The sequence below is a fragment of the Gigantopelta aegis genome, chromosome 4, assembly GCF_016097555.1.
Source record: "Gigantopelta aegis isolate Gae_Host chromosome 4, Gae_host_genome, whole genome shotgun sequence".
NCBI lineage: Eukaryota > Metazoa > Mollusca > Gastropoda > Neomphalida > Peltospiridae > Gigantopelta > Gigantopelta aegis.
In genome coordinates this window covers 115163488-115291518 of record NC_054702.1, presented here as the reverse complement: position 1 = coordinate 115291518, position 128031 = coordinate 115163488, and the positions used below count along the sequence as shown (strand labels likewise).

At 37.0% G+C, this 128031-nt stretch overlaps 4 protein-coding genes across 4 annotated transcripts; 3 read left to right on the top strand and 1 right to left on the bottom strand.

The window, feature by feature from the left end:
* The first annotated feature begins 8423 nt into the window (after positions 1 to 8423).
* On the top strand, positions 8424 to 17937 carry LOC121371858 (achaete-scute homolog 1b-like). The gene is made up of 2 exons (XM_041498066.1): positions 8424 to 9052; positions 16409 to 17937. Exons 1-2 carry the CDS (start codon positions 8552 to 8554, stop codon positions 16517 to 16519), a joined length of 612 nt encoding a protein of 203 aa, XP_041354000.1. The 5' UTR covers positions 8424 to 8551; the 3' UTR covers positions 16520 to 17937.
* Positions 17938 to 20921: 2984 nt separating this feature from the next.
* On the bottom strand, positions 20922 to 45100 carry LOC121371857 (RWD domain-containing protein 1-like). Its single transcript, XM_041498065.1, has 7 exons — positions 44920 to 45100; positions 34502 to 34585; positions 33773 to 33900; positions 30910 to 31053; positions 23693 to 23822; positions 23144 to 23206; positions 20922 to 21057 (listed from the first exon to the last, which is right to left on the bottom strand). The coding sequence occupies exons 1-7, from the start codon at positions 44990 to 44992 to the stop codon at positions 20975 to 20977; spliced, it is 705 nt and encodes a 234-aa protein (XP_041353999.1). The 5' UTR covers positions 44993 to 45100; the 3' UTR covers positions 20922 to 20974.
* Positions 45101 to 45234: 134 nt separating this feature from the next.
* LOC121371856 (trafficking protein particle complex subunit 3-like) lies at positions 45235 to 59820 on the top strand. Its single transcript, XM_041498063.1, has 5 exons — positions 45235 to 45355; positions 53739 to 53836; positions 54383 to 54482; positions 55930 to 56112; positions 57462 to 59820. The coding sequence occupies exons 1-5, from the start codon at positions 45314 to 45316 to the stop codon at positions 57579 to 57581; spliced, it is 543 nt and encodes a 180-aa protein (XP_041353997.1). The 5' UTR covers positions 45235 to 45313; the 3' UTR covers positions 57582 to 59820.
* Positions 59821 to 61972: 2152 nt separating this feature from the next.
* Positions 61973 to 127735, top strand: LOC121371855 (RNA-binding protein 28-like). Its single transcript, XM_041498062.1, has 21 exons — positions 61973 to 62126; positions 63921 to 63966; positions 66848 to 67017; positions 70757 to 70901; positions 72183 to 72310; positions 73328 to 73428; positions 74046 to 74121; positions 79208 to 79300; positions 81633 to 81707; positions 83380 to 83628; positions 86327 to 86485; positions 86665 to 86728; positions 88265 to 88374; positions 90099 to 90172; positions 91328 to 91469; positions 94384 to 94448; positions 97092 to 97247; positions 97921 to 98070; positions 99822 to 99896; positions 100688 to 100981; positions 125603 to 127735. Exons 1-21 carry the CDS (start codon positions 61994 to 61996, stop codon positions 125726 to 125728), a joined length of 2631 nt encoding a protein of 876 aa, XP_041353996.1. The 5' UTR covers positions 61973 to 61993; the 3' UTR covers positions 125729 to 127735.
* The last annotated feature ends 296 nt before the right edge of the window (positions 127736 to 128031 follow it).

Sequence of the window (128031 nt, the reverse complement as noted above, 5' to 3'; positions counted from 1 at the left end):
ACTACACGGTTAAAGACACACACACACACACACACACACACACGCGCACACGCGCGCACATGTATACACCTTCACACTACACGGTTAAAGACACACACACACACGTATACACCTTCACACTACACGGTTAAAGACACACACACACACGCACGCACATGTATACACCTTCACACTACATGGTTAAAGACACACACACACACACACACACACACACACACACACACAGACACACACACGCTAACGTATACACCTTCACACTACACGATTAAAGACACACACGTATACACCTTCACACTACACGGTTAAAGACACACACACACACACACGCACACACGTGTACACCTTCACACTAAACGGTTAAAGATACACACACACGTATACACCTTCACATTACACGGTTAAAGACACACACATACACACGCACACGCACACATATACACATTCACAGGGTGGGACGTAGTTCAATGGTAAAACGCTCGCGTGATGTGCGGTCGGTCTGGGGATCGATACCCGTCGTTGGGCCCATTAGGCTATTTCTCTTTCCAGCCACGACTGGTATATCAAAGGCCGTGGTATGTGCTATCCTGTCTGTGGGATGGTGCATATAAAATATTTCTTGCTACTAGTGGAAAAATGAATCGGGTTTCCTCTTAGACTATATGTCGAAATTACTAAATGTTTGACATCCAATAGTCAATAATTAATAAATCAATGTGCTCTAGAGGTGTCGTTAAACAAAACAAAATTTTACTTTAACACACGCACACACACACACGCATATACACACACATACACACACAAACACACACACACACACACACTCACACTGGATTGAAAAATTTGTAAATTAGATGTAAATAATTAATTTCTATTAGTAATCACCACTCTTTATGGCGAATAAATTTATTGTGCTTCTGCCTCCCAATTACGCCTAGCCGTTCATTCACTTTGGGGTGGAGATCGGTCCGGGATGCGATCCTGGTATGTACCGCCCTTATTGCCTGATAACACCGCACAGAACAGTACGCTGTCCTAACACGTACAGCAGTAAAACGTGACACTGCAATACGACCTCCAGTTTGAGCCACGTAGGGATTAGTAGCAAGTCGAATTAATCCGCTTTACTCAACTTTACTCCTTCCAATAAAACACTTTGTGCAAATTTCGTCGCCAATTTTTTTTACAAGTTGGAACGTTTCTCTAAGGAGGTCGTTATTTGGATCTTTCTGTGAACAATACAAATACACATGGATCAGGACTATTCTATTTACGTGCCAATGACCGTGACCATGTTCATGAACAGTTTTAAGCAAATTATAAAAACAAACTTTTTAGTTTTTGGACACTAAACTAAACAGTTATTATTTTTTAAACGGATAGTCTGGTAATGTGATAAGTTTGCGCTTAAAATATCAAAATGTAAATTATTTGTTATATTATTGTACTGAATTATTTGTTATATTATTGTATTGAATTATTTGTTATATTATTGTACTGAATTATTTGTTATATTATTGTACTGAATTATTTGTTATATTATTGTATTGAATTATTTGTTTTAATACTGTCTTGATTAAGACATTTGATTGATGAATCTGGTGATAAAAATGGCCAATATTCCGTAAATCGCTCTGCACGTCTGATTGGCCTCAAGCTGCCAGCCATCAACCAATTGAATCGATCTTTCTTAATTACACTGCAGGAGGCGACAAGACAACCGGAAGTACTCGACATTCTACCGGATATGGAAACATCCAATATTTATAAACCAATTGCTTTCCTGTAATAGTTAGGTAGCCATTTGCTTTAATTCAATGCAAGCAATTAAAGTTTCTAGATGGGCAGTATTGTATACATTACTCTCTTTCGGGCATACTCAGTCAAATACTGAATTGATCATTACATATTTAAAGTTATTTTGTATCTTGGTCTTGACTACCCCAAATACGCCGATACAGTACCAACATTTATGTTTTGATTAAAGACTCATTAATATATATGTATGTTCCATATTTCACACACACGTATACACCTTCACACTACACGGTTAAAGATACACACACACACACACACACACACACACACACACACGTATACACCTTCACACTACACGGTTAAAGATACACACACACACACACACACACACACATACATATACACCTCCACACTACAAGGTTAAAGATACACACGTATACACACGCACACGTATACACCTTCACACTACACGGTTAAAGATACACACGTACACACACACACATTGGAAACATCCAATATTTATAAACCAATTGCTTTCCTGTAATAGTTAGGTAGCCATTTGCTTTAATTCAATGCAAGCAATTAAAGTTTCTAGATGGGCAGTGTTGTATACATTACTCTCTTTCGGGCATACTCAGTCAAATACTGAATTGATCATTACATATTTAAAGTTATTTTGTATCTTGGTCTTGACTACCCCAAATACGCCGATACAGTACCAACATTTATGTTTTGATTAAAGACTCATTAATATATATGTATGTTCCATATTTCACTTTTCCTATGATTATTTGTCATATATAACTACAAATTAAGCGATTCCACACATATTCATTGATTAATTAAGTCGCGAATATTAATTAACACGCGAATACATAATGGTTTCAATAATAATCCTTGGCCAAAACAGTACAAAGTAATGTATTTAGTGTATTGTTTTAAAACACAATGTCATGTACGGTAATTATATAACATTACTATCTTAAAGGGGCTGTCCTCAATTTGCTTCCCTTGTACAAGGTTTTTCACTAACAGGGCCTTTGTAAGAAATAACTTACATATTTTTTTGTTTCCAATATCGGTGTCTGTAGGCCTATATACCATGTGTTTTTATTCGTACTGATTTGTGTTGCAGGTAGAACTACTACGTATATAATTATAGGGAGGTTAAACGTAGTCTGAGCTTCAAAAAGCATTCAGGTGATTCGAAAAATAGTGTGTGTGTATATGTATGTTATATATAAACAGTGTATATATATATATATATATATATATATATATATATATATATATATATATATATATATATATATATATATAAACAGTGATGTAAACATTATGGGCATCATGTACCCGTAATACTGTGCCGTCTCAAACTAAAATTAATAAATAGACCTATTTTCTTTTCCCCCCCTATTCGCTATTATGCAACTTTGATAATGTCCCTACAGAATTAAAATCATTTATTGTTCGCTTTATAGCAGATAAGACGGCTGTTTGCTTACTATTTGAACAATTGTTTTGCACGTTTTGATAATGGTGGCAATATTATTGTGGTGGTGGTGGTGGTGGTGGTGGTGGTGGTGGTGATGATGATAATGATGATTGATTGATGACGGTGAAGTGATGACTGATGGTAACGATGATGATTAGTGAGTGGTGATAATCATTATAGATAATTGATGAGTATGATGATGATGATGATGCAACCGGTGCTGCGGATGATGATGACGATGATGATGATGATGGTGGTGGTGATTATTTATTCATGTACCATTTTCAAACAAAAACAATTAATGCACATTCAAAAAAGAACTAGAACCTTATATTCAGATTCAGTGGGGATACAAATGTTTATTCAGTTCTTATACAGGAAACGCACGAGGTGTTGCGATTTTGTATAATAATAATTTTGAGCTTGAGATACATAACAAGATGGACAACTTAGGTAATTTTATTGTTGTAGATATGACTATAGAAGGTGAAAGAATTACCCTTGTGAATATATACGGAACTAATATAGATGATCCTATTTTTTTCTTCAAAATATTCTAGAATATATTGAAGATTTCGAAAACGAAAGTTATATATTATGTGGAGATTTTAATCTAGTATTAAACCAAACATTAGACACGAAGAATTATGTAAACGTCAACCATCCAAAATCACAGAAAAAGCTTTTGGAATATGTAGACACACTTGATCTTGAGGATCCATTTAGAGAATTACATCCTCATTTAAAAAGATATACTTGGAGGAAAAAAAACTCCAGTTAAATGAGCTCGGTTAGACTATTTCTTGTTATCCAATAACCTAATGTCTTTTGTTGAAAATGTTTTAATTGAAAATAGTTATAGATCAGACCATTCAGGAGTAGTTCTATTGTTAACTTTAAATCCAATAAAGAAAGGCAGAGGACTTTGGAAATTTAATAATTCTTTCTTAACGGACAGGGATTATGTAAATGTCGTAAAAGAAATAATTATTAAAGTAAAATGTCAGTATGCTGTACCAGTATATGATTTAAAAAATCTAAATACGGTTCCAAACGATGAAATACAATTTGTAATAAATAGTCAACTTTTTAAAGAAACATTACTTATGGAAATAAGTTGTAAAACAATAGCTTTTTCTGCTTACAAAAAGAAAAAACATAATGAATTAGAACAAAAAATATGTGACGAAATCAAAGCACTACAAGATGAGAATATGTTTGACTTAGATACTATTGAAAGTAAAAAAAGAGAATTATTAGAACTGAGACAAGAAAAACTTATAGGTTATTATATAAGATCAAGATCTCAATGGATCGAAGAAGGTGAAAACCATCAAAATATTTGTGTAATTTAGAATCTAGAAATTATTACAGTAAACTGATATAAAAATTACAGTTAGAAAATGGAACAGAAATTAATGATCAAGATGAGATTCTAAAAGAAACAATTTTTTTTAATCAAAATTTATACTCCGCATCATCTGCAAAAAATAATAAGGACATCATAGAAATAACGTCTCAGTTTAAATTTAATATCTTGACAGACATGGAAGCAGAGGAGCTAGAGGGTGAATAACATATTTAGAAGTATTAACTGTTCTTAAAAATATGAAAAATGACAAGAGTCCCGGTTCGGATGGGTTTACAGATGAATTTTTACAAAATTTCTGGAGTGATATTGGACAGTTTATAGTTCGGTCTATTAATTATAGTTACAGTATTAAAGAAATGTCTAACGTACAAAAGTTAGGTATTATAACATGTATTCCTAAACCAAATAAACCTAAAGAACTCTTCTAAATTGTACTTATAAAATGGCCTCTGGCTGTATTGCAAATAGAATTAAAAGAGTTCTTGGTAAAATAATTAACAAAGATCAAACTGGGTTTATAAAGGGTAGATACATAGGCGAAAATACAAGACTAATATACGATATCATATTTTACACCGAAATGAATGACATTCCGGGACTACTACTATTAATTGATTTTGAAAAAGCTTTTGATTCGATATCCTGGTCTTTTATACATAAAACACTTGATATGTTTAACTTTAAAACGTCAATTAAAAACTGGATTAAAACACTGTATAATAATTCCCGATCAAATATAATACAAAATGAATTTCTCTCTGAATCATTTAAATTAGAAAGAGGCAGTAGGCAAGGCGATCCCTTATCTCCTTATATATTTATTTTATGTGTTGAAATCCTCGGCATCATAGTTAGAAATTCACCTAATATTAAAGGTATCACTATAGATGGAGAGGAATAGTTAATATCATAATATGCAGATGATACTAGTTTTATTCTTGATGGCTCTCCGGAATCTCTACACAATAGACTGTCAATTTTAGACTATTATGCAGAAGTATTTGGCCTCAAAATAAATTATTCTTAATCAAAAGCTATTTGGATAGGAAGTAAGAAATATTCAAAGGAAGTATTTCACCACTAATCAAATATTTAAATACATTATTCTTTAAATTTATTTGGCGCAACGATACTGAAAAGTTATCACGCAGTTTAATAACTCAAAACTATAAAGATGGCGGAATTAAAACTAATTACATTATAGCACTTACAAATGCATGGATTCGATGAATTATTATTAATAACCCAAAGTGGACTAATCTCTTTAAATCTATTACAGGTATATCTATACTCGATTTAATTATACATGGCGACTATTTCATTACTTTTAAACTTGAACGAATACTAAACAAATTTTGGAGAGATACATTACACAGCTGGTTACAGATACAACAAAAACAACAACCACGTAATATAGAAGACATTTTGGGTATTAATATTTGGTACAACAGTAAAATATGTATAGATAAAAAACCATTTTTATATTAAAAAATATCTTATAACTGGTATTATAGTTATAGATGATCTATTGAATGAACAAGGAGACTTCCTAAAATAGGCAGATTTCACAGCAAAATATCACATACCTACGAATTGTTTGCAATATACTTCATTAATAAATGCTACTAAATCCTTTATACATAACTTTAAAAACTTAATGGATGATATTTTTACATCATTAAAAAATACCATTTTCCCATTTAAACTAAGCATGTTGTTAAACGACAAAAGTGTCTGCAAACATATATACGATATACTAAATACTAGAATAATAATACCAAAAGCACAAATAAAATATGCAAATGAGGGGTTTATATATAATATACAGGAATGGGAAACATGTTATACTCTCCCTTTCTATAGCGTGAAAGATACATCCTTAGCATGGTTTCAATATAGAATTCTGCACAGAATCCTGGCGACTAACAAATTCTTACATATGATTCATTATATTGATTCTAATGCGTGTAGCCTTTGTAGCAATTATCCAGAAACACTATTACATTTATTTTTTTAAGTGTGACAAAGTTAATAATTTATGGAAAGAAGAAAAATCATGGATTTTATGTAAAACAGGAAAGGAAATCAATATCAGCAAAGATATCGTCATATTTGGTATAACTAATAACAAAAACAGTACCGTAGCTTCATAAATTGGTTAACTATAAATATAAATTATTATATCTACAGTAAGAAAATACAGAAAAAAAGTTAATTTGATATCGAAAAATATATTCTTTTCAAAAATTGTAGCTATGAAACTTTCCATAAAAAATGGAATCCTTGGCTTGGCCTTTTTATTGAATGAAACTTAACAATACTACTTTTTACCAACAGGAAAAAGAGAAATTTAGCTTATCTGGAAATAGATTTTGTCCAAAGCAAACCTTCTTAATTATTTTTCACAATATCGCCTTCTTTCAATGTTTTTTCTTCTCTTCCATACACAACATATTTCTTACTCTTCCAAGCACTCTTTTCTTTCTTTCTATCTTCTTTTACTATTCTGTTTCGATTTTAATTTAAATTACATCTTATACATTATCCCTATATGTGTGAAATAATAATACAGTAGTGGTAATGACGGTAGAGGTGATGATAATAATAATAATGATACATGTACTATTTTCTATTGCAATTTATCCTTTAAATTAAATTAATTTTCCTTTCCTTCAATCTTTCAATTTTCTTTCTTTCTCCCCTTCCTTCTCTTTATTTCTAGCTTCTCTGTTAACCCCATAAAACTATGAACTGTATCTATGTCCATTATTAGTTTGATTAATGTGATATATATATATATATATATATATATATATATATATATATATATATATATATATATATATATATATATATATATATGTACAATGTTTAACATATTATATGATTGTAAAGTAGCGGTACCAGGGCCCCAACCCTGGCACTACTATATTTGTTTTCTGGGGTCAATAAACTTTATTAAAAAAAAAAAAAAAAAAAAAAAAATTAATGCTGACATTTGCATGCAACTCCATGGCTATTTGATTTAAAATGTAAACAAAAGCGCAGTTTTTTCAGTATGCACTTTTCCAAAGGTAAAAATTGAGGTCGATATATCGACACACACCCTAAATTAGATGATCTATCCCACGTGTGGTCGAGACCGCTGGTTTGAATGGTTGTTTACGTATCCTTCGTTATTCTGTAATTTAATCAAATAGTAGCAGGAATTATCAACTGACTTCGTCAATACATCTATCATGTAAACATATGAACGTGTTTCAATATCGTCATATTTGTTTTGCTTTTGTTTGCTTGTTTTAGTTAAAAGTCCGTTTACCACGTGAGATGATAACACTATGCATGGGAAAGCTGTTGTTTTCGCCGTTTACCCCACATACGTTGTGGTCAGTGAGTCATAAACAGTTTGAGAAATTTAACAGAATCGAATGTAGAAATAAAGTTCGAATTTCATCTGACGCCTCATCGTCGTTGGCTAATCCAGCATTGAGCTATAAAACAATTATGAATGGAAACAGGTCGATCGTACATGTCATTCTGAGCGGGTTTAAACAGTAAGTGTTTAATAACGACCTAAAGATTCCAATGACTCACAATTCGTGAGATATGGTTACAAGTGGATAAATATATAAATTAGCAGACGTGTAAGTGACTTTTCCCGCGCGATTTCAGAGTCGTTTAATAGCAGACGTGTTGACAGTCACTGCCTACTGAACTTTACACACAGACTGAATTTTCAAAGCAGAATTTGATAGTTCATGCAGCATTGGCAAATGCACTGAAACCATTCATCAAGTCGGTTATATTGTGCGCGTGCGCCGATTTACATAAAAGTAAAACAGCCACTGGATTAAAAACATTAATAATAAATGGAATAATTTCCCTAAAAGCTTGTTGGCACGACGCTGCTAAAGATTATTATCTTCCTAATGGATGTGGTAGCACAGCGGAGGATGAATCTGTCGGCGTGGGAGCACGGTTTTGCTTACTCCAATTGCTACATTCACAAACACTCGTGGAACTCGCTCGTCAAGAAAAGAGAACGATTTGGTCTCAAACGCTGTGGGAAAGGTCTGAAGAAACAGAAGAAAGAGAGGAAACCTTCCAGCTACCGACACGTGCCGCACAGTGAGAAACCCCAACATCTCGTGCAGAGACGGAATGCGCGTGAGAGGCGGCGCGTGCAGGCCGTGAACAGCGCGTTTTCTGGACTCCGCAAACACATTCCCTACGAGCCGAAACACAAGAGACTTTCCAAAGTGAAGACGTTGCGGATCGCGATCGACTACATCCGGAACCTCGAGGACATGATAGAGACGCACGACCGCCAAGTGCAGGAGTTCAGACAGACCGTTCTCCTCAACTCCAGCTACAGCAACGGCTACTCCCCCGGACACACGGACGAACAGACGTGGACTAGATCTACAGCAGTGAGTTTATTCGTTTTTTTTTTTTTTGTTATGTTTTTGTTCGCTTATTTGTTTTTGTTTTTTTTAAACTTAACTTCAACTTACTAGATATAAAACTTTAAAATATAATATTTTGCACAATATTGCACATCATTAAAAAATGCCATTAAAAAGCAAATCGTTGCCAGTTGTCACTAACTAGTGATGATAGGTAGTAGGGGAGTGCAGTTTTAATTTTAAAAACAAACTCTATACTGCATCGTCGTACATATTTTAGTGTTATTTCTGTTCAATATTCTAACGCTACTGCCCGAAAGTAGATATTGAAAATGTTTCAAGCGGAGACACCCGTGCAGCAAGAGGGGGACACCCCTATCACGCCCACCCTCTCCGCTGCTCCAATGTGAAATTCCATCTGATGCCCCTGTACTGTCGGGATTCGAACCTACCATAGCGATTGGCATGTTATTTGATTGTCCTTGACGCCACGCACTCAGCCAACCAAGTCATCTCAGAAGGCGTCTGGATACGAATCCTTGAGAAGTCGCCATTAAAACCGTGGCTCCTTTCTACAAATGTAGTTGACACTGGTTAGCATAGCAACTGGCAGTGGTTGTAATAGGTACAAGGAGATTGTTTTTCTTGGTAATGAATTTGTTGACGAACGGACAGAACTATACCTGTGTATTGGCTGTAAAAGTAATTTCAGAACGCAGATCAGTATAGTAGATATTGTAGGTAGGAGATAGAAGAAACAGATTTAGTTTCGGACACCTGTACAACTAAAATTCAAACACAATACCTTGGGTACGCAACTCCGCCGTTTGCCATTGACATAATTATATGTAAATGATTTAATCTGGAAAGAAAACCCATATTGGCGTAACTAGGATTTTTAGTTCTGCAGCGGAGGCCTCCAAAAGTGAAGTGTACCGGGGCGAAAATATAACATTTGTCACCATGGTCGAAATCAATCTTTTGGGTGCAGAGTTTATGAAAATATAAGATGATATTATCTAAAGTTGGTGCCAACAAGATGGCCATCAATACAATTGTATATCTTTAGAACTACAACACTTAGAAAGGTGATCTCGGTATCAAAACTGATGTTTATGGAGTCAATAAGTTCATAAAAAGATTTGTTTTACTGTCAGATAATTGGTTGTTAGTTAAAATAGCTGACAAAAATGGCGGTGTTTTTGGCATGAAATTCCAATAATTTGTGTTGGAAAGATACGTTTTATGTTAAATATTAAATTTTAATGGTTGAGTTGACATGTCTTGAAGAATACTAAAACAAAATTTAGCCTAAAATTGTAACTGTTCGTTTAAAATTATTAACCAAGGTGAGGTATATATGCTATACCATTGATCAATCCATTGCTCACCGAGTAAGCATTGTTAACTTATCATTCTATAGTTATTAGCATTCACAAATTACCACAACTACAATACCAAACCAAGAACGAATTAATAATGTAATTAATAATGAATGAATGAATTGTTAACAAATCCATAACACGAAAACCTCTGAGGGTAATATATAAATTGAGTACACAGTGCTCATATTAGTTATCTGGTACACTGGCGGCTTCATCTCACTATCATCTTCACAGACAACACAATCATCTGGTTCATTTATTGCCTGATGTTCTGCATGGTTATCCATTGTCAAACCGGTATCGGTGGCGTCGTGGTTAGGCCATCGGTTTGCAGGCTGGTAGGTACTGGGTTCGGATCCCAGTCGAGGCATGGGATTTTTAATCTAGATACCGACTCCAAACCCTCAGTGGGTGCTCCGCAAGGCTCAGTGGGTAGGTGTAAACCACTTGCACCGACCAGTGATCCATAACTGGTTCAACAAAGGCCATGGTTTGTGCTATCCTGCCTGTGGGAAGCGCAAATAAAAGATCACTTGCTGCTAATCGGAAAGAGTAGCCCATGTAGTGGCGACAGCGGTTTTCCTCTCGAACTCTGTGTGGTCCGTAACCATATGTCTGACGCCATATAACCGTAAATAAAATGTGTTGAGTGCGTCGTTAAATAAAACATTTCTTTCTTTCTTTCTTACTTTTCCATTGTCAAAGCATGGTCACTTTCAAGCGCAAGAAATAGGCAGTCACTTTCGTATCAGGTTGTTCAGCAGTTCTGGGTAACATCAAACCTGGTTCATTAGCTTGGGTACCACATACCCATAAAACATGTTTTCTTTTCAAAACCACTTTTGGCAGCATTTCCAAACTGACGTTTGCGTTTGGGTGTGGTGGCGTTTCGCGATGTCATCCGCCGGTAGAATCATCACAGCTATGTAGGTTAAAGCTGTCTTCATATTGGGTTGCTTACCTGATCAATTCCATTGTGACTTACGGGACATTTGATCAATAATTCCCAAAGTGTGGAAGAAAATTTTAAAATTTTAAATAAATAATGGTATGATTTATCACATTAAATGGGATGTATTTATCTTTCTGAAAATTATAAAACCTTATGGTAACTTGATTCGTCTTGTCAAGAAGACATGTGAGACGTTTACGGACCACGTCTTTTGACAGTGTGTACTGAAGTTGTAATCACTATCTTATCTTGAAAGACAGATTTTTGTATACAACCCTTTTACTAGCTACATATTGCAATTCTGCATTAAGATCAGTTTTGTGAGAAATATCTTTTTCACTTTTAATACTGCTTAATTTTCTTGAGTAACTGATGGGACAAAAACATGTGACCGACGAGATGCTATCCCTACAAAACCATAAAACGTTTTTGCATATGTATATGCATATATATTTTAGTAAACCATTTTAAAAATTAACTGAACACTACATGTATGTTTGTTTCAGAAAGTGGAATCATTATACATTTCATTTATGTGCACGATTTGTCAATGAACTAAATTTTAAAACTTTGTGAAAATGCAACTTTACTATCAGCACACTTTTCTTACTGGCAATCTAACATTGAAGATTGTTCGGCGAAGTGCAATATGCATTTTCATACAGGGACCCAACATTTAGTGGCCACCAACTTTTCTTCCTAAAACAATACCCCTTGTATTCCCAAATTTGCAAGCAACTGCAACTGGTCAGCTTTCTTCATCATTAAATAGAACATGTTCCGTGTCACAGCCAAATAAGGATACTGCTGTGTTGCTTCTTTAGCTGGTCATATATAGCATGCGTTGATGTAAACCAGTTAAGACTGGCATGTATTGTTTCCATATTTGAGGCGATATAATAATATTTCGTTCACTCCAATTATAATATCAGCCAAAGCCCGCATATGTCTATACAAAGTACGTAGTGAAATGTCTAGGTATCAGTCTGAACGGCACGAATATGCTGTGTTTTAGTGTTGAACAGGACAAGACAAGTAAAATTATATTACAAAATATGGCAGTTGTGAAGTCAATATATTCAAACACGAATTAGACTGACATTAGAATTGTGCTACATGCAAAATGTACTTCAGGAAAGTGAACACAACACATTGTAAACAGCAGTGATGTTCTCGTATTGCTTTTGTATTATCGTAATACGCGTATAGTTAGAGTAAAGAAAATACTTGCATATCTCCTCACATGCAACGAAAGAACATATTCCATTTATACCTTGTATAAACCAGCGATTGCTATGTATGACCAGCTAAAGCGTATGCAGCATTGTAATGTGATTTCTGTATCCTGCCTATAACTGGCTACACCACTGTGAGCTCTTTCTAGTCATAGGAAACATTACATATACTGCATAATAATGACAAAAGTTGAACAGAACAGTTTTAGTCGTTCCCAACCTAGGAACACAGGAAATATTGTTTTAGGAATAAAATGGTAGCTACCAGGTTTCTTGGGCACAGTTCAGAAACGCTGACTGCGCATTGTTAAACGATATTCAGTGAGATACAGGTGCACACACAGACTGCACTGATACTAGTTGACATAGCGATAGATACGATGCCTATGAATGAGGATTCCACCCAAGTTTGATTTCGAGAAAACACTTAATGGGTAGGGTTTACCAAAACTGATGAAACAGACTATATGCATTAACTGATCCAACATTGCTGAACATCCTGGTGTGCATCAGACGACACTTTTTATATACACATGCACTTCAAAGTGCTAACGTCTTGACATTGGACAGCCTTGCACAGCAGCATGCAGATGTATCCAAGCGATGCACCTAATTATTTTGTTGCATGTGATCCACCAACACAGGTTATGTCAGTTGAGTTAAAGTATGTATTGTTCAACAACATCACTGGAGCACATTGATTTAAAATCATTGGCTATTGGATGTCAAACATTTGGTAATTTTAACTTATAGTCTTCGGAGAGGAAACCCGCTGCATTTTTTTATTAGTAGCAAGGGATCTTTTATATATGCACCATCACACAGCCTTTCATATACCAGTCGTGGTGCACTGGCTGGAACGAGAAATAATCCAATGAGCCCACCGACGGGGATTGATACCAAACCGACCGCGCATCAGACGAGCGCTTTACCACTGGGCTACGTCCGACCCCGTCAGTTGAGAAGGAATCTGACAGTAGTATGTACTATGTATTATTACAACACATTGAGGTCAGTTGAGAAGGAATCTTATGACAGTAGTATGTACTGTGTATTATGTACCACACATTGAGGTCAGTTGAGAAGGAATCTGATGACAGTAGTATGTACTGTGTATTATTACAACACACTGAGGTCAGTTGAGAAGGAATCTGATGACAGTAGTATGTACTATGTATTATTACAACACATTGAGGTCAGTTGAGAAGGAATCTGATGACAGTAGTATGTACTATGTATTATGTACAACACATTGAGGTCAGTTGAGAAGGAATCTGATGACAGTAGTATATACTATGTATTATGTACAACACATTGAGGTCAGTTGAGAAGGAATCTGATGACAGTAGTATATACTATATATTATGTACCACACATTGAGGTCAGTTGAGAAGGAATCTGATGACAGTAGTATATACTATGTATTATGTACAACACATTGAAGTCAGTTGAGAAGGAATCTGATGACAGTAGTATATACTATATATTATGTACAACACATTGAGGTCGTTTTGTGAACAACCCTTAAGGTGTTTTGTACTAGAGTTTTACTACACATTCATTCATTCATTCAAACATACACTCACTCACTCATTCATTCACTAATTTATCTATTCGTGTATTTATTCAGGCTATAGTGGTTAGGTGTTTGTGGATGCTAGTAGGTGTATAATTACAACAACGCTTTTTTACTGGGGAACCCTTGATCAATAAATAGTATGAAATATTATGTCGGTATCGGTATACAATTATTTACAATTTGCAGTTATATTTTATTTTAATAAATTTTAAAACATGCTAACTAAATTTAGCAACAATCTAAAACTAACATTTGACAAAAAATTAGGTTTTTCTAAGTAATGTTACAAATATATTTAGATTTTCATACCATAATTACCGTCATTTCAGTCAGCCATTAGTCAACACAATATCCGACTGTATTAGAAATAGTTTTAATGAACTCATTGAACCCATAAACATCTATTCTAACACCAAGATCATATTTCTAAGTGCTGTAGTTCTGAAGATATTCAGTTTTTATGATGACTGGTCGCCATTTTTAAAAACGGCCGTCATCTTGTTCGCACCAACTTTAGAAAATGTCATCTTATATTTTTAGGAACTCCACACCCTAGAAATTAAGTGACAAATGTTATACTTTCGGCCCCGGTTACTCAAAAACTAAAGCTCTTTTCCAGCCTCTGTTGCAGTACTATTTATACCGGGGATCACCCATATTGGCGTAACTAGGATTTTATACTGGGGATCACCCATATTGGCGTAACTAGGATTTTATACTGGGGATCACCCATATTGGAAGAAGGGAAGGGAATGTTTTATTTAACGATGCAATCAACACATTTTATTTACGGTTATATGGCGTCGGACATATTGTCAAGGACCACACAGATATTGAGGGAGGAAACCCGCTGTCGCCACTTCATGGGCTACTCTTTTTGATTAGCAGCAGGGGAACACCCATATTGGCGTAACTAGGATTTTATACTGGGGATCACCCATGTTGGCGTATCTAGGTTTTTATACTGGGGATCACCCATATTGGCGTAACTAGGATTTTATACTGGGGATATTGGCGTATCTAGGATTTTATACTGGGGATCACCCATATTGGCGTAACTAGGATTTTATACTGGGGATATTGGCGTATCTAGGATTTTATACTGGGGATCACCCATATTGGCGTAACTAGGATTTTATACTAGGGATATTGGCGTAACTAGGATTTTATACTGGGGATATTGGCGTATCTAGGATTTTATACTGGGGAACACCCATATTGGCGTAACTAGGATTTTATACTGGGGATCACCCATGTTGGCGTATCTAGGTTTTTATACTGGGGATCACCCATATTGGCGTAACTAGGATTTTATACTGGGGATATTGGCGTATCTAGGATTTTATACTGGGGATCACCCATATTGGCGTATCTAGGATTTTATACTGGGGATCACGTATATTGGCGTATCTAGGATTTTATACTGGGGATCACCCATATTGGCGTATCTAGGATTTTATACTGGGGCTCACCCATATTTCTTTCACACTGTCTGCGAGTCTTGTTATGGTGCGACATGCAGTTGTAGTAGTGTTGATATAAAGTGCTCCTACTGGCAGTAGCTAGTGGGAATTTCCCCCATTAGCTCAGTTGGTAGAGCACTGGACTCTCGTACTGAGAGTCTGTGGTTCGAATCCCTTCAGTGAAGGTTGATATTTTTCTGTTACATTTGGAGCCGACGTAGGGACTGGGTGTATTCTTAACACAAGAATACAATTATAACCCAGTCGGGACCCGTAACAGTTCAACTGCCCGTGGCCCACAGCTCCGGGACGTAGCTTCACTTGAGGGGGGAATATGTAGTAGTGTTGATATAAAGTGCTCCTACTGGCAGTAGCTAGTGGGGATTTCCCTATTAGCTCAGTTGGTAGAGCACTGGACTCTCGTACTGAGAGTCTGTGGTTCGAATCCCTTCAGTGAAAGTTGATATTTTTCTGTTACACAGTCATAAAGGGTGATGGAAAAAAGGGTTATTGAAATAAATACTTTCCAAGTTATTAATTAGTAAAGATGGGTACACTTTTAGGTGAGCCGCCCGATACATACGTATACTAGTATTTAGATGGTGTAAACGTTACGTTTATCAAAAGCTCAAGCACGCTGTCCTAGGAGTGTAGCTCTGCTGTAGGATAAATAATTTCTTTTTGTTACGTAATGTTTATGAATCCTCTGAGTGATAGCACTGGCTGATTTCTTCACAGGTCATCTGATTGTCTTATTTGTTTCCAGGAATCTTTTGGTGACTGTTATCAACGTCCACAACATCAGCATCAGCACACAGCCGAGATCGCGGCATCACGCCACGACTACATGACCACGTACCCAACGTCTATGCCGTGACATAAGACCGCCACTATTCTGAACATTGCTGTAAAACAGAAGTCACTTTGTGGATGTTAAAGGATTGATGGACTACACGCGTATTAGTTTATCATCCAATGTAATAGTTTGATTCTGCACTTCTGTCAAGGAATATCCATTATGTGTGTAAGAAACTCTTCAAACAGGCTACTTTATGTACAAGGACAATACATGTAATACCTTCAAACAGGCTACTTTATGTACAAGGACAATACATGTAATACCTTCAAACAGGCTACTTTATGTACAAGGACAATACATGTAATACCTTCAAACAGGCTACTTTATGTACAAGGACAATACATGTAATACCTTCAAACACAGGCTACTTTATGTACAAGGACAATACATGTAATACCTTCCAACACAGGCTACTTTATGTACAAGGACAATACATGTAATACCTTCAAACAGGCTACTTTATGTACAAGGACAATACATGTAATACCTTCAAACACAGGCTACTTTATGTACAAGGACAATACATGTAATACCTTCAAACAGGCTACTTTATGTACAAGGACAATACATGTAATACCTTCAAACACAGGCTACTTTATGTACAAGGACAATACATGTAATACCTTCAAACAGGCTACTTTATGTACAAGGACAATACATGTAATACCTTCAAACAGGCTACTTTATGTACAAGGACAATACATGTAATACCTTCAAACAGGCTACTTTATGTACAAGGACAATACATGTAATACCTTCAAACACAGGCTACTTTATGTACAAGGACAATACATGTAATACCTTCAAACAGGCTACTTTATGTACAAGGACAATACATGTAATACCTTCAAACACAGGCTACTTTATGTACAAGGACAATACATGTAATACCTTCAAACAGGCTACTTTATGTACAAGGACAATACATGTAATACCTTCCAACACAGGCTACTTTATGTACAAGGACAATACATGTAATACCTTCAAACAAAGGACGCATTTGAAGTACCTGTTAGAAACAGGCGGTTAGTATACACGATTCTTTTAAACTTAGGGTCAGCTGTACCAGGAGGACGTACTTGGATGCCGTGACTACAGATACTTATTTTCATTTTAACAATAGTTAACTTCCAAAAAGTACTTACTTTGCTAATTATATTCAAAGATATCTGAAGTCTGCGCAAGCTATGCCGTTTAGTACAGAAAAACCCTAACATTTGATGGCTTCAGCTACAGATCCACAGACAACCAGTAGATTAATAAACTTTTAATGTTTGTCCAACTTGAAATCAGTATCACTGTGCTAGTGTTATGCTACATGTTTTCTGAAATTGTACTTTCCACAGACATTCAACATTTCTAATTTAGTGGATGTTGAATTATTTATTTCTTGATTACTATAATAAATTGTGACCGCAATAAAACATAAAACCATTTCTTATTGCTGTGTTGTTAAGATGCAGTTTGTTTTGTTCGACACCACTAGTGCATACTGATGAAGTAACACGCGGCACGGGATCTATTCAGATGACCAGAAAGCGTATTGTGTAGTTTCACTGACAATTGCATCCTGTAGGCCTTCAGTTTTGAATCTTGCGTCCCTACATGCAACTTTTGATATACCAATCGCGGGACAACGTATTAAACACGATGGAAGTGATTACTACCAATAATCAGTACCAGAGCCATCAGAGCCGCGGCGGGGAGTGGTTGAGGGGGAGGGAAGAAAGGCGGATTATAGTCCCATCAGTAGCCAATCTTATTATGACAAATACAATCGGAACATTAAAACGTTTTACATCAAAGCAAGTTCATGCCAGTCGTGGTGCAAATGTTGGGAGTGGAAAACAACCCTGTGGATCTACCGGGGTGAGAGGGTGTATATTAAATTCAATATAGGCATGTATGTAAGGGGTGGGTATTGGGGGTTTCAATTACACAGCGAATCCCCCCCCCCCCCATTTTCCACAGGAGCCTTGCTGGACCCCGTATAAACTTGGCTCGCCAGTCTAGACCTCGTTTGCTAAAATCCCTGCACACGCGCCTGTAATACCAGTCCTCCGTAAGTACTCGCTTAAAATACACCGTTTTTATGTATGGGGGTGATTAAATTATGTTTATGATAGAACTACACAACTGACACCCAGTTGTGAATGTATTATGTAGATTCATGCTGGGCTTTATTTAAGGGTGGGGGGGGGGGGGTGTTGTGTGTGCGTGCTTGTGCGTGAAATTTACGACGCAACATGAGTCATTCACAGACACGTTACCTCGACACCTCCTTAGTCTGGTGAGAAGTGCAGAAAGATAAAAGTAACGCAATCTACAAGTGACGGAAACACAATACGGACGAACTGATATCGGCTAACTGCACCAGTGTCTGGGTTCGTCCACCCTGTCGAGCCTCGCTGACGACAAGCTCAAGTGAATACCGAGTACATCTCCACCATCAATCACCAGTTAATCCAGTCACATAAAACATCCGAGCTTTCTGCCACTTTTCCTTCACAGCAAGTAAAATGCAATTGTTGTTGTGTACACTCGAATACACAAAAACAAATATGGGGGGACCACCCAGAGTTTACGAAGAAGAGCGACAGAGAATAATCCTATGATGTACTATTAAAAGTTAAATGGACTCGAAGGTAATCCATCAAACGGTTATCCCAGCGTCATTGTCGCAATCTATACACCAGTTTGTAAACTGAACAGTTTATCCCAGCCTCATCTCTAGTTGCAAATTAAAGATGTCCGCCTACAACCGATGATGGAAATGAATCTTGCTATCCAGTCATGGTTCAACGATTCTGTCCTCGAAACCCTATTAGTCAGGTCTGAAGGAACGATATCTGGGGTGGGGGAGGGAGCAGTCTCTAGTGGGAGGGGCAGCACAAGTCACATGTTAACCTTTATTTATATGGAGCATAAGCGCACACGACGGGGGCAACAACAGAGATATTCGGCTAAAATCAGCTGTCCTGAAACCTTTTCAACATTTTTTTCTCCATCATTCCAACCACAATATTACTTTGTAGTCCAAGTAAAAATGCTTAGTGATTCGTTTACAACTCTATATAGCCGTTTGGCAGTAATGCTAACATGAAGTATGTAAGCCTGACATAGGCATGTTTTTGTCCTCACCTGGAGTGGGGGTTGGGGCATAGACCTTGGAGTATGAGCCACTTATTAGTACTCAATCCGAATCAGTTATAACAACTAATTGAATACTACAGTAATTATAATATTCAATCACCCCCCACCCCACCCCTTTGTGACACTTATTTAACGTTAGCTAAAATTTGTCCTAACACAAACTAATACATTTTGTAAGGAACATGTGTTTACTTATAGCAGCAATTACATGTAAAGACTAAGCCTAACCAGTAGCATACGTTTAAAGGCATTCGGCGTGCAGACATCAGTGGTAATACAGTAGTAACCCTGTAAATATTGTATTTCTTGCAGATGAATGCACGTTTTGACGTGTGAAATAGTATTGTCCATTTCTTTGAAGAACAGACAGGTATCTTGCTACATGAAGTAATCCATTTAAGAGATTCAGGTCCGTACGCATGGGGAGTACGAGGGGTGCGTACCCCCCCCCCCCCCCCATAGTCTGCCGAGGTCCGTCTGTGAATGTGTAAAAAATATTTTGAGGCAAAGAAACATTTCAAATTTACTTCCCAGAATGCAGGAAAATGCATCTCCTGCATTGTAGATTAAAAACAAATTCGGGGGGGGGGGCGGCATGCCCCGGACCCCCCTAACAAGTCCGGCACTTTGGGCCGTCGATTACGAACCCCCCATATAAATATCTGCGTACGGGCCTAAGATCTCTTCTGCAACAAGAATAAATCAGTTGTTCAAATGTTTGAAATTGTTCTATCTGAATTGCTAAAACCAATCAAATATATTTGAATATCGCATGTCTGGGAAACTGTCAGTTATTACTCCCATCTGTTGGTGACTGGGACATCACAAACTGATGTTGAGAAAAGGACTTGTTTCAAACAAACGGTTTGTCTCGGGAGTGTTTGGATTTCAGTCTCCAGCAGCTGTTCATGATAGTCGTTTTATCCTACATACGAGCTCCAACCATGAGCAAACTCTTGAATGTACTTCCAACAATATGACAGTTAAAGACACCTTTTCCTAAACACTTCAAGTACTAAATTTAATAAACAATAATAGTGTTTGCTACTTAAAACTGATGCCTGCTGAAAACTCAGTTTCTCACAAAACACATAGAGATTAGCGTCTTACTGTTACTGGTATTGCCACTATTATCACACAATAAATAAATCACTTTTGATGCATTTGTCAATAAAAAATACTAGGACCGTGTTATTTTAATATGTACTGGTACATATTACAACATTTAGAAATAATTTTCTGATTCAGTTTGTAAAAAAAAAACATCAAGTTTTGTACATTTATTTACATAATTTTATAATACACTATTTAAAATATATATCATCCTGCATTTTCATCATCGTCAAGGTCCAAGTCGTCCATGTCTTGAAAGAGAGACTCGTCAACTTCCACAGAGTCAGTGTCTGGAAAATAAAACAATATCATAAACACATCTACAGTCACTTTCATGTCAGGATATATTACTTAAGAAAATCTGTTCCATTATTTATATTAAACAGACACCAGGATATATCACTTGGGATTCATCTTCATTAACTGGACTGGGTTTATTTTGTATCACACAAAGAATATTGCATACAATTTCTATTCCATTAATTTTAACACATATAAATGATATTATATATAGATGAAATGTCTCGCAGTTCAAGATCATACATTGATAATACTTCATTTCGAAGGAAGGAATGTTTTGTTTAATTACACACTCAAATCATTTTAATTACTGTTATATTGAAAGAAAGAAAGAAATGTTTCATTTAATGATGCACTCAACACATTTTATTTACGGTTATATGGCATCAAACATATGGTTAAGATATTGAGAGAGGAAACCCGCTGTCGCCACTTCATGGGCTACTCTTTTCAATTAGCAGCAAGGAATCTTTTATATGCACAATCCCACAGACAGGATAGTACATACCACAACCTTTAATATACCAGTCATGGTGCACTGGAACGAGAAATAGCCCAATGGGTCCACCAAAGGGGATCGATCCCAGTACTGTTATATTGCATCCGACATATGGTTAAGCACCACACAGAGAGGAAATCCCAGTACTGTTATATTGCATCCGACATATGGTTAAGCACCACACAGAGAGGAAATCCCAGTACTGTTATATTGCATCCGACATATGGTTAAGCACCACACAGAGAGGAAATCCGCTGCCACCAATCAATGGGCTCACCAACAGGGATCAATCCCAGTACTGTTATATTGCATCCGACATATGGTTAAGCACCACACAGAGAGGAAATCCCAGTACTGTTATATTGCATCCGACATATGGTTAAGCATCACACAGAGAGGAAATCCCAGTACTGTTATATTGCATCCGACATATGGTTAAGCACCACACAGAGAGGAAATCCCAGTACTGTTATATTGCATCCGACATATGGTTAAGCACCACACAGAGAGGAAATCCGCTGCCACCAATCAATGGGCTCACCAACGGGGATCAATCCCAGTACTGTTATATTGCATCCGACATATGGTTAAGCACCACACAGAGAGGAAATCCCAGTACTGTTATATTGCATCCGACATATGGTTAAGCATCACACAGAGAGGAAATCCCAGTACTGTTATATTGCATCCGACATATGGTTAAGCACCACACAGAGAGGAAATCCCAGTACTGTTATATTGCATCCGACATATGGTTAAGCACCACACAGAGAGGAAATCCCAGTACTGTTATATTGCATCCGACATATGGTTAAGCACCACACACAGAGGAAATCCCAGTACTGTTATATTGCATCCGACATATGGTTAAGCACCACACAGAGAGGAAATCCGCTGCCACCAATCAATGGGCTCACCAACGGGGATCAATCCCAGTACTGTTATATTGCATCCGACATATGGTTAAGCACCACACAGAGAGGAAATCCGCTGCCACCAATCAATGGGCTCACCAACAGGGATCAATCCCAGTACTGTTATATTGCATCCGACATATGGTTAAGCACCACACAGAGAGGAAATCCGCTGCCACCAATCAATGGGCTCACCAACGGGGATCAATCCCAGTAGTTATATTGCATCCGACATATGGTTAAGCACCACACAGAGAGGAAATCCGCTGCCACCAATCAATGGGCTCCTCTTCCAAATTAGCAGTAAAGGATGTTTTATATGCAGCATCCAACAGATAGTATACCCTCTCCCCCTGGTCGAACCGCTGGACCTACCAGGGAGAAGACCAGGGGGAGACATGCCTGAACCCTAGTGGATATAGGCATTTAAAAACTGGTTTCAAGTTCAAGATAGTATAGTACACACCATGGTCTTTGTTGTGGAGCACTGGCTAGAATGACAAATAGCCCAATGAGCCCACTGATGAGGAACGATCTAAGATGAGGCAAGTATTTTACCACCAGTCTATGTCCCACCCAATACTTCAGTCTTCTATGATATATTTTAGAAACCCATGCTTCAAGTCTACATTTACAAGACAGAACAAAGACCATTACACATACCATCTTTCAAAAACTGAACATCAGATTCATTCATGGTAGCATCTTGTAGGAACATTTCTTTGCCTGGCATCATAAAAATAATTAACGATGAACATGATCTTACAAACAAAATACAATAGAAAATACAATTACAAATGGACTAAGAAGTAAAAGTTAATATTTTAATAATTAAAGCTGCAGCAAGTGATAATAAGAGCTTTAAGGACTAATCTGACATTTTCACAAACTAATGAAAAATAATATAATAAATATAATTACCACAAAGTATATAGCAACAACATTTGATTTACATACCTTGTTATACACAGAAGTTATTAAACACTGTAATAAAACCCATCTTACTAAGTGATTATTTGTTGTTACACATGCTAAACTACAATAAAATCTGTCTTACTACTAGCTTGTTACACACAAAGTCATTAAAACTGTCATGAAACCTATCTTACAACTAGCTCATTGTTGCACATAGCAGCTATTAAAACAATAAAAACTATCTTACTACTAGCTTATTATATAGCAGTTATTAAACCAGTAACAAGAATTCCTTACCACTTAGTTTATTGCTAGCTTGCTGTTCTGTCTGACTCCTGAGTCTCTTCAACTCGGCCATTTCTGCGTCAAACTTGGTCTTCCAAGCAACAAAGTTTTCTATCGTGACCTTTGTGCCCTCAAAACGTTTCTAAGAAAAAGACAAAAATATAATGTTTAAATTTAGAGAAAAAGAAGAAGAAGAAAAAGAAAAAATAATCCAGCTATTAAAAGATTCTCCCTCAAGTGACTAGGACAATGTACTCGTATGTCCAGTCAATTTAAAATTATGATGAAGCCACCACAGACCAACCATCTTGAATTTGAAAATCTAAATATTTTATATCAATTAAAATACAGGACTCACTCCAAAGTTACCCAAACATAGAAGACAAAATTTCAAGTCAGTGTGTGTTTGATTTAAATGCAGAACAGTTTCCCATTCATTTAGGCACTCTACAAAGTTTTCACATTTTTACTGTTAAATCATACACATTTTAAAACCCACACAGAAAGGCAATGACTATTTGTCCAGCTATTTTAAAAACATTTAAGACTGTGTTATTTAATCAGGTTTCCTTGAGTGTAAACTTTAACAGTAAACATGATACAGAACATTTAAGACTGTGTGTTATTTAATCGAGTTTCCCTGCATGTACACTTTAACAGTAAACCTGATACAGCACATTTAAGACTGTTATTTAATCAGATTTCCCTGTGTGTACACTTTAACAGTAAACATGATACAACACATTTAAGACTGTGTTATTTAATCGGGTTTCCCTGAGTGTACACTTTAACAGTAAACCTGATACAGCACATTTAAGACTGTGTTATTTAATCAGGTTTCCCTGCGTGTACACTTTAACAGTAAACCTGATACAGCACATTTAAGACTGTGTTATTTAATCAGGTTTCCCTTGTGTGTACACTTTAACAGTAAACCTGATACAACACATTTAAGACTGTGTTATTTAATCAGATTTCCCTGAGTGTACACTTTAACAGTAAACCTGATACAGCACATTTAAGACTGTGTTATTTAATCAGGTTTCCCTGTGTGTACACTTTAACAGTAAACCTGATACAGCACATTTAAGACTGTGTTATTTAATCAGATTTCCCTGAGTGTACACTTTAACAGTAAACCTGATACAGCACATTTAAGACTGTGTGTTATTTAATCAGGTTTCCCTGAGTGTACACTTTAAAAGTAAACCTAATATAGCACATGTATGACTGTGTTATTTAATCGGGTTTCCCTGTGTGTACACTTAACAGTAAACCTAATATAGCACATGTAAGACTGTGTTATTTAATCGAGTTTCCCTGCATGTACACTTTAACAGTAAACCTGATACAGCACATTTAAGACTGTGTGTTATTTAATCAGGTTTCCCTGTGTGTACACTTTAACAGTAAACATGATACAGCACATTTAAGACTGTGTGTTATTTAATCAGGTTTCCCTGAGTGTACACTTTAACAGTAAACCTGATACAGCACATTTAAGACTGTGTGTTATTTAATCAGGTTTCCCTGAGTGTACACTTTAACAGTAAACCTGATACAGCACATTTAAGACTGTGTGTTATTTAATCAGGTTTCCCTGAGTGTACACTTTAACAGTAAACATGATACAGCACATTTAAGACTGTGTGTTATTTAATCAGGTTTCCCTGAGTGTACACTTTAACAGTAAACCTGATACAGCACATTTAAGACTGTGTGTTATTTAATCAGGTTTCCCTTGTGTGTACACTTTAACAGTAAACCTGATACAGGCCTTTCCCCAGGAATTTTTAAAGGCGCTTACATATATAGCATCATTATAACACAAAAATCAAGCCAAAAGAAGTAGGGTAGTGGGTTGAAAACAGTTAAGTGTTTGCCTTCAATCCATCAAATCATGTTGGGGTTGTTGTGGGGGTTTTTTTTTTGGGGGGGGGGGGAGGGGGGTTAAAACTTAAAAAAAAAAATAACCCATCAATTCCCCACCCCCAACAATTTCATAATTTGCAATATGTTGTTGCTGTTGTTTTCAGCATCGTGTTAAATGCTTGTCACCTCACAGTTTAACAAATACATATCTAGCATTATCTAACAAATATGATTATTGAAAACTAATTCAGTGTACGTTTAACTGCAATTTGCATAAATACTGCATGTTCATTTCCTGCGATCGCGATCTCAGTGCCTGCTCTCGACCATAGGTACAAAATTATCAAAGACAAAGGAAATAATGAAACTGCAGTTAGGTATTCATTGATGCAAACAACTATTGTTTTTCTACACATTTACATCGAGATTTACTTCCGTGTAATCGTATTGTTCATGTCCGCAACGATGTCTCTTGACACGTGGGTGTCAGCTGACTCTGAAGCATGACGTATATTACGCCGAGAGCTTTCCTCAGTTCAGCCAACGAACGTTCTTCCTAACGTTCGCGAACTATTTGATTGGTGTCCGTCGTGTCCATTTGGTTTAACGTGAAGCGCACAAACCAGTGTAGCGAACGTTTTGTTTTCGCTCGGTCTGGCTGAACTCAGCCCTTGGGATAGCCGACATGTCTTTCGGCCCTGAACTGGCATGTGTATTCAAATTGACATGCAGTGTCGGTTTGTTTTTATTACTTTGGTTCAAAGACTTTACAAAATTAAAATAATGGTGACATGTTTTACTCAAGAAGTTCACCTTCAAAGATGTTTATTCAATTAATAGGTATTTTCTTTGATTTGTCTTGATGCGTAATTCCCAAGCATACAGACATTATTACAACAAGCAGTTATCTGGCGGATTAGTAGTAGCCGATCACCTGTACCACGTGACCAACACAAGCCCGCCGACAATTAAAACGGTGCGATCACTGGACCTCAAAGTGAACATTTAAAGAATTGCAGAGATACCAAATGGAAGTGTAATAATGTGTGGTGAATGACGTTACGGATCACAGCTCCATTGTTTTGTATACATGTTACAAGTTAAGCCGACACGGTCCTGCAGTTAAGGCGCTTACCAGACATGAAGGCGCTTACTTGGCTGGCTAAGGGAGCACGGGCCGTGTCGGCTTATCGCTCTAGGGAAACCCCTGTGATACAACACATTTAAGACTGTGTTATTTAATCAGATTTCCCTGTGTGTACACTTTAACAGTAAACATGATACAGCACATTTAAGACTGTGTGTTATTTAATCAGGTTTCCCTGAGTGTACACTTTAACAGTAAACCTGATACAGCACATTTAAGACTGTGTTATTTAATCAGATTTCCCTGTGTGTACACTTTAACAGTAAACCTGATACAACACATTTAAGACTGTGTTATTTAATCAGGTTTCCCTGAGTGTACACTTTAACAGTAAACCTGATACAACACATTTAAGACTATGTTATTTAATCAGATTTCCCTGTGTGTACACTTTAACAGTAAACCTGATACAACACATTTAAGACTGTGTTATTTAATCAGGTGTCCCTGTGTGTACACTTTAACAGTAAACCTGATACAGCACATTTAAGACTGTGTGTTATTTAATCAGGTTTCCCTGAGTGTACACTTTAACAGTAAACCTGATACAGCACATTTAAGACTGTGTGTTATTTAATCAGGTTTCCCTGAGTGTACACTTTAAAAGTAAACCTAATATAGCACATGTATGACTGTGTTATTTAATCGGGTTTCCCTGTGTGTACACTTAACAGTAAACCTAATATAGCACATGTAAGACTGTGTTATTTAATCGAGTTTCCCTGCATGTACACTTTAACAGTAAACCTGATACAGCACATTTAAGACTGTGTGTTATTTAATCAGGTTTCCCTGTGTGTACACTTTAACAGTAAACATGATACAGCACATTTAAGACTGTGTGTTATTTAATCAGGTTTCCCTGAGTGTACACTTTAACAGTAAACCTGATACAGCACATTTAAGACTGTGTGTTATTTAATCAGGTTTCCCTGAGTGTACACTTTAACAGTAAACCTGATACAGCACATTTAAGACTGTGTGTTATTTAATCAGGTTTCCCTGAGTGTACACTTTAACAGTAAACATGATACAGCACATTTAAGACTGTGTGTTATTTAATCAGGTTTCCCTGAGTGTACACTTTAACAGTAAACCTGATACAGCACATTTAAGACTGTGTGTTATTTAATCAGGTTTCCCTTGTGTGTACACTTTAACAGTAAACCTGATACAGGCCTTTCCCCAGGAATTTTTAAAGGCGCTTACATATATAGCATCATTATAACACAAAAATCAAGCCAAAAGAAGTAGGGTAGTGGGTTGAAAACAGTTAAGTGTTTGCCTTCAATCCATCAAATCATGTTGGGGTTGTTGTGGGGGTTTTTTTGGGGGGGGGGGGGGGGGGGGGGGGGGTTAAAACTTAAAAAAAAAAATAACCCATCAATTCCCCACCCCCAACAATTTCATAATTTGCAATATGTTGTTGCTGTTGTTTTCAGCATCGTGTTAAATGCTTGTCACCTCACAGTTTAACAAATACATATCTAGCATTATCTAACAAATATGATTATTGAAAACTAATTCAGTGTACGTTTAACTGCAATTTGCATAAATACTGCATGTTCATTTCCTGCGATCGCGATCTCAGTGCCTGCTCTCGACCATAGGTACAAAATTATCAAAGACAAAGGAAATAATGAAACTGCAGTTAGGTATTCATTGATGCAAACAACTATTGTTTTTCTACACATTTACATCGAGATTTACTTCCGTGTAATCGTATTGTTCATGTCCGCAACGATGTCTCTTGACACGTGGGTGTCAGCTGACTCTGAAGCATGACGTATATTACGCCGAGAGCTTTCCTCAGTTCAGCCAACGAACGTTCTTCCTAACGTTCGCGAACTATTTGATTGGTGTCCGTCGTGTCCATTTGGTTTAACGTGAAGCGCACAAACCAGTGTAGCGAACGTTTTGTTTTCGCTCGGTCTGGCTGAACTCAGCCCTTGGGATAGCCGACATGTCTTTCGGCCCTGAACTGGCATGTGTATTCAAATTGACATGCAGTGTCGGTTTGTTTTTATTACTTTGGTTCAAAGACTTTACAAAATTAAAATAATGGTGACATGTTTTACTCAAGAAGTTCACCTTCAAAGATGTTTATTCAATTAATAGGTATTTTCTTTGATTTGTCTTGATGCGTAATTCCCAAGCATACAGACATTATTACAACAAGCAGTTATCTGGCGGATTAGTAGTAGCCGATCACCTGTACCACGTGACCAACACAAGCCCGCCGACAATTAAAACGGTGCGATCACTGGACCTCAAAGTGAACATTTAAAGAATTGCAGAGATACCAAATGGAAGTGTAATAATGTGTGGTGAATGACGTTACGGATCACAGCTCCATTGTTTTGTATACATGTTACAAGTTAAGCCGACACGGTCCTGCAGTTAAGGCGCTTACCAGACATGAAGGCGCTTACTTGGCTGGCTAAGGGAGCACGGGCCGTGTCGGCTTATCGCTCTAGGGAAACCCCTGTGATACAACACATTTAAGACTGTGTTATTTAATCAGATTTCCCTGTGTGTACACTTTAACAGTAAACATGATACAGCACATTTAAGACTGTGTGTTATTTAATCAGGTTTCCCTGAGTGTACACTTTAACAGTAAACCTGATACAGCACATTTAAGACTGTGTTATTTAATCAGATTTCCCTGTGTGTACACTTTAACAGTAAACCTGATACAACACATTTAAGACTGTGTTATTTAATCAGGTTTCCCTGAGTGTACACTTTAACAGTAAACCTGATACAACACATTTAAGACTATGTTATTTAATCAGATTTCCCTGTGTGTACACTTTAACAGTAAACCTGATACAACACATTTAAGACTGTGTTATTTAATCAGGTGTCCCTGTGTGTACACTTTAACAGTAAACCTGATACAACACATTTAAGACTGTGTTATTTAATCAGGTGTCCCTGTGTGTACACTTTAACAGTAAACCTGATACAGCACATTTAAGACTGTGTTATTTAATCAGGTGTCCCTGTGTGTACACTTTAACAGTAAACCTGATACAGCACATTTAAGACTGTGTGTTATTTAATCAGGTTTCCCTGAGTGTACACTTTAACAGTAAACCTGATACAACACATTTAAGACTGTGTTATTTAATCAGGTTTCCCTGAGTGTACACTTTAACAGTAAACCTGATACAGCACATTTAAGACTGTGTTATTTAATCAGGTTTCCCTGAGTGTACACTTTAACAGTAAACCTGATACAGCACATTTAAGACTGTTATTTAATCAGGTTTCCCTGCATGTACACTTTAACAGTAAACATGATACAACACATTTAAGACTGTGTTATTTAATCGGGTTTCCCTGAGTGTACACTTTAACAGTAAACATGATACAACACATTTAAGACTGTGTGTTATTTAATCAGGTTTCCCTTGTGTGTACACTTTAACAGTAAACCTGATACAGCACATTTAAGACTGTGTTATTTAATCAGGTTTCCCTGAGTGTACACTTTAACAGTAAACATGATACAACACATTTAAGACTGTTATTTAATCAGGTTTCCCTGAGTGTACACTTTAACAGTAAACCTGATACAGGACATTTAAGACGTGTTATTTAATCAGGTTTCCCTGTGTGTACACTTTAACAGTAAACCTGATACAGCACATTTAAGACTGTTATTTAATCAGGTTTCCCTGTGTGTACACTTTAACAGTAAACCTGATACAGCACATTTAAGACTGTGTGTTATTTAATCAGGTTTCCCTGAGTGTACACTTTAACAGTAAACCTGATACAGCACATTTAAGACTGTGTTATTTAATCAGGTTTCCCTGAGTGTACACTTTAACAGTAAACCTGATACAGCACATTTAAGACTGTGTTATTTAATCAGGTTTCCCTGAGTGTACACTTTAACAGTAAACCTGATACAGCACATTTAAGACTGTGTGTTATTTAATCAGGTTTCCCTGAGTGTACACTTTAACAGTAAACCTGATACAGCACATTTAAGACTGTGTGTTATTTAATCAGGTTTCCCTGAGTGTACACTTTAACAGTAAACCTGATACAGCACATTTAAGACTGTGTTATTTAATCGGGTTTCCCTGAGTGTACACTTTAACAGTAAACCTGATACAGCACATTTAAGACTGTGTGTTATTTAATCGGGTTTCCCTGAGTGTTAACTTTAACCAGGGTAGAGCTATAAAAGCACCTGTTCCGCCTCCTCCTCCTCTCTCTCTCTCCGATTCTTCTCATCCTCCACTCGCTTCTTCTGTTCTTCCACCAGCACCGTCATTCTCTCCTGAACGGCAGACACCAGCGTGAAGACCATCACCATCCCCAGGTTCTCTTCCACCTAGCAAAGAGAAAACACCTCTCAGTCAGCTATCACTCTCATGTCAGTGTATCTCGCATATGTCAAATAAATGTGAAATATTATATTTATTACTAACTAGGTTAACACACACAAACCTGTTTGTTTAAATAATTCAGTGTTTAAATTAGTTGAACTGTCTCACTACTGGATTAATGTTTGACAAAATCCATGTTGAGAGGCTACAAGTTTATAACTTTTACTAACGTTTTCACACAAATGTTTTTATAAATACATCAAATAATGTTCATATGTGAAAAGGTAAGTACAATTTTTTGTCGGTTTTTCTAATTTTTATATTATTTTAGATTAGTTAATTTGATTTTGAACAATTGGGATTATAGCTGTCCGGTATTTACAGCCATTATTCCCAATTACTAGGTTTTTCTGACCTCATTTATTTTTGGAAACTATTCATATCCAAACATTTTTTGAATTTTGTTATTGGTAAAACAATCAAATTTATTATCAAATTAGCTATCACAATCAGCTGTTGATTCCTCAAAATGACCGTGATGCTCTACCAATGTTGTCTAGCGAAAATACTTGCCGAAAACCACCTTTTCAACTAAAAATTCCCATGTACATCTCACACAAAAGCAAAAAAACAAAAGTGGACATTATCAAGATTAGTCGTGATCAGTGTTGTTCTGTTACTATTTCGGTCAGTGCCGTGTGCAAAACGGCAGAAGATATGATTGAGTGCATGTACTGCAGGGTTAAAAATTAGCAGTCGCACGGTCACCCGTGGCAACCTTTGGTTAAGGGCGACTACGAATTTTAGAAAGGTGGTCCGTTGGGAGACCACCGATTTTAGTGTCTGGCGAGTATGGTACTAGTTAAAAAAGAAACACATTGATACTGAATTGAATTTGACAAAAGTCTATGTTGGCGAGAACTACAGATCTGGCAGCAGAAGACAAAGAACATATAAAACATATCAATTTATTGTTTTAAACCCATACTGTCTCAAATAACATTTTATTGGGGGTAAAAGTGCAGTGTAAATAAAAACAAAACTTCTTTACAAATTACCATCAAACTGCATAGGTTAACTCTTTTTTTGTGATACAAGTTTAAAGGCAATTGATGGAACATCCAAGGTAATCTGAATGACACAACCATAATACATGACCAGGGCCGTATCTCTGCACAAAGCATAGTCGAATGGGCGTTTTGCAAAATAGGGGATGATTCCATGGATTTCTATCTAGGAGAACAGCCACTCCTGAGGAAATCATTTGCTGGGAATTTCAACCCCCCCCCCCCCCCCCCCCCCCCACCCTGCATCACCACAAAATTTATCCCATCCCTCTTGCATTGCCACAAAGAGGACTGCCACTCCCATACTAGTTTACTAAACCATGCGCAGTTCTACATTTGGTCTGTTTGTACTGCATTACCTTTTACCCTATATTAAAATTAGATTTAATATGTTTAATTTAATGGTACTTTGTAAAGAAACATGTTTGCTTATACTAGTGCTGCAACGATAAACCGGTATACCGGGATCATTGATCAGCTCGATACGAACCGCAGTTTTGCATATCGCGATTTTTATACGCTATTTTTGTTCCTTGTATCTTATTTGACTTGAAATAGGCAAACAAACAAACAAACAAAAACCACATCATTTTATTAATCGGTGATGACAGGAAATGTAACAATCACGTCAAGCGTAGTCGGCTTACTTGTTAGCATACGAAGTGATAGGTCAGTTATACTTGGTTCTAACTGCTTAACAAAACGTGTTAACGATAATTACAAATACATTTTTTGTTACTTACACATTATCATTCATTGTTCATTTACGTTGGAATACAGCTACGGCTATCATTTTCAAAGAAATAAACCAACAAAATAGAATCACACTTCGCTGTTTTTTCACTGAACTCGGAATACTTCGGCCGATCGTTCAAAATACCTCGGCTAATAACCTCGGCTCTGGTTCAGTCGATCTACCGAAACATTGCGACTCAATACGTACATTTCCATGTCAAGCGAGCAGCATCGGAAAAGCCCGATAGTGAGGATTTCCGAATGTGACAATTTATAAATAGTTTGACCCCGTCACACCGGTGTTCTAGTAAACTAGTATTGTGTTAAAAAAAAATATATATGGCCTAAAATATTTAACCTGACAGCTGAAACTAATAAAGATCATTAAAAAGTTATGCCTTCTGTTTTCATTAAAAAAAACAATCCATAAATATTAAATTTAAATAATATCAACTATATTGCAATACAGTTTCTTATATCACAATATATCACAATACGGTTTTCACCGTATCGTTGCAACCCTACACATGTAGCTTATACTGGATTTCTTTTTCAATTTTTTTTTTTTTTTTTTGAGTTAGTATGGGTTTAAAACTTAATGACATGTTTTTATATGAAGTTTTACTTTATTCATGAAGTTAAATGTCAATTCATCGGTTTTTTTTAACGCAAATGGTTATTATTCAACAAAAAACACTATTTTTAATTTTAGCTGTGCAGTTAAATTCCAATGTGATAATTGGAGGGCTAGTTGAATTTGAGAAGGGCCAGTAATATTTTTCTTCAACTGACCCTGCTGGCGACCTTGGTTTTCATGTTAATTTTCAACCCTGGTATTGTATGTAGTATACGGTGTGTCGGCTTGTGTGATATTGGACGAAGTATGTCGCCTGCAATAGTGAGAAGCTTAACACACACAAACCTGTTCATTCAAGTAATTCATGAGCTCTTCAATCTGATCATCCTCCAGGTTGCTGTATTCAGTAATCTCTATAACCGGAGCTTCATCCGGGTATTTCTCCCCCAGTGAGAACTGTATCGTACAGCAGGCTGAAACAAGAATAAACAATCCATTTAAATTTTAACCCAAGAAAACAGTCCACCTCGGAGGATGCTTTAGTAGTCTCACTAATGATGTCCTAGTACCAGTGTGGAAAGGAAATATTCAAAACAAGATACTGTGACATAACGTTTGTTCATGGTGGTCTAATTTCCATGTACTTTGTGGACCAGAGCAATCAACAAATTTAAGAACACAACAAAAGTATAATACATTGATCTGTAAATATAATATGAATTTATGATTCTTCCACATATTTCAATTACAAATGGGAGTTTTGTTTTTAGTAAAACCATGGAAATTTAAGCCCATGAAAAAGATTTGACAGCATGTAAAAGTTCTACTAGTGGAAATACATGTGACTACAAATATGAATCTTTATTGAAGTGTCAATTACTTTATACGATTTCCGCACATCAATACAATATATGTCTATACATGTACATGTATAAAGGATATGCTCAAATTAATAATACTGAAAGCAATATTGATAATTGTTATTAAAATTAAGTATGCATAAAATCTAGTATGGCTTTTTAGGCCTTGACTATGAACTTTTTTGGTTTAACAAGCACAATGTTTTCGAATTACCACATTTATCTTCATCATTTTGACTCTCTTCATCTTGGGACTGAACATTAATGGTGAATATAAAGCTTGGTTCTTCTTTGATCACTGAAAGTAACAAAACATCAATAGAAATATGTAGAATTATTCACTAGTCGAGATTCATGTTCAATAAAGAGACACTTACCAGGTTAACTACGGTCTACTCTCGTTATAGTGGCATTCATTATAACAGAATATTCAGGTTCTGACACTTTTACTTGGAACAACCGTGCATCAGTCTACTCTCGTTATAGTGGCATTCATTATAACACAATATTCAGGTTGTGACACACTTTTACTTGGAACAACCGTGCATCAGTTTTAGTCTGATCCTTACACTGGAATATTCGACTTCCAGTACCGGCAGTAACATTTGGTAACAAACATATATTTCCAATGCATTGTTTGGTCTTAGGAGGCAAGATGGAGCTCAGTCGCTTGATTGCTCGCTTGATTGCTCGCTTGAGGCGCTTGCACCGCAAGGACACAAACCACCTCAGTGTAATTAGCAAAGTTGTTTTGTCTAACAGCTGCAACTCTGAACAATGTTTTTCAGTGCAGCTGGTTCTGGTCGTAGACAACTTGCACAAATGAGCTTATCTGCGGTTGATAGTGCATGCCGATTAAATAAAATGAAGTACTGTTTAAGACATGTTGCATTTTTTATATTAAATGTTTGATTGCTAGCGAACACAAGTTTTACTTTTTATTAGTCATGTTTTGTCGTACAGGTTATGTTGTAAATCTGGGTCACGTGGTTGAGTGCATTTCCACAAAGTGGGTGCATTGATGAGGGCGGCTTTCTGGAGTGACCAACTGATTGTACCAATTAACACTAATTTCCAAGAATTTTTATGAATGTTGCCGATTTACTTTACAGTAAATTGAGATATTTAAACAAAAAAAATCTTATTGAAGTTAAATAAAAATATACTGCGTCCACAGTGACGCACGTGTATGCAATATGGTGCGTCCCATCCTTGATTGCTGCACCACGGACCCGGGGTCCCAGGTCCGTGAGAACCCTGAGGGGGATGCTGTACACAAATGTTTATATGTGAAAAACTAGAAGTAACAAATTTCAAAGAAAGTCACCTTAAACATACACAGGATGAAATTGCTAGACATTTCAGCATAGTCTGTCCCACCCTCCTAAAACAAACATTTTTTGGTAAATAATTTCAGTTTGGTTTGACGTAAGACAAGTAAACATGTTTTGGAAATAACAAAAATAAAACCCACCATTTTTTGAGTCCAATTTAGAAAACAATTGTCTCAGAAATAAATAACTTGTAGTAAATTCCGTAGTATGAAAAAAGTGTTCCCTGGCGGAAGGACTATAACCAGGTTGACAGTTGGAGACATTTTGCGAGAAATTATGTTACGTAATATTCGGATTGTTGTGGAAGCTAACAGTATTGTTATGTGTGTGTGTGTGTGTGCGTGCGTGCGTGTATGTGTCTATATATATATATGCTATTCCACGGTTACTCGCATTACATTTTTACCATACTAATTCTTTTGATTTGCTCAGGATTAATAATTATACATTCAACACTTATTTTCTTTATTACATTTTATTAGTTGAATAATCAATGTATATTATAAAAAAAAAGATGAGGAAATATGATGATTAGTTTTCATACTGTGAATGTGTAAACATCGTTTACTCTCCTTATACTGTAACAGCTATGATAAAAGTGGATATATTGATGTATACAAATGTAGCTATGGTGTTTAGATATCTTTATATCATAAGAGTTTTGAAATTGTACAATTAATACATTTTTGGTTATCAAAATAGTTGGTTACTCGCATTATGGTTACTCGCGTTACAATTTGCCCGCTATTTGGTAATGGCTAAAAACTTTTTTTTTTTTTTTTTTTAAAGAAACGTAACAGTTTTTAAATGTCAACTTTTATTGAAAGAAACATCAGAAAGCCACACAAATCAACTGGGTAAATATATCCAACAAATTAAACTTACAACAAGTTAAGCAATGAATAAATTAACCATTTTGGTTTTTTTAAATTAAAAATATGTTTTGGAAGGATGTATTAAATAGTTGGATTTTATTTCAACAAAAATTAACATTTCAAAATGAAGAAGAAATTCTAAGTTTGAACATTTGGAATAATAGTAATATACTAATAGACAGAAAACCTATATTATATAAGAATTTCATTGAAAAAGGCATTATATTTTTATATGATTTACTAGATAGCGAAGGGCAGTTTATGAATTATAACACTTTTAATGCAAAATATAAAATACGATCAATTTTTTAGAATATGCGTCTTTAATATGTGCAATCAAATTATTTATACGAAACAAAACAAATTTAAATAAACAAACATACAAAGTGCCTAAACATCCAGTATTTCCTTCGAAAATAAAGCTTCTTGCGAAAAACAAATCGGGAAGTAGAGAAATATATAAAGTACTGAATAATGCTACTGTAGTTCCTACATCACAACTGAAATATTCTCGTGAAGGATGCTGTTTTCCTACTTCAAAATGGGCAAAGTATTATAGTCTTCCATTTATGATTTTGAAAGACCCAACTCTACTATGGTTTCAGTACCAAATTTTACATAGGATTATACCAACAAATTAGTTTTTATATAAAATAAAGTATAAATAGCTTCCATTACTTTAAGTTTTGTAATCAGCAACCAGAAAGATTGCAACACTTGTTTTATGATCAGCAACCAGAAAGATTGCAACACTTGTTTTATGATTGCCTTAAAGTCAGTGAACTTTGGAAAACTATAGAACAATGGTTACAGCAAAAAGACGAATATATTCAGCTTGATAAAAGTATGGTTCTATTCGGCAGCATACATACAAATCATAAATTTGTGAATTGGCTTATTCTCAATGTAAAGCATTTTACATATATATAGAATAAAACTTCAAAAGAATATACTTCATATAACTGGAATTAAAAATGTAATTACAGATAAATTACAAATAGAGAAATTCATACTATATAAAAACTGTTCACATAAAGAGTTTGATGAAAACTGGGCACCTTGGCAAAGATGTCTAGAAAATTAAACTTAGCCTAAATAGTTAAAAATAACTCCAATATAAGACACATACTGTTGGTGGTGGGGTTTTGTAACCTAAAAGCCAATAACGTTTGTTTTCTATATTTGGAAATATGGATTTTTCTTTTCTTCTTTTCTCTCTGTCTAATTTCTCTTTTATTATATATTTAGTCTGTCATTAATTTTGCGCTCCAAATTTGACTGTTTCAATTAAGTAGTAATTTTACTGAATGCACTTTATATTTATGTATCTATTGTAAGATAATGATTTCAGGGCCCCAACCCTGACATTATCAATATATAAATATCTGGGGCAATAAATATATATTTTTAAAAAAACCCAAAAAAAAACAATTAACCATTTTCGGGAATTAATGTCACTCTTTCAAAGATCAGTGCAGAGTGGAATGATATTGCCAACAGTTGTGGACATTTCAAATTTTTTACTTCTTTTTAGAGTTTTGTTTTAATTCAAATTTCAATTTTCTAAAAATGTACGTTAATTCCCAAAAATTGTTAATTTATTCATTGTTTATTGTAAGTTTAATTTGTTGGTAACATTTACCCATTTGATTTGTGTGGCTTTCTGACATTTCTTTCAATAAAAGTTTGAAATTTCAAAACTATTATTTTTCTTTATAATCTTTTTTTTTTAGCCATTACCAAATAGTGGACAAATTGTAACGTGAGTAACCAACTATTTTGATTAATTGATAAATGTATTAATTGTACAATTTCAAAACTCTTATTATATAAAGCTACCTAAACACTGTAGCTATACATCAATATATTCACTTTATTCAGATGATTATTGTAGTATACATGTATTTATGATTCATTCTTTATCTTATCACTGTTTTTAATGTATTACATGTAATTCTTTACAAGTAAGTGACTCATATTTAATAACTGAACAACTGAATAAATAAATTGATGAAAATAAAAGTGTTCTGTTTTTTTATTTTCTCTTATTTTATCATACAATGATAGATAATATTTTTGAAATGTGAAATTTTGAGTGCAATTGATCACGTTCACATTACTGTTCAATCCTAGATGTGTACAGGATAATTCTCAGAACTGAACATATGGGTACTTCGGCCCTATCCGCCATTGTTTATCACATGACGCGGTGAAACTTCTCCTTAGTTACGTATGGTTTGATAGTGAATTTAGTCAATTTCAGTCGATCATTTACATCAGTTAACGGCGAAGATGCCTAAAACATGTTGTGCAGTTGGCTGCATAAACCATAATTTGATGTTTAAAAAAATATCGTTTTACAAATTTCGAAAAGAAGAGACCAGACGCCGCTTCTGGGTAGAGGCACTAAAACGTGACAAACCTGATGCACACACAGTGTCGGACACATTGACAGAATGCGACTAGGTTGCTTGTCAACAATAACCGACGTTAATAGCAACGAAAATGGTTAATGCATGTGCATTGATAACATTTCCACATTATACTGTAAATAAAATGCACAATTCCATCTACTTTTATGAAGAAAAAAAAAACCCCGGATGCATCCAGTTCTTGAATAAAGAGTATACTCTTTTTATCATCAAATTTGTGTGGTCTTCATTTTTCATTTAATCTAATTTTAGGGTACAATCAAGCCATTCTCTATACTTGTATTTATTTTGCCATCTTCGGCTACTACATCTATTTATTTATTTTTATTTAAAAAAAAAAAAAGTATATGCTGTTAAATTGCACACACACACACAATAATAATAATTTATTATAAAAGTTCTTTTTTAAATTTTATTTTTATTTTGTGTGTGTGCAAATGTGTCTGTAGCAGGCCTGCAGTACGAAAATATAGGTTTTCTACTACTTTTTATATAAATATGGCTTCTTCCCCTACCAAGATTGTTCCTACTACTCAAGATTTTGCCCCTTACCCCTCCAGATATTGTACCTGTGGACGTGTAATAGCGCCAATGTATAATGTAGTAAACAATAAAGGTATACTTGTATCTTAGATACATACAAACATATATACATGTGTATTATATATATATATATACACACACACACATACATGTTTATGGGGTTTTTTTTATTTACTCTGTTATGAATCAATGTAATTTGGTGGTTGTTGCACATTTGTAGATTTTGCTTCTGTTCAAGTTAAAGGACTTGCCTTTTTGCATCTACATGTTGTTTTATAGTATTCTGCAGTTCTTCGGATTGTGTGTGTGTGTGTGTGTGTGTGTGTGCACACAATCTACTTCAGCAATTATCTGCAATAAAATGAATGGTCATCACCATATTTGATATTTGTTTTCCTTTCTAAAAACACAATTTCACATGGAGAATAATATGGCATTTAACCATCTCATTCATACATTTTCCTTGAATATGCTACATAAGTGCATCTATACAAGAGGTAATTTAACCCTGGTTAAAAGCAACTTAGGTTAAATATGTGTAGTCTAGCAAAAGGCATATTGATACAGATCAGTTTACTGACAGTCATGATAATTGCCCCATCTCCTTTCTCCACCTGTATCTTATGAAAAATTAGTTTTGTACATATTACAGTAATCTTTAATAGCACTGTGATCATGAAGCAAGCATGTAATAACAAAATAATTACATCAATGGGATTAGCACCAAAAACCGCAATAAACAGTCGGTCACAACCAGTCACGAGATTAAAGGTTTACTTATTAGCGATGATACCATTTATTGGTGATAATGAAGGAAGGACGTATGCTTTAATTAAAACAAAGACTTAGAGTTCATCTTTAATCAAAGGTGATACTATTTTTGCAAATATGAATACGCTGCAGGTATGCCTATATTTATCGACAAAAACAAAAAATTTAAGTTTAACGTATGTATACTGTTTTGCTGGGAAAAGCAGATGCTTGCGATTTGTATTGAGATATCAATATGTCATTGCTTACATGGGTAAATAAGAGTAAAACACGAAAACAAGACGAGGTAGATACGGACGACGCAGAGGTTACGGACACAGGTTCTTTCCCAGCTAAGAAGAAAGTTAAAGTGCGATGTTTTCAGTCGGCGTGGTTGAAGCAATTTAAGTGGCTAATTTGTGATGATGGAGGTCGACAGTTGTATGGGGAATTGTCGGGTCGCGTCGCCAACAGGCCTTTGTAAAATAGTACTTCCGTACATGAACGCTGAGAGACTTTACATGACATTTACATAAAGAGTACAGTGCTAAATGTATTTATTGTTGACTGTTAAATGTGTTTTTCATTATTATACAAGTAAATTGCTATTTTCATAATTGAAAATGTCTTGGTGTTTTTTGTCATGTTTATTATGAATGGGATGGGTATATAATATGTTATGGGAAGCAAAATGGTTTACACCGGTTGTCATACACAGTAGCTCAAGTTCAAGGTGAACCAATCAGCGTCGACGTTATTAATCGTTCAGTCGGCAACTTCTGTCAATAGTATCATTGAATTAGGTGTCAAGTTGGTTGTTCAACGACACTTATCAGGACGCGTCAATAAAACAATATAGTAAAGAACCATAGCATAATATGAAATGAATTAATATCTTCCTTATTAGAAACATCATTTAATGTACAGATAAGTAGGTGTTTTAATGTACGTTGAGGGATTGGGTGTACGTGCTGTCGGATATTTTACGAGCAGTAAAGTCCCGTAAAACGATAATAAACTATAAATTCATCAAGTAGGCCTATAAAATAGTTTGAAATTTTTTTAACCGGGGGGGGGGGGTTAGGCTACTAATTATGTCATAGGTGGGACCGATTGGCAATTTTGATTTTCCCCACCCCTGATATATATATATATATATATATATATATATCTATCTGTGTGTGTGTGTGTGTGTGTTAACCATTATTTACTCAGGTAAGTTTTTGTGTTTTATTAATAAATATACCATGTTAAACCCTATTATTAAAACAGTTATATTCGATGAGGTAACACTATGTTTTAGTAGGTTGTAGACCGTGACATGAAAATAATATGGGAGTTATTAATTGCTACCCTACTTAGATTATGGGGGGCAATTTAAAATATTAATATTCACATACTAAAGGGAGCTATATATTATTCTCCTTGAAGTTGAACTAATCTCAGGGGAGTGATGGATAGCTAGAAAGAGATATAACTCCCCTTAGATGACAAGGTCTGAGGTTGGCTATATTTTATTATTGCTATTTTCTTTTCACCTGCATTCAACCGGTAAGGAAGGCCAACATCATGAGATAATTTCACAATCTGTAAAAACTAAATCATTTCATTATTTCAAGAAACTGGGGTTTTTTTTAAAGAATAAAAGAATGTATTCAGTGGAACATTTTCACTGTTGCCAATACATCTATATAATAAGAATGACAATAATAATACTGTAATTTAAAGTTGTAAAGTAACAACTTTACAATTGTTTAATTATTACATTCTATTTGGAAATAAAATAATTATGTTAAATCCTAAAAATAATTATCTTGAATCTGCATATAAATTTTATTATTATACATACAAATTATATATTTTGTAGCCCACATCATAATTATTATAATATTAATAATTATCTTATCATTTCAAAGTTGTTAAAATTTATAATTAATATTATTTGAAAATTGCATCAACAAAAATTGTTCTGCCCAACCTGCCTCGAGTCAAGTCCCCTCGACAATATAAGCTATACTGAAACATGTCGGTAAAAAATATAGACTGTACTAATTCATATTCCCGTTGTTCATTTCATTTATATGACAACCCAAGCTGCTATAATACTCATAAGACATGCTGCAACTATGTGTTAGCTACAGAAAATAAATGACAATATGCAAGGCATGCAAAAAGTTAATATGATAACTTTATTCTATGTAAAACAGTAATCACTAAGGCTTTGCTTCACCCCCAAAGACCCGGATGATCGGTAACTAGGCCGTGTGACGTCACGCCGGTTCCGAGAATTAGTACAACTAGTAAATTTGTTATTCATTTATCAATACTTTATAGGTAGCAGGGCTCACCCTGGATCAAAAATACCTGTAGTCAAAATATTAGCCAAATGGAATTTTTATTAGCCATATTGAAAATGCTTTAGCCAAATTTGTTTTAGGCAGTACTGTATAGAGTATTTATATATGAATATGAAAATATATTTTTTTCAGCTAATTGTGTACAAACTGGATTAAATAGGAATAACAAAACCTCAATGGGGGTAGGGGCAGTTAATATATTACTTCGATTTTTTAGCGGGGGTGGGGTTGGGATGGGGTTATGCAATATCTTCAGAGTTTGAAGCCAGTACCCCATACACCCACCCCCACTTCTAAGGCCTATGGCATTAAATTAACAAACATACAGAAATATGGGGGTGGGTTGGATATTTATGGATGTTGTTTTTTTCTTCCTTTTTTTCCAAATAAAAATTCGAGAGCTTTTTTTTTTATATATATAGAGCTAATTATTTCTTTAAATAGCAATATTTGTTAGTTTGAATTGCTTTGTTTTTCTCTCTCTTTTTTTTAAGTGACCCATCAATTCCCCACCACAAACAATTTCATATTTTGTGCCATGTTGTTGTGGTTGATTTCAGCGTCGTGTTAAATTCTTGTTGTGATTTCTGCTTACAAAATACCTCGGCTAAGAATGCCGACTCCATTTATTAAAAAAATAAAAATAAAAAAATAAAAAAAATTCAATAAAATACAAATTTACGGTCTTTTTAAAATCCGTCTAACTTATTAAATGTCACCTAACAGTCTTACAATTTATATCTAAAATTATCTAACAAATATGATTATTGTAAACTAATTTTATTCAGTGTACATTTAACTGCAATTTGTATGATTTAAATGCTGCATGTTCATTTCCGGCGATCGCGATCTGCATGCGTTCTCTCGACCATGGGTACGAAATTAACAAAGACAAAGGAATAAACAAAAACTGCAGTTAGGTATTCATTGATGCAAATAACTATTGTTTTTCTACTGTTTAATGTCCGCAACGATGTCTCGTAACACTCGGGTGTCAGCTGACTGAGGCGTGACGTATATTCCACTGAGAGCTGTTCAGTACAGCCAACGAACGTTCTTCCTAACGTTCGCGAACTATTTGATTGGTGTTCGTCATGTCCATTTGGTTTAACATGAAGCGCACAAACCAGTCTAGCGAACGTTTTGTTTTCGCTCGGTCTGGCTGAACTCGGACCTTGAGATGGCCTACATGTCTTTCGGCCCTGAACTGGCACGTGTATTCAAATTGACACGCATTGTCGGTCTGTTTTTATTAGCCTACTTTGGTTCAAAGATTTTACAACGTAAAAATAACAAGTTACAGATTTTCCAGACATTGCTGTCATACATGTAAAATGCATGCCGTTAAAATTAATAACCGTGATTATTAAAATAAGCAAACATTATAAGGCCTACGCTGTATTCTGCATGACACCGTTTCTCGTTACCGGTCACGAGATCGCTATTACGCTAATTGAATATTTGGTAGTATTATTATGTTTGAGGTGTCGGATAGATTATGTAACCGTTTGTTCACATCAGAAGACAGAAAATGGCTTAGCCAGAATTTTAGCCACTTGCAAATTTTATTAGCCATTTTTTGTAAAAATTAGCCAATGGCTAATTTGGCTACCGACAGCGCGAGCCCTGAGGTAGGATTGTGAAATTGTTATAGTGGGCGCGAACATTGGTATGAGAAACGAAATCTGGAACTAAATTAATCTAGTAGGCACTGCTTAAACGCGGATTGCTGAAATTGATTTGCAATTGCACAAGTGCACACAAACATCGGTGCAATTTCGTACGAGAAAATGAAATGCGGAAGTAAATTCATCTAGTGGAATCACTATAATTGCTTGCAATTGCACAAGTGCGCAAAAATTGATGCAATTTCTTACAAGAAAATAAAACGTGGAAGTCCGGAATGCATTGCCTGGTTTATGTTCGGAAACAAAACTTTTTGTCGAGAACAAAACACCATTCTCGATATTTCTTACATGTGGTAACCTCCCGGTAACCTGAACGACCGTTCTCAAGTTATTTCGATGCCTGCTAAGCCTAAAGTAGTTTTAGGGATAGGGTTAGGGTTAGCCTTAATAAAAGAGCCTTTAATATCGAGGGCTACGGGTCTAAGTCTTTCCAACACAAAAATTTAGAAATATCTGGGCTGAAACGACTATGGTTATGGGACCGAAGTTGACAAGAACCGAAACGACTGGGGTCGATTTAGTTCATAAAAATAAACTCGAATGTAAATGTGCATTTACATTCGAGTTTATTTTTATGAACTAGAGTCGATTATGTAGGCTGCAGTCTGCAACCTGGATAAAGAAATAATTCAACATAATACACTGTTACAAACATTCAATTTCTTCTGGATAAATAGACTGCAAAGCTTCAATTTCATTTCTCTGTTCTTCTTTGTAATCTGTCATATCTGAATAGACCTATTTAGCAAAAGGTATTTATCAATCTCGCCCAGTTAGACAAAACCAGGTGGAAATTGGTATCGACTGGCCCACATTACGTGTGACATATAAAAATAAAGTGTGGGTATCAGCAGTCAGCTACCAGTTGACAACAGATTCACCATTCTAAAATCCTATTTCATTGGCTGATTGACAAATATTAACCATTGACGGGCGTTGTTACAAGTTACTTCCGTTTAATATTTATTGTTTACCATTTCCGGTTTGTCCCACTATATTCTGTGGTTTTTAATAATTTCAATTTAACCTCTACATTTTCGCTTCCAGATGTCACGTCAGAGTGTTCGTGCGGGAGATCCTCGCAAAGTAGTATGTGTTCATAAATATTTTCAGGGTTTGACAAATCTACTAGCCCTTGGTCCCGGCTAGTGAATAAATCTGTGAAGGCTAGTGACTTTCTCAGTTTTTGAGTTCTCAAATATGTGTCAAAGACGACCCATATTCACAAAAAGGTGTAAAGTTACATCTATGACTAGCACTTATATCTGCCATAGATTTACATTAAAGGGACATTCCTGAGTTTGCTGCCTTGTAAGATGTTTCTGACTAATAAAATATTTCTACGATTAATCATTAAAGGAAACATGTCACGAGACCATATTATAGCTCATTTTAAAAGCAAAATGATATAAAAATAATATACAAATAAGTTTATAACAATAAAATATGCGTAGTTAACTTAAATAAAGAAATTATGCCAATCAGTATCAAAGTACGATTTTTGCATATTTATTCGTGAGCGTTCGAAAAAAAAGGGAAGTGACGTCAGAGCCGCTGTAGGCCTACTCTTCCATTGTTGTTAACTGTTTATATATGGAGTAAGGGCCTTACGATCTTTTCAGTCCAGCAGTGCCGTACTGTGTGGCCTTTGGGTGTAAAAATAAACAGTTTAAACCATCGGGATTGTCTTTTTACGGTTTTCCAAAGGATTGTATCCGAAGAAAGACGCGTGTATTTTATCGCAAAACAAAAGATTGGACACGAACACCGCATAGTACTTTGGTGTCAGCCTATTTGAGTATTTACAGCCCGGAGCCCTAATGTTACCCAGAGACAAAAACAGTACTTGGTTGCAAATGCCGAGGTGTACATTGTACATATTTGGCACAAAGATACACCTCAGCATGATGTACATGTATTTATATATGTTTTTTTTTTTTTTATAAAAAGAAGAGATTTTTCATGTTAGGCCTACATAACAAAATCTGTATTTACCGTCCGAAGAAGGAAACGTCAGTAATTAATTAAATATGGCATACATCTCAGTACAATGTATTTAAATATTTTTTTTTTTAAATAATGATTAACACGAAGTTCAATACAAAATAAACCACTACTGTTGGTGTCGAAATAACTATTATGTTTCATCCACGGGCTGACTTGAGAATCGGAGTGTTGTTTTAGTTAATTGGTCCTTTCTTTCCGTGGCCTGCACATGTGATTCCTGATTGGCAGGTGTATGTTGCAGGGTATCGACCAGGTAAGTGATTACCACTGTCTAGACATACGTACAAAATACCTGCCAGTTTTTTAAGATCACAGGGTATTGTGGCGTAACCTGTCGCGACTATAGTACAATGTTAATGGACATTATCAGCCGCCCTGCTTCATTACTGTAAATAATGCTGTAAAACCCTTGATTAGGTAAACTTTCCCATCTAAAATTACAAAACTGACCAATTACGTAGTACCAAATAAAAGAAAATTATCACATGGTTATCGTGAGTGGTCGTTTTTACTCTAACGCACCCTACCAATAGGCCTAATAATATGCTGCTTTTTTTAAGAGAGAAAAATACTATAACCCCATTTCGTTCTATTGATGCAAATTGAAATATATTTAGTTAAAAAGTTAATTATACTCTCAAGTCATTTATGTTGTTTTACAAGTCAGTTTAATGAAAGTGAAGTGCCTTGTAAATTAGAGCATTTGTTTACACTGTGCATACAGATTTCATTATGTACAGCCCGAACATGAAAAATGCTATATTTTCTAAACAAAAAAAAATGTTTGTCCTACATTTATATTTTTTACATATTTAAATACATCATATCGAGGTGTATCTTTATGCTAAATATGAACAGTATACACCTCGGCATTAGCATCCGAGTTTTGGTTTTGTCTCCGGGTTACTTTCGGGCTCCGGGCTGTAAATTGGTCAACCGGTCTGGTCTGGCACCATCGGTTTCTCCACCCTCCGACTCATTATCCGTTTTTTCTTCAGTATCACTGTTGTAAGTAAATGTGTGTCTTTCTTCATTTACTAACAGCTCAAATTGATATGGCAAAACGTTTTGCGAACGAACACTCATTGTTTTGGTAAGCTGTGCAAGTCTTAGATTCTTTATGAGTGGTACGGACTAATGCTTTTAAGTGTACAGCTTCAGATCAAGCGACGCGTCTCTGACGTCACGGACCTCGTGATTGCCCTGCTCATTAAAGATCGGCAATTTCCGCTAAGAGCTCGTATCTGGGTTTTTTTTATGGAGATATTTTAAGTAATTAATTTTTGTAAAAAATTTTTTTAGCTGATTCAATTTATCATTAATTGTACATGGTTGGTGCCAAATATAGGTCACGTGACATGTTTCCTTTAAACTTGCATATTAAATATATTTTCTTGTTTAGAATATCAGTGTCTGTATATTCAATGTGTTTCTGGTCGTCTTAATATTTGTAAGAAGCCCAAACTGGATTTTGTCTTCAAATAATTTCGTACGTACCAAAAAATTATATTTTTGGAAATAAAATGAAATTTAACCAAGTACAAATATTAGAACGATCAGAAACACATTTAATATACAGCCACTAATATTTTATGCAGAAAAATATATTAGATATGTAATTGCAATAGTTAAAAAGTCTTTGTTAGTGGATAACATCTTTAAAAGTGCAGCAAACTCAGGAATGTCTCTGTAACGTGCAAGAAGCACCTTATTCTCAAAGACATAAGGGGCCGTTCAAATATTACTTATTTTTGTCAGAATTAGACACCCACCCACCCCCTTGTAACACCCCGTAACACTAGACCATACACCCCTCAAAATATTATGTAACGTTCAGAGATACCCACTCCTGCCAACATAGACAAAGCAACGTGGCAATGTTTATTTATATCCATTTGTACTATGATGACGTCATTCAAGTGACGTATTGTTGTATGATGAACCAGCAGGTTTTCACTTGCGCTATTTTAAAATGTCTAGTATATTAAAGCCGCACGCCCTAGTTCCATCCAGCGAAAATAAATTATAATTTGGTTAATCTACAAACCTGTAACACACTTAGATCACGTTTTTATCAAATGGAGTGAAAAAGCAGGTTTTATATCGATAAATACCATGGGAATCCCCATGTCCCAATTGCTTGAAATAATTTTGAAAGTTAGTATTCTGATGTCACCGGTAGATGTCGCTCGAAGCACAACAATGCCTACGTCACGACACATTTCACAGACTTGGGGTGCGTTCGTTTCACCTCTCCTGGACATGTTCCAACTGTTCTGTCCTGGTTGTATCCCCTCTCCAGATATCGTAAGACTTAGCAAAATTATTGGTTTTATTGGTTTTAAGGGTTTGTAACGTTTTGTATTGAGACACTTACTTGTCTGACTTTATTGTTACTGAAAATGTTCACGAACTGTGAAGAAAAATCTCACAAATGAACAACAACAAATCGGATGTTGATTGCGCGAACCGTGCACGAGAAAACAAACCGAACCAAAATGATAACGGTCACGTGATATACCAACGTCTGTGACATTGAAATGGAAATATCCCCTCTAAAAATAGATTGGACCTCGTTTGCTTAACGTTTTTTTCTCTCGACAGCACGTCTTGTAAAAATGCATTTCGTGGTTTTACAAACATCAGGATTACCAAAAAGCACTTCAGGTGAATGGAAATGTGTATTCTAAATAATAAAATGTAAGTAAAGTGCAATTTTATTTGTGAAAAATGGGGTTTAATAGCGAAAAACAACGCCGTAATGGTTAACAAATAGCTGTAACTAGGGTGTGTCCCTTTAAAGCATTTCAGCTTGATTTATAACTGTTTTGGGTTTACATTTACCTCTAAAAATCTACATTATATATTGTTGGCATGGCATGGCACGTTTAAGAGAAAACAAAATTGTGTTACATACTGCTGTTCAATACAAACCCCACCCCTTATAACGCTTGGACTTACAACCCCCCCCCACCCCCTAAGCGTTACGTAATATTTGAATGGCCCCTAACTTAGTTTGGATGTAAATCTATGATTTAACTCAGTCACCGGAGAAATTAAAAAAAAAAAAAAAAACCCATTAGAAACGATGGCTACTATTGTCCGAACCAAATTGTTAACAACTACGAAAAATTACTCTCCTACCTTTAATTGCCGTTAGATTTCCTCCAAAGTTTATCCAGATACAAATCTTGAAAAAAACATTACAATGACACAGATACCACATACCAGATGCTAACCATGTCATCTATATCGACTTCGCTGAGAGCGCATAGGGAAAAAAGCATGTAATTTTGTATCAGCTGCCATTTTGACTTTTTATGGAATATTCTTCAAGAGGGGTGAAAGGATAGGACTTAATCTAACAACGTCATAACATGTTATGATATAAAAGCAAACGTGATGACGTCATATTATTATTATTATTTGTTTATTATTATTATTATTATTTTAATGATACCACTAGAGATCATCGATTTCATATTAATTGTGTCACATACTTTGGAGGCTTTCACCCCTCTTGAAGAGTATTCCATAAACAAGCAACATGGCAGACGGCAGAAAACTGCATGTATTTTTCCCTAGATGCAATCTCAGCAAAGACAATATCGGCGACATCGTTGCAGTCTCGTGTGTGGAATCTGTATATTTGTAGTGGGTTTTTTGCAATTTGTGTCGGGACAAGCTTTGGAGGAAATCTAACGGCAATTAAAGGTAGGAGAGTAATTTTTTGTAGTTGTTAACAATTTGGTTCGGACAATAGGTAAATAACAAATGCGCAAAACACAATTTGGTTTGTCGTCTGCTAACAATAACATCGCAACCGGCGAACCATGAAATTGGTGAGGATCTGCGTTTTGGACATTTCTTAAAAAGGAAAAGATAACTCGGGAGAATTATGGCCGAGTCGAAAACATCTGTTCGATCACCCCCCCCCCCCCCCCCCCAAAGTTCAATTTGTGGGCGTTCGCCATCGCGAACTGCTTCAATTATTGAAAATGCTGCCATTTCCGCAAATAATAGTAAATAATGGCGATTGTGCTTGTATTATTATATGTATACGACTTACGTGCAGCGTTAGTTGTAACCGGAAGGCACTCTTAAAAAGTTTTATATTTACATCCAACTTTATATGTAACTTACGTTTAGGTTGTTTCGTGAATAGCTCTTCAGTCATAGATTTACGTTTATGTGTAAAACTAGGCTTACGATGTTTTGTGAATATAGGTCCTGATTTTTATATGCATTTTCATATCAGTAAGGGCAAGACGTAGTCCAGTGGTAAAGTGTTCATTTGATGCGCTGTCACTCTGGAATCGATCCCATCGGTGGGTCAGTTGATACGGTCAATGACAGTCACTTTTCACACCATTGTTTTGGCTTTGTACACAATACGTATACATTGTAGCATATTGAAATCCATATTTCGTAAAAGGTACAGTTTTTTAATCACAAGCTTTTTTTTCAAATGTGCAAACAAAATTTTTGTCAATAGCAATTTTGCATTGGAATTTTTCCAGCATTCTTAAAACAGAAATGTCATGTACCCAGTGTCTGGTTATTGTAAGGAGATGCAAAGGGACGTCATTGGAATACCGCCGTCATTCAAATTCAAAATTAACTATATTATTACAATGCTTCGCCACATTAAAATAAAAACTAGTCTATTAACCTTGACCCCTGTCAAATTTCTACAGGTCAGTATTTTTTTTTTTTTTCATAATTCTGGACAAAATATTAATTTTAAGTTTTGAAAGAAAAAGTACCTTTTGTCAAATAGATCAAATAAAAAAATTGACCATTGAATATGTTTTATCTATTGTATACGAAGCCAAAATACGGGTCTGAAAAGTGACTGTTATCGACCTTAGTCAAATCATACCATAATCAGTTTGTACCTAATTTGGTCATTTCGTTTGTACCTAATTTGGTCATTTCGTTTGTACCTAATTTGGTCATTTCGTACCATTGCAAAAAGTAATTTTGTACCCTAGTCATTTCGTACCACAACTGAAAGTCATTTCTTTTTCTTCTTCGTCATACGCCCAGACAGGGACCCCTGTGGCTTGAACAAAAGCTGCTGTAATGAAATTCTGTAGGTTCTCCAAGGGGCCAAAGAGTTTCTCCTTCAGGGGTTCATCTGAAGGCCAGACTGCTTTTCTCTGGTTCTGATAGGTGAGACAGTTTTGCAGGAAATGTTCCACAGTCATGGATGCTGTACTACACTGGCACATTCCACTGTTTCCCTCTCGGAATTTGGTATACATGTGGTAGTTGAGTCTACAGTGGCCTGTTCTCAGTCGCATCATTATCACCTGGCCTTCTCTTGAAAGTTGGTAGTAACTGTCTCTGCTGTTACGATCAGGGTGTTGAAGGAGCCACCGTCTCTTGTATGTGCGCTTTACAATGGCCGTCATCTCCTCATTGGTTATTTGTAGCTCTTCTTGGATAATTTACCCTCCTTCTTTTGCTAATTTGTCTGCTTCCTCATTTATAGCCCCAAGGATTGCTGCAACAAAGCTGATCAATAATAATAATAATATTCACACACAGGAATATTGTCATCTTCACAATGCTCTCTCTGTACTCCAAGCTCTCAAAGACCCCCAAAATAAAGACCTGAATGAACTTGCTTCTACTCTTTCTGCACTGAGCTGCACAATTGGACAAACAACAATACAATGGATAACATCACACTGCAACATTCCCGGAAAGTCATTTTGAACCATAACAAAAGTTTGTTCTTTTACAAAATAACATTACATTAATTACAAACCTCTATAAGATGCAAACATCACCTGCAACTGAATAAAAATAATAATAAAGATGCAAATAAATAATATCGGGCCATTTCGTACCATAGTCATCTGGTAGCTGCAAAATGGTTCAAATTAATTTATTATTATTATCATAATTATTAAAACATAAATATAAAAAGCACACTTTAGTCAGTTGGGTTAATGATGACTTGTTAAAAGTAGATCTATACACTGCTTCCCTTGGTAGACATATTTTCCCATACAGTAAGTAATCTATTCGCTTGCTATACTGGTACGAAATGACTTTTCACAAAGGTATTAAATGACACGGGTACGAAATGACTAGGGTACGAAATGACCAGGCAGTATGGTATGAAATAGACTATGACTATGGTATGAAGTGACTATGATTTGGTGGGTCCATTGGGCTATTTGTCATTCCAGCCAGTGCACCATCATTCCTGGGCCTATGCTTATAAAACCTTTAAAATCCAGACTCAATCTTTAATGATGTCACACGCATGCAGTTTGTATTAGTTGTCATGACATTACTGTCTCAGACTCTAGTACAGACTCGATCTTTAATGATGTCACACGCATGCAGTTTGTATTAGTTGTCATGACATTACTGTCTCAGACTCTATTACAGACTCAATCTTTAATGATGTCACACGCATGCAGTTTGTATTAGTTGTCATGACATTACTGTCTCAGACTCTATTACAGACTCAATCTTTAATGATGTCACACGCATGCAGTTTGTATTAGTTGTCATGACATTACTGTCTCAGACTCTATTACAGACTCAATCTTTAATGATGTCACACGCATGCAGTTTGTATTAGTTGTCATGACATTACTGTCTCAGACTCTATTACAGACTCAATCTTTAATGATGTCACACGCATGCACTTTGTATTAGTTGTCATGACATTACTGTCTCAGACTCTATTACAGACTCAATCTTTAATGATGTCACACGCATGCAGTTTGTATTAGTTGTCATGACATTACTGTCTCAGACTCTATTACAGACTCAATCTTTAATGATGTCACACGCATGCAATTTGTATTAGTTGTCATGACATTACTGTCTCAGACTCTATTACAGACTCAATCTTTAATGATGTCACACGCATGCAGTTTGTATTAGTTGTCATGACATTACTGTCTCAGACTCTTATTTTGTAAATCTATATGAAAGAAATGCAAAAAAAACTTTGTCTTTACCAGAATATTTTTTTTTTTATTGACTTGTCAATCAAGGTAAGGGCTTGATTTCATTTGCCACGTGATGTTGATCACTTGGCTAACCAAGTGTCCTTAATAATGGTTTTGTGAAATTTATATAGATCTATCATTTGAAGAAGTGTTTATTATAATAAATTGTTAAATAATATATTGTTCTATGGGCTGGCAGACTAGTAGAAATACTGGCAGGCTAGTAAATTTTAGTTGGTTCTGGTCTGGCAGGCTAGTGAAATATTTTCCATTTCTGGACCCCTAAATATGATATAAATTCATATGCAAAGGGGACCTGAAAATTACTTGAGAATGACAGCTCCACTTAAATGGCGACATCTGTTAGAGTGTGTCTAGTATCTGGTTATCATGTTATATAAGGATTGTCCAGTTTCTCATTTTGACACTACATGTATTACTGCTGAAAGTTATTATTTGTCACTAATTGTTTGTCTATGTTTCAGAATGGGGAGTTGTTTACTTTGACATACGGTGCTCTTGTTGCTCAGCTGATGAAAGATTATGAAAACGATGAAGAAGTAAACAAGCAGTTAGAAAAAATGTAAGAAACTCCTGTTTGGAGGACTTACTGTTAAACAATGACACTATTAACTAATTAAAAGTCTTCTCAACACAACGTTTGGTTATCAAGTCCATAAAGCCAATTTTGTAAATCACATTGCATTTCTTGTTCCATTTTCTCTTCTTATTTTTCTCTCTCTATGAAAGTTAATATGCAAATTGATAAATTATTATGATTAGTTACTTGTAAATTAGTCTCAAGGGAGTGATGGGAAGCAAGAGTGACAGCTCCCCTTCATTGCCGAGGTCTTCTACAAGTATTATTTATTTTTAAAGGGACTATTTTGAGTTTATAGCAGTTTTAAAAGGTTTTCGATAATCAAATAATTATATTATTAATATTATCGGGACCCAATATTTTCAACTATTGTTTTGAAAACGGGGTGGTTATATGATTAGTGGTTTATAAAAATTACTAAGCTTTTTACTATGAACCTAACAATAAGTGAGTAAGTAATTTTCCTTGCCACTTACCAGTGTACTATTTTATTGTTATATATTCACTAACTTGTGTATCTTTCTCTAGGGGTTACAACATAGGAGTGAGGTTAATAGAAGATTTCTTAGCCAGAGCGAATGTGTCCAGATGTAATGATTTCAAGGAAACTGCTGATATTGTTGCCAAGGTAACTTAGATAGCATCATTAGTCATGGTATCATTAGTGAAGTGACTTTAAGCATTCAATGTTTGAAATACTGCTGCCGTCCAGACCGGACATTGTGTACAAGTATCAGTGCTATCTAATGTTTATTGTGTTTATTTGTGCATGTCAGAAATTATTGTAAAATGACAGTTCAGGACCCAATCCTGACATTATCCAACCTTGAATGGGGTATTAAATATTGGGGGGGGGGGGGGTAAACATATATATATATATAGGTAATTTTTTATTTATTTTTATGGACGGATTATGGATTTTATCCTGCAGTTACTGTATACATTGGCAAGATATGGTGGCTAGATAAATCTTTATATTTTCGATCACTGCACTCAACTCAACTCGAGTATTTCAGAGTAGATTTACAATAAACACACTCTTTAAATCATTTGTTTAAGTACAGTAAATACAAATAACTTTTAGTTTTGAGATAACAGTACAGAACTTGTATATTTATTTATGAATTAGAGTTTAGAAATGCTTTTTCAGTCTGACAGAATGCAGTTAGTGTCTTACAATAAATGCTGTCATGTATCTTGTATGACGTCATATGGCAAAGATCTTGCTAGGTTAACGATATTCGATTTGCATATACAAAATTAGGATCAAAAATGATTTTCCGACTATTCCTGTAGGATTGCAGGATAAAAGAACAACTGGTTACTGTCTTAAGATATCGGCTTTATCCTGCTCGGATCAAATGGTGAATGTAGTTCAGCAGGGCCACGCTGCATTCGCCATTCTAACCTTTGCCAAATAAAGCTGGTATCTTTAAGACAGTAACCAGTTATTGCCTATATAGTTGAGGTTTGGTCATGAATGCAAGTTTGGGTAATAATTGTCTTTTTTGCTAGATCATACTTTCAGCAAATGCCTCATACTGTGCCATGTCATGGGGTCATGTGACTTAGTTGTTGTAGTGAAGAAAGCTTTTGGCAAATGATAGGGAACATATAACATGTTTTCGGAATTTATATGATATTACATACCAAAAACGACTGGTCAGATTTAAACAAAATTATTGTAACTTAAGTAAGTAGATAACAAACAATGGTAAATTACATTCTCTATGAGTCAGGTTTTATAAAGCAATGTACTTTATTCAGATTAAGAAATATGTGTTAACTATGTCGACATTAGGATAACCAAATTAGATATCACAAAACTGAAGAAGAAAAGAAATCTGTATTAGTTGAACTTTATATGGAATGAGAGTAAAATTTATATAAATATAAGTAGTCTACAACTGCTTCTCGATGTCTGCCATTTGCTCCATATTCAAATATCACAAACAGAGATTGCTTCCCATTGCACAAAATGCATTTTGAGGCTTGTTAATTTATATCCTAATCTAACTTGATCAAGTATTTCCAGAGTATAAATTTTAATTGTGTTACTAATGTGTTTGTTTTAGGTTGCATTCAAGATGTACCTGGGCATCACTCCTGTGGTTAGTAACTGGAGTCCATCGGCTGATGAGTTTTCGCTCCTTATCGAGAACAACCCACTGTCGGACTTCGTTGAGCTGCCTGAAGGCCACAATGCCTTGAACTACTCCAATATTCTGTGTGGGGTTCTCAAGGGATCACTAGAAATGGTCAGTAGTTACTCAAACTGAGTCAACAATTAATTTATGCTGTCTGTAGATTGCATAGGGTTCATACAGGCTATGAAAATCCTGGAAAGCAGTGCGATTTGTAAATGTCGTGTTTTTTTCAGGATTGGAAATTGATGAAATTTTTAATTAGGTCATGAAGAGTTCTGAAATATGACAATTGTTTGATGGTAAATTGTCTCCCACTTAAAATAACAAAAGAAGATTATAAAAAAATCCTAGAAAGTCACTTTATAGTGTTCATGGTAAATCCCTTTATAAAGTCATGGAAAGTCGTGTAGCTTTTGGTCGATTAGATGTATATGAACCTTTTAATAATAGAGATATCATCCTGTAATTGTCTGTAGCTGCCTTCTCTTCTGATTGGTGAAACTGCTATAGATTGTAATTTGTGATCAGAATTAATTAATCTTAGTACAAAAAAGGTGAGATATAGGTACAGTTGTATTACACTTTCAGTAATGTCGTCAACTTTTGTATGTAGCTCACCATTAGTAAAGTTTAATGTTTAGCTTCATTTCTCACAAACTATAAGTCATACTTCATTGAAATTTCATTTATAGTTACACCTACATCTCAATGAATGTTAAAACTTGGAAATTTATTAAATTATTATTATTATTTGTTGTTGTTTTTTTCAAATTTATTTTTAATTTTAAATTTATGTGTGGTTTTTTCTTTAACTTATTAAGATGAATATCTATGGAGTTTATTGTAGGTAAGACATGATTTAATTCCCGAGGAGTTATTGTATTATTACATGCAACATGGACGATCATTAATTTATACTTATTTTTTACCTGAGGAAACATGTATACGTTAGTGGTACACCTATAATTTGGTCATGTTGTTTTTCTCCACAGGTTCAGATGTGTGTGGTGTATCTGTAGTTAGACTGTGTTTTTCTGCTTCCCAGGTTCAGATGTGTGTGGTGTATCTGTAGTTGGACTGTGTTTTTCTACTTCCCAGGTTCAGATGTGTGTGGTGTATCTGTAGTTGGACTGTGTTTTTCTACTTCCCAAGTTCAGATGTTTGTGGTGTATCTGTAGTTAGACTGTTTTCTACCTCCCAGGTTCAGATGTGTGTGGTGTATATGTAGTTAAGACTGTTTTTCTACATCCCAGGTTCAGATGTTTGTGGTGTATCTGTAGTTAAGACTGTTTTTCTACTTCCCAAGTTCAGATGTTTGTGGTGTATCTGTAGTTAGACTGTTTTCTACCTCCCAGGTTCAGATGTGTGTGGTGTATCTGTAGTTAAGACTGTTTTTCTACTTCCCAGGTTCAGATGTGTGTGGTGTATCTGTAGTTAGACTGTGTTTTTCTACTTCCCAGGTTCAGATGGATGTTGATGTGCGGTTTGTTCAAGATCAGCTAAAGGGAGATAATATAACAGAACTGAGAGTAAAGTTCATTAAGAGACTGGAAGATGCTGTGCCGGCTGGTGAAGATTAGAAACTCTTTGATCATTCCTTCTGCTCCAGCTCTTCTTGTTATAAAGATATTTAAGATATGTACATACGTAGAATATGTTTGGAACATAGCTAATAGGTCCAGTCTGAACAGACTTGCATGTATTGATTAGACTTTAATGACCAGGATAAGGAAAAGTAATTTTCAAGCATCCTGAATTTGTCTCACTTCAGATGTAAGTTTTATTCAGATGGGGATTTCTAAAATGTTTCCATAAATATGTGTGACATATCCAAAAACTCTGGCTAGGGAATGGATTGTATTTGTGTGTAGATTGTCAAAAATGATAGATTCTTGGAACTACATTTGGCCAAATTAATTATGGTTCTTCCACAATAACAGAATGTAACCTGTTTAAAATAAATATAACTAATTTTAATTTCATTAGCACTGAAATTGTGTATTTTTATTTATTTTGAAAACCTATTTATGATGCTGGTATTCCTAAATAACTTTTATCTCCTTCAAAAAGATTGCCTTATTGTCCAGCCTTAATAATGGTATAGCTACCACAGTAGAATCTGGTAAGGACTATTGTTAAGAGCTATTTTTGAATACCCTGAACCCACAAAATCAAGACATTCTTTATTTGTATTAATTCAATTTTAGCAGATCACTGTGACCAGGTACATAAAATTATTCTGTTATCTGATCAGTTTTAAAAGTGGTGTGTATTCCATGAGCAGGTACAGTGTGAGTGGATAGATGATGAACTTATATGTCTCTACCAGGGTACAACTTCACAAAGCATCATAAATCTACGTCTGCGAATAGCAGTTATACCAGGCATACATTTACAAGTGTTTGACATCTATTTCACGAAGAAAATTACATCATTACGGAAAATGGAGCATTTTAAGGACAGAAAAAAAAAGAAATACATGTGTATGTGTATTTTTAACTATATTTGTTGTACTATAATAGTAATAAGAATTGTGATATGTTTATGTGCAAAACTAGGCTTACAATGTTTTGTGAAATTGGGTCTAGAATTGTAGACATGTCTGTCAAATAAACAACATATTCATCACAAAACCTGTTTAATGGGTACGTTGATTTTAAAAAACAAAGTTTATATTTTCTTGGCTTTTTTTTCATTAGTATCAATCATGAAAAGCTACAGGTACAAAGTAAATAAAGGCCAAATTGTTTAAAACTCCTGGAAAGCGTCATTGACTTTAAGACTTTCTGTTTTAGATTAATCAATTTCTCCAGTTGTTTACAGTTCCAAATGTTGTACAGGGAACATTTTGTTCAGTATCCCGTCGCAATTCGCTACGCAAGTTTCAGAGATCGAAACACATTTTTAAACATATTGTAGTTGCTAAAAATTGTCAGTTGACTAGAAATATCGCTATGAAGATTTTGAAAAGAAAATGTTACTTGTTGTATATTTCTAGTACTAGTAGAATACCTTCCTTGTTATGGTTACCACAGAGGTCCTCACAGCTAAAGTCTGTGTATATTCCATTGACATACATTTGTGTAGGCATCCAAAGTAGGGGAGCATGGGGGCAGTGGCCCACAACTATGAATGTTATACACACACCTCAATGGAAAAGTAAATTTATATGTCTAACCACAAATACACGCGCAGACATATGTGCGCAGACATGTATGCACACACACACACGCACACACACACATGTGCATGTACTCGCACACGCGCGCACACACACACACGTGCATGTACTCGCGCACACACACGCATGTACTCACACACACACACATGTGCATGTACTCACTCACACACGCACATGTGCATGTACTCGCACACGCACATGTGCATGTACTCGCACACGCACACATGTGCATGTACTCACACACGCACACGTGCATGTACTCACACACACACACGTGCATGTACTCACACACACACACATGCATGTACTCACACACACACACATGTGCATGTACTCGCACACACACACACACACATGTACACACGCACACACATGTACACACACACAGCCTGACTGACAACTTTGATTATGCTCACCTTTCATAAACACTTTGGATCATAACTTGTACATTGCTTTGTGAACGTTTTACAAACAAGCTTTCACAAATATCTGTTGTACACAGTTATGGTTTAGAACTCTATATATCGTTTTATTCTGATTATCACCGCTGTACATTCCACAGATCGGTTGTCATCATATTATGTGCAATATAACAATCATTGTTTTTGTATTATTTTGTAAATAAATGTGTTTACTAATATTGTGTTATTCATTTGTCTAATAATGACCGAAATGATGTTTTATTGCTTGCATGTATATTACTCCATACATTTTAGAATACATAGAGATTTTTCACTTACAATCATACAAATATTTCAAGACTGTTTTCTTTCATTTGTACATTTGCAATTTCATACAGCCTTTTTATTTTAAAATAACAAGAAAGGCAAAATAACAAAGCAGATGGCACAACTCCCTTTTTATTCGCCTGTCTATGATGGGTCGTATTATGGTATGGCGTTGTGTGTCCGTCCATACGTCTGTTAACGTTTTCTTGTCTGGACCAAAATGACCATCAAACCTCACATGTAGGAACAACTTGGGATGGTGGTGTGTCGCATACTATTATGAGGTCACTGTGACCTACTTTTCACAGTCTACTGCACATAACAGTAAATCATTGTCTGGATCATATCTTGCATACAGATGTATAGGACCATCAAATCTCACATGTAGGAACAACTTGGGATGGTTGTGTGTCACATACAATTACTAGGTCACTGTGTTAACATTACTTACTTACCTACTTACTTAATCCCCTTGGTGCTAAGAAGCACATAAGGCTGTAACCAGAGATAGGGACTTCTGCCGGTCTTTTGCCAGCTTCTCCAGCAGCCCCCAGCTTAGACTGCCCTCTCAAATTTCCTTCTTTACTTACCTCCATGTTTCTTTAGTCTTTCTCGTTTCCTTTTTCCAGGAGGGGTCCATGGGAGTGCTACTCTTGGTAGGGCTGTTTGAGGCATTCTGATGACATGGCCAATACAGTGCCATCTTCAGCGCTAGATCTCTGATACTAATGTGTTAACATTACATAGATAAAAGTTTCTCTGCCAATATAAATGTGTCACCAGAGTACCCTTTACAAAAATTTCACATAATTAGAATTGAATCATACCAGTAACATATTCATTAATATCTATATGGTTTTCCATCAAAATGAGGGGCGTATCATGTACCTCACTGGTACTCTTATTAAAATTGCATTTTCTTTCAAATGTGAAGCAAGACAAAATCAATTTCCTTGAGCAAACTATTTTCCAGGCCTAGAAAGTCATGAAATAATTATAATTATTTCATGACTTTCTAGGCCTGGAAAATAGTTTGCTGATCCTATGACCCATTTGAACATTGTTAGTGTACACCAAACAAATAAAATCCAATTATATCTGTGTACCGATATTACAATAAAAATGTTCTTATATACAATCCACTAGGAATGAAAATTTTAATAATAATGAAGGTGCCTTCCGCAATTCTTAAACAACCCCCAGAGAGCCAACTGAAGTAGTATCTACTACTGCAGTCACCTAGCATTCACTATGTCTGAGCTATTAGGAATTTGTCTGGATTTAAGAGGAAATCAAGACGCACACACAAAAAGGTAATGCCAAGGAGGAAATAACCACGAACAAAACTCAACAATGTTGTCATACAAAACTCAAATGTAATAATATATGTATGCACCAATACAATAAATTGTATTAATAATCGAATATATATATAAATCATAATAGGATAAAATTTATTATTATTATTATTTTTTATTTTATTTTTTAATGTATAATATGGCCTCAGATTACAGTTATCTTCCCATTTGGTTGTCGAAAATCCGGAAGTTTGACCGCGCAAGTAGTCTGCTGTTTGACTGTGATTATTTCATGGCAGACAGCTATGAAGTGGCAACTGTTTGACTGAAGTGACAGGGGATAGCATGTAGTTTGTAAACATGTGTAACTTGTTGACATTGAAGACTTGTTTGTGGTAATTCCGGCCCATGCAAAAGTAGTGCTTTTTGTGTAAAATGGGTGTACTCCGGCCTGGTTTAGAGGGTGTGTCTGTTTAAACCAATATGCTGGGAGAAAGAGCTGGACAACAGGGGTTGTCCTTTTCAGGGTATGTGTCCCCCATGCAGGCAAAGGTACATACAAAACTTCACGGGCCTGCTGATATTAATAAAAATGTTATAGCCACTAAGGCTATATAGAAACATATAGCGAAATTAATTGTGGTCTGAGGCCTAATATTGGTAATGCTGCAGGGTAAAACTGACTGGTTCACAGTTGATCCTGTTTCAATAGGTTAATTCTAGTAGGAAACATCATCTAGGTGACCAGTGTAGCATCACAGGGCCGCGGTAAATCATGAAACACGATGGACGATAAACATACACAACGAAAAACACTTTTTGTTAGAAACCTGCCGTATTCGACCACAAATGATAAATTGGAATCAATTTTTGCCGACATAGGACCAATAAGGCAGTGTTTTGTTGTGACGGAAAAAGGTAGTCATGTATGCAACAATCGTACACACGTGACATGCTCGGTATTGGGTATAAATATTTAAAATTAATCATGTATTATTGTTTGTAATTGGTAAATAATGTATATAATTATGAAGAACATATCCAGAAAAACCTTTTGAAATGCTTTGAACCCGATAGAAGGGGCGGGACATAGCCCAGTGGTACAGCGCTCGCTTGATGCGCGGTCGGTCTGGGATCGAACCCCGTCGGTGGACCCATTGGGCTATTTCTCGATCCAGCCAGTGCACCATGACTGGTATACCAAAGGCCGTGGTATGTGTTATGTTGTCTGTGTGATGGTGCATATAAAGGATCCCTTGCTGCTAATTGAAAAAAGTAGCCCATGAAGTGGCGACGGCTGGTTTCCTCTCTCAATATCTGTGTGGTACTTAACCATAAAATGTGTTGAGACTCGGAGTGCATCGTTAAACAAAACATTTCCTTTTTGAACCCAATAGCAGCAAGGGATCTTTTGTATGCATCATCCCACAGACAGGGTAGTACATACCACAGCCTTTGTTACACCAGATGTGGAGCACTGGCTGGAATGAGAAATAGCCCAATGGGGCCACTGACAGGGATCGATCCTAAACCGACCGCGCATCAATCGAGTGCTTTACCACTGGGCTACATCCTGCTCCGGTCATTTGGACAGAGACTGAGAGAATGACTATAACTGTCCAAACATCCACCCATCCGGAACGGTAGAGCACTCGGGCTGACACACAAATAAGTAGAATATGTTTCATTCTGTCATTCATTTAAGAAATCAGTATAGGTTTTAATTACTGATGTAGGAGTCACAGTGATGATTCAGTGTCCTGGAAAGACTTGCATAAATAAGAAATATTTGTTTAATAATGTTTACCATGTAACAGATATTTAACTTCATTGTTATTAAGTGTCTAACAATGTGTCATCATATTTGAATATTTAACTGAGAAAGAGGAAACCTGTTATCACAAAAATTTTTATGCAACTCCTACCAAAACAGTAGCAAGGGACCATTTATGTGCACTTTGTTAGACAGAGCAGTACATACCACAGCCTTTGGTGTACCAGTGTTAGGGCATTAGTTTGGACGGAGAGTCCAGAGAGAATAATTGATGACCCATCACACCTCCGGCAAGCATCCTGCTGTTGAGCTACATCCTGCACTTTACATTACAGAAATACCAAACTTATTTTAAACACTTCATGTTACACAGTACAAATTCGTACCTTAACCACTAAAGCATGTGTTACTATTATCCTGTGAATATGAAGTTGGAAGGACTATCGTGAGTTTTCAACTCCACTAAGAGTTCCGTTTATTCCCTCCAAAATAAATACACATCCTGCTTTTTCCTAATTTTTAAAAACCCTATTTTAATTTTACATTTTTAAATACAATTCATTATACAGATAAATACATTTGGAATTACCTTTGGCCAAATTATTTCAAATTTTGTTTGACCATCGGAGAAATAATAAATTTGTACATACCAAATGATTTGACACAAAAATCGTTATTGACATTATAATGTCCACAAATGCATTCATTATAGAGATACTCGTATTCTAAGGAAAAAAAAGGAATATAAATTGTAATTTTAATAATGTAAAAATATTTAATTTGACAAAGCATTTTAAAATGGCTACAAACTCAGAATATTTAATAATTAATATACTCCAGTATCTGTATGTGTGCGTCATAAATAAATAATTGCCTTTTGCTAACTTATCTTTTACTGCATTCCTTCTTTAAATTGTAGTTTTTGTTATATATTTCAGGTACCAAGACTTGTAGAGGCTTTGGATATGTCAAGTTCTCTCTTTTGTGAGTAAAGTAATATTAATTAATAGTACATACTGCACATAATGAGACAGAAGATGATGTTTTCATTTGAGCAGAACATATGTAATTCTAGTTTAGTGTCCCTCATTTGTGTTAAATTTAAGATCTCATTTACATGGGCCTAAATGGTTACCCAAAATGCAGTGGGTTACCTTTAAAAGATTGTACAATCCGTTAATGATTGACACAAACTTTCATTTCTCTCAAGTAAATTCTATTTGTCCATAATCTGCATTCGTATAAATTTTATTTAATTCGTAATGCACAATCCGCATCAAGTCATTTTCTATGCAGATGTGTTGAGTAGATTCCATTTATGCAGGGGTGCAGAAATGGAAAATATTTCACAAGCCTGCTGGACCAGAGCCAACTAAAATTATTAGCCCGCCAGAATTTCTACTAGTCCTCCAGCCTATAGAACAATACTGGTATATCATTGTTTCACATATATATGGAGGTGGTGGTGAATGGGTGGGTGGAGGTTGTTTTGTTTTGTTTATACGAGTTCAAACGGCTGGAGGTTCAAATCTTGCTTTGCGCAAAGAACATCGTTCACCTACAGTTGAAGCATAAAGTTTGATGAATGTTTGAAAAAACAAATCACAGTAGAAGTCGATGAACCTTCTAGAAATTACGGGTAATTGGTCAGTCACCGGAGGGTTTCAATGTATATTTAAACCCGCCAGTGACTGACCAATTATATATATATTTCTGAGCCGATTGTTTTCTAAATTGCACACAAAAATAGTCTAATTTTGATATTACCAAAACACTTTAGTTTCCTTCTTACATCAGACCAAACTGAAATTAGTTACAAAAACATCTGTGTAGGAGGATGTGATGGACTGGTATAGATATAACTGCATTTAAGTGTATTGGGAAAAACGGTGCTACAATTTAATAAATGATTAATACAGCTGTTGGTTCATTGAAGATAGCATCGTTCACAACTTGTAATGCCGTTTCAGCCAGACATTTAAAATATTTCTGGTTCCGTTTAAGTCATATAGCCATAGATTGTTTTTCAGTTTTGTCCAATTTGGTTCCTTTTTCGCTTGGGGCCATTTTGGTACTGTTTTGTTTTCCCTATAACCTGTTTTCGGAATGTTACGCTTGCACAGTTCGGAACTCCAAATTCGTCAGAAAAAGACTGATAGTTGCATATTTTTACTCGCATTTGGCAAGCAGGCGAGTACCTTAAGCCCTCATCCTTACACCCTCATCCTTACGCACTCATCCTTAAGCCCTCATCCTTACACCCTCATCCTTACGCACTCATCCTTAAGCCCTCATCCTTACACACTCATCCTTACGCACTCATCCTTACGCACTCATCCTTACGCACTCATCCTTACACCCTCATCCTTACACCCTCATCCTTACGCACTCATCCTTACGCACTCATCCTTACGCACTCATCCTTACGCACTCATCCTTACGCACTCATCCTTACGCACTCATCCTTACACACTCATCCTTACACCCTCATCCTTACGCACTCATCCTTACGCACTCATCCTTACGCACTCATCCTTACGCACTCATCCTTACGCACTCATCCTTACGCACTCATCCTTACGCACTCATCCTTACGCACTCATCCTTACGCACTCATCCTTACGCACTCATCCTTACGCACTCATCCTTACACCCTCATCCTTACGCCCTCATCCTTACGCCCTCATCCTTACGCCCTCATCCTTACGCCCTCATCCTTACGCCCTCATCCTTACGCCCTCATCCTTACGCCCTCATCCTTACGCCCTCATCCTTACGCCCTCATCCTTACGCCCTCATCCTTACGCCCTCATCCTTACGCCCTCATCCTTACGCCCTCATCCTTACGCCCTCATCCTTACGCCCTCATCCTTACGCCCTCATCCTTACGCACTCATCCTTACGCACTCATCCTTACACCCTCATCCTTACGCACTCATCCTTACACCCTCATCCTTACGCACTCATCCTTACGCACTCATCCTTACGCACTCATCCTTACGCACTCATCCTTACGCACTCATCCTTACGCACTCATCCTTACACCCTCATCCTTACGCCCTCATCCTTACGCCCTCATCCTTACGCACTCATCCTTACGCACTCATCCTTACACACTCATCCTTACACCCTCATCCTTACGCACTCATCCTTACGCACTCATCCTTACACCCTCATCCTTACGCCCTCATCCTTACGCCCTCATCCTTACGCCCTCATCCTTACACCCTCATCCTTACGCCCTCATCCTTACGCCCTCATCCTTACGCCCTCATCCTTACGCCCTCATCCTTACGCCCTCATCCTTACGCCCTCATCCTTACGCCCTCATCCTTACGCACTCATCCTTACGCACTCATCCTTACGCACTCATCCTTACGCACTCATCCTTACGCACTCATCCTTACGCACTCATCCTTACACCCTCATCCTTACGCACTCATCCTTACGCACTCATCCTTACGCACTCATCCTTACGCACTCATCCTTACGCCCTCATCCTTACGCCCTCATCCTTACGCCCTCATCCTTACGCCCTCATCCTTACGCCCTCATCCTTACGCCCTCATCCTTACGCCCTCATCCTTACGCACTCATCCTTACGCACTCATCCTTAAGCCGTGCATATCCAACCACACTATGTGTTGTGGTTTACTATACGCATACAGGTTACAGACAACTGGATTTTGTGTTTAAATTCCATAATTAAGCCATTGACAAGAAGAAGTAAAACTGTTGTACCATTAATACAAGCCACGTTGTGACCAGTGATAGAGAATAATCTTGTATCAGTGTTAATCATATAATTCTCTTATTCATTGGTATTTTCTGAAGTGTCGATTTGATTTGATTTTTCTAATTTCAGAGAAGATGCGGTAAAAGCAAAAGAATGTATCAAGTCTTTTGAGGGGAGAAACCTCTTTCTTACTTTTGCCGATCCTGGACTCAAACAGAAGTGCCGCAAAAAGCCGTCACATGGCGGTAAGCAGGAAGATAAAGGAGAGGAGGCGGAAACAGAAGCTGGACAAGAGAAAGGTTTGGTCGTTATTTTGTATCTATAATTGTGAAAACATTGTTAAAGAAGCCGTCACATGGCGGTAAGCAGGAAGATACAGGAGAGGAGGTGGAAACAGAAGCTGGACAAGAGAAAGGTTTGGTCGTTATTTTGTATCTATAATTGTGAAAACATTGTTAAAGAAGCCGTCACATGGCGGTAAGCAGGAAGATAAAGGAGAGGAGGCGGAAACAGAAGCTGGACAAGAGAAAGGTTTGGTCGTTATTTTGTATCTATAATTGTGAAAACATTGTTAAAAAAAAGTTTGTGTTTGTTTAATCACTCTACAGCAAATCAATTTTGTAATCACTGGCTATTGGATGTCAAACACTTGGTAATTTTGACATATAGTCTTATAGAGAGGAAACTCAATACATGTTTCCATTAATAGCAAGGGATCTTTGATATGCACCATCTCATAGACATACCTTTGATATGCACCATCTCATAGACATACCTTTGATATGCACCATCTCATAGACATACCTTTGATATGCACCATCTCATAGACATACCTTTGATATGCACCATCTCATAGACATACCTTTGATATGAACCATGTCGTAGACATACCTTTGATATGCACCATCTCATAGACATACCTTTGATATGAACCATGTCGTAGACATACCTTTGATATGCACCATCTCATAGACATACCTTTGATATGAACCATGTCGTAGACATACCTTTGATATGCACCATCTCATAGACATACCTTTGATATGAACCATGTCGTAGACATACCTTTGATATGCACCATCTCATAGACATACCTTTAATATACCAGTAGTGGTGCACTGGCTGGAACAAGAAATTTTAATGCATTGGTTCCACCGATGTGGATTGATCCGTTACAATTTGGCTATGTCCCACCCCTGTGAAAACCCTGATGAATAATCCTTGGGTCTTGTTTGTGATTTCAGTGATAGAGTGCATGTCAGAGATTTGGGCACAAAATTAAAAGTTTAAAGTTTGTTTTGTTTAATGACACCACTAGAGCACATTGAATAATTAGTCATCGGCTATTGGATGTCAAACGTGTGATTCAGAACAATTCCCACTACATATTTCTATTAGCAGCAAGGGATGTTTTATATCCACTTTACCGGGGTCTTTAATATACCAGTCAGAGAATGGATCTACTGTGGGAATTTGATCCTTTCACTCACGGCAAGCACTTGAGCTGATTCTGGAACATGTCGTCATAAGTGTACAAGACAGGGTGGCAAGGGTAGCAATTCCCCTCCCCCCATCTAGTTCTAGAGAAAAACCTCAAATTCAGGCAAAAATTATAGCAATATTTGTGTAAAATAAGCTAACCTAATATCTCGCTGTTACCTACATAGGGAACATTTTAGAGTCGGACGTCGCTCGCTGTTACCTACATAGGGAACATTTTAGAGTCGGACGTCGCTCGCTGTTACATACATAGGGAACATTTTAGAGTGGGACGTCGCTCGCTGTTACCTACATAGGGAACATTTTAGAGTCGGACGTCGCTCGCTGTTACATACATAGGGAACATTTTAGAGTGGGACGTCGCTCGCTGTTACATACATAGGGAACATTTTAGAGTCGGACGTCGCTCGCTGTTACATACATAGGGAACATTTTAGAGTCGGACGTCGCTCGCTGTTACCTACATAGGGAACATTTTAGAGTCGGACGTCGCTCGCTGTTACATACATAGGGAACATTTTAGAGTGGGACGTCGCTCGCTGTTACCTACATAGGAACATTTTAGAATGGGACGTCGCTCGCTGTTACCTACATAGGAACATTTTAGAGTGGGACGTCGCTCGCTGTTACATACATAGGGAACATTTTAGAGTGGGACGTCGCTCGCTGTTACATACATAGGAACATTTTAGAGTGGGACGTCGCTCGCTGTTACCTACATAGGAACATTTTAGAGTGGGACGTCGCTCGCTGTTACATACATAGGGAACATTTTAGAGTCGGACGTCGCTCGCTGTTACATAGGGAACATTTTAGAGTGGGACGTCGCTCGCTGTTACATACATAGGGAACATTTTAGATCGGACGTCGCTCGCTGTTACCTACATAGGAACATTTTAGAGTGGGAGTACCTACATAGGGAACATTTTAGAGTGGGACGTCGCTCGCTGTTACATACATAGGGAACATTTTAGAGTCGGACGTCGCTCGCTGTTACCTACATAGGAACATTTTAGAGTGGGACGTCGCTCGCTGTTACCTACATAGGGAACATTTTAGAGTCGGACGTCGCTCGCTGTTACCTACATAGGGAACATTTTAGAGTGGGACGTCGCTCGCTGTTACCTACATAGGGAACATTTTAGAGTCGGACGTCGCTCGCTGTTACATACATAGGGAACATTTTAGAGTCGGACGTCGCTCGCTGTTACCTACATAGGGAACATTTTAGAGTGGGACGTGGCTCGCTGTTACCTACATAGGGAACATTTTAGAGTGGGACGTCGCTCGCTGTTACCTACATAGGGAACATTTTAGAGTGGGACGTCGCTCGCTGTTACATACATAGGGAACATTTTAGAGTCGGACGTCGCTCGCTGTTACCTACATAGGAAACATTTTAGAGTGGGACGTCGCTCGCTGTTACCTACATAGGAACATTTTAGAGTGGGACGTTGCTCGCTGTTACATACATAGGGAACATTTTAGAGTGGGACGTCGCTCGCTGGTACCTACATAGGGAACATTTTAGAGTTGGACGTGGCTCAGTGTTACCTACACAGGGAACATTTTAGAGTCGGACGTCGCTCGCTGTTACATACACAGGGAACATTTTAGAGTGGGACGTCGCTCGCTGGTACCTACACAGGAAACATTTTAGAGTGGGACGTCGCTCGCTGTTACATACATAGGGAACATTTTAGAGTGGGACGTCGCTCGCTGTTACCTACATAGGGAACATTTTAGAGTGGGACGTCGCTCGCTGTTACCTACATAGGGAACGTTTTAGAGTGGGACGTCGCTCGCTGTTACCTACATCGGGAACGTTTTAGAGTGGGACGTCGCTCGCTGTTACATACATAGGGAACATTTTAGAGTGGGACGTCGCTCGCTGGTACCTACACAGGAAACATTTTAGAGTGGGACGTCGCTCGCTGTTACATACATAGGGAACATTTCGTACAGGTTCGCGTCTCAATTTGCTACCCACGATTCAGAGATCGCTGCACAATTTCGAAACATTAAGTTGTAGTTGCTAATTAATTTTCAATTGACTAGAAATATCCCTATTTTATCAAATATTTTATCAAAATGCTGATAAAAACTGTTCCCTGATACAGATGACCTAAATCATAGCATCAGTTTCCTGTATTTCCCAATCCAGCAAGTTCTGCTCTGCTTCTGTATTGGTGGCCAGGCCATAGTATGTGCTGAAATGTTTGGTACTCATTTGCCGGGGGTTTTTTTTATTAGTTTGTACAATTATTTAGAGTAAATGAAAGTGACATATTAAATATTACTTACTACTAAATGGAAGGACATTTAAATTTTACACTATCTATTAGACTTGAAATAATAAAATGATTGACATGTTAAATTAGTTATTAAAACGGCTGTGTGTGCAACTTTTAAATATGTGTTGATCATACATTTATGATGTTATTTCGTCTAATATCTGTTTTGTTTTTAATTGTTGCTGTGTCCTTTATTTCTGCTGTCTCAATTTATAACATTTGTTACATTATTAATATTTTATAGATGAATCTTCAACAGAGAAAAATGATGTTGACAAGAAGGAGGTGAAAAGCCCACCTGTAGATAAGAGAAACCGCATTTTCCGAACGGTTGTTGTCAGGGGCTTCGATTCATCTCTAACCACAGACCAAGTGGATGGCTTGTTTAAGTACTGGCTATATTCAGCTGTTTTGTTTATTCAGTCTTTTCCTGTTCATTTACAGTTTTCTTGAGCTTAGATCACCATTGTTTGTATGCTGATATAACTGTATGGTATTTAACATTTGTTTGAGTGTACGTTAGCTGTAATTAGAAGATGATGTGGTTTTAAGAACTGGAGGACTTGTAAATTATCAACGATGCAAGTTAGAATTTAAGTCAGCCTTTTTACTGCTGTCTTTTCATTTAAATTTTAAATTATGTGCCTGAAGCTAAATAATGATTAAAAATCTATTTTTTATTGGGGTAGGATATCAACAGTCATAAAAATGGAAGTGGTTATGTTGTCCATGTCTTGGTTGCTAAATTCAATTTACACTTATTTCATAAAAACAAAACTGCTTTAGCACTTTTATTGGCTGTTGTTGCCAGTTTTGTGTAGGGGGTTGAGGGTTGATTTTAACAGTTGCTATACTCTTACAATTTTCAGTGACACTAATCATGAAATAGCAGAATGAAAAAAGAAACCCCAGACTGCATGGGTGGTCACTTATCAAGGTTTCAGTGACACTAATCATGAAATAGCAGAATGAAAAAAGAAACCCCAGACTGCATGGGTGGTCACTTATCAAGGTTTCAGTGACACTAATCTAGCAGAATGAAAAAAGAAACCCCAGACTGCATGGGTGGTCACTTATCAAGGTTTCAGTGACACTAATCTAGCAGAATGAAAAAAGAAACCCCAGACTGCATGGGTGGTCACTTATCAAGGTTTCAGTGACACTAATCTAGCAGAATGAAAAAAGAAACCCCAGACTGCATGGGTGGTCACTTATCAAGGTTTCAGTGACACTAATCTAGCAGAATGAAAAAAGAAACCCCAGACTGCATGGGTGGTCACTTATCAAGGTTTCAGTGCTTTCTGAACCACTTCGGTTGATAACTGGCCAAAGTTTCTTACAGAATGAGATGAATTCTTCCGGTTGGAAAAAAAAAGCATTTATGAAATTGGTTGAAGAATTCCAACTGGAAGTTAGGCATTATGACAAACCACTAGCTAACCTAAAGGTTATTGTTGTACTAATCACTGAACTCCATGACGATAGTACATAATGTTTACAAATTATATATTTTAGGGGTGGGGGTGGATGGGGTGGCCAATGGGTAAAGTTTCTAAGTTTGGCATCTGGCTGTATCTTTACATAGAGGATCTTCTGACACTTTAATGTTTTACCCCAAAATTGTGCACTTAGATTGTTAAAGTAGTATAAATTAGTTTAAATTATTTCAGATCAGTTAAAGCAATAGAGCACCTGGAATATCCCAGAGAAGATGGCAATGACTTTGCATTGGTTACGTTCAGAAGTGTGAAAGATGCAAACAGTGCTATTCGGAAACTACATGGTAAAAACATCGCAGGTATTACATCTTTGATACTTACGTAAATGTTTGTCAGTTTGTCTTGCATCACTACATGTATTTGTCTTCTACAAATCTTTTTCATATAATGTGCTTTTTTTTTACTATTGAAGTGTAATTGAACACAATACTTTCATCACGTATATGGTGAGCTCCTCATAATTTAAAACTTAGGCTCAATTCTTTTAGGCTTTGTTAGGAAAATATGTTTTAATCAATTAATCTACTTTGTAAATTTAGGTGCTATGTGAATTTGAGTTTTGAATATACCACGTCCGGGTGTGGATATGTATTAATTCTGTACACCCTTGTTGTCAGATGTTGTAGTTTGAATGAGGTCATATGATACTGAACATTTTGCCAACTATATTATGATATATACGGATCGTCTATATTTCTGTTAGGTTAATCGGGATATGAACACACACAAAACATGGGAAAACTCTGTGAATTGGTGAAACTTGAACACACAACAGTTTACATTTCTATTTTTTTAATTCATACCCAGATGAACCTAAACGAAATAACAGACAATCCTTATAACAAAATTTGAAACAAACTTACTAATAAAAATACACACATGATAATATTTTATTTTGAATTCTTTATTGGTTCTAGAACAGTAATGCTCATTAATGCAAAATATCAATAAAGTGACTTCATATTAAGTGATGTAGGCTCATCAAGAAATGAACGGATGTGTATTGCTACAACTGGATCAGTGGGATGCCTTTAAACTGATGAATATGACAGAAATGTAATTATTTAGGTTTGGTTTAGTGTATTGTGTCTGCACAGTTTGTCACACATTTTATGTGATACTTGATTGAAGACATCCATCTTCTGGTTAGATCACAGAATGGAAAATGAGGGAAGATGTTTTGTGTGTGAAATGCTCTGCAATGACTGTACATTTTAAAACACTGTAAGATCTTGACATTTACTAGACATGTTTAAAATCTGATTAATCTAGTGTTAATTTAGTATTCATTACTGGTAATCAACTGACTATTACAGGTTACAAACTGTTTGCCGTCCAACAGTCTGGTGACACCGACAAAACACCAAAGCAAGGCAATAAGATGGCAAGACTTATTGTGAGGAATCTCTCGTTCCAGGTAAACGCGGATAAATACACAGGAGTCATAATTAAAGCATATTAAACGAGCTTTCATTTCATGTCATGTTTATGTCCCAAGTAAAATGATTTTAAATTCTATTTATTACACATAATCAATCTTAATTTATATCACTCATCGTGTTTGCTTGACGTTCCTGTAAGGTTGTAGTGCGCCAATTGATGATGTCCAAGTGTTACATTCCACTTGGCATTCATGTGTTATATATAATTTTAAAATATATTATTAACATTTCTAAATTACTTAATACTTGTAACCTAAAGTAATTCATATGTTGTCAGTTTTAAAGTCTGAGAAGAGCGTATGTAAAAAGATAGACTTGAGGGTTAGTCTGGTTGATTGGACGGTGTGTGTAGTTAACCTCAAGTTTGGATGCATATGACAGTTACTCAGTCTGTACATCACATTGTATTTTCTCTTCACTGTAAGGTAGCACAGAGTAAAGAGAAACATGTTGTTCGTTTGAATATGATACGTACTAGAATATACATGTTTGTCTCTTAACTTACTTGACTGACAAAAAATGCTTTCAGTTGTCATTGTTCAACAGATGACATGCAGTACTAATAATGGTTGCATGCTGATTTCTATTACAGTGTTCTGAAAGTCAGCTGAAAAAAGCATTTGAAACCTTTGGGGAAATAACTGAAGTAAAAATTCCCGAAAAGCCAGGTACGTCTGCATGGCAAGACTGTATTAACCATCTGCAATCAGAATGTCCACTGTTGGACAGTGAAATTTGTATTTTTGTTTATGTATGAGTCGTCTGTAATACAAGATTTTCCTGTTGCCATATTGAACAGTTTGCATTGGGAATGAAGCTTTTGTATCTTCAAGGAACGTATGTAATTTTTATCTCAAATTGGGAGTTTAACAGTGTTTTAAACTTTTTCAGAAATATTTATTTCTAATAATGAGTAATGTTTTTCTTTATGTAAATAAATTCTATTTAGTAGGGTTCAATTCAATTCAACTTATTTTTTTGTGCTTGTATCCAATTTAGGTTCAAGCACGCTGTCCTGGGCACACACTTCGGCTATCTGGGCTATCTGTCCAGGACAGTGGGTTACTTGTTGTTAGTAGTTAGTGAGAGAGAAGAGGGTGTAGTGGCCTTATACCCATTGAGTCATTAAAATTCGCTCTGGGTGGGAGCAGGTACCGGGCTGCGAACCCTGTACCTACCAGCGTTATGTCCGATGGCTTAACTACAATCCACCGATGCTGGTTTAGTAGGTTTAAGGGTGTGGGCTTTAACAGTTTACCATTAAATATAAGTTCACAAAATTAGCTTTAATTTTGAGAATAATTAATGAGAAATTACAGCCTGACTCCTAATTTGAATAAATACTGTGGGCCATAAGGGACAAACTGTCATCTCCTGTACCCCTAGCAGGTCAGCCCTGTAGGGAATGAATGGTCATGCTAACAGGAAAGTGGGCATAGCTGACAGACTGAAGATAAACACTTGGAAAAAAAATCTTTTTAATTTTCACCAAACATTTGTATATTAGAATCATCTTTGACATAATTTTATTGCCTTCAGATTTCTACAACACCTGTATCTAACACCTGTTTCTAATCGTTTGTCAGAAACCATCTATCACCAGAACATTTTGACATTTTGGCTTCAACAGTATATTTTTTACAGTAAATAATTAGGATAAAGTTGTTGGTAACATTTAGCATTGCATAATCTTAGGACAAATGATGGTCGTTTGAATGTAAGACATTATATACACTGTGAAATGTTAGAACAAATGATGGTCATTTGAATGTTAGAGCAAACGATGGTCGTTTGAATGTAAAACATTATATACACTGTGAAATGTTAGAACAAATGATGGTCATTTGAATGTAAGACATTATATACACTGTGAAATGTTAGAACAAATGATGGTCGTTTGAATGTAAGACATATACACTGTGAAATGTAAGACATTATATACACTGTGAAATGTAAGACATTATATACACTGTGAAATGTAAGACATTATATACACTGTGAAATGTTAGAACAAATGATGGTCGTTTGAATGTAAGACATTATATACACTGTGAAATGTTATAACAAATGATGGTCGTTTGAATGTAAGACATTATATACACTGTGAAATGTTAGAACAAATGATGGTCGTTTGAATGTAAGACATTATATACACTGTGAAATGTAAGACATTATATACACTGTGAAAAGTAAGACATTATATACACTGCGAAATGTAAGACATTATATACACTGTGAAATGTAAGACATTATATACACTGTGAAATGTAAGACATTATATACACTGTGAAATGTTAGAACAAATGATGGTCATTTGAATGTAAGACATTATATACACTGTGAAATGTAAGACATTATATACACTGTGAAATGTTAGAACAAATGATGGTCATTTGAATGTAAGACATTATATACACTGTGAAATGTTAGAACAAATGATGGTCGTTTGAATGTAAGACATATATACACTGTGAAATGTAAGACATTATATACATTGTGAAATGTAAGACATTATATACACTGTGAAATGTAAGACATTATATACACTGTGAAATGTTAGAACAAATGATGGTCGTTTGAATGTAAGACATTATATACACTGTGAAATGTTAGAACAAATGATGGTCGTTTGAATGTAAGACATTATATACACTGTGATATGTTAGAACAAATGATGGTCGTTTGAATGTAAGACATTATATACACTGTGAAATGTAAGACATTATATACACTGAAAAGTAAGACATTATATACACTGCGAAATGTAAGACATTATATACACTGCGAAATGTAAGACATTATATACACTGTGAAATGTAAGACATTATATACACTGTGAAATGTAAGACATTATATACACTGTGAAATGTAAGACATTATATACACTGTGGATGTAAGAAATTATATACACTGTGAAATGTAAGACATTATATACACTGTGAAATGTAAGACATTATATACACTGTGAAATGTAAGACATTATATACACTGTGAAATGTAAGACATTATATACACTGTGAAATGTAAGACATTATATACACTGCGAAATGTAAGACATTATATACACTGCGAAATGTAAGACATTATATACACTGAAATGTAAGACATTATATACACTGTGAAATGTAAGACATTATATACACTGCGAAATGTAAGACATTATATACACTGCGAAATGTAAGACATTATATACACTGTGAAATGTAAGACATTATATACACTGTGAAATGTAAGACATTATATACACTGTGGATGTAAGAAATTATATACACTGTGAAATGTAAGACATTATATACACTGAAATGTAAGACATTATATACACTGTGAAATGTAAGACATTATATACACTGAAATGTAAGACATTATATACACTGTGAAATGTAAGACATTATATACACTGAAATGTAAGACATTATATACACTGTGAAATGTTAGACATTATATACACTGTGGATGTAAGACATTATATACACTGTGAAATGTAAGACATTATATACACTGTGAAATGTTATAACAAATGATGGTCATTTGAATGTTAGAGCAAAAGATGGTCGTTTGAATGTAAAACATTATATACACTGTGAAATGTTAGAACAAATGATAGTCGTTTGAATGTAAGACATTATATACACTGTGAAATGTTAGAACAAATGATGGTCATTTGAATGTAAGACATTATATACACTGTGAAATGTAAGACATTATATACACTGTGAAATGTTAGAACAAATGATGGTCATTTGAATGTAAGACATTATATACACTGTGAAATGTTAGAACAAATGATGGTCGTTTGAATGTAAGACATATATACACTGTGAAATGTAAGACATTATATACACTGAAATGTAAGACATTATATACACTGTGAAATGTAAGACATTATATACACTGTGAAATGTTAGAACAAATGATGGTCGTTTGAATGTAAGACATTATATACACTGAAATGTAAGACATTATATACACTGTGAAATGTTAGACATTATATACACTGTGGATGTAAGACATTATATACACTGTGAAATGTAAGACATTATATACACTGTGAAATGTTATAACAAATGATGGTCATTTGAATGTTAGAGCAAAAGATGGTCGTTTGAATGTAAAACATTATATACACTGTGAAATGTTAGAACAAATGATAGTCGTTTGAATGTAAGACATTATATACACTGTGAAATGTTAGAACAAATGATGGTCATTTGAATGTAAGACATTATATACACTGTGAAATGTAAGACATTATATACACTGTGAAATGTTAGAACAAATGATGGTCATTTGAATGTAAGACATTATATACACTGTGAAATGTTAGAACAAATGATGGTCGTTTGAATGTAAGACATATATACACTGTGAAATGTAAGACATTATATACACTGTGAAATGTAAGACATTATATACACTGTGAAATGTAAGACATATACACTGTGAAATGTTAGAACAAATGATGGTCGTTTGAATGTAAGACATTATATACACTGAAATGTAAGACATTATATACACTGTGAAATGTAAGACATTATATACACTGAAATGTAAGACATTATATACACTGAAATATAAGACATTATATACACTGAAATGTAAGACATTATATACACTGTGAAATGTAAGACATTATATACACTGTGAAATGTAAGACATTATATACACTGTGAAAAGTAAGACATTATATACACTGCGAAATGTAAGACATTATATACACTGCGAAATGTAAGACATTATATACACTGAAATGTAAGACATTATATACACTGTGAAATGTAAGACATTATATACACTGCGAAATGTAAGACATTATATACACTGCGAAATGTAAGACATTATATACACTGTGAAATGTAAGACATTATATACACTGTGAAATGTAAGACATATACACTGTGAAATGTTAGAACAAATGATGGTCGTTTGAATGTAAGACATTATATACACTGAAATGTAAGACATTATATACACTGTGAAATGTAAGACATTATATACACTGAAATGTAAGACATTATATACACTGAAATGTAAGACATTATATACACTGAAATGTAAGACATTATATACACTGTGAAATGTAAGACATTATATACACTGTGAAATGTAAGACATTATATACACTGCGAAATGTAAGACATTATATACACTGCGAAATGTAAGACATTATATACACTGAAATGTAAGACATTATATACACTGTGAAATGTAAGACATTATATACACTGCGAAAGGTAAGACATTATATACACTGCGAAATGTAAGACATTATATACACTGTGAAATGTAAGACATTATATACACTGTGAAATGTAAGACATTATATACACTGTGAAATGTAAGACATTATATACACTGCGAAATGTAAGACATTATATACACTGTGGATGTAAGAAATTATATACACTGTGAAATGTAAGACATTATATACACTGAAATGTAAGACATTATATACACTGTGAAATGTAAGACATTATATACACTGAAATGTAAGACATTATATACACTGTGAAATGTAAGACATTATATACACTGAAATGTAAGATATTATATACACTGTGAAATGTAAGACATTATATACACTGAAATGTAAGACATTATATACACTGTGAAATGTAAGACATTATATACACTGTGGATGTAAGACATTATATACACTGTGAAATGTAAGATATTATATACACTGTGGATGTAAGACATTATATACACTGTGAAATGTAAGACATTATATACCCTGTGAAATGTTTCTCTGTACAGATGGTAAGAAGTGTGGGTTTGGCTTTGTGCAGTTTGCCGAGGTTGAAGTTGCCAAGGTGGCCATCGACAAAATGAACTCCAAACCAATCGCAGGTGAGCAGACCAACTTACTGATTGTTAGACCATTCTGTGGTACACCAAATTTATTAGATATTAAGTCAATGAAAGCATATTAAAACAGTGATAGAATATTAAGTCAGTGACCGGATATTAAGTTCTTGATAGTACATTAACTTAGTGATACAATATTAAGCTTTTTGTGCAATTATTGTTTGAATGTGCAAAGCTAATGAGTTGTACTTGAAGTTGTCTATTTCCAGTTCAGTACAATCATTTTCTTCATTTCAAAACCATTTTAAATGGCTAATATAAGTTGTAGAAGCATCACGAGGGGTATATGGCTTTTTATGTACCCTCTGTGTGTTATTTTGCTGGTAAAAGAGCACACAGAGGGTACATAAAAAGCCATATACCCCCGAGAGATGCTTCTACAATGAATTTATCTTGCCGACATGTTAAACCATATAGCCAAATAATCAAAATAATGCCAGACAATAATTGTTAACAATTTATTAACGGAGCCGTACCATGCGGACGCGAACGAAACCACTTGCCAGTGACGAAAAATAGTTCCATCGATAAACAAGTTTTTAACTTCAAATGTTTGTAATACGAAATTGTGTGAAACAGATATTAACTCTTTCACCACTAAGTTTTCCAGTCTTGACCTTCCCTGCACACTGAGTTTAAATAGCAGATTTATGATCATGTTTGTTAAAGGATAAAATTACTTGTTTTATCATTAATTTTAGTTATAGGCTATACATTTCCAGAAAGGTGAATGGACGGCTGTCTAGATAAAAAAATAATACTTTAAAAATGTTAGATTCAACAGGTATAAATCTGGTAATTACAGGTAAACTACTACTCGCCTATTTGAGTAGGTAGGACTGGTAATTTAAAAAAAAAAACAGTACAAATGTTTTTCTTGTTGGATAATTAATTAATTAACATTCCAGTTATAATTTTAAAATATATATTTACAATGCTTTTGCAAAATTAAGCTTTCATTTCATCAACAAAAATATCATACCACACACCTTTGTTGTTAGCAGGATCTGTATCACGCTTTTTTTTGGCATTCATGTTGGTAAATTACACAATTTTTCCATACACTGTATTGGAATAAAATAGCGAAAAGTACTCTATGGCGTTTGTGTTGATGTCAAACACTTTTACGGGCCCCGGATTTTTAGTAAACGTTGATCTGCAGGTAACCGAATATGGCTCATGTGTCCAGGTAAACTCAGGCGTGTGGTAAAACAGTGGCAAGTCATCTTGTAACTCGTCATCGGTATCATTTTCTTCTAAATTGCCATGTTGAATGACATTTCGTTCACGATCGCCAATCTCGATTAAATCAAATGCACCAAAGTCCATATTATTCCACATTTCATCATCGGAAAACCCGTCATCTGAATTGCAACCATTGTTTTCAACAGACGAAATTTCGTCATCTCGGTTCATGTTTAATTACAGTCAGAATATCAGTATAAACTTGGAAAAACTAATTCAAAATTCGCTAGAACATGGGCGCAGCCATTACAGTGTGTCACATGGCAGCGATGGTCGTGCGAGATTTTGTCTAATTATAATATTGACGCGTCACTCAGCGCCAAATATGAACAGGTGTTACAAGCCGCTAAACCGGCCTGTCGTGGTGAGAGGCACTGGTATCGCTAGCCGGTATACCGGCCTGTCGTGGTGAAAGAGTTAATAACAAAAATAAAAAAACACTTTTTTTATCAGAAATGTATGTAGTAAAAAAATAAAAATATTAAAAACAAAACAAAAACTGTTGCTAATCGCGCATTAATACAATAACACCACGACCGTAATTAGGTGGCCGAGTTCAACATTCCAGCTTTTAAAAGTATTGAAATAGTGTATTTTATAGTAAAAATAAAATTAATTATGTAAACTTGATTGATTATCAATGTTATTTATAATCTAATTATTGCTTTAGCATTAACTGAGGCGGCTGGAAACTGTTGGAAATTACAGACGGGGTATAAGAGAATTTGGCTCCGCCCACAGGGGGATAAGGGATTTGTCCAAAGGCAAACAACCAATGAGATTAAAGAATTTTACATGAAGGCGAGATAATAGTAAATGTTCATACATAAAAAGCTCAGAGTATTGCAGCGTGTCAATTTTTATTTGTGTGATGTTTGTTACATGCACATGTGCCGTTTGAAAGTAGAATGTATGAGTCCACTGACCTGTTTGATAAACCTGATTTTAGTGTCTTGATTTCAGGTTATCTTCTATGTCCTATCATGTAATTGTTTTGCAGAAGCACTTAGCATCTAGTAAATGTGTCTGATGAACGTTACACTTTAAACGTTTTGGGTCTTTTGTTCAGGTCGGCCAGTGGCTGTTGATTGGGCAATTCCAAAGGACTTGTTTATCGCTGCCAGCAAACAAGATGTTAAGAAAGGTAAGAATAGTTCTTAAACTTACTTAACTCATCTGTTGTAGAAATCACAAATGTCAATTGTATAATTAGACCAATGTTTCGTGTAACAACAGTGTTCGAGATTAAAAATTTGGGGCAGTATCCCATTTTTTTTTTTTTTATTATCCCCAGAAACATAAGCAAGGTCAAGGTTGGGGCCTTGAATCATTGCTGTACATTATATTATTGTATATACATAAACGATACATAATTAAAGCTATACACTCGTATATAAAGCACTTATTAAACAATATGTGTATACATATGCATGTGTGTGTGTGAGAGGGATAGAGAGAGAGGGGGGGGGAAGGGGAGGGACAGACAGACAGACACGGACGTGTGGAGTAACAGGGAGGAAGCCGAAGATAGACAAAAGGGAACAGAAACGGCGCAAGCCGTATGCACACATACATAGTATTCAATATTAAGATGAAACAGATAGGCTTAACATGATATTTTAAAACAGGATATTAGCAGTGCAAAAGCCTTACATAACTGAAGAGGAATTATTCTGGAGACTAGGAAGAAGAGTACTAGAAATAGAAACAAAGAGTGAGAGAAAAAAGAAGAAGAAGAAGAAGAAAAAAAAAAGAAAAAAAACTTTCTTGAAAGATAAATAAGATCAATGCGATCTTTAAAAAAAAAGAAATTATAGAAAGTCAAGATACGTTTTCCGAACTGGCGATATTTTGCATAAAAGTATGTTTATTAGCTTATTCGTATATTTTGCTATTAATAAGTTTATACATGAATTTATACAATTTGTTTGAGGAACTGCTGCCAAGGTTCCCACTGATCATCAAAGTCTTTATACAGGCAATTTTTATAAAATATATATTTTTCAATCTGTATTTTATCAATAATGAATCTTAGCATTGCGTTTTTATTTAATCTGATATTTTTTAATTTCGTTCTATATATATAATACTTAATATTAATAATGAACCAATTAATAAAACAATGCTTTTTTGTTATGATACCAAATAAAACCATGTTTTTATCTAACTGAAATTGTTCACCTCTTTTTTAATGCCCATTCTTCTACTGATTCCCACCTGAGAATTTAGTATCCCACTTCAATGAAATTCATAAATAACATCGTAACAAACTTGGACGACACTGTTACTTAACTTCACCAGTAAATGATGACTTTCATTGTTTCAGCGAAAAATAAAAATGCAGGATTAAAAAAACAAACCAAAAAAACAACCCAACAACAACAAACAAACATTATATGGTATCCTGGTGGGATACTGGGTTATTGAAGTCTGGTATCCAAAATTAAATTCTGGGATATTGGGATACCGTTAATCTCGAACACTGAACAATTTGTGTCAGTTATATCAATAATAGTATATTGGGTGGAATTGTATTTGCTTATAGTTTGCCCTTGCTGCAATGGCTTCCTACATGTTATTATATCGTATGTGATATTATACTTTAATGATAACCAGCTGTTTATATTTAAAATTGTTGCAGTAATTCAACACCCTTTTATTGATATTTCTTCAGATTTTAACGACAGGAAAAGAATTCATAAATACAATCTAATAATTATCTTTTGTCGTACATTGTTATTGGTCTTTAAGCATCATGTTGTTTTCATAAATATATTTATTTTTATGACCATAAATGTTGTTACATTTATTTCTAGAACCTACAGCAGTTTCTTCCCCTCAGCAAAAGACACCCAGTATAAAAAGTGATGATGTTCGTGATGGCTCCAAATGCGTAAAGACAAAAACTAAAGTGCAGAAAAATATTGTGGCTTCAGCTGATGAGGATGATGATGATGATGATGATGATGGTGGCTTGAGTGAGGACGACGATAATGAATTAACTGATGATGAGGAAGATGAAAGTGATTCTCAGAGTGAAGAAGGATCTGAAAGTGTTTCTACTGGTGAGATAGAGATTGGTTTTGTCTAATGTCTAGTATTAGTAGAAAGTCTAGTTCTACTGGTTGAGATAGAGATTTTGTCTAATGGCTAGTATTATTAGAAAGTCTAGTTCTACTTTTGAGATAGAGATTAGTTTCTTCTAATGGCTAGTATTAGTAGAAAGTTGTGGATTTATTTACTGAACAGAAACTCATAACACTCAATGTATAAGCATGAGTTACTGTTGAGTAAAACGTTATCTAACACATTGACTAGGAAGTACTCTGTATGAATATGAAGCATGTGGTGATTTGGATGAACTGAAAGGAGGCTTTCCTCGTCATGCATGTCAATCTGAACTTGGTAGTAGGCATATCTCTTGGATCTCTTAATTTATAATATGATTAACAAACAATGTAGTACAGTACTGAATCTATATCATTCAAATAAGTGCATACTATGTAGATTGGACCGGCCTCGGTGGCGTCGTGGCAGGCCATCGGTCTACAGGCTGGTAGGTACTGGGTTCGGATCCCAGTCGAGGCATGGGATTTTTAATCCAGATACCGACTCCAAACCCTGAGTGAGTGCTCCGCAAGGCTCAATTGGTAGGTGTAAACCACTTGCACCGACCAGTGATCCATAACTGGTTCAACAAAGGCCATGGTTTGTGCTATCCTGCCTGTGGGAAGCGCAAATAAAAGATCCCTTGCTGCCTGTCGTTAAAAAGAGTAGCCTATGTGGCGACAGCGGGTTTCCTCTAAAAACAGTGTCAGAATGACCATATGTTTGACGTCCAATAGCCGATGATAAGATTAAAAATCAATGTGCTCTAGTGGCGTCATTAAATAAAACAAACTTTACTTTTTACTATGTAGATTGGCTAACTATGATGAATATCACACACGTTTTACATGTCTTTAGTATTATAGTGGATGCTTAGTCGGCATGCAGCCTTTAGTACTGTAGTGGATGCTTAGTCGGCATGCAGCCTTTAGTACTGTAGTGGATGCTTAGTCGGCATGCAGCCTTTAGTACTGTAGTGGATGCTTAGTCGGCATGCAGCCTTTAGTACTGTAGTGGATGCTTAGTCGGCATGCAGCCTTTAGTACTGTAGTGGATGCTTAGTCGGCATGCAGCCTTTAGTACTGTAGTGGATACTTAGTCGGCATGCAGTCTTTAGTACTGTAGTGGATACTTAGTCGGCATGCAGCCTTTAGTACTGTAGTGGATACTTAGTCGGCATGCAGCCTTTAGTACTGTAGTGGATACTTAGTCGGCATGCAGTCTTTAGTACTGTAGTGGATACTTAGTCGGCATGCAGTCTTTAGTACTATAGTGGATACTTAGTCGGCATGCAGCCTTTAGTACTATACTGGATACTTAGTCGGCATGCAGCCTTTAGTACTATAGTGGATACTTAGTCGGCATGCAGTCTTTAGTACTATAGTATATACTTAGTCGGCATGCAGTCTTTAGTACTGTAGTGGATACTTAGTCGGCATGCAGCCTTTAGTACTGTAGTGGATACTTAGTCGGCATGCAGTCTTTAGTACTGTAGTGGATACTTAGTCGGCATGCAGCCTTTAGTACTGTAGTGGATACTTAGTCGGCATGCAGTCTTTAGTACTGTAGTGGATACTTAGTCAGCATGCAGTCTTTAGTACTATAGTGGATACTTAGTCGGCATGTGGATACTTAGTCGGCATGCAGCCTTTAGTACTGTAGTGGATGCTTAGTCGGCATGCAGCCTTTAGTACTGTAGTGGATGCTTAGTCGGCATGCAGCCTTTAGTACTGTAGTGGATGCTTAGTCGGCATGCAGCCTTTAGTACTGTAGTGGATGCTTAGTCGGCATGCAGCCTTTAGTACTGTAGTGGATGCTTAGTCGGCATGCAGCCTTTAGTACTGTAGTGGATGCTTAGTCGGCATGCAGCCTTTAGTACTGTAGTGGATGCTTAGTCGGCATGCAGCCTTTAGTACTGTAGTGGATACTTAGTCGGCATGTGGATACTTAGTCGGCATGCAGCCTTTAGTACTGTAGTGGATGCTTAGTCGGCATGCAGCCTTTAGTACTGTAGTGGATGCTTAGTCGGCATGCAGCCTTTAGTACTGTAGTGGATGCTTAGTCGGCATGCAGCCTTTAGTACTGTAGTGGATGCTTAGTCGGCATGCAGCCTTTAGTACTGTAGTGGATGCTTAGTCGGCATGCAGCCTTTAGTACTGTAGTGGATGCTTAGTCGGCATGCAGCCTTTAGTACTGTAGTGGATGCTTAGTCGGCATGCAGCCTTTAGTACTGTAGTGGATGCTTAGTCGGCATGCAGTCTGCACTATCAGTGCTAGCTCTGGCACTCACCAAATTCGACAGTTGCGAATTTCAAAAACAATTAGCGACTTTTATTTTAATTTGGCGAAATAATTTTATGTAATAATAGATATTTTGATACAAAATAACTGGGTTTTTGCAATATTTTAAGTTTAATAGATAATTTGGCGAAATGTTCTGCTGCCCCAGAGCTAGCCGTGACTATGACCTATGAACTTTATTGTGAAACTTACAACAATTTACAGTGACCAAGCATTTGTAGGGAAACTTGTTGAATGTTCTAGAGAATTACACAAAGAAGAATGATTACTTTAACTTCTGATGTATATCACTGGTTGCTATCTGATGGTAAATTTATCTTTTAGTAAATATTTTCATTTGTTTTTATTTCATAGATGATCAGGATAATGGTTCCACATCAGAAGATGAAGGATTTGATGATGATGATGATGATGATGATGATGATGATGATGATGATGATGATGATGATGATGATGATGATGATGATGAAGATGATGAGGTTGGGCAAGAAAAGGATTTGAAAAAAACAAAAGGTATTTCTTTTTATTGTGAATACGATTACTTGGACTCTTATTAATTCCATGTAATGCTAACGGATTTAATTTACCAAGTTTTGTTTCTCGACATTTGATTGACTGTTGCGATTCCTGTCACAGATTTTGTAATCATTAACTTCAAAATATTAGTTACACATTCCAAATGATTGTTTTAGGAACAAAGAAGACCCCGGCAACACGAAAAACCGATGTTGAAGAAGGAAGAACTCTGTTTTTGCGGTAATATTGTTTTCAACCAAGAGTAACCTGTCTATATTTCCATATGCAACTGAACACAAGCTGACGAAAACTCACAACTACCCAGTCTAACTATAAATCAACCAATAAATATTAGTAGACTAATTAATATGCACCCAGTAATAAAACCTGACCTGGTTGTTTTGTTGATATCCTTGCCAGAAGTGCCATATGGTGTTTCTGTGGATGTTGAATTAACATGTGATGTCACGCTGCGAGGTGCCAGATTCAAGCATCCCTATGACTCACCATCTCTGAGGCGTGGCATGACGAAATTGCATCAAACAGTTCACTAATGGTGTTTTTCTGACTTCTGGACTTCTTGCACAGAGTGGCAATGATTTGCGACTGAATGTCTGGCCTTTTATGGTGAACACTGGACAGCGTTTCTCCCGAATATTCCATGTTTCTTACACAAAGCATGCAATCGCAGCAACAACTGCTTGGTTGCATTTTTTTTAGCTGTTTCATGCACATTTTCTCTGGTTTACATCCATAAATCCATTCACAAATTTATTACTCCAAACAATCCATGTCACAATAACTTTTGCCTTTTAGTATAATAAGTGGCCTTTAATAACAGTATTTAAATATACCTCTTGTTACACATGTTTGATAAGGTTTGTTACCAACCCAGCAAGAATGCTGAGTTTCTATGGGATTACCTACAAGCATAATGAACTCTACCTTCTGCTTTCTATGTATGCCCCTGCGTGTGCTGTAACCTCACCGTGGTGCAGGGGTGTAACATTCTCTTTGAGAATGGCCAATACAGCACAAAATTGAAGTTTTTAGTAAAATTCAGTATCCATAAAATTCTGTGATATTTGTGTTTTTGCACAGTTCTTTACACTGTTTTTGTTTAAACCTTGAATTTTTATATTGATGTTGATCATCACTTTATTTATTTTCATTACCATTGTATGACACCCAATAGCCGATGTATTATTTGTGCTGGGGTGTCGTTAAACATCCATTCAATTCAATTCTATGTATGCTGGGGTGTGGGTGAGGATTGCAGCTTAATTCCCTTACATTTGATAGTCTTTTTAGGTATTCTCAAGTAACTACCAAAACTGAATTCCTGATAATAAAGCTTCCGGAAATCTGAATTGTTATCACATGTTCCTTCACTATTGTACCTAATTCTCTCTGACATAAAAGTCAGGCCCTTCCTTCTTGCGTGCAGCCATTTTTTTTGGGGGGGTGCTTGAAACTTTTACTGTGGGACCTTATTGAATATTCACAAAGCTTCTGTAGCTGTTTACATGGAGGCAAACTTCCTGCAAGCCCCATTTAATTATTTACAAAGTATTCCTGAAGCGATTGCAAGTCTTTATGTACCCATAAAGTAAATAAAATACACAGAAAATTATGGTAGTTTGATATGTTTTGCAATAGACCATTTCCAGTAAGTTAACACAGACATGAGTGATATAAGTAAAGTGTGTTACTTAATTTTAACTATTTCATGTGCATACCATATTGTTAATGTTATGAACATTTAATTGTTTGTAGAAATGTTCCGTTTTCAAGCACGACAGAGGAACTGAAGGATGTGTTCAGTGAATATGGAGATGTGATGTACTGTAAAGTGGTGATGGATCCAAACCACAAGCGACCCAAAGGTATAGTCTGTTAGTTAGAGAACTAGGTGTCTCGTCATATTAACACATGGGTGTAGAGGCTTCTGTTTGTGGTCGGGGGAGGCGGGGAGGATTTTTCTCCAAATTAAACACAAATTCCTGGACAACAATTTTTATTAGTCCCCCTACCAGTCCAACTGGAGGAGACTAACTTTCATATCTCTCTCTCTCTCTCTCTCTCTCTCTCTCTCTCTCTCTCTCTCTCTCTCTCTCTCTCTCTCTCTCTGTGTGTCTGTGTGTGTGTGTGTGTGTGTGTCTGTCTGTGTCTGTGTCTGTGTCTGTCTGTCCTACATACAGTTTTCCAGATGGGGTTTTTTCACAAAGCCTTGACATTTTGTGTATAGCTTTATCATGTACTGTTACAGATCAGGTTTGACTTTCATGGTGATTTACCCATTTTTGACAGAGTTATTGCTCTTAAACTTAAAAGATATGAAAATTTGTTTTCCTGATGTTTTTTAGCAATGCTTTTAGATGTTAAGCTGGCATTTTGTGTATTATCATGTATTGTTACAGATCATGAAATTTAACTTTCATGGCGATTTTACCCATTTTTGACAGTTATAGCCCTTGAACTTAGGAGATAAGAAAATGAGTTTTCCGCATGTTTTTTTTTTGCAATTCCTTAAGGTATGAAGCTGAAATTTTGTGTATAGTTTTATCATGTAATGTTACAGATGACTTTTGACTTTTATGGCAATTTAGCCATTTTTCACAGTTATGGTCCTTTACTGTGTTGGGCCAGGTAGGGGACACATATTGATTTAGCAGTACTCGGAGTGCTTGTTCTTATTTGCATTGCTACCAAATAGCTACATAGGGTTCTGAATAAAGCACTATGCACTATTACATGGGTTACAGCTAATATTCCAAGTAGAATGATGGTGACATAATTTGTGTCCGAATGTGAAGATTTACATCAGCACTGAGGGGAAGAGGGTAGTTGACCCCCTCCCCTCCACCCCCCGATGCCCCGTCTTGTATACTTATATGTGTTGTTTACATGTTTGACTGTCAAGCTCCAGTCATGTCATCCTGGGACCACAGCAGTAGGTTACACTATAGGTAAAATTATTTATTGAAATAGAAGGAAGGATTGTTTTATTTAACGACACACCATTCAACACATTTTAATTATGATTATGTAAGACATCTATCGTATGGTTAAGGACTACACAGACAATGAGAGAGGAAACCTGCAGCTGTCACCCAATGGGCTACTCTTTCCGATTAGCAGCAAAGGATCTTTTATATACAGCATCCCCTAGAGGGGAAGTACATACCATGGCCTTTGTCATACCAGTTGTGGAGCACCATCTGGAATGAGAAATAGCTCAATGAGCCCATGCATCAAGCGAGCGTTTTACTACTTTACTACATGTCCCCCTCCTATACAGACATATTTATTTCATAAAGTTTTAGTAAAGTTGATCATCTTATTTTGTTCTGGTTTTTAGCAATTTAAATGATTTATCTGTTTGTTCTTACTACATCTACCTGTGAGTCTGCCTGCCAGGTCTCACCTCATTAGATTTTCTCAGTGGACTCTTCTGAAAAACCGTTGATGAGTAGCATATATCCTGGCTCGTCTCATTGCTTGATGCAATGGTCTTGGTGTTGTAGTGCTAGGTATTGGGTTCGATTTCAGTATCGGCTCCTACCCAGATTGAAGCATGATAATGAAATAATACACTATTGTTTTGTAGGGACGGCATTTGTTCAGTTCAAGACAAAGGAATCTGCAGACAGGTGTTTGAAAAAGGCAGAGGATTCCACTAAGGTATGGTAGAACCTACATGCAGCACTGGGGCTGGAGCTTGCCAGGAATTTACAAACCTTTTGTTTTATTATTATGCTCTGAATATTACATGAACAGTATTCATTGAAGTGTTATCAAATGGTAAAAGGTCAGTGTTTACTTTCCAAAATGACTGAAGCAGAACATAAATGTATGGGCTACACAGGTGTTCCCCAAAGTAACAGAACAAAATGAAAATATTTGATTACTGAGGTATGTTACTTAAGAAACGTCTGCACGGAGTACCAAGTAGTGCTGCTTAGTGGTCCAACACTGTCAACAGTGGAGTGTTAGGAGCTGAATGCTGAGTAGAACTGGCTGTGTACAAGTAGTGCTGCTTAGTGGTCCAACACTGTCAACAGTGGAGTGTTAGGAGATGAATGCTGAGTAGAACTGGCTGTGTACAAGTAGTGCTGCTTAGTGGTCCAACACTGTCAACAGTGGAGTGTTAGGAGATGAATGCTGAGTAGAACTGGCTGTGTACAAGTAGTGCTGCTTAGTGGTCCAACACTGTCAACAGTGGAGTGTTAGGAGATGAATGCTAAGTAGAACTGGCTGTGTACAAGTAGTGCTGCTTAGTGGTCCAACACTGTCAACAGTGGAGTGTTAGGAGATGAATGCTGAGTAGAACTGGCTATGTACAAGTAGTGCTGCTTAGTGGTCCAACACTGTCAACAGTGGAGTGTTAGGAGATGAATGCTGAGTAGAACTGGCTGTGTAAAAGACACCCTTGAATTACCTGTTTTTCTCTTCGGCTGTCTTCAATCATTGCTAGTCAGGTTGAAGGAATTTGCTCTTACCAAAAAAAAAGACTCTTGTTATTCGATAAGAGTGACTGATTTTATTTTGTGATTTAAAATATGTAAAAGAAATTGCTAAATTCAAAATGAGATCTTTCGTGTACATTTTGTGCAGCACATACCACAACGTTTAATGTATCCGACATGGAGCACTGACTGGTACGTGACAAACTCAGTTAGGCTATAAAACTTTTTTTTGGATGTGTGCAGTTGTTGTATCCACTATTCTCATCCCCGAGTCTGGTATATAGATGTAGTTTTGATCACAGTTCTTGCTGAAGTCCATACTTGTAGTGACTTTTATCAACATTGTTATAGTTATTGTTTACTGTTTCAGGATGGCGGTATCTCTGTCAGCGGTCGACAGCTGTTGGTGACGTGTGCAGTAAACAAGAACCAAGCGGAGGAATTGTCAAACAAGAGCAAGAAGAAGAAAGATAACAAAGACACGAGAAACCTCTACCTGGCTCGGGAAGGATGTATGAAAACATTTATTTGTAGTTTATCATGTCTTGTACGCTATACTTGTATGTATGTTTTCTTGTGTGTCTGACATGAAGTGTACTAACTACTATGCCCTCACAGTAGTCTCTAATCTTGCTGGTGAAATGAGCGGTGCTTTTTGCCTAATGTCAGCTCAAGTCGCCAAGTTATTAGCAGTAGTGAGAAGTGAAAGTCACCGTAATATTCTGTACCTAATCTGATTTCAAAAACGAAATCACACAACTGACGTCAAGACCCGACTTCTTTAGTGTCATAGCTCACTTGGCACCTTGTTGCTGTATGTTAGACAGTGTTTTTACTTTGGTGTCATAGCTCACTTGGCACCTTGTTGCTGTATGTTAGACAGTGTTTTTACTTTGGTGTCATAGCTCACTTGGCACCTTGTTGCTGTATGTTAGACAGTGTTTTTACTTTGGTGTCATAGCTCACTTGGCACCTTGTTGCTGTATGTTAGACAGTGTTTTTACTTTGGTGTCATAGCTCACTTGGCACCTTGTTGCTGTCTGTTAGACAGTGTTTTTACTTTGGTGTCATAGCTCACTTGGCACCTTGTTGCTGTCTGTTAGACAGTGTTTTTACTTTGGTGTCATAGCTCACTTGGCACCTTGTTGTTGTATGTTGGACAGTGTTTTTACTTTGGTGTCATAGCTCACTTGGCACCTTGTTGCTGTATGTTAGACAGTGTTTTTACTTTGGTGTCATAGCTCACTTGGCACCTTGTTGTTGTATGTTGGACAGTGTTTTTACTTTGGTGTCATAGCTCACTTGGCACCTTGTTGTTGTATGTTGGACAGTGTTTTTACTTTGGTGTCATAGCTCACTTGGCACCTTGTTGTTGTATGTTGGACAGTGTTTTTACTTTGGTGTCATAGCTCACTTGGCACCTTGTTGCTGTCTGTTAGACAGTGTTTTTACTTTGGTGTCATAGCTCACTTGGCACCTTGTTGCTGTCTGTTAGACAGTGTTTTTACTTTGGTGTCATAGCTCACTTGGCACCTTGTTGCTGTCTGTTAGACAGTGTTTTTACTTTGGTGTCATAGCTCACTTGGCACCTTGTTGCTGTCTGTTAGACAGTATTTTTACTTTGGTGTCATAGCTCACTTGGCACCTTGTTGCTGTATGTTAGACAGTGTTTTTACTTTGGTGTCCGACTGTATCATCGAGTAATCGTGAACCGGCCTATTAATGGAAAATGTTTTCTGCGCATGCACACTCTGTAATGTAGGCCCTGCGATTGATTGATTCTTCTGATACACCCGTAAACCAAGCTATTATTTGTTAATATTTTGCTGTTACCAGTCGAGCGCTGTTACATTCATTCCAGTAATACTAATTAATACTTTAATTTTAACATAACTGCATATTATTAACTACTTAATGATATCATGTTTTTTTATGAAACATACAACTGGCGAAACGTTAAAAACTGTGCCGATAAATGTTCACTTTGTCTGTTTTTATCAAACTCCTCCCCTTTCTCCTGGGAAGAGAGACGTCACTTCTCTTATTTTTTTTAATTCTAGATTAGGGCCTGCATATCTGTCTTGTTTGTAGTTGGCCAATAGTTGACAAGCTATTTTTATCTCCCGCAATGTGAATTGCTGGGGATTTGGGATTATTAAAGTAGGCACTATGCTATTTATCCATCCGATAGTGTTTCCGGAGCACCACTCCAAAACCGTTCAAGATAATTTCATAAACGTTTTATAGATATCAATCTAGTGGTCTAGTAGTGCCTTTTGCTTGAAGGGAGTTTTTATTTTAAGTATTTTTTTATTACCATGGAAACAAATAGCCAGAATTATTAAATTCATTGTTTCCAGAGCACAACTCCAAAGCTGTTGTTAAAAATAGATTCATGAAACATTGTACTTAAAGGGACATTCCTGAGTTTGCTGCAATTTTTATGATGTTATCGACTAACAGAGACTTTTTAACGATTGTAATTACATATCAAATATATTTTTCTGCATAAAATATTAGTGGCTGTATATTAAACGTGTTTCTGATTGTTATAATATTTGTACTAGGTTAAATTTCATTTTATTTCATAAAAAATTTTTTTTTTCGTAGGTACGAAATTATTTGAAGACAAAATCCAGTTTGGGCTTCTTACAAATATTAAGACGACCAGAAACACATTGACTATACAGACACTAATATTCTAAACCAGAAAATATATTTAATATGTAAGTTTATTCGTAGAAATATTTTATTAGCCGGAAACATCTTACAATGCAGCAAACTCAGGAATGTCCCTTTAAAACAAGGTAGTATGCTGTCCATTTCATTAGCAGGGAGCAGGGGATATTGATGACTACATAGTCTTATCTTATTTAATTTAGTATTCAGATATTCATATTGCTAACTTTCATTTAACTAACATTTTAAACACCTATTGGAAAGAAAGCAGTGTGGGATTTCTGATATTACACTGCGATATCACTCATGTGAAAGATTGATTTAAGAGTCATCTGATTGGAAGCTTGACAGAGGACCTGGAGACCAAAGCTGCACCAACCAGTGAAATAAACAGTCAAAACTGATTACTCTGTGATGTACAAGTTTACTGTGCAAGCACAAATGCACGTTACTAAGCTATAGTTGGAAACAATGTTTATATTTCTTGTACATCTTGATATGATTATCTTTAAATACTGTATTTAAATACTTCAAAATGTAAATTGTTTCAGTGTTATGTTGCAGTGCTTTTCTTTGCAGTTTGATTTAAATACCCCAAACATTACATTTTGATGTCCAGTTACATTGATCACAATCCTGGTTTTTACGTTGCATCTGATTCTCAGTATTTTTGATGAAATGTTATACCTTATTTAACTACAACCTTTACTTGTATTGTAACATGTTGAGTGTGTGTTTGTGTTCCAGTAATTCGGCCAGGGACACAGTCGGCCAAAGGCTTGTCGCAGACTGACCTTGGTAAACGAACTAAGGTATTTATTACTGGTCAACCTGCAGTCTCTCCACTCCAGCTTATAACATTTCCTAAATAAATCAAAATGCAAACACTACAGTTACTACACTTTTAATAAACTCTCAATCTCTCAGTTACATCTTATAACATTGTTTCCTAATGCAAAATACAAACACTATAGTTACTACACTTTTAATAAACTCTCAATCTCTCAGTTACATCTTATAACATTGTTTCCTAATGCAAAATACAAACACTACAGTTACTACACTTTTAATAAACTCTCAATCTCTCAGTTACATCTTATAACATTGTTTCCTAATGCAAAATACAAACACTACAGTTACTACACTTTTAATAAACTCCCAATCTCTCAGTTACATCTTATAACATTGTTTCCTAATGCAAAATACAAACACTACAGTTACTACACTTTTAATAAACTCCCAATCTCTCAGTTACATCTTATAACATTGTTTCCTAATGCAAAATACAAACACTACAGTTACTACACTTTTAATAAACTCTCAATCTCTCAGTTACATCTTATAACATTGTTTCCTAATGCAAAATACAAACACTAAAGTTACTACACTTTTAATAAACTCTCAATCTCTCAGTTACATCTTATAATATTGTTTCCTAATGCAAAATACAAACACTACAGTTACTACACTTTTAATAAACTCCCAATCTCTCAGTTACATCTTATAACATTTCCTAAATAAATCAAAATACAAACACTACAGTTACTACACTTTTAATAAACTCCCAATCTCTCAGTTACATCTTATAACATTGTTTCCTAATGCAAAATACAAACACTACAGTTACTACACTTTTAATAAACTCCCAATCTCTCAGTTACATCTTATAACATTGTTTCCTAATGCAAAATACAAACACTCCAGTTACTACACTTTTAATAAACTCCCAATCTCTCAGTTACATCTTATAACATTGTATCCTAATGCAAAATACAAACACTACAGTTACTACACTTTTAATAAACTCTCAATCTCTGAGTTACATCTTATAACATTGTTTCCTAATGCAAAATACAAAGACAACTGATATTTCAAAAAATATGTGCACTTTCTCCATAAAATACAACATCAGCTACGTTGATATATCATTGTTATGGTGAGTTAATTCACTGTTGTGTGGCCAAAGTAGCAAAGTTAAAGTTTGTTTTGTTTAATCACACTGCTAGAGCACATGGGTTTTTCAGTCATTGGCTATTAGATGTCAAACATTTGATATGTAGTTTTCAGTAACAGTTTGTTTTGTTTAATGACACCACTAGAGCATATTGGTTTATTAGTGCCCTACTGGTCCAAGCAGAGGTGACTAGGTTTCATCTCCATCCTGCTCTTTGTCAGTCCGACATAATTTTCAAATGTTTTTTTTGTCCTTTTGCCTTTAGATATTGAGCTGACATTTTGTGTATAGGTTTATCATGTACTGTTACAGATCAAATTTGACTTTCATGGTGATTTAATATTTTTGGCAGAGTTATGGCCCTTGGAGTTAAAAGATTTAGTTTTCTGGATTTTGGGTGGACAATGCCTGAAGATACTGAGATGACATTTTGTGTATAGATTTATCATGTTCTGTTACAGATTAAGTTTAACTTTCATGGCAATTTACCCATTATTCACAGAGTTATGGCCCTTGAATTTAGGAGATATGAAATTTGTTGGGCCTGGCCGTGGTCATATATTGCTTTAGCAGTACTCTCAGAATGGTTGTTATGCAACTGCCGCTAAAGGATATCAAATAGGTGCACATCACAGGCAGAAACATAATGTAGATGATTAATCCTAAATTGTAAAATAATCAAATATACTTGAGGTTGCATCTACCTACTTTGATATGCTGGATCCTTGTGTAGATGACTGAATTGTCTAAGTTTTGTAAGTCATAATATGTGATATATCTGTGCGAACATCTATGTTTTTCAAACCACAGATTTTTGATTAGAAAATTGAAATAACAGACATTTTGAGCTTTGTTTCCTATATATTACAATTACATACACAAACATTACATGTTGGTCATGTGACATTGTAATTATACATTATTAGTCCCCAACCGACCCGACCAGCAGGGACTAGGTTTCGTCTCTGTCTCTCTGTCTGTCTGTCTGTCCATCTGTCCGTCTGTCCCACATATAGTTTTTTGGACATTTTGTTCACACTGTCTCAAGATATTGAAATTTTGAATATATAACTTTATCATGTACTGTTACAGGTCAAGTTTGACTTTCAATATGATTTAAGCATATGTTCACAGAGTTATGGCCCTTGAACTTAGGAGATACAAAAATTAGTTTTCCGGATATTTTTTGTTGTTGCAATGCCTCAAGATATTGGACTGAAATTTTATGTTTAGCTTTATCATATACTGATACAGATCAAGTCTGACTTCCATGGCGATTTACTCAGTTTTTCATAGAGTTATGGCCATTTAACTTATTTGGTCACTGTAAGGAACATGCATTGCTTTAGCAGTACTCTCACAATTTTTGTTTAGTAAAGTAGAAATACATGTTTGAAACAATGAAAGCAGAGCTACAGAGTGAATATTAAAATAATACAACTGTATCAGTGTAAGTGATTTTATGTATTTTACCTACATGTCGTCTGCCATCTTCATCCAGGTGTTCACACAGATGCGTGAGAAGCTGAAGAACCCGAATATCTACGTGTCGTCCACGCGTCTGTCCATCCATAACCTACCCACGTCCATCGATGACAAGCAGCTGAAGAAAATATTTCTACAAGCAGTAGCCGATAAAAATTCTGTGTTGAAAGAGGTAGAACCAATTATTTACTATTATTTAATACGTTATTGAACACTGACCACCAACTGGGCACTTCATAATCAAATTAGTTTTTATCACAATTTCTTTTAAAAATAACCTCGAGCAATTTTGGTGGAGTTTTTTTTAATGAATAAGTTATATGAGTATGCAGCTGGGTGCAGTCAAAATAGTAAAAAAAAATTCCTTGCAAACTTGGTCAAGATTATCTTTAAAAAAGCACAACATAGCAACTTAATTACGAGTTGTTATTGTAATGTCAAATTGCTATAAACGAATGAGTTAGTCAGTGTAGAATGATGATATGTTTCTAAATATTTCTTTTGTCTCATTGTAAAATAGCTAGTTGTTTGTCTCTGTGTAGAATAATGTGCACGTAATGATTTGTTTAATAATAGTTTATTCTTGTCTTAGTATAGAATATTGGTAGGTTTATAAATATGTTCTTTTGTTTCCATGTATTATAGCAATTTGTTTATAAATAGTATCTGTTGGTCTGTGTCGAATATTGATTGGTTTATAACTATTTTCTTTTGTCTTACTGTAAAGTGATGATTTGTTTATAAATATGTTCTTTTGTTTCCTTGTAAAGTGATGATATTTTTATAAATATATTCATTGTCTCAATGTAAAGTGATGATTTGTTTATGAATGTTATTTGTGTCAGTCTCGGATAATGCGTGACATGAATCGACCGAACCTGAAGGGTGTTGGCAAGTCACGTGGGTTTGGATTTGTTGAGTTCACCGAACACCAGCACGCACTGAAAGCTCTTCAGACCATCAACAACAACCCAGACATCTTCCATGATCACCAGGTAGGGTGGCCGGGTCTTGTAATAATATACCTAATTAAGTAATACATACTTACTTTTGTTGAGTCGATAAATGTGCCTGAACAGTCTAGATCTTGTGCATCCAACTTGATTTATACAGGGCTTCTAGAATTTTCTAAAAATGCACTAGCCATAGGATCAATGATTTTCAAAATGCACTAGCGGTGGGATCAGTGATTTTCAAAATCCTCTAGCCATGGTTAAAATCTACTAGCCCTACTTCTGTATGTTCTCTAAATTTGTACCAAAAATACTAGAAAGTGAAAAACACCACCACTCCAATATGTCCAAAGCACTTTATAATCACTATTAATAATTATTAACATGTAACATGTATTATTATTCCAAATAAATTAATATATATTATTTAGTATACTATTGACAAAGTGGGGGTTGCTATTATACATATTTATATTTATCTTTTTTTTTCCTTGTTTGTTAAATATTCACATTATTTAATTATTTCAAATGCCAAGTTCTATACAATATTTTGCAGGTAAATACAATATAAGGAACCACACTTTTTGTATGTACTTCCCAAAAAAATCGATACATTGTTTAGCTCAGTTTCATTACAAAATGTTAACATTATCAGCAATAAAAACTAATTTGATGTACTTAATTGACTGGTTTCCATTTGCATTATGCTTACAGTGTGTTACTTAGAATAGCAAATCATTGAGTACCAGTGTAAACAGCATGGCTACAGTATTTTTTAGAAATCGTTTTTGTCTCTTCAGCTTAGATGTGAATAAAATTAAATTGTAAGTAGATTAATTTTTAAATGGTATATATAAAGAATACTAAACGAGCTTGCCAGTCATACCATTTTTATGAAATGAGTGAACAGTTTTGGTATATGACGAGCGAAGGCAAGTCAGATACCAACACTGTTCACGAGTTTCTTAAAAATGGTATGACAGGCAAGCTTGTTTAGTATTTTATTTATTACAAACCAACTGCAAACAAGCCGCAATGCAGAAGTAAGCAGATATATAGAGACCTACTACATGTTATTTGTCTACGAATCGCGTCAGCAAGTGATCTATATCATGGTCACATTCGCCAGTATTACACTAGTTAGATATTGAGTAATTGTTATGACATGAGCAATATCTTACACTGGTGTGTAATAAATTTATATATTGATTACGATTAGATTTTGAAATGAGATTGGTGAACAAAAATGGCCACATTTCTGCTGGGGATTGGGGATATTCTTTAGTTTTCTTTTCTGTTTTTTTTTTCTTTTTTTAACTCGCCGTCGGGCAGGTGGAATAAACATTTTACTAGCCCTAACGTGCAAAACGCTCACATGGGTGTCGGGCTACCATATTCTAGAAGCCCTGATTTATAGCACACAAAAAACAACATTAACCATTTTACATTAGTTATAATTTGTTTGTTATATTACTATTAGTTTTATCTTCAAAAGTAAAATGTTGCCAATTTATTTGTTTTTCAACAAAAGTAGTTTCTTGCAGAGTTATTTATTATTCTCTACAAATATACTGAGTTTGTTTTTCTCTATAAGAAATAAGAAAATGTGTTGACCCAGTAGGGGATTTGTATTGCTTTAGCAGTACTCTCAAACTGCTGGTTTTCTCTGCAAATATCTAATCTGTCACAGAGTAGTTTGTTTTTCTGTACTCGGTCTGTGTTGATTTGCACGGTGTTTGGTTTTTCTCTACTCGGTCTGTGTTGATTTGTACGGTTTTTTTTTTTTTTTACAGAGACCTATAGTTCATTTTTCTCTGGAAAATAAACAAGCCTTGGCTGTGAAGGAAAGAAGAATGCAGAAACTGAAGGTATGGAGTAAAAACAGGGTTTACATATTGATTGTCTTCACTGTGATTAGTTGCATTAATTAGCATATGTGTTGGTTGTTTCCTAAAGTTCATATTGACTTCTACTGCAAACGGTGTATACCACGAAATCAAATACTAATAGATGACAATAGCAACATATGTTGCTAAAATTCTTACTTGCAGTGTATCAATTGGCATATGCACCATGGATATAAATACTACCACCCCTCACCCTTAAAATAAATCAGAAAAAAATGGGATTAAGTTAATCATTTGAGACATAACGGGTAGCATCAATGCCTGCCCTAGTTCTGCACAAAAAGTGTCATGCTATTTATAATAGGGCCCTGTACATGATTCAAACACAATGGTAGTTGGTACATTGACACTAGTTCATGTTAAACAACAGGAATTTACTGGCCAGATGAACCAACATTTTATGATAGCAAAGACTGTCACATTTATCACCAATGCCAGGACATGTGGTATTAACTGATCTATCAAAAGTTAGGTGCACCTCCAACTTTGACCCAGTTGAATGTTATTTGGTTTAAAACTACCAACAGCTGCATAAGCAAAATGTTTGTTTTCAAAATTATCTTTATATCTTAGGTTCTTGGTCTAATGGATATCATTGTGTAAACAGAAACTAACCTTATAGCTTTCCATCGCATACACTTCATATTTAATATGACCGTTAACATAGATTTTTACAAAATGGTTAGACTAAGGATAGATGAACTTTTCTTAATGCTTAGTTTCTCTAAGGTATAACTATTTATATGTTGTAGCAAAAGCAAGAGATGAAGAAGAAAACGTCATCCACAGATGTTAAAACGAAATCCGGCGATGTAAAAAACATTCGTCACAAACCTGGCAAGTCCGAGGAGGCATTACTGTTGAAAGAGCAGAACAGGATCGCCAAGCAACTCTACAAAGGTCCAAAAGGTCTTCCCAAACATTTCGGGCCCAAAGTGAGGCACAAGACTAGAGCAACGGGTGAAACGATCGAAGGGAAAACAAAGAAAATATCAACACTGAAAACAAGTCTCAAACACAAGCTGGACACCAGTGACATGAGTATAGTAAGAAATTTAATATTTTAGTGTCGTACACTGTTATTAATTTGAATGACATTTCATAGCAGAATATACTCATGTTTATCCTGCAACCACTACTTCTACTGGCTGATTATGATGACCTATTACAGCAAAGTCATCAATATTTGCAAATTATGACATATGACATCAGAATGTCATTCATTTGACTTGGGTCATTGTAATACAGTATAGCTGAAATAAACAGAAGTAAAATTTTACCCGTTAATTTTGGAAGATTGCAGGATAAAAATAATAATTAGATAATTACGTAGGATGTTGGCTCTATTCTTTTCAGCAAGCCTCGAGGAATGTCCCTTTCTTACCATCACAGGATAACGCCAGTGTCCTACATCGTTAACTACTTATACATGTGATATACAGCACTTGTCTGCTCTTTGTATGCTTTCTTACCATCACAGGATAACGCCAGTGTCCTACATCGTTAACTACTTATACATGTGATATACAGCACTTGTCTGCTCTTTGTATGCTTTCTTACCATCACAGGATAACGCCAATGTCCTACATCGTTAACTACTTATACATGTGATATACAGCACTTGTCTGCTCTTTGTATGCTTTCTTACCATCACAGGATAACGCCAGTGTCCTACATCGTTAACTACTTATACATGTGATATACAGCACTTGTCTGCTCTTTGTATGCTTTCTTACCATCACAGGATAACGCCAATGTCCTACATCGTTAACTACTTATACATGTGATATACAGCACTTGTCTGCTCTTTGTATGCTTTCTTACCATCACAGGATAACGCCAGTGTCCTACATCGTTAACTACTTATACATGTGATATACAGCACTTGTCTGCTCTTTGTATGCTTTCTTACCATCACAGGATAACGCCAATGTCCTACATCGTTAACTACTTATACATGTGATATACAGCACTTGTCTGCTTTGTATGCTTTCTTACCATCACAGGATAACGCCAGTGTCCTACATCGTTAACTACTTATACATGTGATATACAGCACTTGTCTGCTCTTTGTATGCTTTCTTACCATCACAGGATAACGCCAATGTCCTACATCGTTAACTACTTATACATGTGATATACAGCACTTGTCTGCTCTTTGTATGCTTTCTTACCATCACAGGATAACGCCAGTGTCCTACATCGTTAACTACTTATACATGTGATATACAGCACTTGTCTGCTCTTTGTATGCTTTCTTACCATCACAGGATAACGCCAATGTCCTACATCGTTAACTACTTATACATGTGATATACAGCACTTGTCTGCTCTTTGTATGCTTTCTTACCATCACAGGATAACGCCAATGTCCTACATCGTTAACTACTTATACATGTGATATACAGCACTTGTCTGCTCTTTGTATGCTTTCTTACCATCACAGGATAACGCCAATGTCCTACATCGTTAACTACTTATACATGTGATATACAGCACTTGTCTGCTCTTTGTATGCTTTCTTACCATCACAGGATAATGCCAGTGTCCTACATCGTTAACTACTTATACATGTGATATACAGCACTTGTCTGCTCTTTGTATGCTTTCTTACCATCACAGGATAACGCCAGTGTCCTACATCGTTAACTACTTATACATGTGATATACAGCACTTGTCTGCTCTTTGTATGCTTTCTTACCATCACAGGATAACGCCAATGTCCTACATCGTTAACTACTTATACATGTGATATACAGCACTTGTCTGCTCTTTGTATGCTTTCTTACCATCACAGGATAACGCCAATGTCCTACATCGTTAACTACTTATACATGTGATATACAGCACTTGTCTGCTCTTTGTATGCTTTCTTACCATCACAGGATAACGCCAGTGTCCTACATCGTTAACTACTTATACATGTGATATACAGCACTTGTCTGCTCTTTGTATGCTTTCTTACCATCACAGGATAATGCCAGTGTCCTACATCGTTAACTACTTATACATGTGATATACAGCACTTGTCTGCTCTTTGTATGCTTTCTTACCATCACAGGATAACGCCAGTGTCCTACATCGTTAACTACTTATACATGTGATATACAGCACTTGTCTGCTCTTTGTATGCTTTCTTACCATCACAGGATAACGCCAGTGTCCTACATCGTTAACTACTTATACATGTGATATACAGCACTTGTCTGCTCTTTGTATGCTTTCTTACCATCACAGGATAATGCCAATGTCCTACATCGTTAACTACTTATACATGTGATATACAGCACTTGTCTGCTCTTTGTATGCTTTCTTACCATCACAGGATAACGCCAGTGTCCTACATCGTTAACTACTTATACATGTGATATACAGCACTTGTCTGCTCTTTGTATGCTTTCTTACCATCACAGGATAATGCCAGTGTCCTACATCGTTAACTACTTATACATGTGATATACAGCACTTGTCTGCTCTTTGTATGCTTTCTTACCATCACAGGATAACGCCAGTGTCCTACATCGTTAACTACTTATACATGTGATATACAGCACTTGTCTGCTCTTTGTATGCTTTCTTACCATCACAGGATAATGCCAGTGTCCTACATCGTTAACTACTTATACATGTGATATACAGCACTTGTCTGCTCTTTGTATGCTTTCTTACCATCACAGGATAACGCCAGTGTCCTACATCGTTAACTACTTATACATGTGATATACAGCACTTGTCTGCTCTTTGTATGCTTTCTTACCATCACAGGATAATGCCAGTGTCCTACATCGTTAACTACTTATACATGTGATATACAGCACTTGTCTGCTCTTTGTATGCTTTCTTAACATCACAGGATAACGCCAGTGTCCTACATCGTTAACTACTTATACATGTGATATACAGCACTTGTCTGCTCTTTGTATGCTTTCTTACCATCACAGGATAACGCCAGTGTCCTACATCGTTAACTACTTATACATGTGATATACAGCACTTGTCTGCTCTTTGTATGCTTGATTTGCTTATAATTCTGTTTTAAAATATACCCCACCTATACCCCCATCCGGGTCTCCACTGCAAACAATCTTTTGTCATTGATCTCAGTTGAGTTGATGTTAAAAGGAGAAGAGTTTTAGAAATAAATAAAATGTTCTTTTTTATGTGCAATTTGTGAAAACATTGGTCAAGCCAAATTGAAATTATTTACAAAAGACACCTTTAACTTATCCAGGGTGAACGTTTTCCGCACTTATTTGTAATTCCAGATTTTGTATTGCCTTTACAGTGTTTCAGGGTTTATCACTGATTATCTAACAAATTTCCATATTCTCCATCCAAAACATTGAGTATTTTGTCCAGCTAATGCTTTGCATAGGTTTTGAATGGGAACAGCTGTTATATGTGTAACTCTAACCCTAGGGCCAATCTCGCTACCCGATCAGAGGTTTTGAATGGGAACTGCTGTTATATGTGTAACTCTAACCCTAGGGCCAATCTCACTGCCCGATCAGAGGTTTTGAATGGGAACTGCTGTTATATGTGTAACTCTAACCCTAGGGCCAATCTCACTGCCCGATCAGAGGTTTTGAATGGGAACTGCTGTTATATGTGTAACTCTAACCCTAGGGCCAATCTCGCTACCCGATCAGAGGTTTTGAATGGGAACTGCTGTTATATGTGTAACTCTAACCCTAGGGCCAATCTCACTGCCTGATCAGAGGTTTTGAATGGGAACTGCTATTATATGTGTAACTCTAACCCTAGGGCCAATCTCGCTGCCCGATCAGAGGTTTTGAATGGGAACTGCTATTATATGTGTAACTCTAACCCTAGGGCCAATCTCACTGCCCGATCAGAGGTTTTGAATGGGAACTGCTGTTATATGTGTAACTCTAACCCTAGGGCCAATCTCGCTACCCGATCAGAGGTTTTGAATGGGAACTGCTGTTATATGTGTAACTCTAACCCTAGGGCCAATCTCACTGCCCGATCAGAGGTTTTGAATGGGAACTGCTGTTATATGTGTAACTCTAACCCTAGGGCCAATCTCACTGCCCGATCAGAGGGCGGGATTTAGCTCAGTCGGCTGAGTGCTCGCCTAAGGTGCTTGCATCGCAGGATCGAACCACCTTAGTGGATCCATTCAACTGATTGGGTTTTTTCTCGTTCCAACCAGTGCACCACAACTGGTCAAAGGCTGTGGTATGTGCTTTCCTGTCTGTGGGAAAGCGCATATAAAATATCCTTTGCAGCATTAGGAAAATTGGAACAGGTTTCCTCTGATGACTACAAGTCAGAATTACCAAATGTTTGACATCCAGTAGCCGATGATTAATTAATCGGTGTCCTCTAGTGGTGTCGTTAAACAAAACCAGCTTCTTCTTCAGGAACCCATCAACAATATTAAAACTTCTGGATTTTGTATTGTAATCCACTTTCATCTCTGTACAGATGATGTGCCACAATGCTGATGTATTAGTTATATTTGGATTAAATTGCTTCTTGTGGAACTGGTAAACATTCCTATGTATGTCATATCTTGGCAGCAAGAATATAGGAGAAAACCTACATAGAAAACCCCCACAATGGAGATATTTAGAGGGAGATAACTCTTGTCAGCTTCTTATAACTGCTGTGCGTTAGTGAAGTGTGTGAAGCTGGCTGTAACCACTGTGTGTTTGTGACGTATATGTGAAGCTGGCTGTAACCGCTGTGTTTTTGTGAAGCTGGTTTTAACCGCTGTGTGTTTGTGAAGTGGGCTGTAACCACTGTGTTTGTGAAGCTGGCTGGAACCGCTGTGTGTTTGTGTAGTGTTTGTGAAGCTGGCTGGCTGGTCTTCTGCAGTCTGGTGTAACACATCACAGAACCATGCGGAGGCCAACACATCAGACATCAAATAAACAACTCACTGGCAGTTCTCCAAACAAAACACAAAATGTACTTCTACTTCGCTTTGTGCCGTAAACAACTTGTTTCTTCCTGCTGCAAGCGCTGTCACTTTCATTTACTGTATCTTTATATGTAACGTTGGCCATGGGATTTAACAAGTATCAGTGCACTTACCTGATATGCGAGTATGAAGACTGATAAAAGACAAGCTGTTTCTTCTCATAAAGATTCATCATGTTTCAAAGTAGCAGGTTGTTTATTCGCAATAGGTTTTAAAACCGTGTCATTAATATCTGATGTAACGTGTAAAATGTACCTGGTGCAAGTTAAAATACCTAATAAAATTAGCTGGTTATTAACCTCATCTAGCACAGTATATATTACGTCCATTTATATATAGTGCTTTAAAGGACAAGGAAGCAGGAAGGAAATTTGTATTTAACGACGCACTCAACACATTTTATTTATGGTTATATGGCATCAGACATATGGTTAAGGACCACATAGATATAGAGAGAGGAAACCCACTGTCGCCACTTCATGGGCTACTCTTTTCGATTAGCTGCAAGGGGTATTTTATATGCACCATCCCACAGACAGGATAGCACATACCATGGCCTTTGTTTCACCAGTTGTGGAGCACTGGTTGCTTCAAGGACAAGGTAACGAGGACAAGGTAACGGAAGAACCTCCCCACACTCTCAGAAGGTCAGAGAATGACATTTTGATAGTGAATACCTGCACCTAATTGTTACTGTCCAGTCATATCATTATTTATTTTTGAAATGATCAAATATAGATAAATTTTATACAAATTGAAAATGACGAAATTGGGGGATTTTTTTTTACATATAAATTATTGATTATGAGAATAAAAATAAACAGAAATATTACATTTAATATTTGTTTAATATATATATATATATATATATATATATATATATATATATATATATATATGATGGGTCCAGAAAGTTTTGATTTAAAGATCATGGGTATATCAGGGATTTATCCAGGTGTCTGTGGGTCCAAACAAAGGCCCTTTTCTAAAAGAAAGTGGCTCTAAAACTTCCCGTTTCTGTACTTAAAATTCCCCGTTTCTGTACTTAAAAGTCCCACTATATATATATAATTATGAGTGTTGTAATCAATTAATTTAACAGTGGTGTACTGCATTATTTAGTAGCCTGAAAGGAAGGAGAGAAAGGAAATGTTTTATTTAACCACACACTCCACACATTTTATTTACGCTTATATTCCAAATATGATTTGCTCTTGCTAATTTTCCCAATCCCATGAGATAGAGGACCCTGGTGAAAACTCCTGGACAAATCCCTGTATATATTCAGCCTCAGCAATAGCAGCTACATATAGTACATTTATAATATTATCATTCTTGATATTGTTTTCCACATTTGTGTACTCTTCACTTACTGGCCAGCTGACTAATTTCACTGTTAACTCCAGTGTGTCTTCCATGTTGATATGAGCTGCTGGCCAGCTGACTAATTATACTGTTACCTCCCGTGTGTCTTCCATGTTGATATGAGCTGCTGGCCAGCTGACTAATTATACTGTTACCTCCCGTGTGTCTTCCATGTTGATATGAGCTGCTGGCCAGCTGACTAATTATACTGTTACCTCCAGTGTGTCTTCCATGTTGATATGAGCTGCTGGCCAGCTGACTAATTATACTGTTACCTCCCGTGTGTCTTCCATGTTGATAAGAGCTGCTGGCCAGCTGACTAATTATACTGTTACCTCCCGTGTGTCTTCCATGTTGATATGAGCTGCTGGCCAGCTGACTAATTATACTGTTACCTCCAGTGTGTCTTCCATGTTGATAAGAGCTGCTGGCCAGCTGACTAATTATACTGTTACCTCCCGTGTGTCTTCCATGTTGATATGAGCTGCTGGCCAGCTGACTAATTATACTGTTACCTCCAGTGTGTCTTCCATGTTGATATGAGCTGCTGGCCAGCTGACTAATTATACTGTTACCTCCCGTGTGTCTTCCATGTTGATATGAGCTGCTGGCCAGCTGACTAATTATACTGTTACCTCCAGTGTGTCTTCCATGTTGATATGAGCTGCTGGCCAGCTGACTAATTATACTGTTACCTCCCGTGTGTCTTCCATGTTGATATGAGCTGCTGGCCAGCTGACTAATTATACTGTTACCTCCCGTGTGTCTTCCATGTTGATATGAGCTGCTGGCCAGCTGACTAATTATACTGTTACCTCCAGTGTGTCTTCCATGTTGATAAGAGCTGCTGGCCAGCTGACTAATTATACTGTTACCTCCCGTGTGTCTTCCATGTTGATATGAGCTGCTGGCCAGCTGACTAATTATACTGTTACCTCCCGTGTGTCTTCCATGTTGATATGAGCTGCTGGCCAGCTGACTAATTATACTGTTACCTCCAGTGTGTCTTCCATGTTGATATGAGCTGCTGGCCAGCTGACTAATTATACTGTTACCTCCCGTGTGTCTTCCATGTTGATATGAGCTGCTGGCCAGCTGACTAATTATACTGTTACCTCCAGTGTGTCTTCCATGTTGATATGAGCTGCTGGCCAGCTGACTAATTATACTGTTACCTCCCGTGTGTCTTCCATGTTGATATGAGCTGCTGGCCAGCTGACTAATTATACTGTTACCTCCAGTATGTCTTCCATGTTGATATGAGCTGCTGGCCAGCTGACTAATTATACTGTTACCTCCCGTGTGTCTTCCATGTTGATATGAGCTGCTGGCTGGCTGGTTCATTGGGTTACTGGTCATCTAACTGGTTGTAGTTTTATCTCCTGTGTTTTGTATAGATTCAGGGCCAGATTTAGACCTGCCCTTCAGGTTCGTGGTCCCCTCAACATAGAAATTAAATTACAAGACCAATTAAAAAAAATGAAATAATTTTATAACTTTTATATTTTTTTATAAAGGAAGTCCTTAGTCTGGAGGGCCCTTCTGGCAGGGGGACCCAGGGCAGTTGCCCCCTTTGCCCCCTTGTAAATCCAGCACTGCCTCTGTTGTTAAAGTGAGGGTTTCTGTTTGCTAATTGTAGCTTGTACTCCAGTGTTTTGTGTAGAGGTGTGTCCCCTCTGTGTTTTGTGAGAGTGAGGGTTTCTGTCTGCTAATTGTAGTTTTTGTCTTCAGTGTTTTGTGTAGAGGTTTGTCCCCTCTGTGTGTTGTTAGAGTGAGGGTTTCTGTTTGCTAATTGTAGCTTGTACTCCAGTGTTTTGTGTAGAGGTGTGTCCCCTCTGTGTTTTGTGAGAGTGAGGGTTTCTGTCTGCTAATTGTAGTTTTTGTCTTCAGTGTTTTGTGTAGAGGTGTGTCCCCTCTGTGTGTTGTGAGAGTGAGGGTTTCTGTTTGCTAATTGTAGCTTGTACTCCAGTGTTTTGTGTAGAGGTGTGTCCCCTCTGTGTGTTGTGAGAGTGAGGGTTTCTGTTTGCTAATTGTAGCTTGTACTCCAGTGTTTTGTGTAGAGGTGTGTCCCCTCTGTGTGTTGTTAGAGTGAGGGTTTCTGTTTGCTAATTGTAGCTTGTACTCCAGTGTTTTGTGTAGAGGTGTGTCCCCTCTGTGTGTTGTTAGAGTGAGGGTTTCTGTTTGCTAATTGTAGCTTGTACTCCAGTGTTTTGTGTAGAGGTGTGTCCCCTCTGTGTGTTGTGAGAGTGAGGGTTTCTGTTTGCTAATTGTAGCTTGTACTCCAGTGTTTTGTGTAGAGGTGTGTCCCCTCTGTGTGTTGTTAGAGTGAGGGTTTCTGTTTGCTAATTGTAGCTTGTACTCCAGTGTTTTGTGTAGAGGTGTGTCCCCTCTGTGTGTTGTGAGAGTGAGGGTTTCTGTTTGCTAATTGTAGCTTGTACTCCAGTGTTTTGTGTAGAGGTGTGTCCCCTCTGTGTGTTGTTAGAGTGAGGGTTTCTGTTTGCTAATTGTAGCTTGTACTCCAGTGTTTTGTGTAGGGTTGTGTCCCCTCTGTGTGTTGTGAGAGTGAGGGTTTCTGTTTGCTAATTGTAGCTTGTACTCCAGTGTTTTGTGTAGAGGTGTGTCCCCTCTGTGTGTTGTGAGAGTGAGGGTTTCTGTTTGCTAATTGTAGCTTGTACTCCAGTGTTTTGTGTAGAGGTGTGTCCCCTCTGTGTGTTGTGAGAGTGAGGGTTTCTGTTTGCTAATTGTAGCTTGTACTCCAGTGTTTTGTGTAGAGGTGTGTCCCCTCTGTGTGTTGTGAGAGTGAGGGTTTCTGCTGGTGTGTTGAGACTTGGCCACCAGCCAGGCCTCCAGCCTCCATCTATCATGCACAATTTGCCCTGTCAGAGGAGATGCTCCCAGCCAGACATAAAAGCAGCAGCTCTCGGGTTTGGCAGTAGTGATAGGTATCAACAATAAATATCTGTTCTCCACTGAACTTTTCCTCTTTCTGTATCCAGCTTATCAATGTGGGCCATGTGGCTGCTGTTATGTTCTAGCCCGTTTCTTCTCATCAACTAATCCTCTTTTGTAGGTCTCACTTCCTGGAAGCAACTTACTCCGTTTTCTGTCATATGTGTATATATATATATCACTCTTTGAAGATGCTTACTGTGTATATACATTTATGTGTCTGTCTGTTTCCTTCAAACAGCTCAGTTTTCATTTAGATTTATTTACATGATGTAAGCAATTTATTAAAAAATTAACAAGTGAATGACCAAATATTTAATAACACCGCAGCATCGACACATGGGATCAAACAGAGCAGTTTATAAAGTATGAATAGCTGTCTTTCCTCAGTTATTAGTCTGCTACCTGTCCAACCGAAGAGGACTATAGGTTTCATCTCCATCCGTCCATCTGTCTGTCTGTCCAACCGGAAAGGACTATAGGTTTCATCTCCGTCCGTCCGTCCATATGTCTGTCTGTCCAACCGGAGAAGACTATAGGTTTCATCTCCATCCGTCCGTCCGTCTGTCTGTCCAACTGGAGAGGACTATAGGTTTCATCTCCGTCCGTCCGTCTGTCTGTCCAACCGGAAAGGACTATAGGTTTCATCTCCATCTGTCCATCCATCTGTCCAACCGGAGAGGACTATAGGTTTCATCTCCGTCTGTCTGTCTGTCCAACCGGAGATGACTATAGGTTTCATCTCCATCCGTCTGTCTGTCTGTCCAACCGGAGAGGACTATAGGTTTCATATCAGTCCGTCCATCTGTCTGTCTGTCCAACCCGGAGAGCACTATAGGTTTCATCTCCGTCCGTCCATCCGTCTGTCTGTCCAACCGGAGAGGATTATAGGTTTCATCTCAGTCCGTCTGTCTGTCCAACCAGAGAGGACTATAGGTTTCATCTTCATCAGTCTGTCCGCCTGTCTGTCTGTCCAACCGGAGAGGATTATAGGTTTCATCTCAGTCCAGCCGGAGAGGACTATAGGTTTCATCTCAGTCCGTCCGTCCGTCTGTCTGTCCAACCGGAGAGGACTATAGGTTTCATCTCAGTCCGTCCGTCTGTCTGTCCAACCGGAGAGGACTATAGGTTTCATCTCAGTCCGTCCGTCCATCTGTCTGTCCAACTGTCTGTCCAACCAGAGAGGACTATAGGTTTCATCTCAGTCCGTCCGTCCATCTGTCTGTCCAACCGGAGAGGACTATAGGTTTCATCTCAGTCCGTCCGTCCATCTGTCTGTCCAACCGGAGAGGACTATAGGTTTCATCTCAGTCCGTCCGTCCATCTGTCTGTCCAACCGGAGAGGACTATAGTTTTCATCTCAGTCCGTCCGTCCATCCGTCTGTCTGTCTGTCTGTCCAACCGGAGAGGACTATAGGTTTCATCTCCATCTGTCTGTCTGTCTGTCTGTCTGTCCAACTGGAGAGGACTATAGGTTTCATCTCCATCCGTCTGTCTGTCTGTCTGTCTGTCTGTCCAAACGGAGAGGACTATAGGTTTCATCTCCATCCGTCCGTCTGTCTGTCTGTCCAAACGGAGAGGACTATAGGTTTCATCTCCGTCCGTCTGTCTGTCTGTCCAACCGGAGAGGACTATAGGTTTCATCTCCGTCCGTCTGTCTGTCTGTCCAACCGGAGAGGACTATAGGTTTCATCTCCATCCGTCCGTCTGTCTGTCTGTCCAACCGGAGAGGACTATAGGTTTCATCTCCATCCGTCCGTCTGTCTGTCTGTCCAACCGGAGAGGACTATAGGTTTCATCTCCATCCTTCTGTCTGTCTGTCCAACCGGAGAGGATTATAGGTTTCATCTCCATCCTTCTGTCTGTCTGTCCAACCGGAGAGGATTATAGGTTTCATCTCCATCAGTCCATCCAATCTGTCTGTCTGTCCAACCGGAGAGGATTATAGGTTTCATCTTCGTCCGTCCGTCCATCCGTCCGTCCGTCTGTCTGTCCAACCAGAGAGGATTATAGGTTTCATCTCAGTCCGTCCGTCCGTCTGTCTGTCCAACCGGAGAGGACTATAGGTTTCACCTCAGTCCGTCCGTCCGTCTGTCTGTCCAACCAGAGAGGACTATAGGTTTCATCTCAGTCCATCCGTCCGTCTGTCTGTCCAACCGGTGAGGATTATAGGTTTCATCTCAGTTCGTCCGTCCGTCTGTCTGTCCAACCGGTGAGGACTATAGGTTTCATCTCAGTCCGTCCGTCCGTCTGTCTGTCCAACCGGAGAGGACTATAGGTTTCTTCTCCATCCGTCCGTCTGTCTGTTCAACCGGAGAGGATTATAGGTTTTATCTCCGTCCGTCCGTCCATCTGTCTGTCTGTCCAACCGGAGAGGATTATAGGTTTCATCTCCATCCGTCCGTCTGTCTGTCCAACCGGAGAGGATTATAGGTTTTATCTCCGTCCGTCCGTCCATCTGTCTGTCTGTCCAACCGGAGAGGATTATAGGTTTTATCTCCGTCCGTCTGTCTGTCATCCAACCGGAGAGGATTATAGGTTTTATCTCCGTCCGTCCGTCCATCTGTCTGTCTGTCCAACCAGAGAGGATTATAGGTTTCATCTCCATCCGTCCGTCTGTCTGTCTGTCCAACCGGAGAGGACTATAGGTTTCATCTCCATCCGTCCGTCTGTCTGTCCAACCGGAAAGGATTATAGGTTTTATCTCCGTCCGTCCGTCTGTCTGTCTGTCCAACCAGAGAGGACTATAGGTTTCATCTCCGTCAGTCCGTCCGTCTGTCCAATCATCCATTCATATATATTTTCCCAGATGTGGGTTTTTCACAATGCCTTGATATAATGAGCTAAAATATTGTGTATAGATTTATCATATATCATTGCAGATCAAGTTTGATTTTGATGACTATTTATGCATTTTTGACAGAGTTATGGCCCTTGAACTTGGGAGAAACAGAAATTAGTTTTTTGGGATGTTTTTTCCAATACCTCAAAATATGGAGCTGAACTTTTGTGTATAGCTTTATCATATACTATTACAAATCAAGTTTGACATTCATGATGATTTACCCATTGTTGACAGAGTTAGGGCCCTTGAACTTCAGAGATACGAAAATTTGTTGGGTCCTATAGGGTACATGTATTGCTTTAACAGTACTCTCAGATTGTTTGTTATTATTCTGAGAATAAATGCATTACTTTAACTGACAAAGAGGACACACTGTGGCTATTGATTGTTTGCATGTTTGCTCATCATTTGTAAACTCCAAAATGATTGGAAGAGCAATGTCATCGTGTAATTGGCAATTTGAAAAGTGGCCATATAGTGTAATTACACTTGCACAATCACAAACAGTTACTGTTTGTCACATTCAACCTGTTTACATGCAGATGGTTTGGTGTAAATAATTGCAGGTCCAGCTGTGTGGTATTGCATGTTCTTGGTGTGGTGGTATCTGTGTGGTGTTGCATGTTCTTGGTGTGGTGGTGTCTGTGTGGTGTTGCATGTTATTGGTGTGGTGGTGTCTGTGTGGTGTTGCATGTTCTTGGTGTGGTGGTGTCTGTGTGGTGTTGCATGTTATTGGTGTGGTGGTGTCTGTGGTGTTGCATGTTCTTGGTGTGGTGGTGTCTGTGTGGTGTTGCATGTTATTGGTGTGGTTGTGTATGTGTGGTGGTGTCAGTGTGGTGTTACATGTTCTTGGTGTGGTGGTATCTGTGTGGTGTTGCATGTTCTTGGTGTGGTGGTATCTGTGTGGTGTTGCATGTTATTGGTGTGGTGGTGTCTGTGGTGTTGCATGTTCTTGGTGTGGTGGTGTCTGTTTGGTGTTGCATGTTATTGGTGTGGTTGTGTCTGTGTGGTGTTGCATGTTCTTGGTGTGGTGGTGTCTGTGTGGTGTTACATGTTCTTGGTGTGGTGGTATCTGTGTGGTGTTGCATGTTCTTGGTGTGGTGGTATCTGTGTGGTGTTGCATGTTATTGGTGTGGTGGTGTCTGTGGTGTTACATGTTCTTGGTGTGGTGGTATCTGTGGTGTTGCATGTTATTGGTGTGGTGGTGTCTGTGGTGTTGCATGTTATTGGTGTGGTGGTGTCTGTGGTGTTGCATGTTATTGGTGTGGTGGTGTCTGTGGTGTTGCATGTTATTGGTGTGGTGGTGTCTGTGGTGTTGCATGTTATTGGTGTGGTGGTGTCTGTGGTGTTGCATGTTCTTGGTGTGGTGGTATCTGTGTGGTGTTGCATGTTCTTGGTGTGGTGGTGTCTGTGTGGTGTTGCATGTTATTGGTGTGGTGGTGTCTGTGTGGTGTTGCATGTTCTTGGTGTGGTGGTGTCTGTGTGGTGTTGCATGTTCTTGGTGTGGTGGTATCTGTGTGGTGTTGCATGTTCTTGGTGTGGTGGTATCTGTGTGGTGTTGCATGTTATTGGTGTGGTGGTGTCTGTGGTGTTACATGTTCTTGGTGTGGTGGTATCTGTGGTGTTGCATGTTATTGGTGTGGTGGTGTCTGTGGTGTTGCATGTTATTGGTGTGGTGTTGCATGTTATTGGTGTGGTGGTGTCTGTGGTGTTGCATGTTATTGGTGTGGTGGTGTCTGTGGTGTTGCATGTTCTTGGTGTGGTGGTGTCTGTGTGGTGTTGCATGTTCTTGGTGTGGTGGTGTCTGTGTGGTGTTGCATGTTATTGGTGTGGTTGTGTATGTGTGGTGGTGTCAGTGTGGTGTTACATGTTCTTGGTGTGGTGGTATCTGTGTGGTGTTGCATGTTCTTGGTGTGGTGGTATCTGTGTGGTGTTGCATGTTATTGGTGTGGTGGTGTCTGTGGTGTTACATGTTCTTGGTGTGGTGGTATCTGTGGTGTTGCATGTTATTGGTGTGGTGGTGTCTGTGGTGTTGCATGTTATTGGTGTGGTGTTGCATGTTATTGGTGTGGTCGTGTCTGTGGTGTTGCATGTTATTGGTGTGGTGGTGTCTGTGGTGTTGCATGTTCTTGGTGTGGTGGTATCTGTGTGGTGTTGCATGTTCTTGGTGTGGTGGTGTCTGTGTGGTGTTGCATGTTATTGGTGTGGTGGTGTCTGTGTGGTGTTGCATGTTCTTGGTGTGGTGGTGTCTGTGTGGTGTTACATGTTCTTGGTGTGGTGGTGTCAGTGTGGTACTGCATGTTCTTGGTGTGGTTGTGTCTGTGTGGTGGTGTCGCATGTTCTTGGTGTGGTGGTGTCTGTGTGATGTTGCATGTTCTTGGTGTGGTGGTGTCTGTGGTGTTGCATGTTCTTGGTGTGGTTGTGTCTGTGTGATGTTGCATGTTCTTGGTGTGGTGGTGTCTGTGGTGTTGCATGTTCTTAGTGTGGTGGTGTCTGTGTGGTGTTACATGTTCTTGGTGTGGTGGTGTCTGTGGTGTTACATGTTATTGGTGTGGTTGTGTCTGTGTGGTGGTGTCGCATGTTCTTGGTGTGGTGGTGTCTGTGTGATGTTGCATGTTCTTGGTGTGGTGGTGTCTGTGGTGTTGCATGTTCTTGGTGTGGTTGTGTCTGTGGTGTTACATGTTCTTAGTGTGGTGGTGTCTGTGTGGTGTTACATGTTCTTGGTGTGGTGGTGTATGTGGTGTTACATGTTCTTGGTGTGGTGGTGTCTGTGTGGTGTTGCATGTTCTTGGTGGTGGTGTCTGTGGTGTTACATGTTCTTGGTGTGGTGGTGTCTGTGGTGTTACATGTTCTTGGTGTGGTGGTGTCTGTGGTGTTACATGTTCTTGGTGTGGTGGTGTCTGTGGTGTTGCATGTTCTTGGTGTGGTGGTGTCTGTGGTGTTGCATGTTCTTGGTGTGGTGGTGTCTGTGGTGTTACATGTTCTTGGTGTGGTGGTGTCTGTGGTGTTGCATGTTCTTGGCGTGGTGGTGTCTGTGTGGTGTTGCATGTTCTTGGTGTGGTGGTGTGTGTGTGATGTTGCATGTTCTTGGTGTGGTGGTGTCTGTGGTGTTGCATGTTCTTGGTGTGGTTGTGTCTGTGGTGTTACATGTTCTTAGTGTGGTGGTGTCTGTGTGGTACTGCATGTTATTGGTGTGGTGGTGTCTGTGTGGTGTTGCATGTTCTTGGTGTGGTGGTGTCTGTGGTGTTGCATGTTCTTGGTGTGGTGGTGTCTGTGTGGTACTGCATGTTATTGGTGTGGTGGTGTCTGTGGTGTTACATGTTATTGGTGTGGTGGTGTCGCATGTTCTTGGTGTGGTGGTGTCTGTGGTGTTACATGTTCTTGGTGTGGTGGTGTCTGTGGTGTTGCATGTTCTTGGTGTGGTGGTGTCTGTGTGGTACTGCATACTATTGGTGTGGTGGTATTTGCATGGTTCACCCAGTGGTTCATGGGGTTACATGTGTATTGGTATCATAGTCCTGTTAACATAGGTTGAATATTCTCATGATTTGCTTGGTTATATAGATGGTTATGATGACATCACATATATTTTTTATTCCGTGGATTGATAAATAGAGGCTATTTCCAGGTTTTGTTCAAATACGATTTTTATGTCAACGAGTGATGTGTGAAAACCATATTTTCACGAATTGCGAAGCAATGAGTGAAAATATGGTTTTTACACATCACGAGTTGACATAAAAATCGTATTCGGAAAAACACCATGAAATGGTCTATTTATTATATACATATTTCCTAATTTTTGACAATATCTTTCGCTCTTTGGTAATATCTTTCACTTATCCTATCGAAAACACGTAACGTCATGATATATTTCTTCCTATGGAACTTTGCCAGAAAATTTACTTTACCATAGACTTTTAAAAAGAAATTTGATTAAAATTTATCTTTATTAACATTTATTTAACAATACTGCGGTGCAAACATACCTGACAAAGCGATCCTCTAAAAACTCCCACAAAAACAAAACGAGTCGAACGCCGTTAAATTCTTACACTTACACTCGATGACACTACATTGTGTCATCATTATTTAGCTTCGTATTCAATTTGTTTTATATATTTTATCATAATTGCACTTCGTATCCCGTTTTCATAGGTACAGTTGTTTAAATTACGTTTTTTATTTTTCAAATACGATCAGGTGCATTGGTAATCATCAAATTTAAATACGAAGAACCGAGATAAAGGGAGATAATTTAATCATGCACTTTTACAAAAAAAGTAAATACGACTTCTATATTTTCACTGTAGCTAAAATACAGTGAAAATATGACTTTTCACCGGATATGATTTTTATGGTTTCCGTAGATCTATATATTTCATTGCTATGTATATAATAAATACTATTATGTACCATATGTAGTTTTGTATGATTTTTAAAACAGTTCTGTCCGTGTTGAATGGTTTCTAACAATTCTTTCTGTGTTGGAAGGAAGGACATGTTTTATTTAACGACGCACTTAACACATTTTATTTATGGTTATATGGCATCGAACATAATATGGTTAAGGACCACACAGATATTGAGGGAGGAAACCTGCTGTTGCCACTTCATGGGCTACTCTTTTCGATTAGCAGCAAGGGATCTTTTATATGCACAATCCTGTAGACAGGATAGCACATACTATGGCCTTTGATGTACTGTCGTGGTGCACTGGCTGGAGCGAGAAATAGCTCAATGGGCCCACTGACGGCGATCGATCCCAAACCGACTGTGTATCAAGCAAGCACTTTACCACTGGACTGCGTTTCACCCCCTTCCGTGTTGGATGGATTTTACTCTATCTGTGCTAGGCGGTTTTGAATGGTTCTGTCTGTACTGGGTTGTTAGTGGTTGTATTGTGTCTGTACTGGGTTGTTAGTGGTTGCTGTATTGTATCTGTACTGGTTGTTAGTAGTTGCTGTATTGTGTCTGTACTGGTTGTTAGTGGTTGCTGTATTGTGTTCTTACTGGGTTGTTAGTGGTTGCTGTATTGTGTCTGTACTGGTTGTTAGTTGCTGTATTGTGTCTGTACTGGTTGTTAGTGGTTGCTGTATTGTGTCTGTACTGGTTGTTAGTGGTTGCTGTATTGGGTCTGTACTGGGTTGTTAGTGGTTGCTGTATTGTGTCTGTACTGGGTTGTTAGTGGTTGCTGTATTGTGTCTACTGGGTTGTTAGTGGTTGCTGTATTGGGTTTGTACTGGGTTGTTAGTGGTTGCTGTATTGTGTCTGTACTGGGTTGTTAGTGGTTGCTGTATTGGGTCTGTACTGGGTTGTTAGTGGTTGCTGTATTGGGTCTGTACTGTGGTGGTTAGTGGTTGCTGTATTGTGTCTATACTGGGTTGTTAGTGGTTGCTGTATTGTGTCTACTGGGTTGTTAGTGGTTGCTGTATTGTGTCTGTACTGGGTTGTTAGTGGTTGCTGTATTGTGTCTACTGGGTTGTTAGTGGTTGCTGTATTGTGTCTGTACTGGGTTGTTAGTGGTTGCTGTATTGTGTCTGTACTGGGTTGTTAGTGGTTGCTGTATTGTGTCTGTACTGGGTTGTTAGTGGTTGCTCTATTGTGTCTGTACTCGGTTGTTAGTGGTTGCTGTATTGTGTCTACTGGGTTGTTACTGGTTGCTGTATTGTGTCTGTACTGGGTTGTTAGTGGTTGCTGTGTTGTGTCTGTACTGGGTTGTTAGTGGTTGCTGTATTGTGTCTGTACTGGGTTGTTAGTGGTTGCTGTATTGTGTCTGTACTGGGTTGTTAGTGGTTGCTGTATTGTGTCTACTGGGTTGTTAGTGGTTGCTGTATTGTGTCTGTACTGGGTTGTTAGTGGTTGCTGTATTGTGTCTGTACTGGGTTGTTAGTGGTTGCTGTATTGTGTCTGTACTGGGTTGTTCGTGGTTGCTGTATTGTGTCTACTGGATTGTTAGTGGTTGCTGTATTGTGTCTACTGGGTTGTTAGTGGTTGCTGTATTGTGTCTACTGGGTTGTTAGTGGTTGCTGTATTGTGTCTGTACTGGGTTGTTAGTGGTTGCTGTATTTGTCTACTGGGTTGTTAGTGGTTGCTGTATTGTGTCTGTACTGGGTTGTTAGTGGTTGCTGTATTGTGTGTACTGGGTTGTTAGTGGTTGCTGTATTGTATCTGTACTGGGTTGTTAATGGTTGCTGTATTGTGTCTGTACTGGGTTGTTAGTGGCTGCTGTATTGTGTCTACTGGGTTGTTAGTGGTTACTGTATTGTGTCTGTACTGGGTTGTTAGTGGTTGCTGTATTGTGTCTGTACTGGGTTGTTAGTAGTTGCTCTATTGTGTCTGTACTGGGTTGTTAATGTGCTGTATTGTTGTTGCTGTTGTGTCTTTACTGGGTTGTTAGTGGTTGCTGTATTGTGTCTGTACTGGGTTGTTAGTGGTTGCTTTATTGTGTCTGTACTGGGTTGTTAGTGGTTGCTGTATTGTGTCTGTATTGTGTCTGTACTGGGTTGTTAGTGGTTGCTGTATTGTGTCTGTACTCGGTTGTTAGTGGTTGCTGTATTGTGTCTGTACTCGGTTGTTAGTGGTTGCTGTATTGTGTCTATACTGGGTTGTTAGTGGTTGCTGTATTGTGTCTGTACTGGTTGTTAGTGTTTGCTGTATTGTGTCTGTACTGGGTTGTTAGTGGTTACTGTATTGTGTCTGTACTGGGTTATTAGTAGTTGCTGTATTGTGTCTGTACTGGGTTGTTAGTGGTTGCTGTACTGGGTTGTTAGTAGTTGCTGTATTGTGTCTGTACTGGGTTGTTAGTGGTTGCTGTATTGTGTCTGTACTGGTTGTTAGTAGTTGCTGTATTGTGTCTGTACTGGGTTGTTAGTGGTTGCTGTATTGTGTCTGTACTGGGTTGTTAGTGGTTGCTGTATTGTGTCTACTGGGTTGTTAGTGGTTGCTGTATTGTGTCTGTACTGGGTTGTTAGTGGTTGCTGTATTGTGTCTGTAATGGGTTAGTAGTTGCTGTATTGTGTCTACTGGGTTGTTAGTGGTTGCTGTATTGTGTCTACTGGGTTGTTAATGGTTGCTGTATTGTATCTGTACTGGGTTGTTAATGGTTGCTGTATTGTGTCTGTACTGGGTTGTTAGTGGCTGCTGTATTGTGTCTACTGGGTTGTTAGTGGTTACTGTATTGTGTCTGTACTGGGTTGTTAGTGGTTGCTGTATTGTGTCTGTACTGGGTTGTTAGTAGTTGCTCTATTGTGTCTGTACTGGGTTGTTAATGGTTGCTGTATTGTGTCTTTACTGGGTTGTTAGTGGTTGCTGTATTGTGTCTGTACTGGGTTGTTAGTGGTTGCTGTATTGTGTCTGTATTGTGTCTGTACTGGGTTGTTAGTGGTTGCTGTATTGTGTCTGTACTGGGTTGTTAGTGGTTGCTGTATTGTGTCTGTACTCGGTTGTTAGTGGTTGCTGTATTGTGTCTGTACTCGGTTGTTAGTGGTTGCTGTATTGTGTCTATACTGGGTTGTTAGTGGTTGCTGTATTGTGTCTGTACTGGTTGTTAGTGGTTGCTGTATTGTGTCTGTACTGGGTTGTTAGTGGTTACTGTATTGTGTCTGTACTGGGTTATTAGTAGTTGCTGTATTGTGTCTGTACTGGGTTGTTAGTGGTTGCTGTACTGGGTTGTTAGTAGTTGCTCTATTGTGTCTGTACTGGGTTGTTAGTGGTTGCTGTATTGTGTCTGTACTGGTTGTTAGTAGTTGCTGTATTGTGTCTGTACTGGGTTGTTAGTTGATTTTGTATTGTCTGTTCTGGGTTGTTAGTAATTGCTGTTCTATACCATGTTTTCTAATCTATCTGCCAGTGATTTTGAATGGTTCTGTTTGTTCAGAGTTGTTAGTAGTTGGTGTAACAGTATTGCATCATGTGTTTTCTATCAGCTGGGGTCTGACTTGGCCAGGCTGTTGTTGTGAGTTATCTTTATGACTTGTTTCTCATGGTGAGTGATGAGGAGCAGACATGACACAATTCTGGGATGGAGGAGCAGATTTCTGGCAGGCCGTCAGAAACATGGAGAGGACTTGGAGTGAAAACACATTTTACCTTTCTTCTTAAATCTCTTCCTCTGATTGGATCATAAAACTGGCCATCAAGTCATTTTCCCTATTATTGGAAAGTGGGTAAATAAAAGCCAAATGTGAAAGTAGTTAAGTGACTGATGTGTTAGAACAGATAACAGACTTCGACTAACGAGTCTCGCAATCTGTTGGTCTTCAAGTCTTTTTCACTTTGTTACCTGCATTGCTAGTGTGTTGTATGAAGGGTTTTATTCATTCATTGCCATATGATCAAGAGTGCATGAATTTAATAAGTGAATGCTGTCCCCTGTTTGCCCACGGTTTTCTAAACATTGCACAAATAACGAGAGCTGGTGTACATAACAACTAGCTAGCAAGTTACACAGTGAATTGTTACACTCTGGGCCAGGTAGAAATGAGTTGTTTTGTTTAACCACACCACTAGAGATTAATTTATTAATCATCAGCTATTGAATGTCAAACATTTGAAAATTTTGATGTATATTCTTTGAGGAAATCCACATTTTTCCATTTGGTCATTTTTGTTTTAGTCTTGGAGAAAACCTGCATTAATAATTTTAAACAGGTTTATAATTATTTTCTTGTAATGTTAGTTTGTTTTGTTTAACAACACCACTAGAGTATATTGATTTATTAATAACTGTTGTTGGAATGTGAGACATTTGAAAATTCTGACAGATAGTCCTAGAAGAAACCAGCTACTTCTGTTATGCACTTACCCACTGATGGGACAGCCTTTGATATACCAGTCTTGGAGCACTGGTTGGGATGGTAACAAGCCTAGTCAGAGGCTGGGTCAATTGCGGTGATTCGATCCTACGATGCATGCATCTCAGACGAGGCTCTATGGACTGAGCTAGATCTCACCGTATAAACACAAGAACCTCAATTTGTACACCATGTATCAGCCCTACAACTGTTACTCAGCCCTACAACCATTACTCAACCCTACAACCGTAACTCAGCCCTACAACCATTACTCAACCCTACAACCGTTACTCAGCCCTACAACCATTACTCAACCCTACAACCGTAACTCAGCCCTACAACCGTTACTCAGCCCTACAACCGTAACTCAGCCCTACAACCGTAACTCAGCCCTACAACCGTTACTCAGCCCTACAACCGTAACTCAGCCCTACAACCGTTACTCAGCCCTACAACCGTTAATCAGCCCTACAACCGTTAATCAACCCTACAACTGTAACTCAGCCCTACAACCGTTACTCAGCCCTACAACCGTTACTCAGCCCTACAACCGTTACTCAGCCCTACAACCGTTACTCAGCCCAGCAACCGTTACTCAGCCCTGCAGCCGTTACTCAGCCCTACAACGTTACTCAGCAGCTAATGTGATGTATTGTGCGGGTTTGTGTAAATATCCACATAGTTGAACATGGTTGTAATGAGATAATACTGTTAGTCACCTTTACCAACGCTTTCCCACTGGGTGCCTTCCTCTTGTTGATTACATGTTGTACCTGGGAGGTTGGTCTGGTGCCAGTGTTGTCATGTCCCAGGATACAGGTGTCAGTGTTGTCATGTCCCAGGATACTTGTGTCAGTGTTGTCATGTCCCAGGATATAGGTGAACACAGGTCTTTGTATGTAACACATACACTATACATGATGGGGGGGGGGGGGGGCGAGATGTACCTAGTGGTAAAGCATTCGCTTGATGCGTGGTCAGTTTGGGATTGATCCCCATCAGTGGGCCCATTAGGCTATTTCTCGCTCCAGCCAGTGCACCATGACTGGTACATGAAATGCTGTGGTATATGCTATCCTGTCTATGGGATGGTGGATATTAAAAAAGGGTAGCACATGAAGTGGCGACAGCGGGTTTCTTCTCAATATCTGTATGGTCCTTAACCATATGTCTGACACCATATAACCGTAACTAAAATGTGTTGAGTGTGTTGTTAAATAAACCATTTCCTTCCTTCCTATACATGTAGCTGTGGCCAGGCTGTAATGTGGAAGTACAGATACTAATTATCCTGTCTGCTGCGGGGTTAGTGTATTTGAGACAAGGAACTCCTCTCCCCATCAATGTAATCATTAATACATGCTAACAAAGTCATAATTCTTTACATTATATCTCTGTCTGGGTGCATTGCAACAAATTATCTCCTACAGACATCCATGTTGACACGAAATTGTTATATATCTGTTTAATGAACATTAACACTTAAGATACACATTTTCACAGATGACATTCATCCAGATTTCTTCCAGATGTAAAAAATGTTTGTGTAATCTGAAAACTGTTCCTTTCTGGTGGTTTGTATAAAATGTTCATTGAGGAAGCTCTATTTTACAAGACTGTGCCACACTTTTTCAGTTACTTCATATAGTGCACGGTTCAAGCTAAGTGTTACTTCATATAGTGCACGGTTCAAGCTAAGTGTTACTTCATATAGTGCCAGGTTCAAGCTAAGTGTTACTTCATATAGTGCACGGTTCAAGCTAAGTGTTACTTCATATAGTGCACGGTTCAAGCTAAGTGTTACTTCATATAGTGCACGGTTCAAGCTAAGTGTTACTTCATATAGTGCCAGGTTCAAGCTAAGTGTTACTTCATATAGTGCACGGTTCAAGCTAAGTGTTACTTCATATAGTGCCAGGTTCAAGCTAAGTGTTACTTCATATAGTGCACGGTTCAAGCTAAGTGTTACTTCATATAGTGCCAGGTTCAAGCTAAGTGTTACTTCATATAGTGCCAGGTTCAAGCTAAGTGTTACTTCATATAGTGCCAGGTTCAAGCTAAGTGTTACTTCATATAGTGCACGGTTCAAGCTAAGTGTTACTTCATATAGTGCACGGTTCAAGCTAAGTGTTACTTCATATAGTGCCAGGTTCAAGCTAAGTGTTACTTCATATAGTGCACGGTTCAAGCTAAGTGTTACTTCATATAGTGCCAGGTTCAAGCTAAGTGTTACTTCATATAGTGCACGGTTCAAGCTAAGTGTTACTTCATATAGTGCCAGGTTCAAGCTAAGTGTTACTTCATATAGTGCCAGGTTCAAGCTAAGTGTTACTTCATATAGTGCACGGTTCAAGCTAAGTGTTACTTCATATAGTGCACGGTTCAAGCTAAGTGTTACTTCATATAGTGCCAGGTTCAAGCTAAGTGTTACTTCATATAGTGCACGGTTCAAGCTAAGTGTTACTTCATATAGTGCCAGGTTCAAGCTAAGTGTTACTTCATATAGTGCCAGGTTCAAGCTAAGTGTTACTTCATATAGTGCACGGTTCAAGCTAAGTGTTACTTCATATAGTGCACGGTTCAAGCTAAGTGTTACTTCATATAGTGCCAGATTCAAGCTAAGTGTTACTTCATATAGTGCCAGGTTCAAGCTAAGTGTTACTTCATATAGTGCACGGTTCAAGCTAAGTGTTACTTCATATAGTGCCAGATTCAAGCTAAGTGTTACTTCATATAGTGCCAGATTCAAGCTAAGTGTTACTTCATATAGTGCCAGATTCAAGCTAAGTGTTACTGCCAGCTTATCTCCAGGCAGCTTCGTGATTGTTGGTATTGAGTTTACAATGTTTGTTGTCCCTGTGCAGTACACAGAGTTTGTTCACCTGAAACCTTATTGAATGCATACAAACGTTTCCCCATGATGCACCATTTCGTGTTGGTCTGTTTTGTCATTTTTACTTAACACTAGAACACCGTATGGGGTGAGAATCTTGAGTATCTGGAGGGGATGATTTTCCATTTCAGAGATTGATCTTTTCCATTTCAGAGATTGATATTTTCCATTTCAGAGATTTACAAATTTCATTTCAGATTTTGGCACATTACATTTTTTTAACAGTTTTTATTTTATATTTTTTTATATATATATATATATATATATATATATATATATATATATATATATATGTAGTTTTCAGTTAATGTCAACTGATATTTTTCGTTTTTGTTCAAATAATGTGAAAATCTCTGGTACAAATTTATTATAATGGACATGCCCACAGTTTTTTTTTAATGTTTATTATGTTACTTTTAGATGAATGTGTCACATGGTTCAGTTTGTTTACAAATGACCAAAGGGTTGGGGGGGGGGGGGGGGGGGGGGTCGGGAAATGTTAAATAATAAATACATGTCAAACTCAATAAATGTTTATGAAGTGTTTGAGCTTGAAATAAAATTGGTATCTCAAAAATAAATAATATCCCAAAATTAAAATCTGTAAAATAAAATGGAGAATTCTGATTCAATATCTGAATTCTGTGATTGTGACCGAATTTTGGTAATCAAAAAAAAAAAGATTCCCTATATTATGGATCATTTATACAGGGTGATGTTATATATTGCTATAATTATATATTCTGTTATCTGTGATTAAAAACCACTTGACTTACGATGTTGGGATGGGAAGTATAAATACAGAGTTTCTGTAATGCTAACTACAGGTACGTACACACACAATGTTTACTTTTGTTATTTATTTACAGGAACCGACTAAAAAGAAGAGAAAACGGGGGAAATCTGAAGTGAGAGACAATTTTGACAAACTTGTCAATAAATACAAAGAACAGTTTAGTGGTGCCGGAAATAAACGCAAGTGGTTCGACACTTGATCGTACATTCTCTACTCTAAAGCAGGCATCATGGGAAGAAACAGGTATGAGTTCATTGACTGGAGGCAGAAGTAAACACGAAACAGCTGGTCTACTAACACCTGTGTGTGGCTGCTAGAAGTATGGCAACCTGGATTGGTAGAATGTATAGTGTGGTGCGAGGACAGGCCTTCTGTGTACAAGGAACTGGGCACGTTGACAGAACTTGGACAGGTTATTTATTGGTGTGAAACCAAGTACATGTGATGACAGCAGATGGGAGGGAACCAATGAAATGACAAGATGTTGCGGGGGTTAAGGGGCCTGATCATTATGTACTTAAATAAAGAATACAAATGTCACATTTTGCATGAAGTGTCTATGTGAATTACGTTTACAATGCATTTCATTTTCATTTCAACTTATTTTCGTGTTTTTATCCAAGTATGCTTCAAACACGCTGTCCTGGCCACACAACTCAGCTATCTGGGATGTCTGTCTTGTTGTTAGTGAGAAAGAAGATGGTGTAGTGGTCTTACACCTACCCATTGAGTCGTTAAAACTGACCATGAGTGGGAGACGGTAATGGGCTGCAAACCCAGTACCTGCCAGCCTTATGGCTTAACCATGAGTGGGAGACGGTAATGGGCCTGCGAACCCAGTACCTGCCAGCCTTATGGCTTAACCATGAGTGGGAGACGGTAATGGGCTGCGAACCCAGTACCTGCCAGCCTTATGGCTTAACCATGAGTGGGAGACGGTAATGGGCTGCGAACCCAGTACCTGCCAGCCTTATGGCTTAACCATGAGTGGGAGACGGTAGCGGGCTGCGAACCCAGTACCTGCCAGCCTTATGGCTTAACCATGATAGCACTGAGGCCGGTTACAGGACATGTGACAGATTAGATCTTATTACCATATGGTTAAATATATCTTGGAACATATCAAAGTGATACGGCCACGCTTGGCAAGTAGGACATATCACTTTGACATCATCGATTGATGCACTACAACCTTACAGGAAGGTCAGCCAAACCAGTTGAATGATATAAATTAAAATTGCTACCATTTCATATCATGTTTATGTCCCTCCTGAAATAATTATTTCACTAGGGACATAAAAACAATACGAAATGGAAGCTTGTTTAATATCCTATAAATATAATATCCTATGTATTATGTGATTTAATAATTGTTTTATTGAAGTCATGTACCTAGTTTCTAGGATATTTACTTTAAATCAGTGAAATAAAATCTTAATAAATAATTCTGATCTAGACGTGTACATGTACATGGACAAACATTTGTGTTTTAAACCCTCATCCTCAGATGTGTATTTTTGTGCTGGGGTGTCGTTAAACATTTCTTTATTCATTCATTCATTCCTAAAATAAACTGCATATTAATCAAACTATGATCACGCATACCTGTCTAACCAGAAAGGTTAGTTTGTTTTGTTTAACAACACTAATAGAGCACGTTGATTTATTTATCATTGGCTATTGGATGTCAAACATTTGGCAAGGAAACACTGCATTTTTCCATTAGCAGACAGCACATATCACATTCTTTGATATACCAGTTGTGAGGCACTGGTTGGGATGGGAAAAGACCCAGTTGGAGAATAGGACTACTAAGAAGGTTCGATCCTGCGACACAGGCACCTCAGGTGAGCACTCTACCGACTGAGATAGATTCCGTCCTAACCAGTGCACCATGACTGGTATATCAAAGGCTGTGGTATGTGCTGTCTACTTTGTGGGAAAGTGCATATAAAAGATCCCTTGCTACTAATGGAAAAATGTAGCGGGTTTTCTCTGAAGACTACAAGTCAAAATGACCAAATGTTTGACATCCAGTAAACCATGATCAATTAATCCATGATCAATTAATCGAAGTGCTCTAGTGGTGTTGTTAAACAAAAGAAACTTTAACTTTAGCATACCTAAGGCTATGTAATAATGTAAATACTATCTTTCATATTCAGATTTTCTGTGTCTATAAATAGTAATAAATGTCTATTCCCTGCCTGAGGCTTAATGTGGTTTCTTATGGTTGTGAATATTTCATATTGTGTGTGTGCCACTCGGTTTCACCACACCAGATAAGAGATATTGTTCAGGCCGTATCCATTAGTACGAATAACGAGTCTGTTTACAAATAAAGTGTTCCACATGGTCTTGTTATTCAGTAAACCCACACAACATCAGTAGTAATGGGGCAGTCTCAGATTTATAATGACCAGAAATAACTGATTAATTTGTTGTGTCAACTATACCTTCATTACATGAATAAAAAAACATAATAATAAAAAATTAATTTAC

What these genes read in the sequence shown, in the direction of transcription:
- LOC121371858 (XM_041498066.1), top strand. Translation starts at nt 8,552, where the DNA reads ATGGATGTGGTAGCACAGCGGAGGATGAATCTGTCGGCGTGGGAGCAC. An exon ending in CGTGGACTAGATCTACAGCA is followed by an intron (nt 9,053 to 16,408) that starts GTGAGTTTATTC and finishes ATTTGTTTCCAG; the next exon opens with GAATCTTTTGGTGACTGTTA.
- LOC121371857 (XM_041498065.1), bottom strand. Translation starts at nt 44,992, where the DNA reads ATGACAGATTACAAAGAAGAACAGAGAAATGAAATTGAAGCTTTGCAG. An exon ending in TTATCCAGAAGAAATTGAAT is followed by an intron (nt 34,586 to 44,919) that starts GTTTGTAACAGT and finishes TGTTACTTTCAG; the next exon opens with TGATCAAAGAAGAACCAAGC. An exon ending in AGGAGGAGGAGGCGGAACAG is followed by an intron (nt 23,823 to 30,909) that starts GTGCTTTTATAG and finishes TCTTTTTCTTAG; the next exon opens with AAACGTTTTGAGGGCACAAA.
- LOC121371856 (XM_041498063.1), top strand. Translation starts at nt 45,314, where the DNA reads ATGTCACGTCAGAGTGTTCGTGCGGGAGATCCTCGCAAAGTA. An exon ending in AACAAGCAGTTAGAAAAAAT is followed by an intron (nt 53,837 to 54,382) that starts GTAAGAAACTCC and finishes ATCTTTCTCTAG; the next exon opens with GGGTTACAACATAGGAGTGA. An exon ending in CTGCTGATATTGTTGCCAAG is followed by an intron (nt 54,483 to 55,929) that starts GTAACTTAGATA and finishes TGTTTGTTTTAG; the next exon opens with GTTGCATTCAAGATGTACCT.
- LOC121371855 (XM_041498062.1), top strand. Translation starts at nt 61,994, where the DNA reads ATGGACGATAAACATACACAACGAAAAACACTTTTTGTTAGAAACCTG. An exon ending in TTTTGTTGTGACGGAAAAAG is followed by an intron (nt 62,127 to 63,920) that starts GTAGTCATGTAT and finishes TATATATTTCAG; the next exon opens with GTACCAAGACTTGTAGAGGC. An exon ending in CAAGTGGATGGCTTGTTTAA is followed by an intron (nt 70,902 to 72,182) that starts GTACTGGCTATA and finishes AAATTATTTCAG; the next exon opens with ATCAGTTAAAGCAATAGAGC.